This window comes from Tamandua tetradactyla, chromosome 6, assembly GCF_023851605.1.
Source record: "Tamandua tetradactyla isolate mTamTet1 chromosome 6, mTamTet1.pri, whole genome shotgun sequence".
NCBI lineage: Eukaryota > Metazoa > Chordata > Mammalia > Pilosa > Myrmecophagidae > Tamandua > Tamandua tetradactyla.
The window spans coordinates 99817399-99961577 of NC_135332.1; the positions used below are offsets into that span (position 1 = coordinate 99817399).

A 144179-nucleotide genomic window follows, 5' to 3' on the forward strand; every position below is an offset into this window, starting at 1 on the left:
AATGGGCTGGAGTAGCACACCCAAATGAGGAATATGTTGTTGCCAAACTCCAAAGAGACCAACGAGGCATTGTGCCTCTTCTTGTAGGAAGGACAAAATGCAACAACTTATCCTTCACCTTAGAAGGGACATCTTGGCATGCCCTACACAACTGGACACCTAGAAATTTCACTGAGATGGAAGGCCTCTGTATTTTTATTGAATTTATGTACCATCCTCTGACACACAAATGTCTTGTAGTAAGTCTAGAGTAGTTGCTACTTCTTGCTCAATAGGTCCAATCAACATGATATCATCAATATAATGGACCAGTGTGTTGTCTTGTGGGAGGCAGAAACACTCAAAGTCTCTGCAAACAAGATTATGACATAGGGTTGTAGAGTTGTTATACCCTTGAGGTAGGACAGTGAAACTATATTGCTGGCCTTGCCAGCTGAAAGCAAACTGTTTCTGGTGGTCCTTACTAACAGCTATTGAGAAAAAGCATTTGCCAGATCAATAGCGGCATACCAGGTACCAGGGGATGTATTGATTTGCTCAAGCAATGATACCACATCTGGAACAGCAGCTGCAATTGGAGTTACCACCTGGTTGAGCTTATAATCCACTGTCATCCTCCAAGACCCATCTGTTTTCTGGAAAGGGAAAATAGGAGAGTTGAATGGGGATGTGGTAGGTATCACTACCCCTGCATCCTTCAAGCCCTTAAGAGTGGCAGTAATCTCTGCAAAATCCCTCCAGGAATCTGGTATGCTTCTGATTTACTATTTTGCTAGGTAGGGGCAGTTCTAGTGGCTTCCACTAGGCTTTTCCCACCATAATAGCCCTCACTGCATGAGTTAGAGAGCCAATGTGGGGATTCTGCCAATTGCTCAGTATGTCTACTGCAATTATGCATTCTAGAACTGGGGAAATAACTACAGAATGGGTCTGGAGTCCTACTGGACCCCTGTGAGATGAGCTAAAATTTCATCAATCGCCTGAGCTCCATAAGTCCCCACTCTGACTGGTGGACCAGAGTGACGTTTTGGGTCCCCTGGAATTAATGTCATTTCTGAACCAGTATCTAATAATCCCTGAAGTATCTGATCATTTCCTTTCCCCACAATGCAGTTATCCTGGTAAAAGGCTGTCAGTCTCCTTGGGAAAGGCTTGGAGTAAGATTAACAGTATAGAAATGTGGCAATGTAACAGGGTTCTCCCCCAAAGGGACCTGGCCTCCCCTTCATTCAAGGGATTCTGGGTCTGTAAACTGTCTCAAGTCTGGAAATTGATTAAGGAGCTGTGACTCTGTCTTTTTGTAATTCAACTTAGACTTCTGTTCATTTGACCTGGAACTCTTTTGTTCATCCAGCTCAAACAAGAATTTAGTAGACTGCCCATCTATTATATTTCTAGGTACTGCATAATTTACTAGCCAATGCCACAAATCTTTGAGAGTTAGATTATTTTGACTTCTGCTTTGAGTTTGCTGTCTATTATAATAGCCACATCCACCCTGTCTTTGGTGATCAACTGCTGCCACCTGGCTTCTGCCAACTTGGGATCTGGTCATCTCCATTTTGTTTAAGGATTCCAGCTCAGTGACAGCAGTTCCTACAGTAAAACTGACCTACAGAGAAGTACAACTATAGAGCTCTTCAGGGATGATGGCGCTAGTCTCACAAATTTATTTCTCATTGTTCTGGTAAAAGGTGCATCCTCAGGACATTCCTGGGGTGTAAGAGCAGGCTTTGTATGATAAATCCACTCTAACATTCCAATCTCTCTAAGCCTCTGGATGCCTCATCTACATTATACCAGGGCAGTTCTGGCATTTCAATCTTAGGTAATGTCGGTCACCTTTTGATACATGTTTCAGCCAACCATCCAAACTGTTAATGCCTTTTCTAACCCCTTGAGCTGTAACACTGAATGCAGAATCTCTGCTTAGTGGGCCCATATCAATAAATTCAGCCTGATCCAGCCTTATATTCCTCCCCCCATTATCCCGTACCCTTAAAGTCCATTGCCACATATATTCCCCTGATTTCTGTCTATATAAATTGGAAAACTCACATAGTTCTTTTGAAGTATAATGTACCTCCTCATGTGTGATACTTTGCACCTCATCTTTAGGGGCCTGCTGGGACTTTAGTCTAGTTGTAGTTGTGGAAGAAATGAGGGGTGGAGGTGGTGGGTTATGAAAAGAACTGGAAGTCATGAAAAGAATTAGCAAGCCATTTGTTCAAGGCATTCATCTGCAGGATCATCTGGTGAAACAGGATTAATCACTCTAGGGCTAATCCCTTCAGGTGGAGTTTGGGTGGCCAACTCCTCAAGGCAGACTGGAGGTGGGGCGGCTATATCCTCAGTGCAGCCTATTACAGGGTTATCTAGAGAAGACTCAGCATGACCTAGGGTTTCAACCTCTCCACCAACATCATTATCAATCCATATATTGCCATCCCGCTTTTCGGGGTCCCACTTCTTTCTAATCAATGCCCTCACCATAACAGCAGACACCATGCAAGATTGAGATTTCAGTTTATGTAGTAAAGTTGCTACACTAACAATAAGATTCTGAGTCTGATTTTCAGAGATCTCAAGTCTATGGCTACAGGAGATAAGATTTTCCTTCAGGACACTCACAGAAACGTCTACATCTGTCAGACAGCACTTAAGCGTCTCATTTGAAGCCTTAAGCTCATCCCTTTCATTCATTAATGTATACAGTGTATCTAACAACAACCAGCCAACATCTCTATACTTGCTATTTCCACAAAACTATGTAAAGGTATCAAAAAGATTATCCCCCAGAGCCTGGCTTCATACAAGCAAAGCATTAGAAGAATCAAATGGCGATATTTTGACCATCTCTTTTGCCAACTCACTCCATGGATTGGCAATGTCATTCTGATTATGGGAATCAGAGTTCTCAGTGCCTTTGAGTCCAGTCAGTTTAGAAAAACATTCATAAAAACCCATTTTAAGATTCTGTTTCTTAAGAACCACTCCTGGTACCGAGTTGTATTAGTTAGGGTTCTCTAGAGAAACCGAATCAACAGGAAATGTTCGTAAATGTAAAGTTTATTAAAGTGTCTCACATAACCATGTGAATGTAGAGTCCAAATACCGCAGGGCAGGCTGTGAAGCTGATGACTCCGATGGAGGGTCTGGACGAACTCCACAGGAGAGGCTTGCTGGTCAAAGCAGGAAGAGAGCCTGTCTCTTCTAAATCCTCCTTAAAAGGCTTCCAGTGGTTAGATTAAGCATCACCCATTAAAGAAGGCACTCACTTTGGCTGATTACAAATGGAATCAGCTGTGATGTAGCTGACGTGATCATGATTTAATTCTATGAAATGTCCTCATAGCAAAAGGCAGGCCAGCAGTTGCCCAACCAGACAAATAGGTCCCACCACCTGGCCATGTTGGCACATGAACCTGACCATGACACCCACCCTCTCTCTTTGTTTATGATGTTTGACAATCTAATTAGTAAGTGTCTTGTAGCAGATCTATTCAGATCTATTTTGTTTGTGGTATGCTGTGCTTCTTGGTTATGTAATTTTATGTCTCTCATAAGAGATGGGAAATTTTCAGTGATAATTTACCCCATTTTTACTCCATTGTTCTTTCTGATCTTTTCCCCTTCTTTTCTGATTATGGGACACTCAAAACACATATATTCATGCCCTTCGTGTTTTCATTCAGTTCCCTGAGATCCTGCTCATATTTTTCCATGATTTTCTATTCTTTGGTATGTAGGATTTCAGATATCCTCCCCCCATTTCACTAATCCTTTCCTCCACCTCTTCAAATCTGCTGTTGTAGGTATCTATTGTAGGTTTTTTTTTTTCCAGTGTTAACATTTTTTAATTGCGAAATATAACAGATATACAAAAATACAATAAATTTCCAAGTACATTTTTAGCAAGTAGTAATAGAACAGATTTTAAAGTTTGGTGTGGGTTACAGTTCCACAATTTTTTGTTTTTTCTTCTAGCTGCTCCAGGACACTGGAGACCAACAGAAATATCAATATAATGATTCAGCAGTCATACTCATTTGTTAAATCCTATCTTCTCTGTTATACTCCTCCTTCTCTTTAAATAACATATATATATAAAAGCAATAAAGTTCAAAGTATATCAGAACAATTAGTTGTAGAACAGATTTCAGAGTTTGGTATGGGTTACAATTCCACAATTTTAGGTTTTTATTTCTAGCTGCTCTAAAGTACTGGAGGCTAAAAGAAATATCAGTATAATAATTCTGCACTCATACTGATTTGTTAAACCCTACCTTCTCTGTATAACTCTATGATCAACTTTGATCTTTCTCTCACTCTGTAGGGGTATTTTGGTTGTGGTCATTCTAACTCTTTCATGTTGGAAGGGGCTGTCTATAATACAGGATAGGGGGATGGAACTAGTTGATGTTCTGGATGGGCTGGCCCCTCTGCATTTCAGGATTTATCTGGTTCAGAGACCCATCTGGAGGTTGCAGGTTTTGGAAAGTTACCCTAGTTTTGTAGAGTCATATATAAAGTGCTAAGTATTCTCTAGGATTGGCAGGAATGGTTTTGGTTGGGGTTTGGCAGGTTATAATAGATAGCAATGTCTAACTGAAGCAAGCATAAGAGTGACCTCCAGTATAGCCTCTTAACTCTATTTGAACTCTCTCAGCCACTGATACTTTATTTGTTACCCTTCTCTTCCCCCCTTTTGTCAGGATGGCATTGTTGATCCCATGGTGCCAGGACCAAGCTCATCCATGGGGTCATTTCCCACGTCCATTGTGTTTTTCATCTCTTCTATTGTGCCTCTCATTCCCATAAGTTTTGTCATTTCTTTTTCAAGCTTTCATGTTTCATTTTATGACTGCCCAATTTTTTTCTCTGTATTGTTCATCTCTTTTGAATATCTTCCCTCAACTTGTTGATATGATTTTTAACTGATTTACATGCTTGTTTGAACTTCTTTAATTAGTTGTTTCAACTCCTGAATCTCACTTAAAGTGTTAGGTTTTTTCATTGACTGAACCATATCTTCATTTTTCCTGGTATGACTTGTAATTTTTTGTTAGTGTCTTGGCATCTGATTTCCTTGATTAGTTATTCTGGAGGTCATTTTCACTGTTTTACCTAGGGTTTACTTGTTGGTTGGATTTGTTCTCTGTCTGTTCTTTGGCTTTCAGTGCAGCATATTCTAGACCTCTAACATAGCTTCTATTTAACTGCTAAGAATTTTTAAGCTCTTGCTTTTCTGGTCCTTGCTCTGCCTATATGGAACATTTTTTTGAGGATGGTCTCCCCAGATATGATCAACCCCAATTAGATTTTCCCAGATAGGGCAGGCCAAGGTCTCAGAAGGAGTCTGCAGTCAATACCAAGTTCCCCTGAGGATGAGACACAGCAGGTTTTCTGATTTTCCTGTGGAGCCTCTAGACTCTAGTGCTTTTCCTATCCTGTCCAGCAGGTGGAGCTTGTCAGCCCACAGCATCCCAGGAGGGTAAAGTGGTATGGTGCTTTTAATTCTCAGTAGCCCCTGTACCTGCCAGGATTGTTGAAACAGAGGCTGAGGTGGGAGGCAAGATTAAGCTATCTCTGATTCCCAGCCCCCGAAACCTGAATTTTCTGCCATTTGAGCTGGGCTCCGCCCCCTTTCTTGGGGAAGATATGCCCTTTAGAGAATTATCTCCTTCACTTGACTTGTTACTTTGTCTTTCAGAACTAGCTTAACTCTACCCTTGCCTGGGTCAATACTGACAAATGAAAATGCCTGAAGCTTTCTCTAATGAGCTGATTACAATACTTTAAAAAAAGAAAAAGAGAGGGAGGGCCATGGTGGCTCAGCAGGTAAGAGTGCTTGCCTGCCATGCCCACGGACCAGGGTTTGATTCCCGGTGCCTGCCCATGTTAAAAAAAAAAAAAAAAAAAGGAAAAGGGAGAAAAAAATAAGGTGTCTTTTCAGAGCGTAGTCCCCACCCCCCAAGAGTCAGAGTTGGTACCCAGTTCTATATACCCCTTTTCTTGGGGACAGCCCTTTTCCAGGATTCTGAGCTCAACTGATTCCAAAAACCTTTTTTTTTTTTTCTTCATCAGCCCATTCTCCTTTCTGCCAGGAAAGACCTCAGTGTTACTTTCTGGTTTTCTCTGGGCTTATCTGTGCTTGGAGCTTGCATTCAGCAGTCCACATTTGTTGATTAAAATCACAGATTGAGGTTAATTGAGCTACCTTCTCCTGCTCCTAGCAGAGACTGCTTCTTTTTTCCCATGGGAAAGTGTCTGCAATAGCCTCTCATGCCAGTGGGGGAGGGGCAACAGCCTCTGAAGTTTGGGGGTTTTACTTACAGTTTTGTGCTGTGATCTTGACCCTTCCACTCATTCCAGACTGGTGTATGATGTGTGTCTGGTCATGGATGTACCTCAAAACAGTTTTTCCAGACAGTTTCTGACTATTTACTAGCTGCTTTAGAGGATTAATTAAATTCCACACCTCTGTATGTTACCATCTTGCCCCACCTCTAAGAAATTTACTTTTAAATAATGCATTGATTCAAGAGGAAAACACATATGAATTTATAAAATATTTTTAACTGAATGAAAATGAAAGTTCTTATATCAAAATGTGGTATAGCTAAAGCAGTGCCTAGAGGGAAGCCTATAGCTTTAAATGTTTTTTTGAGTAAAAAGAAAGGTCTAAGTCAGTGATCTAAGCCTCCAATTCATTCATGAAGCTGGTATTACCCTGATACAAAAACTAAAGGCAGTACAAAAAATAAAACCACAGACCAATATCCATCATGAATTTGATTCAAAACTCCTTGATAAAATGTTAACAAATTGAATTTAGCAACCTATAGAAAATTGTATACCATGACCAAGAGGTGCTTATTCAAGAAATGCAAGTTCAATGTTCAATATTTGAAAATCATCAATATAATTCACCATATTAACAGGGTAAAAAAATAAGAAAAATTATATCAGCATATTAAGTAATGCAGAAAATCATTTGTAATATTCAAAGTCCTTTCATGATGAAACTTCTAGAAATCCAGGAATAGTTAAGGGGAATTTCCTCAACTTGATGAAGAGTATCTATAAAAACCTACAGGTAACAGTATACTTTAATGGTGAAGACTTTAATGGTTTGCCTTCTCCTTCAGATCTGGGACAAGGTAAGCATGGTCTGCTCTTAATACTCTTAATCAACATACTGCTAGAAGTTCTAACCAATTCCACAAAGCAAGAAAAGAAAATTAAAGAAAGATCAGAAAGAAAGAAATAAAACTGCCATTATTTGCAGATGGCATGCTTATCTACATAGAAAATCCCAAATAATCTGCAAAAATCCTCTCCCAAAAAACGAAAATGCTAGAACAAATAAGTGAGTTCAATAAGGTCACAGGATAGAAAATAAACATACAAAATAAGTTTTACTTCTATATACTGTAATGAATACATGAATGCAAAATTAAAAATACAATCCTATTTACAATTTACTAAAAAAAATGAATAAAATATATAGGTGTAAATCGAACACTTAGCAAAGATTTGATGCTAAAAAGTACAAAACGCTGATGAAAGAAATCAAAGATGACCTAAATAAATAGAGAGAATTACCATAGATTGCAACACTATAATAAATATCTTAGGTCTCCCCAAATTGACATACAGGTTTAACACAATTCCCATCAAATTTGCAGCAAGATTTTTGTGTAGAAGTAGATATGATTTAGTAGATAAAATTTATATGGAAAGCAAAGAAATCAGAAGAGCTAAAACTGTTTTGAAAAACAAGAATGAAATGGGAGTAATTTGTCTACCCCATTTCAAGGCTGAATAGAAAACCCAGAAATAGATCCATACAAATATGCCCAAAGTGTTTCTAACAAAGAAGCAAAAGCAATTCGAAAGAGGAAACAGCCTTTTCAATGAATGGTTGCTGGAACAATTGCACATCTTTAGGTCCCAAATATAAACTTTGACTTAAGTCTCACTTTCTAAAACAATTATCTCAAAATGGATCAAAGACTTAAATGTAACAATATATAATATTTAAGAAAAAACATAGGAGAACAGATTCAGGATCTAAAGTTAGACCAAGGGTTCTAAGACTTGACACCAAAAGCATGAAACATTAAAGGAAAAACTGATAAATTAAATCACATAAAAATTAAAAACTTGTTAAGAGAATGAAAATACAAGCTACAGACTGGGTGAAAACATTCGCAGACCTCATATGTGAAAAAGGACTAGTATCTGAGATACATGAAGAACTCTCAAACTTAGCCATAACATCCCAACCTTCCAATTTAAAAATGGGCAAAATACGTGAAAAGACATTTCACTGAAGAGGTTATACCAATGGCAAATAAGCACGTGCAAATGTTTAACATTGTTAACCATCAAGGAGATGCAAATTATAATCACAGTGAGACAGCACCACACCCCTCTCAGAATGTTTAAAAAATATAGCAACACCAAATACTAGTGAGGATGCAAAGAAGCTGGATCACTCACGCACTGATGGGGAAAATATGAAGTGTGACCACTCTTGTAAATACTTTGACAATTTCTTAAAAAATAAGTACGCAGGTTTTATAAACCAGACCGTGAAGCTTTGCGTTTCTCCTTGCAGCTGACACCGTGTGATAGGCATCTCCCGAGACAACCGGTAGAAAGTCCACAAGCCCTGGGGTAAGAGAAAGCCCTTCCACGAGAAGCGCAGGTATGAGCTAGGACGCCCAGCTGCCAACACAAAGATTGGCCACCATCCCATACACACAGTTTGGGTGTGAGGAAGCAACAAGAAGTACTTTGTCTGGAGGCCGGATGTGGGAACTTCTGAGTTTCTGAGTGTTGTACTCACAAGACAAAGATCATCGATGTTGTCTACAACGCATCCAATAAGGAGCTGGTCCGCACACCGCCCTGGTAAAGAGCTGTATTTTGCTCTTTGCTCCTTGACAGCACACTGTACCAGCAATGCCACGAGTCCGGCTACGCTCTGCCCATGAGCAGCGAAAAGGGGGTCAAGCTGACTCCTGAGAAGGCAGAAATTTTAGACAAAAAACAATCAAAGAAAATTCAGAAGAAATATGATGAAAGGAAAAAGAATGCCAAGATCAGTGGTCTTAGAAGAGGAGTTTCTGCCTGCATTGCTTCCAGGCCAGACTGGTGTGGCCGAGCAGCTGGCTATGGGCTATAAGGCAAGGAATGGAAAATCAAGGCGGGGAAAGGCAAGTCATTCCTCCCTCCCATCCTAGCTCATGTAATAAAGCATCTGTGTTAAATAAATAAATAAACAAATAAATAAATAAGTAATAAAAATATAATCCAGCAGTTGCACTTGTGGGCATTTACATTAGAGAAAAGAAAACATATGTTCATTCCACAACCTGTATACAAATGTTAATAGCAGTTTTATACACAACAGCCGAAAACTAGAAACCCAGATGTCCATCAATGGAATGAATGATTAAATAAACTGTGTACTTCCTTACTATTGAATACTCCTCAGCCAAAAAAAGAAAAAAAACTATGACACATGCAATCTGGATGAATCTCAAAGAATTATGCTGAGTGGAAAAAGCTGAGTCCAAAATGTTACATTCTGTAAGACTCCATTTATATGTCATTCTTAAAATGGCAAAATAATAGAACTGGAGAAGAAATTGATGGTTGCCAAAGGCTAAGGAGGAAGTGGGGATGGGAGAACAAGGGAATAGAGTTCTGTGTTGATGAAAATGTTCTGTACCTTGCCTATCAATGTCACTATGCTGGTTGTTAGTTTGTACAATAGTTTTTCAGGATGTTATCATCCGAGGAAACCGTATACAGGGCACAGGAATCTCTCTCTGCTGTATCTTACAACAGCTGCATGTGAATTAACAATTATCTCAGAATAAAATGAGTTTAATTAGAGAAAGAATAAAGGGATAGTATTTCCAACTTGTCCTGATTTTAAGGAGATGACACTAACATTTAAACAAATAAAATGTTTACTTTTGTTTTTGACTTAATTATTTTTTAATGTAAGTAGTTTAATTCTATTCCTATCTTAGTTGCATTTCTTTTTGTAGAATAGTTTCAGATTTCAGAAAATGCCGTTTCCTCATCTGTTTATATGATCATATGGCTCTCTGTCTTTCATACAATATATTATGTGGTCAGATTTCCTGATATTTAACCATCCTTGCATTCCTATTTGATCAAATTGTTAGTCTTTTGATAAACTGTTGGTTTTAATTTATTAATAATTTATTTATAATTTTTGCATTCACAGTTGTGATTGGTTCATGTTTGGTTTTTGGATTTTATAAAATTTGCTGTTATAGTTATGCTGTTTTAATGAAATTAATTATGGGATATTTTTATCTTTTTATGATCTGGAATAGATTAAATAAACATCTTTTTAATTAAAGAAGGTACAGATTTACAGAAAAATGCAGAAAGTACGGAGTTCTCATATACAATCCCCCCTTCCATCCCCACCACATGCACACAGAGCTTTCCCTATTAACACTGTGCATTAGTGTGGTACTTTTGTTACATTGATACAACAGTATTATTATACTTAAATTATTAACTACGGTCCACAGTGTACATTAGGATTCACTGCTTATGTTGCAATTTTATGTTTTTTTAAAAATATTTTCATTATTTTAATACATATACACCTAAATTTCCCTTTTTAACTATGTCCTAATATACAATTCAGGCGTTAATTACATTCACAATGTTGTGCTATCATCACCACCTTCCACTATCAAACTTTTCCATTATGCCAACAGAAACTCTCCATTTCCTACACCCAACCTGACCCCTGGTAACCTGTATTCTTGTTTCTGATTCTATGAATTCACCTTTCTAGCTATTCCAAGTCAGTGAGATGTCCTTTTGTGTGTGGCTTATTTCACTTAGCATGTTATCTGCAAGGTTCATCCATGCTATTCCATGTATCAGAACTTCACTTCTTTTTATGGCCAAATAATACTCCTTTGTATGTATATGCCATGTTTAATTTATCCATTCATCTATTGGTGGAAACCTGAGTTGCTTCCATCTTTTGGAAATTGTGAATAATGCTGCTTTAAACACTGGTGTGCAAATACCTGTTTGAGTCCCTGCTTTCAAATCTTTTGTGTATATAACTAGAAATGGTATTGTTAGATGTGGTGGTTTGGAGCTATGTACTCCAGAAAAAAAATTTATGTCCTTAAATTTAATTTATTTCTATGGGTATGACCCTATTGTAAGTAGGACTTTTTGATGAAGTTACTTCAGTTAACATGTGGCCCATCTCAATCAGGATGGGTCTTAATCCTAATACTGGAGTCCTTTATAACAGAACGAAATTCAGACACACAGAGGGAAAGCCATAGGAAGCAAGAAGCGGAAATTCAACTGAACCCTGAAGAGAATGGAGAGACCAGAAAAGGCTGCCATGTGCATTGCTATGTGACCAAAGATCACCGGTAGCCAGCCCAGAATGGCAGCGTTTAGGTTCAAAACATCGCCTTGATGATGCCTCAGTTTGACCTTCTGACCTCAAAACTGTGAGCTGATAAGTTCCCATTGTTTAAGCGACCCATTGCAGAGCACTTGCATGAACAGTCAAGGAAATTACAACACCAGGTCATATGGTAATTCTATGCTTACCTTCCTGAGGAAGCACTAAACTGTCTTCCATGTTGCCTACATCATTTTACATTCCTACCAACAATGAATGAGAGTCCTATTTCTCCACATTCTCTCCAATATTTGTTATTTTCCATTTCTCTAATAGCAGCCATACTACTGGGTGTGAAATGGTATCTCATTGAGGTTTGTTTATTTATTTATTTATTTATTTATTTATTTGTGCATGGGAATCGAACCCGGGTCTTCCACATGGCAAGCAAGAACTCTGCCTGCTGAGCCACCGTGGCTCGCTCCACTCTCTCATTGAGGTTTTGATTTGAATTTCTTTAATTGTCCATGACATACAACATCTTTTCATGTGCTTCTTGACCATTTGTTTATCTTTTTTGTAGAAATGTCTTTTCAAGTCCTTTGCCCATTTTTAAAATTGTTTTTGTTGTTATTGTAGCTGAGTTTCAGGATTTCTTTTTATATTTTGGATAGCAAACCCTCATTAGATATGTTGCTTCCAAATACTTGCTCCCATTTCATCAGTTGTCTTTTTACTTTTACAATAAAGTACTTTGATGCACAGAACATTTTAATTTATCTTTTTTGTTGTTGTTGTTGTAAACTTGAAGAAATTATTGCCTAACCCACCCATCACCTCAAAGATGTTTTCCTATGCTTTCTTCTAGGAGTTCTATGGTTTTGATTCTTGTATTTAAGTATTTGATCCATTCTGAATTAATTTTTTGTATATAGTATGAGTTAGGGGTCCACTTTCACTCTTTTGTACATGGATACACAGTTTTCCCAGCACCCTTTGTTGAAAAGACTATTTTTCCCCATTGAATGGACTTGGCACCCTTGTCAAAAACTGGTTGGTCACAGATATAAGTTTACTTCTGAACTCTCAATTCAATTATTTAGGTCAGTGTATCTATTGTTATGCCAGTACTATGCTGTTTTGACCACTGTAACTTGGTAAGATATGTTAAAGTCAGAAAGTGTGAGCCCTCCAACCTCTTCCTTCTTTTTCAAGATGTTTTTGACTATTTGGGCACCTTGGCCTTCCAAATAAATTTGATAATTGGTTTTTCCAGTTCTAAAAGTAGACTTTTGGAATTTTGATTTAATTGCATTGAATCTGTAAATCAATTTGGGTATATTTGACATCTTAATGATATTTAGTCTTCCAATACATGAACATGGAATGTCTTTCCATTTATTTAGGTCTTCCTTGATTTCTTTAAGCAATGTTTTGTAGTTTTCTGCGTACAGGTGTTTAATCCTTGGTCAAATGTATTCCTAGATATTTGGTTCTTTTAGCTGCTATTTTAAGTGGAATTTTTTTCTTGCTATACCCTTCAGCTTGTTCATTACTAGTACATAGAAAGACTCCTGATTTTTGCATATTTGTCCTTTACCTTGCCATTTTGCTCAATTTGTTTATTAACTCTAGAAGCGTCATTGTGGCTTTTTAAAGGTTTTCTAGTATAGGATCATGTCATCTGCAAATGGGGAAAGTTTTACATCTTCCTTTCCAATTTGGATGGCTTTTATACCTTTTTCTTGCCCAACTGCTCTGGCTAGAACTTCCAGCTAATGCTGAATAATAGTGGTGACAGTGGGCATCTTTGTCATACTACTGATATTAGAGGAAAGATTTCAGTCTTTCACCATTGGATATGATGTATATGGTGGGTTTTTCATTTTTGCCCTTTATCATGTTGAGGAAGTTTCCTTCTACTCCTAATTTTTTAAGTATTTTTATCAAGAAGGGGTTCTGGCTTTTGGCAAATGCTTTTCTGTACTAATTGAAATGATCATGTAGGTTTTCTGCCTTTGTTCTATTAATGTGGTACGTTGTGTTAATTGGTTTTCTTGTTTTGAACCACCTTTGCATACCCGGGATAAATCACACGTGATCATAGTGTATACTTCTTCTAATATGCTGTGGATTTGGATTGTTATTATTTTGTTGAGAATTTTTGTGTTTGTATTTGTATTGGTCAGGGTTCTCTAGGGAAACAGAACCAACAGGAGATATCTGTAAATATGAGATCTTATAAAAGTATCTCACACAACTGTGGGGATGCAGAAGTCCAAATTCCATAGGGCAGACCGCAAGCTGGCAACTCTGATGAAGGTCTTCAATGAATTCCCCAGGAGAGGCTGGATGGCTGAAGTAGAGACGAAAATTCTCTCTTCTGACTGCTGAAGTCATCACTTCTCCTTTAAAAGCCTTCAACTGATTGGGGTAAACATCTCTCACTGCAGAAGACACTCCCCTTAGTTGACTGAAGGTATAATCAGCCATAGATGCCATCAACTCACTGATGGTTCAAGTCCATGAACTATCCTCACAGCAGCAGCCCAGTGCTTGCTTGACAAGAAAACTAGGTACCACCACTTGGCCAAGTTGACATATGAACCCAACCATCTCAGTACTCATAAGGGATAATGATCTGCGATTTTTTATTCTTGTGATATTCTTTTCTGATTTTGGTATTGGGGTGATGCTGGCCTCAAGAATGATTTAGGAAGTGTTGCCTCTTTTTTTTTTTTTTTTTTAAGTTTGAGCAGAATTGGTATTAAGTTTTCTTGGAATGTTTGGTAAAACTCACCATTGGAGCTATTTGGACTTGGGCTATTCTTTCTTGTGAGGTTTTTGATTTCTGACTCAATCTCTGTAATTGCTATTAATCTATTGAGATCTTCTATTTCTTCTTGAGTCAGTGTGGGTAGTTTTTGTTTTCTAGGAATCTGTCCATATCATCTATTGATCAAATTTACTAGTGGACAATTGTTCATAGTATCCTGTTAAAATCCTTCTCATTTCTGTGGGGTTGGTAGTCAGGTCCCCCTTTCATTTCTGATTTTAATTAAATGCATCCTCTCTTTTTTTCTTTGTCAGTCAAGGTTTGTCAATTTTATTGATCTTCTCAATTTTTGGTTTTGTTGATTCTATTTTTTTTAGTATCTGTTTCATTTATCTTTGTTCTAATTTTTTTAATTTCCTTCCTTCTTCTTGCATTGGTTTTAGTCTGCTCTTATTTGTTTAGATCCTCCAATTGTGAGGTTAGGTCTCTGATTTGAGATTTAAAAAAAAAAAATTTCTTTTGTGGGTGGCCGGCTGACAGTGATCCACAGGCGCACCTGGGGCCCGAGCTTGTGGAAGCAGAGGAGCGCGGAGTCGGCGAAGGCCAGCGCCCTGCGCGGGTTCTCCCAGGCGCCCTGCGCCGCCAGAGCGCGCAGCAGCCCCTGGCGCGGGGCCCCCGGCTGCCACAGGGCTACCACGGGCGTGACGTTGGCGCGCACGAGCTCGCTGGCCAGGCAGCGGTAGAAGCGCAGCACCATGCGGTTCACCGGGCCGCGGTCGCCCAGCGGCAGGAGCAGCGCCCAGTCCAGGGCGAAGTGGAAGTGCGAGACGCGCAGGTCGCGGAGCAGGGCCACCTGGGGCCGCAGCGCCGCCCGCACACGACGCTGGCCACGTCGGGGCCACTGCGACGGCCACGCGGACCAGCGGCTGGCTGCGGCGCGCGTCCCACAGGTACACGTTGGGGTCCGTAAACTGCGACAGGGTGGTGTCCACCTGGGAAGAGGGAAGCAAGAGTGAGCGTCCCCTGGACACGCGTGGAAAGACACGAAGACGCGGGAAACCCGGATTCGCCCCGCCGCGCAGGCGAGGTGAGCTGGGGATTTAAAATATCTTTTCCTGAATCGCAAGCTCCCGAGGAAGAAAGCTCTCCATTGTCCTCTCTGCGCGCAGGAAATGTGACTTTAATGTTTAAAAACCAAAAAAAAGACTTCCGGAGAAGATGGTGGCTTAGTAAGACGTGCGGGTCTTAGTTCCTCCTCCAGAAAAGCAACTAAAGAAACAGAAACAATACAAAACAGCTCCCGGAGCCACGACAGAGACCAAAAAGACAGCGTACCCCATTCTGGAACGGCTGAACGGGCAGGGAGAATCCGCTGCGGTGAGATACCCGAGGGGCGCGCGTTTTCCCGGCCGGGGCAGCTGGCGACTGGGGTCCCCTCCACGCACGTGGCTCCCCGGTCTGACTGGGAACGTTGGATAGTGGGGGCTCTCCCGCCACGCTTGGCATCTCGGGCCAGCTGGGCAATTTGGACCGGCACTCCCCCAAGCTGCGGCGGCCGGCAACCCCCCCTCCACGCGCGGTTTCCCGGGCCGACTGCGAGATTCGGATTGGCAATTTAAAGGAGCCACAGCATCTTTTACTGGTGGGCCCCGCAGACAGACGAGCGCCATGAGCGCCACCTACTGGGCAGGAAAAGAAAAACAGAGCCCAGAGATTTCACAGAAAAACCTTTCAACCAGCTGGGTCCCACACCCAGGGAAATCTGATCAAATGCCCAGACACCAGCAGAAAATAATGGATGACGCTCGGAAAATTGAAGATATAGCCCAGTCAAAGGAACAAACCAATAGTTCAAATGAGATACAGGAGCTGAGACAACTAATGCTGAATACACGAACAGAAATCGAAAAACTCTTCAAAAACCAAATCAATAAATTGAGGGAGGACATGAAGAAGACAGGCTGAACAAAAAGAAGAAATAGAAAATCTGAAAAAACAAATCACAGAACTTATGGGAGTGAAGGACAAAGAAGAAAGAATGGAAAAAACAATGGATACCTACAATGGTAGATCTAAAGAGACAGAAGCTACAATTAGTGAACTGGAGGATGGAACATCTGAATTCCAAAAAGAAACAGAAACTATAGGGAAAAGAATGGAAAAACTTGAGCAGGGGATCAGGGAACTGAATGACAATATGAATCGCACAAATATACGTGTTGTGGGTGTCCCAGAAGGAGAAGAGAAGGGAAAAGGAGGAGAAAAACTAATGGAAGAAATTATCACTGAAAATTTCCCAACTCTTATGAAAGACCTAAATTTGCAGATCCAAGAAGTGCAGCGCACCCCAAAGAGAATAGACCCAAATAGGCATTCTCCAAGACACTTACTAGTTAGAATGTCAGAGGTCAAAGAGAAAGAGAGGATCTTGAAAGCAGCAAGAGAAAAACAATCTGTCACATACAAGGGAAACCCAATAAGACTATGTGTAGATTTCTCAGCAGAAACCATGGAAACTAGAAGACAGTGGATGATATATTTAAATTACTAAAAGAGAAAAACTGCCAACCAAGACTCCTATATCCAGCAAAACTGTCCTTCAAAAATGAAGGAGAAATTAAAACATTTATAGACAAAAAGTCACTGAGAGAATTTGTGACCAAGAGACCAGCTCTGCAAGAAATACTAAAGGGAGCACTAGAGTCAGATACGAAAAGACAGAAGAAAGAGGTATGGAGTAAAGTGTAGAAAGAAGGAAAATCAGATATGATATATATAATACAAAAGCCAAAATGGTAGAGGAAAATATTATCCAAACAGTAATAACACTAAAAGTTAATGGACTGAATTTCCTAATCAAAAGACATAGAATGGCAGAATGGATTACGACCCAGCAATACCACTGCTAGGTATCTACTCAAAGGACTTAAGGGCAAAGACACAGATGGACATTTGCACACCAGTGTTTATAGCAGCATTATCTACAATTGCAAAGAGATGGAAACAGCCAAAATGTCCATCAACAGACGAGTGGCTAAACAAACTGTGGCGTATACCTACGATGGAATATTATGCAGCTTTAAGACAGACTAAACTTATGAAGCATGTAATAACATGGATGGACCTAGAGAACATTATGCTGAGTGAGTCTAGCCAAAAACTAAAGGACAGATACTGTGTGGTCCCACTGATGTGAACCGACATTCGAGAATCAGCTTGGAATATATCATTGGTAACAGAGACCAGCAGGAGTTAGAAACAGGGTAAGATAATGGGTAATTGGAGCTGAGGGGATACAGACTGTGCAACAGGACTAGATACAAGAACTCAAAAATGGACAGCACAATAATACCTAAGTGTAATGTAACTATGTTGGAACACTGAATGAAGCTGCACCTGAAATATAGTTTTTTGTTTGTTTGTTTGTATTTTTTGTTTTTGTTTTTTTCTTTTTCCTTTATATATATATATTTTTTTTATTAGTATTATTAATTTAATTCTCTTCTCTATATTAACATTCTATATCTTTTTCTGCTGTTTTGCTAGTTCTTTTCCTAAATCGATGCAAATGTACTAAGAAATGATGATCATGCATCTATGGGATGATACTAAGAATTACTGAGTGCATGTGTAGAATGGAATGATTTCTAAATGTTGTGTTAATTTCTTTTCTTTTTTTGATTAATAAAAAAAAAGTAAAAAAAAAATTTCTTTTAATGTAAGGATTTAGCACTATCATAATTTCCCTTTCAGCACTGCTTTTGCTGCATCCCATAAGTTTTGATATGTTGCGTTCTTATTTTCAATGACACCTGTGCACTAGAGAAAATGTGTATTTTGCTGTGTTGGGTTAAATGTTTTAAAAATTATATCTGTTAGTTTTATAGTTTGCTTATAGTATCATTCAAATCTTCTCTTCCCTTATTGATCTTCTGGTTAGATGCCTTATCTTTATTTAAAGTGGTACATTGAAGTCTCCTCCCATTAATGTACAACCATCTATTTCTCCCTTCAAATCTGCCAATATCTGCTTCATATATTTTGAGGCTCTGCTGTTATATATATATATATACATATATACACACACACACATATATGATATATATATCATTGTCATGTCTAAATAAACATTAATACACATACTCGCATCTCAGAGCCTTTGCTACTACCATTTCCATCAGATATGTACAGGCTCAATCACTTCATTCAGGTGAAATGTTCCTTATCACTTTATACAAAAATAGTACCTCACAGTATTGATACTATTTCCCATACTCTGCTTTGTTCCACAGCATTTATCATTATGACATGTATCATATATTTATTTGCATGTTCGTCTACTGTCTGTCTCCTTCCAATAGAATGTGATCTGTAGGTAGGTGGGGACTATGTTTTGTGCACTGCTTTATTTTTTTTAACCAAGGCCAGAATTATGCTTGGCTGGTGAAAATATTCAGTAAATATTTATAAAATTAATGAAGGCATGCTCTTGCAAATTTAGATGGAATGCAGCTATAAGTTTTATCCATAGGGTCTTGGTCTTTCCTTTTTTTTTCCTTTTAAATTAACAGATTTTATTTTTCAGAGCATATTTAGGTTAACAGGAAAATTAGTCAGACAGTACTGAGTGTTCTCATACAGCTCCTCTTTCCTCACCTTACTGCAGACAGTTTCCCCTATTATTAAATTATTATTAAATTCTTGCATTAATGTGGTACATATGCTACAATTGGTGAACCAAGGTCAATACATCAATTAAAGTCTCTAGTTTACATTAGAGTTCATCTTTGTGTTGTACAGTTATACAGGTTTTGACAAATATATCATGTCATGTATCCATCATGACAGTATCAAGCAGAATAGTTTCCACTGTTCCAAAAAATCTGTCCATCATTTACTCATCAGTCTCCCCTGCCCTGAACTCCTGGTAACCACTGACCTTTTTACTGTCTTGATAGTTTTGTCTTTTCCAGAATGTCATATGTTTAAAATCATGCAGTATATAGCCTTTTCAGATTGGCTTCTTTCACTTAACAATATGCATTTAAGGTTTCTCAATGTCTTTTCATGGTTTGATAGCTCATTTCTCTTTATTGCTGAATAGTTTTCCATTATAGGGATATACCACAGTTTGATTCATCACCTATTGAAGGATAGCTTGGTTGCTTCTAATTTTTGAAAGTCGTAAAGAAGATTTCTATAAACATCTGTGTGTAAGTTTTAGTGTGGACATCAGTTTTCAACTCATTTGGGTAAATACCTAGAAGCATAAATGCTGGATTGTCTGGTAAGATTATGTGTATCTTTGTAAGAAATTGCCAGATTATCTTCCAACGTGGCTGTACCATTTTGCACTCCCACTAGCAATGAATGAGAGTTCCTGTTGCTCCATATTCTGCATTTGGTGGTGTCAGTGTTTCAGATTTCAGACATTCTAGTAGGTGTGTAGTGGTATCTCACTGCTATTTTAATTCCACAATGACATATCATGTTTAGAATCTCTTCATATGATTATTTGCTGCCTATATATTTTCTTGGTAAGGTGTCTTCAGCTCATTTGCTCACTTTCCAATTGGGTTGTTTGTTTTCTTATTGTTGAGTTTGAAGAGTCCTTTGCATATTGTGGAAACAAGTTCTTTATCAGATATGTGTTTTAAAAATATTTTCTCCCAGTCTGTGGTTTGTCTTTTCATTCTCCTAACAGTGTGTTTCACAGAGCATACATTTAAGATGTTTGAATTAATTTTTATTTACAAATACACTATACTCACAAAGGAAATGCTCCCCCTTCTTTACATAAATATTTTTATTATTTATTATTTTATTAATTTTAAAATGTCAATGAAGTCCAATGTATCAAATTTTTCTTGCATGGCTTGTGCTTTTGGTGCTCTATTTAAAAAAAAAAAACACCCTAAGGACACCTAACTTTTTCTCCTATGCTGTCTTCTGGATGTTTTGCCATTTTTGATCTATTTGTCTATTCTTTCTCTAATATCACACTGTCTTGATTACTGCAGTTTTATAGTACATTTATAAGTAATATTGTGTCAGTTCTCTGACAGATTCTGCTTTTTTAACATAATAGATTTTTAATCACTTTTCCATTCTTCTCTAATGTAACTGATTTATTCCAATTTTATACTCATTCTTGAGTCTTGATAGTTACTATTTTGCTAGAAAAGCATCCATTTCCTCTATATATTCAAAATCTGCTCTAAAGATTTGTATGTAGCATTGTTTTACAATTCTTTTATTCCCCTTTTAAAAATCTGTCACCTCCTCTTTTCTTTAATCATGATCACAAAGGATTTTTTTTTATTATTATTTTTAATGGCACCAGTAGGCTCTGGGAACTGAACTCAGGTCTCTGGCATGGCAAGTGAGAACTCTACCACTGAGCCACCATTGCCCACCCAATCACAAAGGATTTTAAAGCAGCTGTTATAACTATGCTCGAGGAAATAAAGGAACTATGCTCATTGTATTAGTAAGGAAATTATGGCAAAGAAATAGAAATGATTAAAAAAAGAACTGGATGGCAGTTCTAGAACTTAATGATACACTATTTGAATGAATCATTGCACTGGATGGCCATATAGAATTATGGAAACTAATCCATGATAAATATGGTGCCAACGTATTGGGGTTATTTGGTGGAGGGGCTATGTGGGTGGGTGGGGGAGGTAAAGCATCTTTTTGGGAATAAGCGGGTGAGGAGTGAGGAGAATGGATATGGTGTCCAGAAGAAACAATATGTCCCGGTGGGGGAAAATAGTTGGTATTTTGTTTACTAATAAAAGAAGAGCTATATTTGACTGATTAACAAAGAAAGGAAAGGAACAGAAATGATTAATGGAATGAAAACACTTTAAGGAACATCCAAATTAACAAGGGAAGAATTGGAACAAATGACAACTTTACTGAACTCACGAAAATAAGAGAAAAAGAGGAAAAAAGTCCTTAAAGTAAGCAATATAGAATAAGACAGAAGAAATAAATAAATAAATCAGTCTTAAATGTAAATGGATTGAATTAACTTGTTAAAAGACAAAGACTGAACCTCACATCCACCCAAGGATGTGGAGAAATAGGAATCCTGGAATATCGTTGGTGGGAATGTAAAATGGTGCAGCCTTTTTGAAAAACAGTAGGCCTATCAAAAAACTAGGATTATCACGTATCTATGTAATCCCACTTCTAGCTTTATACCAAAAAGAACTGAAAGCAAGAACTTGAACACCATAGTAGCATTATTCATGATTGCCCAAAGGTAGAACCAACCCATGTGCCCATTAACAGATACATGGATAAACAAAATGTAGTATATCCATTGAATGGAAAATTATTCAGGCACAAAAAGGAATGAAGTGCTGACACATGCCACTACGTGGATGAGGTTTGAAGTCATCAGGTTTAGTGAAATAAGTCAGACACAACTGGACACTTACTGTGTATGATTCCACTTATATGAAATAGCTAGGATATGCAGATTCAGAGAGACAGAAAGTAGCGTACAGGATACCAGAGACAGGGGCAGGCTGAATGGGGATTTAATGTATAATTGGTTGCAGGGTTTCTGTTTGGGGAGATGGAAGAGTTCTGGTAATGGATGATGGCAAGAGCACCCAGTGAATGGTATGACTGGGAGTGGTTGAGATGGGAAAGTTTATATTGTATATATGTTTCCACAGTTAAAAAAAAAAGCATCTAAAGAGAAAAATGATTCCTATATGCAATATATGGTACTGGATGCATTGTATAGGTATTGGGATCTAATAATGGAGGAGAAAAGGCTCAAAAGGACGTTATTGAGACATATGAAAACCTGGAATATAGATGTAGCCTTTACATCAATGTGAAAGTTCTTGAACTTGATACCTATACTTAAGGCACTTACATAACTGAATATCCTTGTTCTTAGGAAATGTGCAGGGAAGTAGTAATTGTTCAAGGGGTATGATGTATACAACCTACTCTAAAATGTCTGGGAAACATTGGCAAATGTGGCAAAATGTTAAAGCCAGTAATTCAGGGTATCTGAGTGGGGGGCATATTGGAGTTCTCTGTGTGAGTTTTGTACTATCTTTGCAACTGTCAAGTTTGAACTCATTTCATAATAAAAAGTTCAGGGGGGAAAAAGGGCACAGACTGTTGGATTAGTTGAAATATTAAAAACCAACTCTAAGCCACTACAAAAAAAAAAAAAAAAGGATTCAAAGCAAGCAAAGAAAGGTTAACAACAAATGGATTTTGATCGTTTTTGCTGTGTCAGCGAGGGGAGAGTAAATTAGGAGGACCATAATGGGAGAGACTGAGGTCTTCCAGCTTCAGTGGAGATAAAAGAGCATCATAGGAGAAACACAACATGCAATTTTGGCAGCAAATATGTGCATGACTTTTCTGGCAAGTCCAACTACCGATACTGATCCAAGAAGGACTGGAACATTTGAAGCGAGCAAATACTAAAGATTGGAAAGGTCAGTAGAAACCGACGAGAGGAAAAGATACATCAAGATGCACCTACTCTTTAGAGGGCAGCTAATTTCGATGACAGTTACTATTCTAGAGCAGGGAAAAGATGAACCCTCTGAACTATTCTCCATGCCCACCCCCATTATTTCAGTTCCCTGAATAACTTAAATTCCGAAACCTCACAAATTCAGTAAAAATAAAACCATGTGTCAGTCCCACATATTAATAGAGAGGCAAAAGTTTCAAACAGAATCCAGCAATGTGTCAATGACTGAGCAGGGATTATTCCAGGAATGCAAACTTGTATTAATATAAGGTCAGTATCAATGTAATACATTATCAATACACCGAAGGAGGAAACCCACACAAGCAAATCAACAGATGCTGAAAAGGCATTTCCTAAAATTCAGCAGCCAGTCCTAATAAAAGGTGTAAGTAAAATAGAGACGTAAATGTCATCGTTGAGTGTAATAGACCACCCTCGGTTCTATTACAGAATAGGCGGCGCCCGCGTCTAAGACAGTCTGTTGGTCGGGCTGCCCTGGGCGCAGAGAGCTCGCGAGTCCCGGGCGCAGACAGTGGCTGCTGGCCGGGAGCCGAACGGGAGGTACCCAGGCAATGCCCGGGTCTCGGGGCAGCGGGCGGATTAGAGTCCTGACTTCCGGCACCGACTTCTGGTTCCCACGCTCCCGCCCGGCGCTGCGCCGCTCGGGCCTCCCACCCGCGAGGGGGCCGCGGATGCCGGGGGCTGGGGGCAGCGTGGGGGCACGAGGTCCTGTGGGATCGCAGGGGTCTACCAGGGCTGGCGCCCACGGTCCCGGAGCTTTCCGAGGCGCTGAGGGGACCCGCCCTGCCCCAGGCTCCCCGGCCAGACTCCTGGAGCGCAGAAGGAACCCGAGGCGCCACAGCTGGGTTTAGGGCTCCTGCAGATTAACCCGGTCATTTTTAGCGCCTGGTGTTTACAGAATATAAGGTGCTTCCGGAAGATTTGAGGTGATAGGAGAAAAACACTTGAATTTACCAAAAACTATCAGCAAATATCTTTCACATAAAAAACGAAAGCCACAGCCAAGTAGCACCCAGAATAAGGCAGCAATGCCTATCACCGTTATTATTTAATATTTTCTTGGAGGTTTTAGTAAATGAACTAAAGCAAGAACATGAAGTGACAGGGAGGAACATTAGAAAATAGATAAAAGTTTCTTTTGGCTGATGATACACGAATGCACATTTTAGCAAGCCCAGGAGACAAGAGAAAAACACAACTAATTAGAATAAATACATGAATTTGGTTGTTTAGTTAGGAAATAAAATGTTCAAATAAACTAGTACAGCCTTCTTCTGTTTTAGCAGTAATAATCTAGACATGAAATGGGTTGACAAACTTTAAATCGGGTAAGAATAATTTTTATCAAGAAATGCTTAGGGGTAGTATTACAAGGCATTAGGGCAGGCTAAGGTGGCTCAGCAGTCAGAGTTCTCACCTGCCCGCCGGAGACCGGTTCAATTCCCAGTGCCTACCTATGCAAAAAACAAACAAACAAACAAACAAACCCCCCCCCCAAAACCCACACTGTATGCCAAAAAAAAAGACACTAAACAAAATCTTTAAAAATGGGAACGTCTCCCATGTTCTTGGGTGCAAAGCTTTATCCACATTGCATCAGAAGTAAAAAATAAAATCATTTCTCTCAAAATCAATATCTAAATATCATGTAACTTTCAATTAAAATCACTAGGGTTTTTTTTCCCCCCAGAATTGAATAAAATAGTCTTCAGTTACTTATGTTACAACAAATGCCTAAAAGACAGTCAAGAAAACTATCAACAAGAAGAGAAGGGAGATTTGCCATACCATTTATCAGAACTTCCCTAAGGTCATTGTAAGCAAAGTACAGAATCAGCACATTAATGGACAATAGATCAGACGGACAGAGCAGACACTGAGAAATAAATATGGGTAATGTGGAAGTTCAACACATGGAAAGAGATGGACTATTTGATAGAGTAGTGCCAGCACAGCTGCCTGCTTATCTGGAAGAAATTAAAATTTATCACTACCTTACACCTGATTAAAAAATAGGTTTAAGTGTTAATATAACAAGTAAAGCAATGAAAATCTTGTAAGAAAATCTCGGGAGTAGGGGAGATACAAATACCCTACAGTAATTCTGTTTCTGGGAATCTATCCCATATAATAAAGACTGGAAGTATAGAGTCATAGAAGAAAATTTAGTCATATTAGATTGTATGAAAGTTTAAAACTTTAAAATGGTATCTGTGATATCTTTTGATACCAAGGCATGAAAAATGATACATCTGGAAAAATTTATAATGCAGATGACAAATGATAAATTTCTCTATTATAGGAAGAAATCTTACAAATTGACTATATGGTAGTTAGATTCAGGTGTCAACTTGGCTAGGTGAAGGTGCCTAGTTCTGCTGTGGACATGAGCCAATGGCATGTGAACCTCATTTGTTGCTGATTACATCTGCAGTTGAGTGGGAGTTGTGCCTGTTACAATGAATGATGTTTGATTTAATTGGCTGGTGCTTAAATGAGAGAGCTCAATGTAGCACAGCCCAAGCAGCTCAGCATACCTCATCTCGGCACTAGCAGCTCAGCCCAGGCCTTTGGAGATGCAGAAAGGAATCACCCTGGGAAAGTTGTTGGAACCCAGAGGTCTGGAGAGAAGGCTAGCAGACATTGCCCTGTGCCTTCCCACGTAAGAAAGCACCTCAGTCGAAAATTAGCTGCCTTTCCTCTGAAGAACTCTATGTTAACTAAATAAATCCTCTTTTATTGAAAGCCAATCCATCTCTGGTGTGTTGCATTCCAGCAGCTAGCAAACTAGAACAGACTAGAACCAAAACATCTAGTAAAAATAGAGATAAGAGAGGGTGCGAGGGTAGTTCAGTGATAGAATCCCTGCTTGCCATGTGGGATACCTGGGTCCGATTTCCAGCCCAAGCACTTTCCAAACACACAAACAAAACAGAGCTAAGCGTACATAAATAAGCAATTCATAAAAGAGAAAATCCAAATGGCTACCAAGTAGGTGAAGAGATGTTCACATTTACTAGTGTAGAGCAAAACCAGGAACATTACCCGAAATCAGGACTGGAGCATGTAATCAAGAATGAGGCTGCAGGCCTCCAGGAACATTATGCAGAAACTGAGTGAACTAGGATCCAGTCTCCCAAGTTTCAGGAAATAGGTTTTATTAGTCTATGGTCACAGGACTCAGCTCAGTAGCCTCTGAAAGCCTGAGCCCCTGCCACTAGTTGGTACAAGGCATTTATGGACAGAATGGCTGCTAGCTTCTTCCTAATATGGCAATTGGTTAAGCTCTAGGGTGGTGATTAGCTGCTGGCAACTGGCTACACTTGAGGGAGATGACTGGCTGGCTTGCTGTTGGCCAGACCCAGGAAGGCTTGCAAAAGCTGAGTTATGGGAGGAGGGGCCTGCTTGCTGCCAGGAGCTTGCTTGCTACACTAGCTAGTCTTTGTTAGTAAGGGAAATGCAAATTAACTTAAAATGCATTATCTCTTTACTCCTGTTGACAGGCAGTACCAAAAAGAACATGGTTATGCACTGGTAGGAAGGAGGGGAATAATATTTTTACACGTTGTTATAGGAAATGAGAAGTGCTTCAAATGTGGTGTTACAGTCTTTTTGGAGAGCAAGTTGGTAAAAACCATTAAAATTAAAAGTTTGCCCTTCAACCCAGTAATTCTACTCCTGAGAATGTTTCCAATGGATCAGTTATTAGGGACCTAGGATCAAGGATGCTTTCTAGTCAAGAACTGGAAATAAAATGATTGCACATTAGTATCAATCTTTATTAAATGTTTAAGCAATTCAATGTAATGTTTGTATTCAAATGTTTAGTATTAATATATTATATACAGTTAATACATTTTGGTGTATGGGTTGTATTAGTAATATTTACATGCTGAGAGAATTTTGTTTAATATATTTAGAAATTTAACATATTTAGCTAAGAACTTGCACAAATAGTAATATGCATTCCTCTCTATGCCCCCAAATCCCTTAGGCATTTCAAGATCCTGATAACAGAGAAAGTGACAATATGATAGATAGTATCCATCTGGAAAAACAGAATTTAGTAAATAAATAAATATGTTTTATATATATAACAAATAGCATATATAAATATAAATTGAGCATATCTAAATGCTCAATTTCACCAATTAGGAAAATGTAAAAAGGTAAACTGGTGCTACTTTTTTAGGAGGGCAATCTGGCAATATACATAAATATTTAAAAGGATTTGATGAATTAATATTCAGCTCTGTCCTTTGGATTCTCTTACTATGTTTGGTAGGGGGCATTTATTGTTTTTTGTGTGATATGTGACCTAACGTGATCAGATTTTGTGTCTTCTGAACGTTTAAATAATATATATTCCACATTTGTGGGTTATAACTTTTCCATCCTCACAATGTGGTTTTTCCATGGCTTCCTTCCCCCTGGTGAATTGACCTCTGCCCCTGCACTCAGAATGTCTTGGGCTGCCCTGATATCCTGGACCCTGGGTTAGGCCAGGCCTAAGTCCTCTTCTTGCTCCCTCTCAAAGTTAAAGCTGAACCAAACAGTTCAGAAACTTAAAGCTCAGTTCCCTATCAAGGTCTTTTTTGCTTGGGGTGGAGAGTGAGGATGGGAAGCAAGGAGAGTGGGGGGTGGGATGAAGGTCTGGGGCGTGAGGAGTGGAGAAGCTCCCTTTTCAGCTCATTCTGCAGTTTTCATCTTCTGTGCACTCTTGCCAAACCAGATGGAGAATGTTTCAGTTTTTCCTGTGCTGTTGATGGTGACCATGGTGCTAGTAGAGAGTGGGTAGGGATTGAGGTTGGCTCAGTGGGCATGGCTCTCTACTTTTGAGATCAAATCCCACATACTGGAAGCAAACAAGGAGGTATAGTTTCTTGGCAGGATCCTGAGTATATTTTGGGAGTATTATGGCTGGGAATAGGGAACCTGCTTACTCTTATTTCTTGGAAACTCACTTCAACATTGTATTAGTTTGCTAAAGCTGCCAGAATGCAATATATCAGAAATGGAATGGCTTTTAAAAAGGGAATTTAATAAGTTAACAAGTTTGGTTCAAAGGCCATGAAAATGTCCAAATTAAGGCACCAACAAGAGGTTACCTTCATTCAAGAAAGGCTGATGCCATCTGGAACACCTCTGTCAGCTGGGAAGGCACATGGGCTGGCATCTGCTGGCCCCTGTGCCTGTCTTCTCTGCTTCTAGCCTCTGATGCCCGTGCTTTCCTCTCTAAGCATCTGTGGGCCTTCACCTAGTTCCCCCGGGACACAACTCTAGGCTCTGGCCTGCACAGCATCCCGTGGCCACATCTGCTGAGCTTGCTTGTATCTAGACATCTGCTCTATTGTCTGTGCTCCAAGCATCTCCAAATATCTGTGTTTCTGTTAGCTCTGAAGCAACTGTTCTCCAAACATCTGTATCTGAGGTTTCTTCAAAATGTTTCTCCCTTTAAAGGACTCCAGCAAACCAATCAAAACCCACCTGGACTGGATGGAGTCACATCTCCATCCAATCAAAATGCCACATCTACAATTGGGTAAGCCACATCTCCATGGCGATAACCCAATAAAGAATTTCTGCCCTATGGTATTGAATCAGGATTACAAGAAACAGCTGCCCCCACAGGATTGGATCAGGAAAAAGACATGGCTTTTCTGGGGTACATAATAGTTTCAAACCAGAACAAATGTAAATTCCATGAGAATAGGACCTTAGTGTTTTTCTGTGCTTTTTTCAGTTCCTGTAAACATGTGCATAGTGCCCAATAAATGTTTGTAGAATAAACGAATGGATCCTATTTGTCAGCAACTCAGGAGGTGCTGAGACTTACTTATCTCAAGTCCAGTCCACTGAAACTGAATTGCTGTCTTTGGTTCCAACCCTGAAGTCTAGGTTTTTTTCTTAATTATTAAATATAACAGATATACAGAAATATGATACATTTCAAAGTTCTGTTTAACAAGTAGTTATAACCAAATTTCAAAGCATAGCATGGGTTACAGTTCCACAATTTGAGTAAATTCCTTCTGGCTGTTCTAATACACTAGAAATTGAAAAGAAATATCTATATAATGATTCAGTAGTCATAGTCATTTGTTAAATCCTAAGTCCTCTGTTACAACTCCTCCCTCTCATTTGATCATTCAATCTTCAGAGATATTTGGGCAATGACTATTCTAACTTCTTCATGTTGAAAAGGGGTGTAGACATTATAGGGAATGCATCTGGTTGATATTCTGGGACAGACTGGTACCTCTAAGTTTCAGGGCTTATCTGGCATAGGAACAATCTGGAGATTTTAAGTTTCTGAAAAGTAAACTTGATAAGCAAAACTTTTATAGAGTCTTAGCTAGATCCCTGGGTTTTCTTCAGGGTTTTCAGGAAACCTGTTGATTGGAGCTTGGTATACCAAGGCAATTTGTAATATCTGGCTGAAGCTTGCATAAGATTAAACTCCAGAATGACCTCTCAATTCTATTTGGAATCTCTTAGCCATTGAAACCTCATTTTGTTTCATTTATTTTGCCCTTCATAGTCAAGAAGGCAGTCTCAATCCCTTGGTGCCAGGGCCACTCTCATCCCTTGGAGTCATGTCCCATGATGCCAGGGAGACTTACATCCCTGAAAGTCATGTCACACATAAGGGAGAGGGTAGTGAGTTTGTTTGTGGAGTTTGGCTTAGACAGAGAAAGAGGTCATATCTGAGCAACAAAGGGGTTATCTGGGAGTGACTCTTAGGTGTATTTATAAGTAGGCTTAGTTTCACTATTATAGAAGTAAGTTTCATAAGGGCCAGCCTCAAGATCAAGGCCTTGAGTGGGGATAACAAATTCAGTAGGCTGAGTTCTCAATCTTGGGGATCGCCCCAATAAAGCTTATTTCTGCAAATAAGAAGCTAAGTCTACTGATAACTATGCCTAAGAGTCACTCTCAGAGAACCTCTTTTGTTGCTCAATGTGGCCTCTGTAAACCAACTTGGCAGGTGAACTCACTGCCCTCCCTCCTACATGGGACATGACTCCCAGGGGTATAAATCTCCCTAGTAACGTGGGAGCTGACTCTGGGGATAAGCCAGGACACAGAATCAGGGGAATGAGAAAGTCTTCTTGACCGAAAGGGGAAGAGAGAAATGAGACCAAATAAAGTCTCAGTGGCTGAGAGATTTCAATCAGAGTTGAGAGGCTATCCTGGAGGTTATTCAGACACATTATATAGATATCCATTTTTAGTTTTTGGTGTATTGGAGTGGCTGGAGGTAAGTAACTAAAACTGTCGAACTGTGTTCTAGTAGCCTTGATTCTTGAAGGAGACTGTATAACTATACAGTCTTTACAATGTGACTGTGTGATTGGGAAAACTTTGCATCTGATATTTCTTTTATCCAGGGTATGGACAGGTGAGTAAAAAAATAAATAAGCATAAAAATGAATAAATAATGGGGAAGAGAAAAGACAAAAATTGAGTAGATTGAAATATGTGGGTCAGTGGGAGGGAGGGGTAAGGGTATGAGATGTATGAGTTCTTTTTTTCTTTTTATTTATTTTTCTGGAGTGAGGTTAATGTTCTAGAAATGATCATGGTGAAGAATACACAAATATGTGATGATACTGTTAACAACTGATTGTATAATATAGTTGGACTGTACATGTGTGAATATTTCTCAATAAAAATATTTTTTAAAAAAAGGAAAAAAAAAGAGAAAAATGATCAAGGGCTTGGCTTCTTAAATTGGGAGCCCCAATGCTTGAGAGAATGTCAGGAATTTCCCAGGTGGGGAAGTTAATAGTTCCATTGCAGTCTACTTTTGAAGGCCAAAGTGTAGCCAGTATTGCCTTCTCCTCTATTTCTTTCTAACAGCAAGAATTTGGGGGAGTCCCTTAGGTTTCTTAAAAATTGAGCTTCTCTGGTAAATGCTTTTGTTCTAAACTCCTTTCCAACCAAACTTGGATTTTCCAGCTTGCTCTGTTGCTACATGGTTTATGGATGAGTCTCCAAAGAATTAACACACAAAGGACTTCTCTCCTTTCTTTTCACATGATTAGAACTTGAAATGCAAGCCCTATTCACTCTTATGATTATGAAATACCCGTTTGAGACTATTAGCATTACATTAGGATTCATTACTTTCAAAAATCATATTCACTAGCAAATTATTGATAATCTAGATCTAATGATGTATTAAAATCCACCATTTCCTCCTCATTTATCTTCTGTATTCTTGAAATCTCCATATTGATTCAATTTGTCTCTGTCTGGGTTATTATTTATTTATATTTATTTATTTACATGGGTAGGCACCAGGAATCGAACCCGGGTCTCCAGCATGGCAGGCAAGAACTTTGCCATTGAGCCACTGTTGCCAGCCCTGTTTGGGTCATTTTTAATTAAAAAGTTAAAAGTATATATGTATTTTGAAACCTTACATGTCAGAAATCAGTTTTTGCTTGAACACTTGTTTGACAACTTGGTAGGATATGACTGCAATGACTTTATACCCATCAGTGTTTGTAGTAATGTCTTCTGATTATCTTTCAAATTGTAGGTATCTGGATACTTATTTTTCCCTTTACCATTGTAAGCCCCCAAATTTTCTTAACTAAGACTGTGGCTTAACCAACCTTGTATTTCTAAGCTTTTGCTTCACGTATTTTGATGTTAGGTTGTTTGGTGTGAAAATGTGCATCACAGTTCCATTGTCTCGTGGAATAGCCCTCTTTTTGTAATCCTATTCAGCAAGGATTGAAACATTTTTGATTTCTCATCTTGGACCTTTCTTCAGCTCAGGGAAAATTCCTCATGTTATGTTGGAAATATTGCCTCCTTACCTCTCATCCCTAGTTCTTTCTCTCCTTCTGAAACATCTTGATATTGACTTTCCTGAAGCTATAGTGGTAAAGACACAGGTCTTGGGGCCAAATATCTTGACTTTTAAATCATGTCACTTCCTAGCAAGTCACCATCTCTTTGAGCCTTTGTTCCTTTATTGGTGAAATAAGGGTAGTAATACTATTGGCAAGGGAGGCAAAGGCAAACACTTTTCATTTTCTCATCAGACTTTGAAATTTTAAGGACAAATATGAGATTAAGACATTTATGCTGTGGCCATGCATATTAAATTATGCCTCTCCCCTCAAATGGGGCTGCTCCAGTGGGAAAATGTGAGACCAGTGGGAATAGAAACAGCCCTAAGCTGTCAAGAGACTCAAGAGACTCAAGGCCTCAGCTGTATGGCCTCGGACAGCAAACTTAACTTCCCTGAATTTACCCGTAAAAATGGAGGGATACTTTCAAAGGTCTGACTTAGTTTTCAACTTTGGCTTTGATTTTTTTTTAGGGACAAATTAATATCCCTTGTCAGTGTAGATAGAAGCAGCAAACAAAAGGGTCCCCTTAAATGGCTTTTTTATTCACTGGCCTAATTGCTAAGGAGAAAAGACAAATGAATATTTAAATGAGAATTAAGATTTCAAAATTAGAATTTTTTCCCTGGGTATTGATGAAATCTCAAGGACTCTATGCAAGACTATACATAAATACTCTATTTCTAGAAATTTGAGACAGTTAAAGATTCTATGGTTCAAGCCTTTGACATGCAGTTATGAGAATCAGAAATCTCAATGGCTCCCTAGTTTTGGTCCATTGTAGTGAAAACATCTAGTGATTTACTTCTGAAAAAACAGTACATTTTTGTAGACTTTGTTCATTTTCATGCAGAAAGGGAGAACAAAATGGTACTTTTTTTTTTAAAAAAAAATCATACTTCTTTAGGCAGCAAAGATAACCCAAATATTAAAATTATTTACTTAATTTTCTGAAGTCAAGTTTTGGAAGAGCATTTCTTTGTTAAAAGTGTCCTAAATATTAAGATGGCCTAATCTTTTGGGTAAGAGCTGTCAATGTCATTCATCCAACAAGGGTGCTGATTATCTAGGAGGAAAGGGTTGCCCCTAAGCCGTTGGAAGAGGTTAGATAGATATCTGGTCAAAGAAAAGATCTAAGAAATTGTAATAGATGTTTAAAAGGAATATACATTACTTTTCAGTGGATGAGACCACTTTGTGGATAGAAGAGAGATCATTTAAGAATGGCTGGCAGGTAGGTAAAATTTCGGGATGTGAAATTCATGCGGAGGAAGGGATGATAAAGGTGGAGAGAAAACAAGCATTCCAGGGATAGAGAACAAGATGACCAAAGGCAAAGTGATGGATGAACACAGGTTCTACTGTATGAAACATTTCCATATGAAAATGAAAGAGGAAAACGAGGATAGGGGCAGATGCTGTTAAGAATGGAAGAGAACTTTCAGTCCTTAAAATCACTAACTAGTAATAAATTGAAGCTCTCTCAATAAAGCTTATATTTAGGAAAGAATGCTTCTTTGCTGTCTAAAGAAATATGTGAAAGGATTTATCATAGAAAATACAACAGTAAGTAATGCTTTACCACTGCAAAAGGGATTTTAATTTAGAAAACTGAGAAGAGCTGAACTTATCTGCGTGAAGTCTTCAAACAGAATGGTCTTCAAGATGCTTGCAAACGTTTATAGTTGTTACAGACACTGATCACCATTAATCCTGGGGTGGGAAAAGCTGTCTGGACTTAAAATCTTTAGCTAGGTAGGGCACGGCGTAGGTTATTAACCTACTTACACAACGAACATTCCTAAGGCATGAAAATCTGGTTACAGGAATCTCCTTAAGAAATGTCATCAGGAGGGTGTGAATATTAATGAGCTTTTAGAAACAGAGCAATTTGCTAACATCATTTCAGTAAGACTACCAACTGATATCAGGAAATACCCAGATATCAGTTTCCCTGAAACTCCTGTAGGATTTAGCACAAAGCTGTGCCCTTTTGCTTAAGAAATGTTTGTTATATGTATGTTCAGTTAAGGAAAAGTTACAGTAAAACCCAAGCTCTCCGTAAAACCAGACTGAACTTGTTCTCCTTAATGAAAAATCATCAGTGCTAACTTTTTTTTTTTTTTACATGGGCAGGCACCGGGAATCGAACCCAGGTCCTCAGGCACGGCAGGCAAGCATTCTTGCCTGCTGAGCCACCATAGCCCACCCATCAGTGCTAGCTTTTAACAGTAACACTAGAAAAAAGTCTCTTAGCTCTGTCAGGTCTATGATGCAATAAACAAACTGGAATTCTAATTAACATTCTACATAAGGGAAATTATACCTTAAATGAATTAATCCCAAACAGGCTTGTTCGCAGTATTCTACTCTTGGGCAGTATAAAAAACAAACCATTTTTCTTTGTTAATACTCCTGGAAATATTTCATACCCATGGAGTTAATTAAAAATATATTTAATATTAATTCTAAAACTTAAAAAATACTTTTAGATTTGCTGGACTTAAATGTTGAGAAAAGAGGACGTAAGTGTTAACCTTGGATTCACTGTTCATTTTCTTTAAACCACTGAAAGTAGGAGAGATTTGGGATAGGAAAACCAGAGGTAAAGGGAGGATTTCCCTATCATGCTGAAAGAGGTATTATGAGATACATTTAAAAAAAATTATTTCTACAATCTATCACATTATTAACGAATTTTCAGGATTAACATCTGCTGTGGAAGTTGCATTACTGCCTGCTTAACTGATGAATTGTAAATGAAATGATGACAGTGGCTGGCTATTTTGGTCCTGATGAATTGCTGAGAACTTTCTCAAGCAAAATTTTAGGCAACAGCCCAAGAACTTCTAAAAGGATAATTTACAGTACTGACAATCATGCTAAATGACAATTTTATCTCACATGAACTAGAAACATCATCAATTTATGTATTCTATTAGTCTCTTTTGAATTCTAAACTCACCTGGACTAAAGTTTTGATGCACCATCATTTTTTTAATTGACATTTTCTATCCTTCCTTTAAAACACACAAGTTTTAAAACAGAAAACCTAGAATTTTACATTTAGTTCAACAAAGTATTGTTCTAGAGCCAGCTATTCGAATCCTGTATTTATAAAATGATAAAATATTTAAAATTCAAAGGGAAAAAGATGCTATACCAAAGAGAAAATTATCATCTATTAAAATTTCAGGAAGATCTACATTATCTAAAGCCATTCTATAATTTTATTAATATATTTTGTGGAACTTCACATATTTTTTTCTTACAGCAAACATAACACTGTAGGCCACAGGAAGCTGCAGTACTATTGTTTCATTAGCAGCAAGTTAATATTTTATATCTGGGTATCTGGACAATAAATAGCTTGCTTTTTTGAATGTGGATGTTTAAAATGTAGTATCACTGCAGCTTCATAATGTGACTGCCATTTTACAGAGCTTATACACACACAAAAAATATGATCTTTGTCTATATTTTATACAAATACAACAGTAGTTTGTGAATACATTTTAAGTACATGATATACATGATAAGCCATTTGATTTCCCAATATCACAGAATAGCAATTTTAAATGCAATAAAAATATACAAAATTCAGCCTGGAATGCAGATTTTTGTTTCTTTTCTATATTGACTCAAAGCTTTATCCTTATAACATTTTAAGAATACTAGTCCAAACACTTTTTCATTAGCTAAAATACAATTTCAGCAGTCCAGCTTATGTTCAGGCATGTTGCAATCCATTTCCTAGTGGATTCCCAGTCTTTGTTAAATTCAAAGGGCTGTTAGTAACATATAGCATGTTCTTCACTCCACACCATATTATAAAGCCCATTTTTCATTTAAGTTACAGTCCCCTTGTGGGCAAAAGCTGGGTTTGTTCTGGTAATATCTGCACATCCAAGATTTCCTTCTGCAAGTGCACATGAATACATTGTGGTGGTGTAAAATTTGTTAATGACAAATTAAGTCACAGTATAAAAATATATTGTACACCTTTACACCTAATGGAGTCCTTTATCTATGGATAAAAAAACACAACTGAATGAGACAGAAGTTTGTAGCACCATGAAGAGTTGTATCCCAAGTTACATTAGCAGCATAACCCAACATAATATTGAAGGAGTGTTTCTGAGAAGATAAACATTCATTCTGGTTCATCTGTACCACTGAAGCTTATATAATGAAGCATTTTATACATTAGCAATAGTTCCGTGTCATTTCTGGAGCTAGATAACATCAAAAGATATTGCCTTCCATCCTCAAGGATTGATAATGTTACAGAAAGGTCTAAGAGAGACCTAAGTGTGCCTTTACCAATACCTGTAGTAGTATCTTGCTTTATACAGTCACAAAGGAGCTCTGTGTGGATCTTTAGCACAAAACTACACATCACAATTTTGTATATATATGTACTCACAACGAATTATGTGTGTTGTAGACATGGCTGTGCACACGGTATGAGAAAAAGAAGGCAAATTCAACTTTATGCACTTCTGTGTCAAAGATAACAGCCTACCACTGCTAATGACAAATACTCAACAATAGAAAAGATCTCCTTCAATGTCACATGGATCTCAGTAGGCTAGAAGCAACTTGGGTGAACTGGTATGTTTTAATTTACGTACTGGGAAGACAGTGTGCTTTGAGACACGTAAACCTTGTACAAAAATAAACCATTGTAAAACCTTATGAAAAGACACACACTGATTCTGTGCAATATAGCAAATTGATAAGAAAACACTGTAAAAATGTACCTGTTTAAAATACCATCTACCATTTTTGTACACAAAGCATTATATATCAAAGGCCTACATTTATATCATCTAATGGCACTTGAAACAAATTATAATAAGTCTTAAAATAAAAGGCATAACCTATGAGAAAGTTTCTGTAAAGGTTTAGATTCATTTTGAAAGTGCTATATCTTGTAATATGTGTAATATAGAGGTTGACCAAGCTCTATTTAAAAAAAATATTGGCCTATAATATGTGTATTGCTTACTAGACAAATGATCCTGAAAATATGTACTCTTTAACATTCATTATTAGCTTAATAAAGCAATCAGCTCTGGCTCATGTTTCAGTCAGTATGTGGTTTTTAAAAACCGCTACTGTCCAAATTAACACAATATATCACTATATTTCCACAAATGACTAAGAATAATAAAGCACAAGCAACAAATAGGAAAAAAAATACATAGCTTGAAAAACAACTCTAAATGAAATTTAAAAGCTGCACAAAGAGTGGTACATGATAAGCCAGGACAACTGAAGGTTTAAAAAAAAACTGAACTTGGTAACAGGATTTTAAAATCAAAGTTTTAACAGTGACCAATAACTACAGTTAATATTTGTATACATTAATAGATAATATTGCTTACAGTGCCAAGATCCTTCCACTCTCACATTTCTATGTTTAGTGACCAAATTTGTTCACACAAGTGGAAGTTCAAAATGAATGAGGTTCAATATCTTGTCTGAGGTCCAAATCCTAAACTAAAATATTTTTATTTAATGATGATCACTTTTACCAAGCTAAGGCACTGCCAGAAATTTCAAGGATGATGACGCTGGCCATTAGAGAATGAAAACAGCATTGGCATTAATTATTCTTAAACCCATCTAATTGCCATAAAAACAAATGACAATTTTTTTTCTAGGGAAAAAAAAAAAGAGCCAATTCTGTATTACATCCTTGTTAGAACATTGTGCAATTAATATCAATGAGTTTGCCTCATTTTTAATAGAAATCATTTCAAAAAAGTTTAGTGACCACTACAGTCAATTTTAAAAACAAATGAGCTTAATTCTCTCTTATTTTGAAGTGTTATTTCAAGTCTGTTGGGCAGCAATAGGCAAAGAGGTGTACGTATGAAAATTAAGACTTTACAACTGTGTCCTGAAAGATGTGCCTCCATGTATGTGAATTTCTCCATTTTAGGCTTAAAAATATATAATTTTATATATATATATATATATATATTTATATATCTCGTTCATTAGTCCCCATTTCCAAAACACTATATTTCATAAATCCTGGTACTCCCCCTCTTTTTTTTATTAACAGTGAAATACAATCTACCTAAAGGCCAACTTAGTTCATTAATTTGACTTCTGTTTAACCAACTTATACACAGAATAAATCAGTGCTTCCACACTTGCTATTTGTGACTTCTATTTAAAAATAGGTTTTCTACTTATTTGTGCTCTGTCACCAAATCTTCTTCCTTTTTAAAATGGTGATTAAAGCAATATTGAACACTAATCATTCAACTAAAGATTTCGGTAAGCAATCTGTTTCATAGAAACTAAAGGAGGCAGTAATGAAGCAGAGCTAAAGTCTACTTTCAGCGCAAATATTCTCCTCCTAATCAAAAGCTTAGGAGCAGTTTGAAAATTTAAAAACGTATTTCGTTATTATCATATATAATTTTAATGCCTTTGGAACACAATTTTTAATAAAATGTAATTTTTCACAATAAAATATAAATACATAAGTATAAAAACTACTGCTCCTAGGATTAAAAAAAATAGGAGCATGATAAAATATCAGGAGCCAAAGCTCCTTAGGAAAGTAACTTTGATTCTATGAAGTACGATATATATATGTGTGTGGGTATATATATAATATGTATAGTGAAATTCCCATTTACATTATTACAATTTACATTTCTCCACACGTTATACTATTCCCAAATCTTTTAAATAACATTATATTCAGTAATATGCACTCATTTTTTTAAAAAGAAATTCTTGGTAAACATCTCAATCTGCAGTGATAACCGGCCCTATATCTGAGGAAAAAGTTTCCATATAAGGCTAATGAGTGCTTCAGAAATATTTTTCTTTCTTTCTTCTTTTTTTTTTTTTTTTTTTTTTTAAGAGATATATACTCTTCTATAAACCTCTCCCTTTTACCCCACCTCTACAGACAGGGTCCCAAAATAAGGTGTTAACAAGTGCTGAATAGATGTTTCTTAGGTTACTGTCCCAACTGACAATTAGAAAAGCTACAAAAACTTGACCTTGGAGAAGATCATGGCTAAAAGGTTATGCTTATCCAACATGAGGAAAGCCCATTATAATCATTTTATTTGGTGAATAAAAAATTCTTGATTGTTATTTGCACACTACCTTAGAGCATGTTTTAAGTTCTTTTATTCCACTCTATAAATTCAACTTATTTGTGACAACCCTCTACCCCCAATTTCCTAGAAAGTGGGGTTTTACTGTATATATTTTTAGTCATTTAAAACTTTGTGGTAATTTCTCAAATAATCTCCTAACACATTTAACTTTAGATTCTATTATCTGAAAATAGCAACAAAAGATGAATTAACACTGAGTAAAAAAAATATGAAGGGGCAGGTTTGTTGTTTTTGCTTTCTGCTTTTGGTTCTTAAGGGAAAGAATGTATCAAATTCAGCAAGAAGTGATATACGCAATATGCTTCTAACTTTACTTCCGCAGCGTCTACTTTTCAATCCTGGTAGCAGGGGACATGATCCCTAGAGGAGTTCCCAAGTTTAACTGGGTGATTTTCACCTAGCCTACCACACCCAGCCACCCAGCTGAGTCATTCACTCTGGGACAAACACATGTGTAGGCCCATGCAGCTCTGTGACCGCAGACCAACTGTGGACTGGAAATCAGAATAAATTTCAGGCTGCTCTAGGCCCACCTTTTGGCTATGAGAGGTGGAAGAGATTATAAAGAGATCTACATATTGACCCTGAAGTTTCCAATGCCATACACTATTAACATTATTAAACAGAAAGATAGCAAGCTAAGAAGCTCAAAATGTGGCAAAATATCCTATATACTAATTTAAGGCCAACTATTAAGTATGCTGTGCCACCTGACTAGGAGACTCATTTTTTCCTATATACAGGTGCTTTGTGTTTAGTTTTTTTTTTCTCCTTCCTTATATGCTCATAACATAGATAGGAAATATTCCATTTAGCCAGACAGTATGAAGTCTTCAAAATATACTGACCTGAAATTATGGTAAACCTAAGAAACATTTGTTAACTCCCCAAAGTGGATGTTTAGTTTGTATGAAACAATTATAAATCAATTTGAAGGCTAGTAAAAATTTTAAAACTCTCCGGTTATTCATAAAATTTTACAAACTTCACACTCTACTGCGTATTTTTGAGCCAAATGTCAAAAGGCAGAACCATTGTTATTGGACAGAAATGAGAATTTAAAGATCTAAATGTGATGTGAACATGGGATTTATAAAACTTTAAATAATAACAATGGCTTTCCTATATGAAAAAACTTAAAATATGACAATTGGCAGTGAATTAGGACAACATAACCAGGTAAACACAACTGAACACAAATGGTTCCAAAGCTCATTTTAAAAGCTCTTTTCTATTTATACTGGCTTAATGAAAACTGGTATCATACAAAAGCAAACATTTTTATACTGTCTTAAAGTAGGCACTAAAATAAAAATGGTCATCTAAGGTAAGGCTACATATACATTTTTGTAATAGATCCATGTCCTGAACTCTCATTGGAAAGCCTGATGGAAACGTGGCAGGGTGGTGCTTGTGCTCAAACTACTGGTGAATGCTGCTGACAGGGAGTGCAGAGACCCTAGACCAATCGTACTTGCAGGATCCTGAAGATCCTGGGTTTGCGGGGGGAGCTGAGACACAGAAGAATGTGCTTCTTCTTGTGAGTAGCTCATCCCAAGGCTCCCCACCGATATAGGATTATAGGGAGGACCATTTAATGGTATGAAATTAAACAACTGAGAAAAATCCAATGCTGGTGTGTTTAGGGGATCGTTAATAGAAATAGAGCTTTTTGACAGGGAGAGCTCCCCTGCGCCATCATCTAGAGCCCCAATTTGAGGATCCAATCCTAGTTTAGATGACGATGCTTGAGACTCCTGGGAAGAAGAGGGCATACCACCTTGCAACTCCATCAGGTAACTCTCAATTTCTCCCTTTAATGGCTGTTCTTTTTCAGGAATAGAAATTGCATATGAGGTAGAACTGAATGGATATTTGAAAGAAAGGTGGTGAGAAGGATGTACAGTATCCATATCTATTGGGCATGTCATTCCCAAAGGTAATGTTGTGATCATTTGGTGGGCAGAACCAGAACTTTGCATGGACTGAAATGGAGTATTATAGAGGTTTAATTGCAAAGTGTTTGCAAATGGCTTTGATAACAGTTCACTGGAAGGTAAGGACATCACTGGAAGTAGCTCGTCTTTTATAGGCACAGAAACATTGCAAGTGAAGGGATCCAGAAAATCCACCGGTTCCGTTTTGACCTTCAGAAGTTCTTGATTGTGACTCTTCTTCATATGTCGAGTCAGGTGATCTTTCCGTCCAAATCTCTGTGCACAGTACTGACAGAGGAAGTCCTTTCTTCCAGTGTGCACCACCATGTGTCGACGGACATCCTTTCGGGTGTAGAAGCGGCGATCGCAGTGCTCACACTGGTGCTTCTTCTCCTTGGCACCCCCTGACGACTTGCCTGCATGCGACTTAAGGTGCTCCAGAAGTACTCCCGTGCTCTCGAACGTCTGCAGGCACACCTTGCAGGTGAGATCTCCACTTGTGGCAGCATGCAAGGCCAAATGGCGTTTAAACCCAAGCTTGGTGTTGTAGTTCTTGCCACATTCTTCACACTTAAACGTCTCTTTGTTAGGGTCATGTGTATGTAGGTGATTCTTCAGGTGATCTTTCCGGTGAAACATTTTCTCACAATAATTACACTTGTGGGTTTTCTCAGGAGAATGAGTAGCCATGTGCCTTTAAACACAGATATATTCTGTAAGTAATTATCATGACAAAATGGTATGTATTCACTTTCCTAATGGAAGCTAGACTACTATGCTAGAATAGAATTCCTTTAATAATGGAAACTTTTTAACTCATAATATACCATGAGGATAATATACCTAAATATTGCAAAACTTGAGCCATTTAAGTCGCCACTTTTAGTTTTTGCGGTTTTAGCTATCATTACAAAAGCAAACAAGCAAAACTGAATATACTCACGTAAACGTCCATAACCAAAAATTCTCAGTCCATACCCTTTTCTTGCAGAAATTTCTTTGTACAAATGGAAATTCTACTCTTATTAAGCATTTTACTTTAAAAAAATCCAGATACTGACACACAAAAGTAGGTGATTTAGAATACTAAAACTATCCAATGTCTAATCTACTTAACAATTCCTTTCTGCAAATCAGCTAAAAAATGTGTATACAAATATATACGTTTACAACGGCTTTTAAAATGGCCAACATAATAGAAAATATCATCTGAAAGACAAATAGAGTTTAATACCTTTGTAACTTGTACTTAGAAACAAAGGCCTTGGTGCAGTCTTGCTGTGTGCACTTGTAGGGCCTCTCTCCTGTGTGAGAGTAGGAGTGAACCTTTAATTTCTCAACACTGTTAAAGGCCTTGTCACACAGTTGGCAAGGAAAGTTTTTTCTTGGTTTGGTTTCACCACGCTTACGTTTCCCTGAAGGGACTTTCTGGGTATCTCTTACTTCTGACAAATCACCGGGAGTGACAGTGGCCATCGCAGCCTAAAGCAGGCCTTCTTGTTGGACACTTGGGAACTGCCCAACTCCACTAAATGATTTAGCTTTAGGTGGCTTCTCAAGTTTCATGTGGTCGTAAAAGAAAGCAAAAAGGGACTGGAAAAAAAAATAAGAAACAACTAGTTTGTAACTAAACTTAATTTTTAAAAATTTTATTTGCTATGTGATGCTTTTGAATTAAGAAAGAAACCATAAAATGGATTCAGCTGGTCTAATGTAATATCTGCAGGTTTCTTTATATTTGTCAAAATACATATAAATGCATTGCTCAGAATGAACAGTTCACACACACCCTCAAATTCCATTTGACAAATATTGTGCTTAGGAATAACAATAGCGATTTGGGGAACTCTCAGGAAGTATCAAAACGTAACCCTAAGAGGGGCATTATTAAGCTTCCATTTTTATAAAGGAGTGGAAAATAAAAATCTAATTAAAAGCATAAAAATGTTTCAGTAAATATTTTAATGTCTAGAATAATTTTAATTAGTGTAAGTCAGCTCTAGTCACACTCTGTGCTATGGAGAAATTATAGATAAGCAACTGAAAACTCTTTTAGGCATCTTGTGATTCATTTAGCCCATGGAAGAAGTACGTAATTCAGACACCAGAGGCCTGAAAGAGTTCAGCACATCACCCAAAGGGAAATTTCCCTTCCACACCAGTGCCATCACACCCAGAGGACTCTCTGAGTGCAGGAGAAGAAATGGTATACCTTCATAATCAACAAGTTTTCTTGAAATGGCACAACCTTCTATTGCTATAGTAGGTGAAGGCCATGGCTCCTCGCCATTTGAGAGAAGGATCTGCTTAAAGTAATTTGCCTTAACATTTCCATGGCATAGACAACAATCATGTTCACTGGGCACATTGAGGTTACTGGGTGAGCCAGGGCCACTGGGCCTCCCCAAGAGCTAAAGACCCCAAGGTTTTTGATACACCTCTAACCACTGTGCAGGTGGGGAGTTCTGGCTTAGGATACAGGACCTGGGCAAGAGCACACTGTTACAAAAGGGACTGGGATTGGTGAAAAGGTATGTGGTGTGTCAGAGTTCCAATTCATGATCACCGCTGCGAGAAAGCATGAAATGTAGATACTGTACAGTTAAGAGCATTTTTTTTTTACATGGGCAGGCATCAGGAACTAAACCTGGGTCTACAGCATGGCAGGCAAGAACTCTGTCACTGAGCTACCGTTGCCCGCACAAGAGCATGTTTTTTAAACAAATATTTTTTAATTGACTTGATCTCTTTGAAATGTTTAGACGAGGGATAGTAAATATTATAAATTTGAATTCTTAGAAATAAAAAACCCAACTCTCCAAAGATCCAATTGATATATATGAGTTAAATGAGCCCTCAAGATTTGTTAATGTTAGTTTAGTAATTTGTCTTCAATACTTTTAAGAGAATAAAGAAAGCGATAATATCTGCAATCTCTTTTGAAAAAAAACTGAATGTGGTTAAATGACTATTATCAAATACTATGAAATCAATTGGCTTTTTCATCCTATTATATATTCAGAAAAAATTAAAAACCACTTTTTTCTATCAATTGTCTTTCAGCATCAGACTGGCATCTGCCTTCACAACCTAGGTCTATTACACTGACTTGCAGATTTCAGTTATACTTTTCCAGGGGCCTAAAACAACCCTCTAAATATCTACATTTTTGTAAAAGTAAGTGTATATTACAATGGTCCTATTGTATTTTAATGTAGATGCTGTCGCTCAATAGGCAAACAGAGTAATTATTCACTTGCTTGATTTAAGTCATAAAGTACATGGATAAAGTAATCAGTATTTGTTTTAATTATCCTTTCTTTCTTTAGTGGGTAGATACAAGTAGAGCCTTTGTGCAGTTGAAATTGTCTAAAAAGTTCCCTCTTTCAGTTTAGAAGCTAACACAATTAATACAACAGACATTCTTAATGTTAACATAATATATTTCCTTCTGGTTTTAGATTTTCTGACTCTCAAGAACTTCAAGTTCTTTTCAGTAGAGTTCCTCTGCCTCCCTCAGAAATATCCAAACAACTCTTCTGCTACAGCTAGTAACAAAACTGTAAATTGGTATAAGGCATTCTGCAAACGCAGGAAAAAAATGAACTTTGAATATCTGGTTTCCTAATGTGAGGCTTTTATGTACCTATTTAGAATATTGTAGGAAGCAAGCTGATAAATTTTTCAGTTGCAAAATCAACAGAGGCCTCTCTCTCTAAGCCAACTCTGCAGGTAAACTCACTGCTCTCCCTCCTATGTGGGACATGACTCCCAGGGATGAGTCTGGCCCTGGCATTTGGGGTTGGGAATATCTTCTTGATAAAAAGAGGGAAGAGAAATGAAACAAAATAAAGTTTCAGCGGCTGAGAGATTTCAAGTAGAATCAAGAGGTCATTCTGGAGGTTATTCTCATGCATTATATAGAAAACCCTTTTAGTTTTTAGTGTACTAGAATAGCTAGAAGGAAATACCTGAAACTGTTGAACTGCAATCCAGTAGCCTTGATTCTTGAAGATGACTGGATAATTATATAGCTTTTACGGTGTAATCATGTGATTGTGAAAATCTTATGACTGACACTCCCTTTATCCAGTGTATGGTCAGATGAGTAAAAAATGAAGACAAAAAATAAATAAATAATAAGGAAGAATATGGGGTATGGGATGTTTTGGTGGTCTTTTTAATTTTAAATTTTTTGGAGTAATGAAAATATTCAAAAATCGATTGTGGTGATGAATGCACAATTATATGGATGATTCTGTGAACCACTGATTGTACACTTTGGATGATTATATGGTATATGAATATATCTCAGTAAAATTACAGTAAAAAAAAGAAAAAATCAACACAGAATGGAAAGTATATAAATCCCTATATATCACTAATACCTGAAAATATTTCAAAGACTGGTCATATTTGTCATTACTGTGTCATAATATCCAACCATAATGGGCAGATAATTACAGCTGAGAAAAATGACAACTTTTAAGTTATTGGAAAAAATGTATTAAAAGTGCACCATGAAACAATATACCAACATTTGACTGTACTAAAATTGTACTCAATATGGAATAACAACTGAGTTATGTTATCTTTGGATGTACATACTGAGCAATGAAGATTGCATGATTTCAAATATTACACTTTTCTAAGACCAGCTGAAATTTTTTCATGGCTAATGATACTTTATCTTAACATATTACAAAGCTCAAATTAGTTATCATAGGTGCTTTTAAAACTACAGAATAAATATAAGGTTGAACACTCGCTCAATATCTAATAAAAGTCCACATTCATAACATGCATAACAAGCAAATACTTTAAACATACATGCAATAGAATTGCAGTGATTTTTGTTCAACACATACCTGACAGCAGATGGAAAAAGCCTCAAACTTTGATCTTAGCCAGTCCCATTGACTCTTCGTGGAAGAGAGTAGAATCCAGTCCTTTCCATTTTGGCCAGTCTGTGAAACAAAAAAAATAAGAATGGACTATATTCTAAACAGAACTAATGGGTAAATGATGGAAAAGAAAGCATAAGAGGAATGCAATTTCATAGCACATGCTAACATTCCACACTCTGCTGATGTCATGCATTATTTTTCACCAACTGCACATTTTATTAGTTCTAAGCACATTTAGATAACCAGATAAATGCAGAAATCAAAAGTAAAATTGTATTACCTAGGTAAATGCCAACTTGTGATGCTGAATGATTCCCCACTTTTTTCCCAAATTCAATTCGATTTTTTTAAATCTACCTTGCCTACTAAGAGAAATGTTCATTAGGGTTACTGTTTGTAAAGCCAAACTGATCAAACTTTCATTAACTTATTAATATTATGGAAGATAAAGTTGGTTCTATCTCTGAGAGAGAGCACCTGAAACCTCACCAAAGAACAAGAGACACCAATGAAAGCACACCCACATCCACACCGTGCACATTTGTGCAATGTGGATGTCTCTGAGCTACACTTTGGTTATCTGCAATACCTGCCAATTTATTTTTCAGAATGCTGCAAGGATTGATGAAATGTAGTAACAACTCTGTTAAATATAGGCTTGCTACAGGAGAAGGAGGTGTTAGGAAGAAACCATTATATGGTTTAAGAAATTCCTGTTGAAAAATCTTGAAACAGCTTCAAAATGTCTATTAACATCATGATCTTGAGTGAACTAAGAGCACTCCGAGGGAAAAAAAAATCTGTTAATTTTTGATTGTACAAGTAAACATGAAAAGAATAATGGTCAAAAGAAAAAACCCAGAATTATCTGTTGTAGGAAGTTTACGGCATAAAGAGATTAGTAAACTGAACATTTTAGAGAAGAACCATTTAGAAATTACGATTCCAAGAACTTGTGAGGGGTAATGTATATCAAATGTCAAAATATAGTTACAAAAGGCTTTACGAATGACAAATTAAATAAAATACCTTTAAAGTTCTAAATTTAAATCTAACACTTTCCCCTGAAATCAAATTTTCACATACTTTAAGAATTTCATGATGCATAAATAAAATATTTAATAGAGGACATTCAAGCATCATTTAAAAAATACTAAGGGTATATTTGAAAGCAGCATTATTCTCATAATTTAAAGGACAAGACAATAAAAATCTAGACCAATAAAATATATTTAAGAAGTTAAAGCAAAAGCTCCATTCTTTTGTAAAGCATAGGTCATGCATAAATGGAAGAAATAAATTCTGTACATCAAAATTAATTCTGTAAATACTTACTTGCTCAGGGCACATACTGAATTCTTTGGTAGGTTAATTTAAAATGTGAAAGCCCGTTTTGTGAATTCCATTATTTTAATGATGTAAATACCTTACAAGTGAAGACTGTTTCCACCTTTATTACCTCCCTGGAACTCAACTAACCTTAGAGGTGGCTGGTACTCATCATCATTGCCATTTTAGAGGTGAGAGGCTCACAGAAGTTGAACTTGACAGCATAAACGTGATCAAGAAGGGGTTTATGCCAACTTCATAAACTCCAATCTTACTGCTTATTCAACTGCATCTCATGAGAAGGGTAAGTTAGCAAACCAATTTACAATATATTTTAAAGACTGGAATAGGGGATAGTGTCCATTTCTCTATTACAGCTGCCAAATACAATCCCTACAGAAACAAATTTAAGACTTAAAAAGCTTCTTTTAATAAAAAATAACTAGTATATCTGACTGAATAGGTAATGATATGGATAGGGAAAAACCTAAAACCAAAGTTCACTAGCAAACAATAAATTCATATATTTTTCTTCTTTCTCTGGCCAATAAAAATTTTACTGCGCCTCAAATACAATAATAAAATTTGTATTTGTGCTTACTGTTCAATGGCATTTTATAATAAAAACACTTTGGAGTCTAAGTATTTCAACATAGTTTAAAATTATGTATCTCGTTTTGAAATTTTCCAACGACAGCCTACAAATTACTCCTGCTATATATTTTACAGCCTGAAATAAAATAAAAAATAAAAGGATCATTTTCATTCATCACAAAACACAATTCCAAAGTCATGGTTAACTTCCCTAAATTCAACAAAATTACTTCAGTTCTTGAGTTGCTAAATATTAGAACCAACCCAAAGGAAACCAGGAACTGATTATAGAGTCATCTGTCTTGATATTTTAAGTAAAGAAAAATATATACAGTTTGCATTTACATAATCCTAACTAAAATATTCACTAAAACTATCTGCTCACTTTTATAGGATTAAGAACAACTTTTTAATATTGGATTACTATTCTGAAAAGGTCTGTGTCAAACTCGTACCTATGTTTTTCCTTTCTTTTTTTCCTTTATTTTATCAAAGATTGGTTACTATGTTTTTTAAGTGATGAAAGTTCATCTTTGCCTTGGAGTGAAGAATTGTGAAGCAAGGTAGAAAATGTACATGTACCAATTTCAAATCACTCTAGGAAGAGAGACTCTTCACAATACCCATCCAGACTTTCCAGGCATTTTTACCCCAGGGTTACTTTGCATACAGAAACAATAATTAGAGGAAATACTGTGTGTGTGTATGCACACAGGTTGATCTTCCCATGTTTTATATTTTAAAATAGTGACTCACACAGTAAAATAACAAGGAAAAAGGAATCATACATCAGAGAGTTTACTAAAAAATAAATTCCTATAAAGATGTGAGTGAAAGAACAGGCCTGCATTGAAACTGTTTCTACATTTTAAATTCCATAGTTCTGCTATTCATTTCCCTAACAGCTGTGAATTTTTACATTACTTACCTGCATCAATAATTCTTTCATATTTAAGTCAAAACATATACTTTGTTTATTAAGAGCTAACGCCACTGATAATCAGAGCTTTATTCTCCCTCATGCTAATCAGAAAACACCATTAGAAAACAATTCAGAAAATGTCAACATTTGCTTAAATCAAGTTTTTTGTATAAATAAATAAGGTAGCTTGCAAAAGGAAACTTACCAGTGGTTAATGCTTTGATTTATGTATATAAAACACAGTAGAGCTTTGAATAATATGAAAGAAACTATCAACCAGCTAACGCAAGTGAGTACAGTTAAGTATAAAACAGATAACATACTTAGAACAGTTTTTAAAAAGCAATTTCAGTCTATACACTTAGGTTGGATTGTATAATGTGTGAATAAAATTGTTTAAAAATGAAAACAAATGAACAATTTCAATGACCCTGCATGATAATTTGGAAATCTTTACAGCTTTTAATCTCCACAGGTCTATAAAATCACTTATTAGAAAAGAGTAAAAGGAAAAAAAAATCTTGTAACTATAAAAACCTAAGAGAGAATTAAAAATAGACTAAAAGGAGCCAGGGTCATGTCAGTTCTATTTACTGCAGTTTCCCACAAAGGCAGTTGAATAATTGATGAATAAGAGAAAGAATTAAAACACAGCTAGTGCTGACTGGCCGCACAATAAAGCACAGGCTTGCTCAATCACTCTAGCAGAGAGAGCACATAACATACCTATCTATATTCAGGTCAAATAATGCAAAGGACACAATTTAGTCCAACAAATTAAATAAACCAATACTTTTTTGAAACTCAGCAGCTATTTGTAAAGTCTTAGATTAAAACAAATTATATAAAAAAAAAGTGTCAAAATACTGTTTTGTTCCAGAAAACAAGCATTCTCTTATTAACCTTATTACTAAAGACTCAACTAGTATTAAGTAGGCCATAGCATTCAGGCTCCCATTCCTTGGTGAAGGGAACATATGGCAGGAAGGATAGCTGAAATGTTAGACGTTAGATGGATTACTGGTTCCTGGAAAGGAGAATGGGAAGGCATGCCTGCAGAGAAACCAGTGGCAAAGAGGTAGGCCTGAGTGTGCCGCGAATAAGCCATAGTAGGTATTCAAAGAACTCATCTATCTTATACCTTGAATACTGAAAATCATTCATTTATTTTCCTAAATTAGATGTCAGAGTTAACTAAAGTTAATTAAAAAATAAAGATGCCTCTCTTGAATTACTGTATCTGATACAACTTATTTTGAGCAATTCATTAAAATGTAGTTCCAGGACAATCTTTTTGAAATTTACGATAAAATTTAGCCTTACTGATGTTTAGAAATGTCTTATATTCAATCTACAAGTAACAAAAGCTAACAGAGAAATGAAGAGAAATATGAGATATTTATTTGTAAGAATAGGAAAAAGTCAAAGAATTCCAAAGTAGAACTAACAAATCCCAACATCAATTCTCCTACTGGTACAATTAAGATGTTTTCTTTGGGGCTGCCTTGAAATTGGGGATGGCTGTTTATCTCAAGCTTTTGAAAGCATCCAGATAGAATGAATAGACAATCTGATGGAGACAGAATATTCAAATAAATCTTATCTTCCCAATTCAGGAATATTTGTGGTGGTAAAAATTTTATGTAGGCTAATGTCATGTTTTTCTTCTCTTTTAAAAGTTCTCTTAATGACTTAGAAATTCTAACCACTATGTGGAGGATACTTTTTTCCTTAAGATTGTACACTCTCATCAACATAAAATCGATACAGAGGGATGGTACATTAGGGTATTTTCTTTTTCTTCAAGTAGGGCAAAAAGAACGCAACAGGAAATGAAAGGAATTGTGCAAAAGGGAAGCAATACACCTGAGAGAAAGTGAAAGCTGCAATTATACCTGAAAACAAAGTAAGACTGCTTAATCAAAACTTTATTTTTAGAGGCTCCTGGACTTTTTTTTTGGGGGGGGGAGGCAATTCCAAAACATTGGTTCTCCAGCTTAGATTATAAAGTAAGTAAGTAGCTCACAGGTCAACTTAATCTGAAAATTGCATATCCAAAACTGTGAAGAGTTCTTCATGTTTTCGTTGCCACTAACCACTTAAATTTCTGGGGTATAACAAAAATATCTGATACCAACTCTAAAAATGTTCACAATGAAGGACCTTCTGAACAGTTGAAGGATAGCAATTACTGTTGCTACTGAAATCACAAATATAAAATCATCCTGGCCTAAGTACCCAAACTGAATCTGTCTAAAATTCAAACAGAAAGGCTGAAATATCAGTATGCATTTTTGCCAAAAGTGATAAGGAAAAAGGCTTTAACTAGTTAAAAGAGCACATGCAGAGAATTAGTTTCAAGCCATGTGAAAGTGAAGTGCACTTTAAATACAGCCTTGTGCTATGACAAACAATGAAGGTAAATAAATGCTTGTCTTCACGTGCTGGCTTTTGAGTAGCACTAAAAACTGTGATGAAAGCAGAAACTACATAGTTAAGGGTCTTACATGCTATCAATTTGTCCTCCCTAAACTATGCCCACGTGGCAATCCACGGTAAACCACTTCTGATCATTCCCACATAGCTGAAGGTAGACAGGATTAGTTCTAAGCAAAATTGTCAAGGGAGGGGTGGCCATGCCCTCCCTCCAACTTTGTAGAACCACTGTGCCCCCTCTCAGCATTCACAATTATAAGAGATTTTATATTTATATTCCTTGATGGCTTCTACTTGCATGAGAATGGACATCAAAACATTAATCTCTCTGAACCTTTTATCCCTAATGGGGACTGGTAAGCCTTTCTTGGAATTATCAATATGGACCGTCTCTCCCTCTGAATTGTAAATTTATTTACAAAGAGACTATTAGTCATCATTACATCCCCAGCACCTGTACAGCGGCCTGGAGAGCAGTAGGCATCTGATAAATATTTAAACAGAATTTTAGGCCCTTTAAAGGAATTTTAGAACCAAAAACAAAGCAAGTAAGCATGCTTTGGGGCTTCTAAATTTCAAATCTGTTATGAAGTAAGCTCAGGAAACAAATTACATAGAATTGCATTATTAGTTTGTTTGGGGAAAAGGCAGAAATGAAGTCTGGAGGTTAGGGGAATCGGTACTCTTTCTGTGTCCCTGGGAAGTATTACCTGCTTCAGTGGGTCTCAGAAAGCTAGGGAATCTTGGGCAAGTGCTACTCGTAGAGGCCTACAGGTGTCCCAGATAAACATGGGGACAGACAAGTTCCTGAATAAGTTTTCACCAGCATTTCTGCTTTCAAGTATTTGGTTACACAGCTCCTTAAGTACATGTACCTGTACTGATAATAATTTAACATTTAGACACAGACAATGAAGTTCCATAGGGAGGAAAAGGGAACAAAGAAAGATGCAAAGCCTTTAAAGGGAATTTCTACATGAAAATTAAAATGTGAAGATGATACTAAACCTATCAGAGAAAACTGTACTGATTATAGATACAGGAGAATCCAAAAGGAGAAAACCTGCATAAGTACAGTTTGGCTAAGTAAAAGTAATTAAATATTTTTCTCTTTTCTGGCCACTAAAACCAGCTTCATTTTTAAAAGTTTGAAAACTACAATAAAGTAAAAAGAGAAAAAAATCCATAACCTGTAATACTAAAAAACCACTTAACATCATTTTATATACTTAAAAAGATACTTATGCTATATGAATGGCTAAAAATTTATGCTAACTTGATTTGCATGCTTAATCACCAGAGAGCAGTGTGCTTATTTTTAGGCAGATTACTTATGCCCCTTTTATTTGATTATCAAGCTCTGTTGTGCGTATGTGTGGCCCTGCCTGGCTCAGCTACGTGTTCCTTGCCCAGGCCAGGCCCTGCCTGCCACTGGCAGAGAGTTCTGGAGCCTGGGCTCACCCTCTGGCATGAACACAGCCATTCTGGCTGCTGATGCAGTTCTGATCTGGGTTATGGTTCTGACAACAGGGGTCTGGCTGTCCATCTTGATAAACTGTCTAGTTTTGAGCTTAAGAGCCAGGGGTCCTGCCCACTTTGTTTTTACCAGTCTACCCATCCTGAACCTCAATCATGGGTTTGAGATCCTGCTGGAAGACTTACCTGGTGCAAAATCCAGGTGTGCCTAGATTTCCACATACTGTTTTACCTAGCTTCTGTGCATTAAGCTGCATCTTCAAGTTGGGATACCTAGCTGCCTGGGTTTGCGTCCTCTTTCCAACAAGTCTATCACACTGACACTGCCCTGCTGGGCTCCTTATTCTAGCATCTGCCTCATCCCAGAAAGTAAATCTAACCCCAACCTCCCTGACTGCCCCACAGCTAGTCATATCCTCCCTAGTACACAGAAAAAGATATAGCGATAACATGGGACATTGTGTCACTCTGAATAAGATGCAGAGAAGAGAGCTTTTAAGAGTTCACCTGTGTGCTACTTGGGGAAATATGAACTAAGCTTGTACAGCAGCTAGGCATTTTGTGCACAGATTAAGGAAAATTACTCCTTGCCATCTTCCCAACCTTTTCAATATATCATAACTATTATGACATTCTGCTGAACACAATACATATTTACAGATCCTAAAACAGTAAGTGGCATGCTTATTATGTGGCATGCTTTTCAAAGCTTTTAATATTACATCTTATATTATTTAAAATTGAAATGATTTATCACTTTGAAAGCAATGCCATATAATGATTAAAGCCACCTACCTGAGGCCCTGCTCCAATCGTTAGCAAGGCAACCTTATTAATAGACCATCACAGAATGAAGCATTCTGGTTGCCAAATACGGCCAATGCAGCACCAAGGGGCAACCTAAAAAGAAAAGAAGAGTTAGTTTGAAGTTCCAAAAGTCAGACCTAATCTGGTTAATGGCATATGAACCATATAGTTTTTAATTTATTTTTTACTTATTTAAATTCTTTTGAACTTTACTGAAATATCTATCTTAAATTCTGTTGGAAAAATGTGAAACAAAGTATTTATAGTATACTGAAAAATGAAAAGCAAACAAATCAAGACCTCTAGATTTGTATATTCTTCCCCTGAATCACAAATTATTTCTTTTATTCATATTTTCATTTTGTACATCATTTCTCCAAATTTACTGCAGTTTCTCAAATTTGCTGCTTATTTTCTTTATATGCTAAACACATCCACTGTTTTCTTTGCAACAACTTTTTGAGGTGAATAGCTTGTTCTGAAAAATAACTGACAGAGAAATCCTTCCCTGATTAGTGATTTGCATCAGTCAGAACTAGGCCATCTGTTTACAAGGAAAGGTGCAAACCTTGAAGCACCTAAAGCAGAGGTAAAATAAGGAGATGGGACAAGTTCTCAGCTCCTAGTTAGTGACTAGTACTTGTTTTGAAGTGAATTCCCAGGGGCAACACCATCTTCAATAACATGCATGCATTTTGAAATAATTTTGGATATCCTCAGCCTCCTTCTGCTGGTGCAAATATTAAAGACCTACAACATGGGTGGTACATAAGAGAGAAGAGGGTCAGAAATTCTGTGCAGAAAACCATCTGCTACATTTTCCTCAATTACATACATGGTTAACACTCCAGGAAAAGGAATTTAATAACTAAACAAAGCCTAATACCTGCAGTAGTGAAGTAAGACTACTGGTGACGCAGTGTGCAAATTCCCTGATCTCCAGGAGCACATGAGCTAGGTGCAGCCATGGAATTAGAATGACAAATGAACAGCACAAACAATATTATGTGGTACAGACAAGTACCACAGGAGATCAGAAAAGTAAAGGGATACTCCAGGTTTCTGGTGATTTTTGCCTTGAATTAAGAGAGGGGAAACAAAGTGGGGGCAGGGGTGGTGGTTAGTAGAACTTGTGTGAGCAGAGGCTCAGAGGTTAGAATCAGAAATTGTAAGGATTTAGATTAGAAGAGTGCATGGAAACCTGAATGGCTGGGTACCTTATACATACCATCTTAGACACATGTACTAAAGATAAAAAATGAGGCAACTCTAAACCACGGCATAGATCAAATGCACTGAGAACAACAAATGTGTAGGGAGGGGGAGAGGAGAAAGAGGAAGAGAATGGAGGGAAGAGGGGGAGATGGGAGAAGAGGGAGGGAAGCAGAAAGAAGGAATGGGAGCAGGAGAGGGCATCTAACGTGAAACACAGAAGGTGTGATAGAGGAGAGGAAAGCAGAAAGCTGAAAACCAGCATAACAAGCATTCCTAGAGAAGAAAGACCACTCATATGCTTGGTGATACTAACGAAGGAGATAAGAGGAAGAGAGACAAGTTGTATAAACCACCCAGATACAGACAGATTCAAACCAGATTGGTTAATGAATGTTGGCTCCTTACAGCCACCACAATGAGACCAAACTAGGTAATGTAAAGGGGGTGACAGTGAGAACTTCAAGGATAAGGAAGAAAAAGGGGGCAAAATCCACAAAAAGATAAAACCTCTAAAGCACTACAGAATCACCTCACAATTCTGGCAAAGTGTTCACCCATTTAGATATGAAAACTCTGAACTTCAGCAAGAAAGAGTAAGGAATGGAGTGAGGTGGGTGGAAGTGAGACCCTGGGGGAAAGAGAGAGAGACACCTAAATGAGTACTTGGGTGATAAGGAAATGACAGCAAAGGGATGCTTTCCTTCAAAGAGCTCTGCAAAGAAAAGAAGAAAATATTATCTCTCATGTCACTTACAAGCTGGAATAAAGTAGGATACTGGTCAGGAGAGAGAAGAGAATGCTTATTACAGCATAAAGACAGGGAAGAAAGCAGAGCACTCTTAAGAGCAGAATGAGATCTAGAGAAGAGGGAGAGTTTCTCAGGCTTGGACTAGAAAAGGGGCTTCTTTACTGTCCTAGGAGGGTGCATTGCATCCTGGTGAGTTTTATAACGGAAGGAGCTGGCTCATCTTGGCCAGTGCTGAGTAGAAGCATTTGTTAAGCCACTATAAATGAAGGGGAAGCAAGGTATTTGGGCACAGAAAGCAGCAAAGGTTTGAAACAGCCATTGTGGAGAACAGGAGGGGATGGTGCGGTGGTGAAGTGTCCTTGATGGTTTTACAAAAACTACAAACAAGCTTGCTATAAAGGATTAAATCTCTTTGTAGCTGCTGGCGGTAGCGTAAATTGCTGAAACTTTTCTGAACTACATTGTGAAAAATATGTAATAAAAGTCCACATGCATTGACCTGATAAATTCCCTTTCTAAAATTTAGCAAAGAAATGATGAGAAACAAGGATTCATGTATCAGGATGTTCAAAGCATTATTATTATTAATTATTTTGGGGTGCATGGTCTGGGAATCAAACCCAGGTCTCACACATGGAAGGTGAGTGTTCTACCTCTGAGCCACCTATGCACCCTCAAAGTATTATTTTAGGTATAAAGAACTGATAATGTCAATAAAACGGGATACATGGCTAAATACCTCACAGCCATTAAAAACCATGCATTTAAAGGATACCAAAATCACATGGGAAATACTGATTTGACATTAAATTTTCAAAACTTAGGATACAGAATAAGTAAATACACTGTGATTCCAATTTTGTAAAGTACATACTTAAAACTAGTACCCCCTTCAAACATTTAAATGCACCTAGATAAGTTAAAGCCAAAAGATTAGCAAGATACAGGCTTTCTACTTTTCTGTATTTCACAAATGTCTTACTTTTATAATTAGAAAAATGCATTTTATCAAAAAGAATGACAAAGTTATCATACTGAGAAAAATGAAACTAGTGAGGATGAGAAATAAATCTTCATATGAATATATTGAAGGTTGAAGAAAAAAAACAAAAAACAAAAAATAAACTCTCCCAAACAGAGGAGAAAAAAGATGAGAAGAAGATTGGCTTAAATGTAAGAGTTGCATTCACTCCTTACTAGGAAGGATCACATTCATCTCTCAGCAATTGTTAGAGCCACATTCTCAGCTGCTGCCATACAGGAAGCCAGTGCAGTTCACCTGTTGCTCTGCGACTGGCTATCACATGCATGATTTAAAGGTTCCAGGAATATGGGCTAACTGGAACTCAGGCCTACTGACAATAAATAGTTCTGGGATGAGCTGTACTTATCAAATACCAAAGGAAGTACCCACTGAGGTTTTTCAATTCAGCCTCTGTGCAGACCATTTAAATGTGTTCCTTAGTAGTAACTTTAAAAAGAAAGAAACGCCACACTAATGGGGAGGTCTACCTTTGATTCATTAAATAAAATGAAGAGCCAAGACAACAAAAGAACAAGGAGGTGTTAGCCAAGTACAGACTGGAACCTTGTTCTGGGAGTAAAGAGAAAGACAGACTGAAGGGCTCGGAAATGGATGAGGAAACCCTGTATGAGTCATTTTACCAGGGGCCTAATATTTTAAATTATTCTGATAACTTAAAAAGTATTCTAAATGTAGACTCCTGTACAATTTGTGGCCCCACCCCCACCTCCATTCCTGGCCGCTTTTAAAGATCATTCAGAGAGCAACTAATCTTCATTGTCTCTTCAGACAGAATCTAGGAGGTGATTGTTCTTTCAATTTTCATTTAGTTGGTATTTGTTAAAAGAAATCTGACCTTCCTAAATTATAAACTCACTTTGGCCTCTGCATTGTTTAATGACAGGTAATTAACAAAAAGGGTTTCAAGGCAGGTGATGTGAAGCCTGAGTCCTCTTTCTTGAAACCTCCAAGCAAGGCTCTGCATGCACCCTTCCTCATAGCTCTCTGCCTCTCTCTCCCGTTCCCTGGCCCTCCTCTTGCCTACTTTGATATGAAGATATGTTAAAGAGAGAAGGTCTTGCCATAATCTCCAGCAGTACAGCTCTTGAACTCTTGTTTGCAGTTCTCCTGTAGGACTTGGTTTCGGAGCCAGCTGCATAGCCCCAATGCTTACTTCCATTCCAGAGCAGTAAGCAGCACAGGCCAACAGGAACACAGGAGCTTAAGGACTTGCGTTTAGTGAATCAGAACTGGGTTGGGCTCCTGGCTACCCCTTCCTCTTGGTGCAACTTGAAACAATGTATTTAATCACTCTTCAGTGTTTTCCTCTGAGGAATGGGAATAAATACTTACCTTGTGGTTTTCTTGTTAGAATTAAGCAAGGTGATGTGTATTGGTCTCTAACATAGTGTAGTGGGTTCAAAAAGCAGAGCTGTTAGATTCAGTGTGTTATTCAGAAATAAGTGCTGCCCCCACATGGCCTGATGTGTACTTAGAAGTGCTTTTTTTTCTGGCACAGAATCAGAGCCAGCAGAATCTTTAAAAGACAAACATCAGGAATACTTCATGTGAAGACATCTGCACTCACATATAATGAGAGATTGATATTAAAAGTGATGATACTTGGCAAAGTGTACTTTTGATATTTCTTTGGCAGGTGTATCTTAAATTTTATGGTGGCCATGGTCATAGATAACCCCAGGTCACAGGTGAAATAATAGCAAAAAGCAATCCACGTAAACCCAGCTGTCATTTTGTATATTTGAATTGGGCTGTAATTTGGATAATATGATTTTGTGTATTGAATCATGACCCCTACAAAAGCATGTTTAGCTTCCAACCCCTGGTCTTGTAGGTGTGAACCCATTTGTAAAGAGAGCCCTTGAAGATTCAATTAGTCAAGGCATGCCCAAACTGAATGAGGGTGGGCCGCAATCGAATATGGCAAAAGTCCTTATAAGCAAAGGAGAATGGACACAAAAAGAGAAGATACAGGAAGCGAGAAACTGGAAATCAATAGCATCTGGAAGAGAAAGGAGAAGACACTGCCACATGCATTATTATGTGACATGAAAGCCACAAACCAAGGAACACTAGCAGCCAGCCCTAGAACACCAGTCTTCAGTGGGGAAAGCATGCCCTTGCTGATGCCTCAATTTTGGACTCCTCCTGGCCTCAAAACCATAATCCAACAAACTCCTATTGTTTAAGGCAACCCCTTTGTACCCTTCTGTGGTACAAAGCATATGACTGCTGATTATCCAGAGATGGACTGACCCTGGTTTGTGGCTTAACTGTGGTAAAATATTACGATGTGCTCTTCTCTTCAACAAGGTGGCGAAAGGCAGATGTGGAGATGCAGATTTTTGTGAAGACCCCGATGGGCAAGACCATCCACCCTTGAGATCGAGCCTGTGACCCTGTCAAAGCCAAAATTCAAGATAAGGTGGGCATCCCACCTGACCAGCCACACCTGATTTTTGCAGGCAACCAGTTAGAGGACGGTCACACTCTTTCAGACTACTACATACAGAATGAGCCCATCCTATATCTGGTGCTTTGTCTCCAGGGCAGCATCATGGAGCCTTCCCTCCATCAGCTTGCCTAGAAGTCCAACTGCGACTAGAGGACTTGCTTAAGCGTTAGGCTCACTTGCACCCCCACACCAACTGCCGCAAGTAGGTCAAGGAAGGGCCCCTCATCACAGCTCCTCAGCCTCCCCACGGCAGCCTCCTTCCTAAGTAAGCTCCATGGCACTGACCCTCAATAAATCTCCCCTTTCACTAAAAAGAGCATATAATGCACATGAAAAATATTACGATTACTAAAAATCAGAGAAAACAGCCATATATTAGGAAGAAAATCTATGCTATTAAAGTATACCACGAATTCTAATATATGGAAATATCTCTGTCACAGAGCCTCTCAAATTAATCCCCCACCCTCATCCTTCTAAGATAAAGCAAAAAGTGTGCGCAACAGAATTCTGTCTTTCAAAGCCAAGGCTGGTGGAGGGATGAGGTAGAGAGGAAAGAACAGGAAAGAGACAGGATCCAATACTGGAAAAAAATGAATACTTACATCACATAGGGGTGGTTCAAATAGATGGTAACTTCTTAAAGATTTTTAACAAGTACTGTGTGATTCTTGGTGTTTCCAAATTATTATACTTGTATTACTTTTATACTTTTGTTCACCCTTGCAGAAGAAATGTTTCCAAATACTAGGCCCAACTTTAAGCAAATTTCCATTAGGTTCACTTTGCCACACTGTTGCTTTAGCACCAACATGGTATACAGCAATTTGATCTATAGGTACAGCCATAAAACCAGACTTTTCTGTTTTCTTTTGCTTTTAAAATTGTTACTGGCATTGATCATAATAGAATGAATAGACCTGAGCAAGTATATTTCCACGTATCTGCCAGTGTGGTATTAAACACGATTTTTTACTTTTCTGAACCTCAGTTATTTTTCACTGTAAAATGAGAACACAGTCAATTCCTGATTAACTGGAGCAACCAGGATGTGTTATAGGTGGCACAGCTAAGCCTGGATAAAACAAAATTTTGTATACTGCAATATACTAAACTAGTAGTTCTTTTGTTTGTTGAACAGAAATCTGTTTGGATTACATAAAACTATGGATCACTCCATGATGGGGGAAGGGGAAAAGGTAAGAGTTCAGGAGCAACAAAAGCACAAGAAACTCTTCATGGGTCTCAGTGAAGGGTGCAGAATATAAGCTCCATCAGAACAGCAATTTTGCCTTCTATTTCATTTCTCAATTCCCAATACCTATAACAGCAGATACACACAGGAAACATTCATATAAATGTTGAATGAATGTCAGGAAAAAGAGAAGAAGGGAAAGAGAGAGACTTTTCATTCTGTTGGCCAAGTGGGTCTGTGGAAGAAAACAGCTACACAATCTAGTTGACTACCTTTGTGAATGACTGGGAATTTAGTGAATACGTTCATTTTGAAAATTCTCTTAGATTTCTCTTGAGTATCCAGCAATCAAGAAGACACAGTTCTTTCAGGTTTGTTCTTGACTTGGTCCAACCCCTCCAAAGACACCAGGATGCTGTAGTCACTGTGCCATCTTGTGGTCATGTATAGAAAGTTCGTCTTCCTTCATACACCAATAATCCCTCTACCTGCACAGAGGCTCCCAGAATGGGGTGTAAGAACGAGCTTATAGCAAATAAATCTCTACTATTGACTTTAACTATCAAGGCATCACGGAGAATACAAAGATTAGTCACTCACCACTTCTACAATCAAGGAAGGTGTATTAGTCTATTAGGGGAGGTACTCCAAAAGGATATTTTTAATCTATAATCATTGAAAATACAAAACAGAAGGCATAAAATGTCATTCAATAAATACAGAATCAGTAAAATGGGGAGTCATAAAAGAAAAGGTTCTTTCAAGCTTTGGAGGTGAGCATTTTGGAAAGGAAGAATCAACTGAGACGTGTGAGAGGCAGGATCTGGGTCTGTACAAATGAGCTGGGAGAGGGTGGGTGGTATGTCCCAGAGGGAAAGAGCTGCATGAACTAGGGCAGGGCCTGAGGAATATGTCGACTCGTTGGAAAGGTTCTTACTTCATTCTGATGGGAATCATGGTGGGTTAAGGAAAGGAGTGGGAAACAGGGTTGGTAGAACAAGGCTGGGAGCAGATGAGGAGACTGTGGAAGTCCCATACAAATTAAACAACTATTTTCTTCCACAGGTCCACTTGGCCAACAGGATGAAAAGCCTCCCTTCTTCCTTCGTCTTTCTTCTGTTCATTCAACGAAAAGTGCAACAACAGAAGGGAAGGCTGTGTTTGTGGGAGGCATTCTTGTCTGGTGATGAAAAGGCCAAGTGGACTAGCTCCACGGCCTTGGTTAAATTATTTGTAAATTACTCCATTTTCTCAGCTCTAGAGCGAGGTAATTGAACCCTAGAGCAATGATATTGTATGTACAGCACCCAGCACAGGGAACAGCACCCAGTAAGGGTTTTACTAATCTTAAGTTATCTATATGAAGACCTCAAATGCTAACTCATTAAAGCATCAATGGAAAACCAGCAAGGGTTTTTAAATAAATAGGGTAGTGAGGGTACTTCACTTCAGAGACATTAAAATCTGACAGCAAGTTATAAAAGGGTTTAAGGGGGGAGATGACAGAGACAGAGGACAGAAGACCACTATAATTCCACAGGCACTGTGAGATGTTGTAGGCAGTTGAGGAAAGGAAGAACTGTCTCATTTAAAGAATGGAGAGAAGAACATGAGCCAGCAAAAGGGTATGATAGGAATGCCATTGAGTAGGAAGAAAAACCAGGAAACTATGTGGTCATAGAAGCAAAAGGAAGAAAATGTTTCATGGAGGCAGTGGGCAAAATAAGGGTTAAATCCTACTACCTTTGACTTAGTAATATGTAAGTTTTTAGTAAATTTTTAAAAATTTCAGGAGATACAGAAACAGAATGGACTGTCAAGTTGAGGAAGGAGTGCGCTAAAAGAGATCCAAAGCATTAGGCATTAGGTATACACAACACTCTTTAGAGAGATGGAGAGGAAGAACTGAAAGGAGAGGACTTAATGTTGCTGATTTTTTATAGATAGCAGAGGTTTTACCAGTTTAAATGCTGATAGGAAGGAGTTGGTAAAGAAGCAAAGATTGTGATAGAAAGGAGAATGAATTAAAGGGATGGGATCCAAGACACAAGAAGAGATACATGAGGACAGGGTATGTGCAGTTGCTGAATTGAAGACCATATAAGGAATAGGAAGAGTACAAATAGAGTTGTGCCGGTTTGAATCTGTTGCTGACGCCAGAAAAGCCATGTCCTTTAACCTTCATTCAATACTTGCCGGGTGGGAGCTTTTTGATTGTTTCCATGGAAATGTGACCCACCCAATTGTGGGTGGTAACTTTTGCTTAGATGGGTTCCATGGAGCTGTGTCTCCACCCATTCAAGGTGGGGCTGCTTACTGCAGGCTTTTAAGAGGGAACCATTTTGGAAAAAGCTTTAGAGCCCACACAGCCAGAGACCTTTGGAGATGAAGAAGGAAAACACCCCCCGGGGAAGCTTCATGAAACAAGAAGCCTGGAGAGAAAGCAAGCAGACTTCGCCATGTTCGCCATGTGCCTCTCCAATTGAGAAAGAAACCCTGAATGTCATCGGCCTTCTTGAACCAAGGCATATCGCATTCCAGCAGCTTCCAAACTAGAACAAGAGTCATTATCTCTGCTTCACAGAGGTGATACCTGAACACAGTTTTCAAGGATTAACAGGTGAAGTGGACTAAAGGAAGAACAGTCTGGCAGAGGAAATGGCATGAGCAAGGGCAGGTATATGAAAACCAGACTGAAATGTTTGAGGAATGTAGCAATTTGGTGCTATGGGGTATAAAGGGGAAGGAATGGCAAGTTTCAGAGGCAAAGCTGGAAAGTAACCCTGGAGCAAATCATGACAGGCCTTGAACTCAAGCTATCACATTAGCCCTCCTCTTGCCAGTACTCTCTTCTGTACTTGTACAAGCTACTTCTATACCACCCAGGAATTTTCCCCCAGCTACCTGGAAGTCTAGGAAAAGATGAAACAAGGGAAAATTTCGGGTTTTTCCAGGGTGGGAGAGTAGTATGGCAGGTTCAAAGGGCAGACAATACAGTGACACATTCCAGAGCACCACAAGAGCAAGCTGTGGTGGCAGGGAGCAAGAGAAATCAGAGGAAGCCAATGGAACAAAAGGAGACCAGGTGCTGAAAGCATAAATCATGATAAGAGTGAACAAGTTCAGCAGGAACAAGGGAGTAAGCGAATTAAAAAGGATAGGAGGGGCAGTGTGACAGTGGCTCAGTGGTAAAATTCTTGCCTTCCATGCCAGAGACCTGGGTTCAGGTCCCAGTGCCTGCTCACGCAAAAAAAAAAAAAGGATAGGAGGCTGTGGTCAGGAAGAGTAATCTTAGGATTCAAGCTTACAGAGGTGGAGCTGTTCCAAATGATGATAAAACATTGCAAAATATTATGTAAATGTAAGATATCTTTAATATGTATTATTTCAGAGTATCTTGATTATGATTTTTGAACATGACTACTACTTTAAATTTCTCAAATGAAATTCCTCAGGTACTCAAAGGTAACAAAGAAGGTGCAAATCTGAATCCTTATCTAAAAAAAGAATCACTATTGGGTAATAGGAATAAATTGCTCCTTTAATTTACCTACTCTGCAAATTCAGATTAATTCAGAGTTTTGCAGGTGAGCTTCCACCATACCCCCCATCCTTAGCATGAACATCTAGTATTAATATAGAATGATCTGCACTTATTCAGCAAGTCAGTGATCTAAAACATAGGGAAAAAACTGAAAGGAGGAAAACAGCCAGCATAGCTGTTAACCAATCCACACACATCCTACACTTTACTTACGGAGGGTAGTACCACGTGCTCATTCATTGTCAACCTCTCAGGCAAAGGACAACAGCTGGGTTACTTAGATTTTTGGTGCACGGAAGATTAGCAGCCCCAGTAGTCAGAGGTGAAAGTAATGATGCTAAGAAGGGAATCATTTGAAAAATTATTAATATATATGAGAGAAACCAAAAAGCATAGACGTGGCATGCCAAGGTTCCTGAGTGATCACAGAGGGCTGTGCTAGGGAGGACTCAATAACTGGGCACTCCCATGTACTACTACTGGCCCCTGAAAACACAGTGACCACCACATGCTCACACTGGCAATGTTTCTCAAGTAAAAGAAAGCATTTACCTTTACACTCAGTAATTTCACACTTAAGAATTTATCTGAAGGAAATAACCTGAGATACATGTAAAGATTTATGTAAGAGGCCATTCTTTACTGCATTATTTAAAATCTAGAACCAGGGGAGGTTAAATAAATTGTGATACTCATTTCCAAAAAGATTTGGTTTTGAGGAAAACATAGAAGTAACATATAAACACGTAAGAAATAATCTTTATACAATGGTAGGTTTTAAAAAGTACAATATAAAACAATTCAGTTTACAAAGGCTTAAAGAAAAACATATCAGAAAATAACCTGTTAGCATTTTAGATACTTTTTAAATGAAATGAACATTAATATTACACCAGAAATAAGATATCATATGTCCGTATTTACTGATTCTACACAGATGTTTATTGTTAGTGATTGTGCCAGTTTGAAGCTATTCTGTACCCCAGAAAAGACATGTTCTTTAATTCTCATTCAATATTACTGGGTGGGAGCTTTTTGCTTGTTTCCATGGAGATGTGACCCATCCAACTGTGTGGGTGGCAACCTTTGATTAGATGGTTTCCATGGAGAAGTATCTCCACCCATTCAAGGTGGGGTTGCTTACTGGGGTCTTTTAATAGGTAACCATTTTAAAAAACTTTAGAGCCACCAGAACCAACAGAGCCACAAGAACACACAAAGCCCCAGGAAGCCGTTGGGGAAGCCTGGAGAGAAGGCTAACAGACATCGCCATATATCTTTCCAGCTAAGAGAGAAACCCCAAATGTCATCGGCCTTCTTGAACCAAGGAGTCTTTCCCTGGATGCCTTAGACTGGACGCTTTTATAGCCTTGCCTTAATTTGGATATTTTCACAGTCTTCGAACTGTCAACTGGCAACTTAATAAATTCCACTTTTTAAAATCATTCCATTTCTGGTATATTACACTTCAGCAGCTTTCACAAACTAAAACAGTGATTGTGGCACTTAATTCAACATTTGCTTCTTCCACATTCAATCTTTCCAACTTTTCTTTCTAAGGGATAATAACACGTTTGGAGCCAAAAGGCAGACCCTGAACCTGACTTTCAGCTGACTACCAATTTACAGAAGTTGGGGTTGGTGAGGGCATAGGAACATGTTAAACAATAAAACAGAGATGCAATTAGCAAAATCCAGACTTGCGGGAAACTCTACCAGACAAAAATAAAAACAAAACAACATAAAAATCCGTTTCTTCAACAAATACTTTTGAAGGGAGAAAAAAGGGAAGGGGTTAGTAACCTGGGAGTAAAAAAGACTTAAGAAACATGTCAACTGAGTAACTAAGTGTAGGTATGGGCCTTGTTTGATTTGGAGCATGCAAACTGTAAAACAATGTAATACAACTGAAATAACTGTGAAGATTTGAACACTAACTGAGTATTTGATTTTAAGGAATTACTATTCATTTTAGATGTGATGATTATATCGTAAATATATCTTTAAAAAGACTCTGTACATATCCTTTGGAAGTACATACCAAAATATGCACAAACGATATGAAATAACTTTGTTTCAAAACAGTCTATAGGAGGAGATGGGAATGGGTTGGGTGCAGATGAAACAAGATCAGCACCAAGATGACTATACTGAAGCTGGGTTATGGATACTAGAGAAGCCATCTTTTCTAGTTTGCTAACTGCCAGAATGCAGTATACCAGAAAAGGAATGGCTTCTAAAAGGGGAAATTTAAGTTTACAGTTCTAAGGCTGAGAAAATGTTCCAATTAAAACAAGTCTATAGACATATCCAATCTAAGGCATCCAGGGAAAGATACCTTGGTGCAAGGAGGCTGATGACATTCAGGGTTTCTCTCTCAGCTGGAAGGGCAAGTGGCGAAGTCTCTCAGTTTTCTCTCCCAGCTTCTTGTTTAATGGAAGTCCCCCAGGGGCATTTTCCTTCTTCATCTCCAAATGTCTCTGGCAGGGTGGGCTTTCAGCCTCATGGCTCTACTGTGGCTTTCTTGTGGCTCTAAAAAGGGACTCTCTCTAAAATGTTTTCCCTTTTAAAGGATTCCAACAAACTAATCAAGACCCATCTAGAATGGGTGAGTCACAGCTCCCTCTAATCAAAAGTTAATACCCACACTCGGGTGAATCACAGCTCCATGGGAACAATCAAAAAGCTCCCAGCCAGCAATACTGAATGAGGACCAAAGGACATGGCTATTCCGGGGTCCACCACAGTTGCAAACCAGCACACCACCCTACTATTCTATTTTTGCATATCTGTGAAATATTCTATACTAAAAGTTAGAAATAAAATCTCTAAAGGTAGCAGCTATACTTTAACCAACACAATAAACTTACATGTGGATGTTCTAATATAAGCCTTGTGGCTGCTTAATATCAATAGATGACAATAACCAAATCAGAATTGATTTACATACAGTTCATGACTTTTAAAAACGTTGTGAACTGAGGTCTGTGCATCATCAGTTTGAAACACTGACCCTGTCACAAAGGACTCTGGCCAATCAATTTATAAACTCTCTTTGATTGAAACCAAAGAGTTATTTCTTAGAGTTTTTGAGACTGACTAAAAAAAAATAATACAGTGATAGACTGAATTTTACCCTAGAAAAATACAAGTTCTTAAATTAATTCCATTCCTTTGATGATATTATTTTTAGTTATAGTTAATTCTACTACTGGAGGTTTTATAAAGGAAAAACCACAGGGAGGTGCTAGAAGCCAAAGATAAAGACTAGAACATCATTATGTGAAGGGAAAGCTGAGGAACCCCAGGAATGCCAGTAAACCAGAACACTTACTGATGCTGGGAGAAAGTAAGCCTTCTAGCTTCTGAAATTATGATGCCTATTAAGCAAACCATTGTGTGGTACTTGTCATATGAGATGGGAAACGAAGACATATGAGTAACAAATATCTTTAGTAAGTCATGGCTTTTCAGTATAAAAATTATTTTTTAGAAATAAATATTCTGGGGGAGGGTTTTCAACTCTTGGCTAACAAACAATCATTTGGCATACAATGACTGGTGATTTCTAATTCTAATTAAAGTGGGGAATATATTAATGTAGCAAGATCAAGAACTGGGTCAGGTGGGAGGCAGAAGTACAAGGTAGCCCATGGACATGATGGGCTTATATTATAGATTGAAAGGTGTCCCCGACAAAGACATTTTCAAGTCCTAACCCCCAGTTCTCTGGGTGTAAACTCATTTGTAAACAGGATCTCTGAAGATGTTATTAGTTTAAGTGAAACCAGGGTGCGCTTTAATCCACTATGACTAGATTCCTTAGAAGGAAAGAAAATATGGACACGGTACAAGAGAGGTGGGGATCAAGATGACCATGTGACAGAGGTGGAGAAGGGCTTATGGACTGCCAGCAAGTTACCACTGGAAAACTACAGAGAACTTCAGAGAGAGAGCATGGCCCTGGTGATATCTTTATTTTGGGCTTCTAACCTCCTGTTTTACTATGCTAGCTTTTAAAAACAAATACCAGGGCGGGCAACAGTGATTCAGTGGCAGAGTTCTCACCTGCTGTGCCAGAGACCCAGGTTCAGTTCCTGTTGCCTGCCCATGCAAAAACAAAAAAACAAAACAAATACCATACAATGGGTTGGCTTAAACAATGGGAATTTATTGGCTTACTTTTTTGAGACGTGAGGAATCCAGAATTGTAGCATCATGCAAGGCCATGCTTCCTTCCCAAAGACTGCTGCATCCTGGGGCTGGCTCCTGGCCATCCGTGGTCCCTGGCTTTTCCATCACATGGCACCACACATGATAGCATCTTTTCCTCTCGCTTCAGGTCCCACTGACTTCTAATTCCTTGCTTCCTGTGGATTCTGTGTCCAATTTCATTTGCTTATAAGGACCTCAGTCATATCGGAGTAAGGTCCAACTTCATTAAACTTGGGCACATCTTTAACTAATAACATCTTCAAAGGGCCTACTTTCAATTGAGTTCACACCCACAGGACCAGGCATTGGAACCTGTGTTCGTTTGCTAGCACCCGGAATGCGATATACCAGAACTTAGAATGGCTTTTAAAAAGGGGAATTTAATAAGTTGCAAGTTTGCAGTTCTAAGGCAGTGAAAGTGTCCAAATTAAAGCACCAATGAAAGGTTACCATCACTTAAGAAAGGCTGATGTGTCAGGAGCACCTGTGTCATCTGCGTAGCCACGTGGCTGGCATCTGCTGGTCCCTTGCTCCCGGGCTCTGTTGCTTTCCGCCTGTGTTTCCGCGGGGGTTCCTCACTTTGCTTCTCCGGGCCTGGCCTTCATCTCTTGGTTTCCCTTGGCTTTCTCCAAGTTCTGGCTTGCTTAAGATCTCATGGTGACATCTGCTGGGTTCCATGCATCTTCAAACACATGTTTTCCGTTCTCTAAGCAACTGTTTCCTAAGCATCTACATCTGCTCTCTCTGACAGCTCTGAGGCTTCTGTCATTTCTGCTCTGTCAGCTTTGAGGTTTCTGTTGTTTCTAACTCTCTCCAAAGTGTTTTCTCTTTTAAAGGATTCCAGTAAACAAATCAAGACCCACCTGGAATGGATGGAGTCACATCTCCATGTACATCTCCGTGGAGATAATCTAATCAGAAGTTTCCAATGTACAGTGCTGAATCGGGGTTAAAAGAAATGGTCACTCCCACAAGATTGGATCAAGATTAAAATATGGCTTTTCTAGGGTACAAAACACTTTCAAACTGGCACAGGACCTGAACATGCTTTTTGTTGGAGACATGATTCAAGCTCCACTACTTCCCAAAGAGTGATATCATAAATTCCTCTTGTTTAAGCCAACTAGTCTGTGGTACTTTATTACTGCACCCTTGGTGGGGTGGCTTGGAGTTATGTACCCAGGAAAACATCTTCGTAATCTTAATTCATTCCTAAGGGTATGGATCCATTGTAAATAGGACCTTTCAATGGAGTTACTTCAGTTAGGGTGTGGTCCAAATGCACCATTTTGGGTCTTACTCCTATTAATGGAAGCTGTACAGATGACAGATAAAGGCCAAGAGAGAAACCACGGGAAGAGCAAGAAGCTGGAAGTCAACAGGACCCAGAAGAGAAAGCAGAAGACCACACCACATGTACTGACATGTGACAGAAAAACCAAGGACCAAGGATCACTGGCAGTCAGCCCTAGTGTGCCACAGTCTTTCGGGAGGAAGCACTGCCTTGCTGACACATTAATTCTGGACTCCACCTAGCCTCAAAACTGTAAGCAAATAAATGTCCACTATTTAAGTCAACCCACTGTATGGAATTTGTTTTTACAGCCAGGAAATTAAAGCACCAGGCAAACTAAGGCAGTTATACTGGAAAGGTACCAGTTCACAGAGCAGACAGTGTGAACACCAGAGGAAAACATCTGCTGAACTCCAGAAGGAATGTGTGTATGTGTTGTGTGTGCATGTATGCATGTGTGTGGCAGAAGCCCATCAATGTAACCTTTGCCACAGCTGGTTCAGTGGAGCAGAAGCCAGAAATGGCATGGATTTGGAAGTGAAGACATGAAGACACGCAGGAGAAAGAGAGTGGCCAGATGGAAGTGGTAGAGGCAGGTAAAGCCTTTGAGCTACTTTGGTCTGGAGAATCTTGAACATCTCCACTGGATAAAGAAAAGGAGATGATCGGTCAGCAAGTATTCAATGGAATGTGGAAAAAGGATGAACTTTGGGAAGAGGTGAAGAGAACTTCCAAAAAGACAAGAGAAAGATTTAGGATCAAATATGGTTCCCAATGAGATGTTATAGCAGCACCAAGGTGAGAACTCACAAGACAGGGGTCCAGAGGCTGGTGGTCACTAAGTGGTTGGGCACAATGGAAAGAGCCAGTCTCAGGGTCTGGTGAGACAAACTGGAGGCAGCTGGAAGCCAGAAAGCACTGTGCAGGTTCCCATGCCTGAAGCAATGTCAGCCCAACCCTCAATAAGGAGGGGTCCTGAAGATTGGAGGTCCTGGCTTCTTTTGGGGAAGTGGAGACAGGAACTCTGGGCTGGTGAGAAGATCAGATCAAGAACAGAAAATGGTCTGGGCCTTCAGATCCCACTCTCTCCTTTACTGTTACAACTCAGTATGGGTAAGTGTAAGAAGTGTAAGAGAACTTTCAGTGCTTACTGTGTGAAGGTGAAGGGAGATGTCAAGATAAAGACCTGGTCTCAAGAATGAGAGAAAGACATATTTAACTCCAGTCGAAGCAGGCTGTGTGCTAGTGTTAAAAACTCTCTCTCTATGGAAAAACATATTCCCAGGGATTGAAAAACGTTGTATTTCTCAGTCAAGTCCCTGGTGTGAAAGTGCTAATACCCCACAGTACGGATGAGCTGCATACTCACGTGTGTGTGTCTACCTCTTGCTTCTCCTCTAGGTACATTTGTATGTCTCTCTTCCTATCTGGAAATCTGTCTCCCTAATGTGTGTGTGTGTATGTGTCTGTCTGTCTCTCTCTTCCTCTGAGGGACTGTGTGTGTAGTGTCAATCTCTACCACCATCCAGTGTGCCTAGAGCGAGTATATTTCTTCCTCCCATCTCCAGTGGAAGTTTATCTCCTCCTACATCCTGAGAGATAGCTCTCTCTCCCATCTTCTGGGGATATGTGTGTTTCCTGCTCTGTCCCCAAGTTAGTGTCTCTACCCCATTCTGGCATGGGTATGTCTCCCCACACTCCCCACACCTTTTGGGTGCTCGTATCTCTGCTTCTCCATCCTGGTGTTTGTCTGGCTCTCTCTCTCCCATCTTCTCCTCCTCACACAGGTGTCTCTCCCCGACACCATCCTGGGTGTGTACCTCTTTCTCCCCCAAACCCTCTGCATTTAAGTGTTTCTCCTTTTTCTGGGTCCCTTCCCACACCACCCCCCTGCCCCCCATCCCAGGCAGTGGAGAAACGTACAGAGTTGTTTGCGCATCTCTCTTTCCCATCCCTGGGTATGAACTGAGTGTGTTTCTCTCCCATCCCCCCCGTATCTCTCTCTCTTTCCTTAAATATAAATATAATCATAAGTACACACACACACAGGCATCTGTGGAGATAGTCTTCTCAGGTATATGTGTTTCCCTGTCCCCACCATGTGTTTAAATTTGTGTGTGTATGCGTGCGTGCGTGTGCATGCTCTTTTCTCTCTCTGGGTTTTTGGGTCTCCCGACTCTGGGTGCTCTAGGTGTGTGTGCATCCCCCGAGCCAAAATGTATGTGGGATTGAGTCTGTCTTTGGATTCATACCTGTCTCTGCAGCCCCACAGCAAAGCTTGCTGTGGGTGATGGGTGGCTTACCTGAAGGTGAGGGGAAGGGAGAGGGAACTAGCAGAGGCCAGAATGGAGCAGTCCAAGAAAGGATAAATAGAAAGGAGGGCATGGGGTAGGTAGGGAGCCACAGTGACAAGCCAAGTACTTCACAAAGAGATTGTGATGCACTTCACAATTAACAGGAGGCTGCATTCCTAATGGCCAAATCTCAGCCCTTTCTTTCTTGAGCTCCCTGTGGGGGCTCAGCTTTACCCGCCATTCCTCCTCCTTGATGCTCTCCTGTGACATTCTCTTGGATGACTCCATTAATCACAATAGCCCCTGGCTACTGCTCCCAGTTTTCTGCCAACCTCTCACTAACACTGGCCTTCCGGTCTGTTTTAAGACTGTCTTGAAGACTGCGAGGTGGCTGACATACCTGGGAAGGGCCCAAGACTGCAGAAGGGTGAATGGAGGTAGCTGGGAAGGCTCTGGGGACATAGCATAGGGACAGCAGAGGACACTCCACATGACAGAGCTGGGCTTGAAACACAGGCACGCCCCCCTAGGAGCCGGAGGGAAGGAGGGAAGAGGGTAGGAGGAGGAAGGTCTTTTGAGACCCAGAGTCCCACCACACCAGGAGCAGTAATGAGTTCACCTTGCCACACAAAGGATGGCGTGACAGATGAAATATGAGGCAAAGATAGCCTGCAGAGGGTGGCCTAGGCTGTGCTCAGCTCTAACTGCTTTTGGGACCAGCTGGGCTTCTTTTTTTTTAGGTGCATGGTCCGGGAATTGAGCCCCGGTCTCCTGAACAGAAGGTGAGCATTCTATTACTGAACCACCCATGCACCTGGGCTTCTTCTTGACCTCACCCCCTAGTGTGGTTCTTCTGCCTTGCTGGGCTTGGGAATGGGCATGGTCAGGACCTCCTGGCTCTCTGTCCTGTGTCAAACTTCTCCTTCTCAAAGCCTGCTGCCTGGAAGGATTGCCTCCCCTACTCCCCTGATTCTTCCTAGTTTGCTCCTCATCATGGAAAGGTGTTCTGCACAAAAAATAGGAGATGTTGCTGTAAATAGTTGGAAAAAACAAGTCTAGAGGTCCAAAAGGGAGGTAAAGACCGAGACTTGCAGAGCATATAGCTGCTAACACAAATGCTACAGGAGGGAAAGTGGTACACAGGAAAGGTGACAAAGGGAAAGAAGCGGACCAGGCCAGAACCATAGGAAATGTGCAAAGTCTGATGATCAGGGGCAGTGGAAGAACAAGTACCATCAAAGCAGGCGCCAAAGATGAGCTAGAAAAGTGGCAGCAGAAGCACAAGAGCAAGTGAGAAGAACACTGAGAGGAGAATATATTTCAAGAATGGCAAATACCACAGCAAGGCCAAATGAGAATAACATAGAAAATAAGCCACTGAATTGATAACTGGGGGGTAGAGGGTGGGGGTGAGTGGGATAGATGGATGTTCTTCAAGTACAGACTTGAAATGGTGGGACAGGTAGGTTAAGGAGTAGGGGGAAGTGAAGGAAAACAGACTAGACACAGACCCCTCTTTTAGGAAGTCCTGCATCCATGGGAAGAAAGATATATGAAGAGGTGGTAGAAGGAAGGCAAAGGTCTTTTGCATTAGTCTATTTTTTGATTGGCAGATTGGAGAAGATTTGAACATATTTTGCAGGCAGAGAGGAAGAAATGGAGAACACCAAAATGGAAAGGACCCAAGGAGGGGCTAGTGCAACCTGGGCCTGAGTGAGCAACTCTCCTCAGCCCCAGCAGCCCTGGTGCATCTCTCAAATATGTGGGGGCCCAGCCTTTCCACTTAAACGACTCTCCTTGAGGCTCAGCCAGAGGCTTGGTACCCTCTCATCCCATAAGAGGGCTGTCCATTATTATGGAATAATCAAGAAGGAAAAAGGAGCTGGGCAGGGATCTGAAAGCCTTGCTTGGGCTTTTCTTGAGAATTGAACCAACCAGGTAGTCAGAGAATTGGGGAGAAAGTGTTCCAGGAGAACTGTTACAAATTAAAAATTAGGGGATAAGAGAAATGAGGAAAGGCATCTAAGAAAAGGGATGCAGGTAAAAGAGTGGGCTTTAAATGATTAAAGACCTAGCTTTGCATCTCAAAACCCTAAGCAGGTTCTTCTATTAACTGAGTAAAAACTCTCCCTTTGGTATTCAAGATCTCAGAGAGGTCCTGGCCCCAATCTCTGTCTCTAGCTTCATCCATCTCCATTCTGCTTCCAACCTGTGGCCCACAATATTCATGATATGGCTCCAGGAGAGAATCTGACATATGTTGAACACTCTGAGTATACGTTCATGCTGAGCATACATGCACTGGTCCCTTAGCTTCCCCTATTTCCTGCTCTGGGGCCACCTCTTCATCTGTCTAATCTACCTAGGTGGAATTAACTACCTTTCTCTACGCATCTACTTTGTTTATGCCTCCACAATAGAAGTATTAAACCTACCATATAAGTTCCATCTGAATGCAGAAAACACAGCTTCACGACTGGAGAACTCAAGAATGATGGGACCATGAATCAAATTATGACATCTAAAGGCTAGTTTTAGGGATGCTGAGAGCTTGAAATGCCAATCCTCCACCCCTTGGCTCTGTCAAAGAATGGTCTGGAGACCTATGTCTGGAGCTTGATAGTAAAAACAGACCTAGTGATAACAATCTGAGTTATTTCTCTAGCACTGGGCCACCACCTCCATTATGGATCACAAAACATTAGCAGACCATAAGTCTAGTTTCCCTACCCATCACACCCAGGGGCTCAACTTAGTCCGTGTTCTGTATCAATTTGATTTTCCTTACTCATCCTTCCCTACTCAAAAAAAGCTACACTGCCTTCTACAGCACACAGTACAAATATCTCAGGCTGGCAATCAAGGTTCTTCATAATCAGGCCTTAGTGACCTTTCTGGTCTTACCCTGCACTCCTCTCTAACAAATCACCACCCCTGTCAGACTGGTCTTCTTGGTAGCCATGAATAAGCCCATGCCAGCCTCCAAACATTCTTTTTACCTGAATGTCCTCCTAAATTCTCTCTGCCTATTTCTGTTTTTCAAAGTCCATCTCAAATTCCACCTCTCTCTCCCTTAAACACCTACAGCTTTTACTGTCTGTACCAATCATTTGGCATCTAAAAATATACTGCTTTGTAATCTCTTTCATGTATCAACCCACCATTCAAAAGGCATAGAAGAAAGACAAGGTAAAAGTAGAAGGCAAATCTAAATATCCTAAGAGTGATGTGGAGTACTCTCCTCTCTTCTGACGTCTATTTGCAGCAAGAATAAGGAGGCTTCAAAAAGAAGATGGATATGAGATGGGGCTTAATGACAGGTTAAGATATGGGCAGGTATGTAAGAAAAGCACTGCAGGGAGACCAGGCATGGACAAAAGCATGGCAATGGTCAAATGTGGCATGTGTCTGAGAAAGGGCAAGTAGTTCATGTGGCCAAGAGGTGGAGACAACCTGGAAATGGTGGTTGGTGATAACTCAGGGACAGTCTACCAAGAGACTAAATTTAACTTGATGGGCAACAGGGGCTCATTATGGTTTGGAGCAGTGCTTCCAAATGCCTAACTATGCCTCTAGGTATTTAGAGATCAGAAAAGGTGAGAGACCAGTTACCAGGTTATGTAATAGTCCCTTCAAGAGCTTGGTCTCAATGAAGATGGTAGACAAGGGAATGGAAAAGAGGAAACGGATGAGAATTTCTATGAGGACAGGATCTGTAAGATGTCACAGGAAATGGAGCATGAGGGGCTTTTAATAAAAGCGTGAAAAGTAAAAACAAACTACTGTTGTATTTTAGACAATATCCATATCTATAAAATACTATTAATCACTCTAAAGTAGCAGCATGGTTTTCTAGAGATAGGCAAAGGCAAGAAACTCAGGGGCTGTATTATATTTCAAATCACTCAATTTCTCTTGTGATTTTATACAAGTTATCACATCTCTCGTATTGTTTTATTTATCAAAATAAATGTAGCAGAACCAGTTTTATCTTAAAGTTGCTATAAACAATAAAGGATAAGTTGCAGCAGATAATTTTTAAAAATTTCTCTCTCTCAAGGTTCTAAGTGATTTAGTTCTGATTTGACATTTAACGACATTTCTCATATCAAACAAGTTTTTATTTTAAAGTGGTATTTATGTGTATGTTGTAGGGGAGACACAAAGGAAAGAGAGAAATCCCCAAACTCCCTAAATGAATGGAGGAAATTAAATAAAAACAAAATGGAGAGTTTGAACTAAACTTCAAATTTTATACTAATTGGGACAATACCAGAATATATAGTAAATTCTTTCAGCTCTCCTGTGTGATAAAATCATCAGTGACATTTCTATCTTGGAAGCCTAATACCTAAAATTAAACAAACTAAGCACTATTTTCAATTGCCACCATACAGAATTATACTGTTTACTCAACTAAGAGTACTCAAAAATTCAGAAAGAAATGCTGATTCATTATTCTGAAATCAGATGACTTTGATACAAACTGTTTTAAAAGAAAAATTGAAAAACTTTTACCTATTTAAGATCCTTAAAGATCTTACAATAAAGCTTAGGTTGAGATCTTCAAGAAAAAATCTCCTTTAACTGAATAAATTTGTAAAACTTTCCTCCATTTCCTAAGCTTAAAAATAAATTTGATACACATTTTTGACCTTAAGGTACCCAGTGCCACCTTTACATCTTACAATTTTTTTACAACAAATTTACTATTTTGTAAATATATTAACTTCAATCTGAACATAATTTGGATTCACATTAGCAAATGTAATTTCTGATGTCTTTTATACCCTATTCATTTGAAAGGCTTACTTCTAAGAAATAACAATTCTAATTTCTAAAATCATTATTGCTCCTGATATACAGATCTTGCCTTCAATTCTTATCTCACAAGTTGCTATGAAAAATCAAATTAATGTGGGTAAAAGCAAAGACTGCTAGTCAACCAAAGTATTTTATGGTTGAAGCATAGTATTAATACTCAAACTACTTTGAGTGCTATAATTTAAAAATCATGTTGGCTAATGATTTGAGGAATAATTTAACCAATAAAGTTAAGTTTCTTTTTCTTTTAAACACAAACAGTCTCTTTTTTTTGTGCTTATTTTTGGTTTTGTTTTTACTAGGAAGAACTTAAAACTAAAACTTGGCTAAAATAAAAAATCTTGTAACATCTCTCATCTTTAAAGGATCAGAAACTCTGCTTTCATATTTGGTCAATTTTAGGCTAGATTTAAGATATTATGCCAATTTCACTTTATTTTCATGACGTGAAGGGTGAAACAAACTAGAGTTTTACACATTAGATTTTTTTTTTTTACTTAAAAACTTCCGAATTTCATTTTTGGCAGTTGACTATTAGACATCTGAACTGTGTAACTTATAAAAATCTAGATTTAGTACAGCATTAGACACAGAAGTAGAGTACACTAAAGTACCACTGAAGTTAATTTTAATACGTATACTTATTTTCCAGGAATGTTTTGGTATGTTGTCACCTGATAATAAAGCAAAGAAAATGCGCGTTGTACTGCAACATAGAGGCACTGTCATACACAGGGTGGCAGCACTGAGAACCAAGTGCATGCAGATAGCAAGAACTGGGAATGGTCAAGACAAGCAGACAAGAGTGCCTGGAATCTGAAAATGAAAAAACTTAGACACACGGGTACTGTGGTTTTAATTAAGAAACTCCTTTTAATTCTGGCAGAGGTATCATGCAGTTTAGAAAAGCTGTTGTGAGTCACCATCTGAATGTGATCAACTGCAGTCCTATCATAACAAATTGCTCTGTCTTCCTCTTTCTGCACTGACTAATAAAAGGTGAATTGAATGTGATTAAATTCAAGCAGCACATCAGATCCGGTATTTAAGTTGAACAATTGCACCTCCGGTGTACATTTAAAAAGATAACCCAAGCTATAATGAAAAGTGCTTGAAGGTAGGTACTTCTGTAAAAATGTGATTCGTGGGCACAGGAATGCTCTTATTAAATAAAGCAGATACAGAGCTAAAGTTTCAAAATAATTGTCTTTATTAGGCTATCATGTTAAAAAAAAAAGAATTTTAAGGAAAATATCGGCAACATCACTTAAAAAATGAAAATATATTTTAATATTTTTAATTAACTGCCTAATGAGTAAAAATTTCAAATAAAATTGACACTAACTCATCTAGATAAAAACAGTAGTCACCATTAGTCACCACTCTTTTTTGAAAAAGTGTTAAAATAATAGACTATACTATAACCATTGAAATCATTTTGGCCATGTATTTGAAAAATAGCTTTTCATTAACTGTCAAAGGTTAGATAGAGGTTTAGGAACTTATTCAAACTGCCAGTCTTTTATGTGTCCACTTTGTTCACAAACTTCTAGGCATGAAAGAATATATTCTAATAAAGAAACAATCTGTCAGTTAAAATTTTCTATTTTAGCAGATCAAGAAGTTATCCACATAAGTATTTAAAACTTTCATTCTGTCTAATTAAATCTAGTACTTAATAGTTTATTCATTTTGATTTAGGCAAACAATTACATTTTATATATACTTATCTTTTAAAATTTGGTGTATGACAAATTACTGCTGAGGAACAGCTCTCACTCTTTTTCTTAAAAATATTCAGAAGCAAATTACAATAGAAGCTAAGCCTGATGTATGTCCTTTATACAGAACATAGTTAAATCAGTTATTTGTTTGCATGATTGTAGCTCTGAGGATGCTCAAAAAGTTTTCTGAGGCAAGAAGAAAATGGATAAAACATTGCTAGCAGTGGCTTCTATATTCCTAGATACTTTTCTTCTTCGAAACCTTTAAAACTCTTCGAAATGAGACTTTACGTTGCTCCCCCTACTCTTGGTGTAATTAACCCACCTATTTCATTTTATGTGTAACTCCATTTTAATGCTTAAACTCTAAGAATTTGAACAATGATTTCCAAATAAAATACTATTAATATTAGAATAGGAACATACTTTCGATTTAAACTGTGTCCAGTTAATTTCCTTAGTAAATAACAAGTTAAAAAAAAAACATTTTCTCAGATTTATTTAGAAAACTATTCTAGAAGTATAAGGGGAGTATATTCATGTTTGAAATGTAGCTTATTATCAGTTACACTTGTCATACTAATATTTATTTTTAAGGCTATAATAAATCTTATCCAAATACATAAAATAACAATTCTACCATAAGCTGCTAATTTATAACAAATGTAAGTAATGGAGTTAATTTCTCTTTTTAGAATTATATTCAAGAAGTGCTAAAAGGAGCTTCAGAAAGGGAATGTCTCTTTATGTAAAACAGAATTTTCACTTCATTGCCTAAAGTTGATAAAAATGAAATCTGCTTGGTAAAACATCATCTTAGACTATGATGAAAAGTAGTGTAGGCTCTATGTAATCCCAGCATTAAAACAATGTAAGAAAACAAAATCAAGTCACTACGAAAATTTAATAGTCTAAATTTCAAATGGTGTCTATTTTGAACCTGCACATTTGAATTATCCAAAGCTTCCAGGTTCAATTTCTTAAAATTCTCCTGATTTAGAACAGTTTAGTCAACTTTTACTACCGTACCTTCATGTGAACAAAACTGATTATAACACTAGTTTTGCCTTTCAGCTAAAAAGGCTAAATCCCTCATTTTCTAACCAATTTTTTTGTTTAAAAGTCTCCAAAAACGTACCTTTAAATTAAAGGCTCTATTGTTTATTAATTAAAGAGATATAATTTTTTTAAAAAGTCAGATGGTAGCCTTTTAAATCAGAGATTTAATAGTTCCATATTCAGAAAACAAATGATAAGAAATAAAGAATAACCAATATACACATGAATAATTCCAACAGTGGTTTGAGACAAGAATTCAGATTATTTAATAATTCTAAATTCTAAAACGAGTCTCTCTCAAAAAACGTAGTGTTCAAGACTCTGCAATGGCAGATCACTCATAATCTGTAGTGGGTTCTGTCAGTGTTTAAGGGTACCTCCTTCAGCCCTCAAATTTTTCCTAATACTAAAGAAAACCTCCACTTCTGAAAATAACACTGACAGATCAAGGTTCTCCTTCAGAAAAAGAAAATGCCAATTAATGGGAAAGACAGGTTCCTATCATTGGCAGTATACACCTAAAAACATTCTAGAAATTAAGAACTCCGTTCATGAAATGTTCTTATCTTTAACTTGTAATGGCTTTTAAAATGTTATGTAGTCTATAAGAAATGATTTAAATTGCCCCTAAAAAAATCTATAAAGCAAATTGTTCTTGGAATGACTTTTTAGAATTTATTTCATTAATTAAAGGGAAGTTTTGAAGCTTTCTGATGAACAATGAAGAAAATTATTTTCATTAGTTTCCAGGGCTCTCAAAACACTCGGCTCAGGTACACATTTAAAATAAACTTTAAAATCTTTTTAAAAAATAGCAGAAAATGATTTTTTCCTTAATTAAAAAAATGATTCCAATCAATCACTACAAATTATTCTTAGAATTAATTTAATTCAAATCTAACAAGATATGGAGGAAAGGCTCTGGGGGAATCTTTTTAACAGGTCATTATAAAACAAACAATTTGTATTAAAAACACCCTCTTATTGTTTCCCCCAGTGATCAATCTCATTTTTTTCTTGAATTTACAATTTTTGCTTTGTACTTAGTTATTATTTATTCACATAAATCGAATTTCAAATTTATCATAACTGTTATTTTATCCTGAAATTCTTATCTAACTAGTTCTTTCTCATCAATTTTGGCCATTTTAGTGCACATTTTTCTTCTTGTTATTTACTTTCATTAATTAAAACTTTGATTTTTAAAAAACATAAAAAAGAAACACACTTGCTTTCTAATACCTTTGCATTTCTAGATTTTCTATGTTTTCAGATTAGGAAAAGTCTTAACTTAAAAAAAAAAAGGGGGGAAACAGCTCAAGTAAACTGCCTATATCACAGTAGCCTAGGACATAACTGCATAGGTTTCCTCATTCGCCATATGCAGACACATTTCTTGAGCAGTCATCTCAAATTCTTAGTACACACTGTGGTTAGTTTTAATACATGATCCCGCAGTAACTCTGTTTACAAGACATCTAGGGACTTTTAAACACTAACAATTTTAATGCAGGATCACACCACTTCATTTTCTAAAAATGAGATATTAACAAATACCAATACATACAAAAAAATGCCAAAGTACCCTTGGCAGCTCCACATCATCACATCCTTGTCAATATCACCCTGTAAAGAAGAGGCAGGGACAGGTGTACACATTAAGTAGAATGTAAACTGCTGGGCAGCAGGCCAGTTGAATTTAAAGTAAAAATCAAATTATGCCTTGTAGTCATTTCTATGGGACTCTCATTCATGTGTATTTCTCATAACTACAAATGTTATTAACTATACACCAATATTTTTATAAAATACAATTCAAGTATTTCTGTTTAATTTTTCAAATTAAATAGAAAAATTACATTGGCAAATGAGATACAAAAGTTACCCTATTATTAATGAAAAGTATTAAAACAGACGATGTTAGGTTTGCAAATTTCAAAAAATTTAGGCAATAAAATAAATACAGAAAGTAAAAATTAGTTATCTCCAAATGGATATTTTTTAGCATAAAATAGAAAAGAATTCCCAAGTGTGAATTCTAAAATCATAGCTTTACAGCTCACCAATCCACTGTAACCACCCTGCCCTCACATTTAACTTATTTGTAAATACTTTTCCAAGGCTACCTAAACACTTACTAATTGGTTAAATACGCTGCCTGCATGAGTTTCTTTTAAATTAAAGAAATTAAAGGTTTACTTTAATTTTTTTCTCAGTAACTAATATACTTTCCAAGTATCCAATGTTTCAGAAAAGGTGTTTATCAGGCTCCTAAAACATTTAAAAAATGGCTCAAGGGACCATTTATAGCCCTTTTACCTTTAACACATTCACTATCTTGGATTCTGTTGAACAAATTAAATTCAGTTGTTCTCTTCTTCTGAAACTCTTCCCTTACTCAAATAACTAAAGAATTGATGATATTATTATAAAGAGAACAATTTATGGTTATTTCTTATAAATTTGGAAATACATATAAAAGAACACATGTTCCAAGCAGTGTAAATAAAAGCAATTCAGTAAAACACTTTTTCTTTTTTTTTTTTTGAGAATGGTGGGGTGGGGGAGACAGGTATTTTCCATTTATCTTAATTTTCCAAAGAAACAAGATTCTAAATAAAAAATAGTAAACCAACCTAAAAGGGACCATCATTTTGATTACACAGCTCAAGAGGCAAATGATTACTGAAACAAAACTTCAAAGACAGCTATAGCTACGTTTAGTGATCGAGCATTTCAAATCTAAGTTAAAGATGAGAGCACTACATTTAATTTAGCAAACAACTGAACACTTAAAAAGGAAAATTTCCAGACTACCAAACCAGTATGTGGACGGTAACAACCAAGATTATGTCAAAAATGAAGGGAAAAAACTCCACCTTTCTGTCATATTAAAACCAAAGAGGATCCCTAAAAACCTTAACTGCTGATGCAAGCAAATTCACTAATTTATTTAGCTGTAAGGTGTCTGTTTATAAAAATATTTTAGCTATAATAAATAACAGATAGAGAATTTATCAGAATTAGCCCATACCTATAAATCATCTTCCACAGCAGCTAAATTCTTCATAGAATTTCTAATAACAAAATTAGGTGTAAAAATTTCAAATAAGAAACTCAATCTATGATGTTTTCCTAATTCTAAAAGAAATAAAGATTTTTCAGTATTTACTATTCTTAGAGTATTTCTATAAATTGGAATAATTTAATGGTAGCTTCAGAAAAAGGATGTTCAACAGGTAGTATTTCGAGGGCATCAAAAAAACATAATACAACCAATTCAAATTAGACCCTGTGTTGTGCTCTCACTAAGTAATTACAGATTCTACACTTGTGCACCCTGAGTGCATTTTCTAACTCAGATAAGCAGCTAGTGGTGTAAAACCCAAACACTTAGAAAGTCTTAAACCATCCTTTGTGGAAGAGAAAAAAATCACACGACCAGCACTTTTATTTAGGTTTGATAATAAAGTAATCAAAACTTGAACTGTCCAAATAATTTCCAAAATTCAACACTCTAACATAACCAGAAGAAATACTCTCCCTCACCTTTAAGGAAACTGAATTTCTTGATACTATTATCTGAGCTTTCGAAGTGACAACTATTCAAGATCTAAAAATCCCATGTATTTTAAATGCATAGTATAATCCTGACTACTTATAGTCAGTGTAATTGTCTTGAACCAAAATACAATTGAAAGACAAGATAAACTTCAAAGGCTTGATAAGTATTAATAGCATTTTGAAACCTCTGGAAAGAAGATGATGGGAGGGGGTTCCTCTTCTCTGTTGATACCTTAATCCCCTTCCAATCAATTTTGATTTCTTAGAAAGTTGTAACTGCTTTCAAAATCAGAAACCACAAGATGATGTACTCAAACATACACCGATGTGACATTGTTATTGAGCTATTTACAGAAAAGCTCAGTTGTGAATACAAGTTAACATACAATGGATTACAAAACAATCTGTACAGTATGGCAAGAAAAAAATAGCCTGCATAAAAAGCCTAAAAACTCAGCTCTAATTTTAATCAACTTCAATAAATCATGAAAGCAAAGGAAAGGGTTCTCTTTCAGAAACTCCATATACCTGTGGAAAATGCAACACAAGCAATTTCTATTCAAGATTAACCTTAATCCCAAATGGAGTAGGGCTAACATCTTACATATTTAAAATTTTACACATATTGTAGAGATCTAAATTAGAGCTAATGGTAGTTTACGATCAGTAAACATCTATTAAATAACACAAATAAACTAAACATAAACGATGCAAACTGACAGGTCTAAGGATTTTTAAAACTTTTAATTTTGAAGGTTGAAAGTTACAGCACATGTACAGGATAGGCTTAAAAAGGGATATATATGTAAACTTTTCCATAGTGTTGGTGTGTGTACTTTTTTCTCCCCAAAGAAATGTCCACTGCTTGCATGTTATAGAATCTCCACTGCTCTGTGTGCAATTTTCAACAAGAAGTCAGAAGTCCTCAATATACCTTTAAGCCAAAGCGAATATTATATATTTTACAGCTTTTACAAAATGGCTGTAAAATCACATTATGGGCATGCATAGCTCTTTGATCTCACTGCACAGAATTCATAACTGTTCAATAATGCTATAACCATTATACCACACACCTTAAACTATTTCGAGTTTTCCACAATTCCTTCCAAAATCAGCTTCCAAAGTAAAGCAATGTTAACATAAAAAGTTCCTGGGAGGGCTTGTTACACAAAAGAACAGCTTGAATACAAACTAATCAACACACATATACATCTTCTGTGGAGCTTGTTTCTTCCTTCTTTCCCTACATCCCTCCTAAAGGTGGGTGCTCTTGAGTAATGGAAAGAGAAGGGTCCTCCACTACCACATCCTCCCAGCATCTCTGCTTGCCGTCCTGAGACAGTGACTCTGTGTAGGTGATGAAAACTATAAGAAAAGAGAAGCTGTCCCTTTAAAATGCCCTGCTCTGTCCCACATCCCACGTGGAACCAACATCAGCAGCACTTTCCCATTAAATTCAATGTGATGCAAGAGGCACCATCCTTTGATATACTTAAAACCAGAAAACCTCAGCTCACATTCTTTACTGAGGATGAACAGGTGAAGCAAACGTGTCAGGAAGGGAGAAACCAAACAACTCCTCACCCCTCCCCAAAAGGTGCTCTAAGCTCGCACTCCAGTCTCTGTGAAACATCACCTCTCAACCCCTCCTCGGTAGAGCCTGGTTTAAAGAAAGGAGAGAGCCACCAACAAAACCTGAAGCGTAAATGCGACGAAAATGCAACCTAAAGCCGGAAAGGTTTATTCTTCCAATCACACATATTAACTCTATTAAGAAAATGGCATCACTTTTTTTTCCACGAAAAAAAAAAAGAAAGAAAAAAGAAAAAGAAAAGAAACCCGTAAAGATCATTAAAAGGGAGTCATAAAATAGCAAATATAGTTATTTATCTTATCTCAGATCAGTCCCCATTACCAATAAGTTTAGCAGTTTCTGCACTACCACCTCCCCCCTCCCTCCCCCTCCTCCTCTTGCATCGGATTTTCACGTTTTCTCATTGTCGGTTGGGTTATAAAAGGCTTTTTGCCCTTCGAAAGTTTTAAAAAATAAATAAATATTAACTCCTTGGTCCCTGCGAAGTCAAAATGGACTTCAGGGGAAAGGCGGTTCATCCTTTTACCTTTAGCGAGAAAAGGGGGAGCATCCCGGATTTTTAGGGATTTTTTGCGATTTTTTAAAAATTTTTATTTGGTTATATGCCTGAGTTCTCCCTCCATTTTGGTTGTTTATGATACTGACAACAAGCTGTCCCTGCTCCGTGCAGATCTCCTGCTTTCATTTAGCACCCCCTCCCCTGCCCCCCCGCGGCCACACGGCCCCGCTCCCACCTACCCCAGACCCCGCACCCTGATTCCGCTCGCCCACCTGGGGAAGGGGCAAAAATAGACCCCTTTCTCCAAAAAAGAAAACCCTCCCGTGAAAAAAGGGGCAAAGTTACCCCAAGTCGTCCCAAGTGCCCCCCAAATATTGCCGACCGCGGGGTTCCGCCGGGCCCTGCGGGAAGCCACCTTCCCCGGGGATGTTTTGGTGGAAAATGCGGGGAGTTTACTCTCAAAACTGAATTTATATTAATTTTTCCCTTATTTTTCGGGTCTCTAATGTCTTCCGCTCTCGCTGCTGCCGCTGCCGCTGTCACAATATTCACAGCACCAGCGAGGAGGCGGCGGCGGCGGAGGAGGAAAACTTTTCAAACTTTCCAGACCCCAAAGAAAGGAGCTTTTTTTTTCTTTTTTTTTTTTTTTCCCACCACCCTCACCTTCGGGCCCCGGCCGCGTCGCCCCCGGCCCGGTCCGAGCGGGGTCTGGCGCCCTCGCACCCCCGCCCGGGCATTTTATTTTATTTTTCTGTGAAGATTTTCCCCGCGGGGTCCCGGGCAGGGGCTGGAAGCAGCTCCGACTTTTCCTCCTCCGGCCGCCGCCGCGGCTCCTCTGCCCCCTCAGCAGTCCCATAATTTAAAGAGCCCGGAGATGCCTCCCGCTAGCCGCCTCCGCCGCCCGGACCCCGCCGCACTCACCGCGGGGCTCTAACATCCTCCCTCCGGCCCGGCCGCCGCCTCTACACCGCCCGCCGAATTTCTAATAATTTTTTTCTCATATTTCGGGCTGGACGCGGCGGGCCTGGAAATTGTTTCCTTACGCCTCTTTCCAGCAGCCATTGTAGTGTATGCGCTGCCCCTTCAGCCCAACTTGCAGCTGCCGCCGCCGCCGCCGCCGCCGCCGACGTCGCGCCCACCGCCGCCTCCCCCGGCTTGCGCGGCCACCGCCCCCGCCCCCGGCCCGCCCCCGGCCCCCGCCCGCCCGCGCCGACCCGCCCCCCCGCGCGCCCCGCCCCGCCACCGGCCAATCGGCGCCGCCGCCGCCGAGATCGCGCGCGCCGGTTGGCCCGCCTTGCCCGCCCGTCAACCCGAAGTTTTAAGAGGCGGGCCGCGGCGCGGGGGTGAGGGGGCGGGGATGCGAGTGCCGCCCCGCCCTCTCCGCCCGCCTGGGCCTCCCCCTAGTTTGCGGATGGGGGGCGGGGCGAGGCGCGCCCGCCCCCTCCGCCCAGGGCTCCGCGCGAGTGTCCATCAGGCGCCGACGCGTGTCGATTGGACGGGCGGTGGCCGGGGAGCGGGGGCAGCACGTTGGGGTGCGCGCTACTTAAGGCGCTGCTGCGTGAGCCATTGACGTGTTTGGAGCTCCCGACTGTCGGGCGCTGCCGGAGCGTCGTCGGGAGGTGAGTGGTTCCCCGCCCCTCGCTGCGCAGCGGCTCCAGGGAAGGGAGGGACACACCTGAGCCCCCGTTGGGCCCTAGTTCATTTCTGCGGCGCGAGGTCGCTGCCACTCGGCCTGGCCGCCGCCGGGCCCTACCCTGTCTCTCGCCTCCGCCCCCGCGACGGGGGTCACTGTGGGCTGGGGGTGGGAGCCGCGGAAGGTGACCCCGGCCTTTTCAGGCATTCCAGCGCTTCCTCCAACCCCCTTCTGGCACCTTTGAAGCATTTTTGCTTCTCCCTACCCCTCATCCCCCAACATCCGGCAGGTTGTTGTCGCCTCTGCTCGTCGCGGTGCTGGGGAGGGCCAGAGCAAAGTGTGGTCACCTGTGCCCTCCGGGTACTGGCTAGACGCCGGCAGGCAGCGAGGCCCCGGATTCGCCCCTCCAGTTACTCCTTTTGCTTCCCACCCCTCTCCGATGGCCACCCCATGACTTCTTACCCTCAGCCTCCCTTGTCTCCTTGCACCCATGGTTGGTTATAGTTCACGGGAGGTGCATCTGGGTTTCCTCTGCCCACCAGCCCCTGCCTCGGCTGCGATCAGCAAGCCCGTGGGCACAAACGTGTAATAGCGTTCTCTTCCCCCTTCCCTTTCAAAGCTTCTTGGAGAGTGGAGACGTGAACGACTGGACGGGGAAATCAAGAAATATATATATCTTAAAGCTGTTTGCAGGTTAGAGTAGATTTTACAGTCATTCCTCAAATGTGCCGTGGTTTTGCGGCCCTTTGCTCCAGTCTTGGTTTGATTTTCTTTCTGGTTGCTTACAGCAGGAGGACCCTCAAGAGTTTGTTTAGTACCTTCAGTAATAAATAAGTAGACGAGACCTTTTTAACAGAACACGGCATCTTGTCCTTCAGCCCTTCTCCTCATTTTACTGTTTTCTCTTAATTTCCAGCTACTGCATGAGGAATTAATGCCAGGGAGGTCACATTCAGAAATCCAAACTCAGATTGACTTGCATTTCAAATCAGGAAGGAAAAGGAGATGAAATCTGAATGAATTCATGCTGCAAAGCTGCTCCCGGTGTATGTGATACCACTAAGTTAATTATTTTTAAAGAATTCCTGACTGATGATGATGATAAATGCGGAGTAGAACACACTGTCATGTAAGCACCCAACCTGAGTTTTGTAGCCAAGGAAGATAAACAGCTACGTAGAGAACTGTGTCCTCACAGTGGCAGGATGTGAAAACGAATGCCATGAATTTACTTAGTACCAGTATCTTTCTTAGGAAGGAGTTAAACCTGCAGGAAAATTGTATTCAGAAAACGAAGGAGCTTCTAGATGTTATTGAACAGCATCTTGAATTTCCTTTTTGCCAAGTTGTTTCTGTTAGCAGGACAGTAGTGTTCAATGAAAACCTTAAAACAAAATGATTGCTTAATGGGTCCTAAAACTTAAAGGACCCAAGAATAAGCCAACCCTTTTACATCCTTCTTTTCAAAGGTTGGTCTCCTTCAGCCTGGACATCTTGATCTTTCCTCTAATAGAAGAAACTGGACTAGCTGACTCTTGCTTAAGGTTTGACCCTTGAGGTTTGATGTTTTTTTCCTGAATACATTTTATTTCTGTTTGATAGTTCCATCTTGGACAAGAAAAGTAGAAACTATTTCATATAAAAGCTTAGACCTCTGGTTTCTAATACTAATGGATGCATATTTTATTCAGAGGAGTTTTGTAAGTGGTGCTACATTATTTGTTGACATTTTCCATCTTTAAGTGGAAGAAGGATTAAGTTAGAACAAGATTGAGGAGTACGAGTTAAATCGGCTCCTTAAGCTTCGTGCAAAGCATGTTAAAATGTTTGTGGGTGGGTGGGCGTGCAACCGTGGTTCAGTGGCAGAGTTCTTGCCTGCCTGCAATGCTGGGTTCGATTCCTGGTGCCTGCCCATGCAAAAAATGTTTGTGGGTGGTTCATCTATAAAACACTCATACAGTGAAATGACAACAGAAATCACTTTGAAATAATTTACAGCTATTATTTTTTTGAATTTTCTCTTTTAGTTCTTTTCTGTGACATTTCTTTAATGATAATAGGCATACCAACTTAAGTTGAACCCCACTATAGAGAGCAATCGTCCTGGAATATAGTTGGTGCTCCTATTACATGAATGTGACTTGACTTGTGGTAGCTAATTGGTTTTTAGTGAACTGTAATCATCTCTAAGACTTGATTTGGAAGATTTCTGAACCATAGTAATTCCCGACTTCAACCCAGGGAAGTATCAGTCAAGTAGAGAATGCCACTGGGCACTAAGGTCCATTCCTCCCTACCCCCACCCCCCAACATAGTGGTTTTTTGCAGTATCAACTAAGCAGTAACTTGGCTTTTTGGTGACTGGTAACCATTCATGTACTTTAGATGATAAATTTTTTTTGCTGAAATTGGATTTACTCAGTTATTTCATGCTTATTTTGTATACCAGTAAATATATAATAAAGGAGTCATCATTAGAATGTATACTATATTCTTAGATTTTGTTAGTGCATTTAGTTGTTAAAACTGCAGAAATAAGAATAAATGCCACTAAATCACAGTGAGCTAATTATCTTGCTGACTATTCTAATAAAATTTTAGTTGATACATTTAAATGTGCTTTTTGTGCTGAGGTACCATGGTATCATGGTACAAGGGAAATGCATGTCCAAGTCTTTATTCTCAAAATACAGAGAATACAAGGAGTTCTTCATCAGATAATTATGCCAAAATTAATTCCTCAAGTACTTACAGGGCTAATGGATTTCTTTTCTGTCACCCGCTGTATGACATTTTTTCCCAATGTCTCCTTGCAGAAAGAAGACTGCTAGGATGCCCATGGTCTCACAGAGGCTGAGAGATCCTGACATAAATCCTTGCTTGTTGGTAGGATGGCTTTTAATAATATTATTATTATTATTATTATTATTATTATTATTATTATTATTTTGACATGGGCAGGCACCGGGAAACGAACCCGGGTCTCCGGCATGGCAGGCAGGCGAGAACTCTGCCACTCAGCCACCATGGCCCACCCGCTTTTAATATTCTTGAGTGTTAAGTTAGAAGAATACTTTTCTTCTAATCTTCTGTGTATCTTTTTTCTGTAGTTGTTGAATAAAGTTATTTCAGTACCAAATATTCCTGGCCAGCATATCCTTATTCCACAAGTACATTTTTTGATCTTCATTACTTAGCTAACCCTTCTTTAGTTTCTATTATTTGCATAAGATGCTAGTCATCACTGTAAAAAGAGAGGCCTTTGTAACACTGAGGAAAATCTTTAGACAATGTGGAAAGTTGGAAGATATGATATTATTAAACTCACTGAAATTTTATGTTTTAACAGCATAAAGCAATCATGTCCTTGAGACAACCTGACTGAGAGTAATGGGCTGGTAGAATTATAACCAAATATCTTTTGGTATTTCGCAGTATCCTTGATAACTTATAAACAAAGTGTTTTGTGATAGTTATTTATTTGCGATACTTATTTGTGCTTTGCCACCCTTAAATAATAAAGTACTGTAAAGTTGAGCTGTGAAAATAAGCATTTTCCAGATATATACATTAATGAAATATTTGACATAGAAATAGAGCTTTGTTCTGTATATTAAATCAGTTTTCAGCAGCTTTCTTTAATGTCTTTTTAGATGGGCCATGTTTCTTAGGTCTGTGAAAGCAAATTACCTACTCCTTTATCCTTTAGCTAAAGTTTTCCTTTAGATGTCCTCTCAGAATTGTACCTTTCGCTTTAAAATTATTCTGTCCACTTCCAGTTCAGATAGCTTAAGTTTAATTCCCAAATGGCAGCTTCCCTCCTTTGAACTCATAACCCTGCATTGGTTTTGAAGTGATATTAATGATATCTCTTAAAATTGCTTACATAATAGTGTATTTACTTGTGTAATGGAGTGAATGATAGCCAAAAAATAGTCTAGATGAACAGAGTTAATTTAGGTTGCCTTGATGTAGTCCCATTTATGAGCTATTTGCCTGGAATCTCCAAATTGGGGTTAAGACCAAACATTCAAATCAAGGTGAGAACTTGGAAGAGCAGGAGAGTTGTACTGTAGATCAGGAGACTGAGTTCTCATTTTAGCTGTGCAGCAGTGATTTTGAACATATTGCACCTTGCCTCAGTTTCTTTGCTGAATGGCTACGGCACTGATTTTCAGTCAGCTTGAAATACCTATGATCAGACATGTGACCCAGAATATGAAAAGGAAGATGTCTGCCCTGAGCAGAATGAATGCTGGGAGAGTTGGAAAGATAATTCCAGTTGGGTTCATGCCTATTAAAATGAACTATTTCAAGTTATCTGCTTTGGGCGGGAGGTGTGTGTGTGGGGGGGTGGCCATAGCTTCAGAAGTTTTTTTTTTAGATCCCATGCCAACTCTTAAATGATGCCTATCTTACATATTAAAGGAATCAGATGCTTCTACCAGATGTCTGGATGAAAATCACTATGACAGGGAAAAGTGTTCCACTTACTTCTTGAAGTACAAAAATTGCCGGAAATTCTGGGTAAGCCTGACTTGTTTAGCTTGTGTTAAAACCCCAATCCTTAGACTTGAAACGGAGGCCTTCAATTAGTCAATACTCATTCCAGCAATAGTGATGGCTAGTAGGGAAAACTTAAATTTTTAATTTATCCTAGTGGATCCTTGAGAGCACTTTTTAGTTGACTCATCCTATTCCCACTGTTTGAGAATACTTCTTTATAGGTGGGTCTTCCTGGGGTATATAAGTATTTAGAGCCTTAAAACAATAACCTTGTTATAATTTTAGTTTTCCTAGACATGAGCAAAATGTGTAACTTACCCCAGATAACATCACATTTGGCTTCTTTTTCACCTCTTGCCCTCCTACTACCACTCAGGATAGTTAAAATGATTCCATTATTTTGAGGCATTGGTGCCTGATTTTTGTTCTCTGAGCATTGGATCCAGCTACTTTGCTAAATTGACTGGTGGCTTTATTGAGCAATTATTTAGTAGCCTTTTTTGGTGGACTGTGCTCTTGGATTCTTGTAGCTGTCACCCTTATTACTTTAAGATACTCCTATGGGAATAATCACTTCTGTTTCATTGTTACTAGCTGTGAAAGTGTTTATCTGGAGTCCTAGAATTATAATTTTTTTTTTTACTTTGGTTTGAGAATTTCCTTTTTAAGGAAGTAGTAGCAACTTACTCGTAGATGAGTAGCATTTAAAGTATGACTGACTGATTTATTCTTATTTTATGCCTACATGCAGAATTCTGTTATGATCCAGAGAAGACAGAAAGGAGTGACGCCGTCTATGCCTACAGTAGCAGAAAGAGATAAAATCTTGGAAGCAATGGGAAATATGCCTTATTGAATGCTTACATTAAAATTGATTATGAATTTGAAAGCAGATGTGTATTTTTAATGAATAATTGCTGTAATATTTTAAGATCCTATAGACCTTGCCCACATAGGACTATAATTGTACAAAAGAGATAAAGTTATGTTAGCATTGTATACTTTGCATTCGCTGTGAATGTATGATGGTGGTATGTCACTACTGGTTCTTCTCTACCCCTGAGTTTACTTCCTAAAGGTAAGGTAGTATTAGGAAAGTCTATCTGAGGAGTTGAACTTTTCTGCTGGGTCTTGAAACAAGAGTGAGATTTGGACAAGTAAATACTTAATAGGGTTGGAAGGGAAGCAGTTTTTCCAAGGAAGGGAAATAATGTGAGTACAACATGGTTAGAGGAAATGCTTGAACCAAGTTTGGAGAATAGTGTGTAGACTATTCATACTAGAGTTTACATTGGTTAGAAGAGTAGAGGAAGGGAAGGCTGGAAAGGTTGAATCTGTATCCTTCAGAGAACTGAATCTCACTTAACTTTAAATAAGATTAGTACATTGGCTAGGGGAGAAACAAGAGGGCAGGAAGGTTGTCTGCAATGGCATCCAAAAGAATCAATTTTCTTAATTTTCTTTAAAGAGAGTTCTTCGTTAAAAGATTCTATGACTAAACTCCATAAGCAGTGGGTAACCGGAAGCTGCAGTCTTCAGCTCTTGAACCATGGTAATGAGGAACATAGAAAGGAATGCTGAGGGAATTCATCAAATGAACTCAACACTGGAATGAGAGTTGAGCTTAGCTTCATTTTACAATTTATACTAAAACAGTAAGAATATTGAATATGGTGACTGGGGTGGAGTGTGTAGTGGTGCCCCGTACAGTCACTGCCTTTTTCCATGTAGTTCTTCATTTGTAGATTAGTTAGCATAGTTTTATGAGACATTTCCCTTAATAAAATTTAATGTATACTAGACTGTCAATAAAAATAAATTGTGGGTGCACAGGTGATTCAGTGGTGGAATGCTTGCCTTCCATACAGGAGACAGGGGTTCAATTTCCAGACCATGCACCCCCCAAAATTAAAGCAATTAAAAAAAAAAATTGCTTGTCATCTCTTTGTCCAGTCCAGTTCCTGCTGCTTTTGGATCCAAGATATTTTAATGGCTGCCGACGACAAACTAGCCATCTCATTGGTCTGAGACAAAAAGTCAAATGTTTTTAAGCCAAATAATCTTAATTGTTAAATGTGACTCTATTTTAATTAAAAGATGAATTGTTTCAGAAATTCTTGGATTTGTATTTATTGCTATAAAAATAGTGGATTAAAATGACCTGACAAGGAATAGATACATGCTTGTGTGACAAGCATTTCAATGCTTTAAGCATGCTTGTTTAAAGGTTCAGTATTTTGATGTCACCACTTTGATTGTATATGATATCAGCCTTTATCCTGTAGCTGTTTGTGCTGGCATAACTCTAAAATAACTATATAAATCACCCATTTGAACTGTACAATTCAGCAGTTTTTAGTATATTCACTGTTGGAACTGTCGTCACTTTTAGAACATTTTCATCACCCTGAAAAGAAACCCTCTGCCCATTAGTCATCTTCCATTTCTCTGTAATCACTGCCTCACCACCCCAGCCCCAACCCTTAGGCAACCACTAATCTACCTTCTGGCTATAGAATTGCCAATTCTGTACATTTATATAAATGGAATTATACACTATGGCCATTTGTGACTGGCTTTTTTTTTAGTTTTAAGGCTCATGTATGCCGAAGCCCATCAGTACCTTATTCCTTTTTTATTGCCAAACAACATTCCATTGTACGGATGTCTGATGTTCTATTTATCCACCCATGAGTTGGTGCACATTTCAGTTGTTCATACTTTCGGGGTATTATTAATGTTGCCTCCGGAGCATGTAAAATTTTTTGTGTGGACATTGATTTCTGTCTGGGTATATGTACATAGAAGTGGAGCTTCTCGGTCATATGGGCATTCCTGAGGAATTGCCAAATTTTTACAAAGTAGCCGCACTGTTTTACAGTCCCGCTGGCAGTGTGTGAGAATTCTAATTTAGCAATCCTAGTGAGTGTGAAGTGCTGTCTTGTGGTTTTGATTTGCTTTTCTGCGATGACTAATAGTGTGGAGCCTCTTTTCATGTGCTTATTGGCCATTTGTACATCTTTGGAGAAATGTCTATTCAAATCCTTTGCTCATTTTAAAAATTGACTCATTTGTTTTATTAATGAGTTATAAGAGTTCTTGATACATACTAGATGCATGCCCCTTGTCAGATACAATGATTTTCCAATTTTTACCCCTTGTCTTGATGGTGTCCTTTGAAATGCAAAAGGTTTTAAATTTTGATGAATTTTTTTAAAAAAGTATCTGTTTTCTATTGTTGCTTTTTGTGTCACATCTAGGAAACTATTGATTAATCCAAGGTCATGAAGATTTGCACCTGTATTTTATTCTAAGAATTTAATAGCTTTAGCTCTTACATTTAGATTATTGATCCATTTTGGGTTAATTTTTGTATACGGTTTGGGGTAGAAATCCAACTGCACTCTTTTGCAGTTGCCTATCCTCTTGTCCCAGCACCATTTGTTAAAAAAGACCATTCTTTCCCCTGTTGAGTTGTCTTGGCCCCCTGGTAGCAAATCAGTTGATACTAAATTAAAGGTTTATTTCTGGGCTCTGAATTCTGTTCTATTGACCTATATTTACGTCTTTATGCCAGCACCATACTGTCTTGATTACTATAGCTTTGAAGTAGTGGCTTAGCTCTTTGATGTTTGGTTCCTGTGTGTTTTCTATGAAGTGCTTTTAATGACAAACTGATTGTTTTGGTATTTTTAATAAAATCCTTCACATACATTTATGATTACATAAGTCATAATATGGCTCCACCCAGGTAAAACTGCTTAATTCTAAATTTGTCTTCAGTCACTCCCTAATTCCTTGTTTCCTTCTTTATACACACCCTGATAATTTCAGTATACTATTCTTATTACCTGGTTGTTTAAGATCTCACTGCATCACTCTCAGTCATCACTGTTAAATTTGCCACTTTCGACTTTCGACTTTGGGAGAGGTGAAGCTAATTAACTTGATAAATGAACTGTGTCAGGTTGTTAGTAAGCGCTGTGAGAAATTTTGGAGTCAGACAAGACTTTGGTATTCAAAATTACCAGACGATGTATGTAGAAGCTTATCTCTTTTACAAGTGCATCCCACTCTTTAGGAAGCATCTTATTACAGACCTTGGTGGGAAGGAGGACCGTTGTGCACTGTGTCCAGTGTGTGGAAGGAACCCTATTGAGAAACACTGTATCGGTAAACTCCTGGAAGAACAAACAGTATCATTCATGGTTATAGCCATAATGCCTGGTACACTTCTGTTATGTAATAAATGGTCAGAAAATGTGTGTGTTTAGGATGGAGGTAGCTTTTAAAATTTAACATGTTGAAAATATGCACATTCAAATAATGCAAAAGAGTATACACATCCCCTTTACCCTGTGTATCGGTAGATGACATGCATAAAGACATGCATGAATAAAAAAGTAGGTTAGGAATATGGAGAAAAATGCTTTTACATAAAATTATGAACAGTAGTTAATAGTACTACTTTAATAATCTTTCATCAATTGTAGCAAATGTTACTACCGTTAAAAAATAATAGAATTACAAAAAAGTGCTATCAGTTGTAACAAATTTTCTTCACCAACACAAGTGTCACGGTCAGGTATATGTGTCAACTTGGACAGGTGTTGGTGCCCGTTTGTCTGGTTGGGCAAGTGCTGGCCTCTCTGTTGCTATGAGGGCATTTCATAGAATTAAATCAGTGAGCACATCGGCTGCATCCACAGGTGACTCCATTTGTAATCAGTCCAGAAGCATGTCTTCAGCAACGAGTGATGCTTAATCTAATCACTTGGATGCCTTTTAAGGAGGATTCCGAGAGGACAGGCTCTCTTCCTGCTTTGGCCAGCGAGCCTCTCCTGTGGGATTTATCCAGACCCTCCACTGGAATCGTCAGCTTCACAGCCTGCCCTGCAGATTTTGTACTCTATGTTCCCATGGTTACATGAGACACTTTTATAAATTCTATATCTATGGATGTTTCCTGCTGATTCTGTTTCTCTAGAGAACCCTAGCTAGTACAGCTTGTTACCTGGCGTGGGGTGGTTCTTAAGAAATAGAATCTTAAAAATGAGTTTTACGATTGCTTTTCTACTCAAAGGCACTAAGGACTCTAATTCCCATAATCAGAATGATATTGCCAATCCATAGGGTGAATTGGCAAAAGACGTAATCAAAATATCACCTTTGGATTCTTCTAATGCTTCGCTTGTACGGTCAGGCTCAGGGGGATAATGTTTTTGACACCTTTTCGGAGTTTTGTGGAAATAGGAAATATAAAGATGTTGGCTGGTTGTTATTAGATACACTGTATACATTAATGAGTGAAAGGGATGGGCTTAAGTCTTCAGTTGAGAAGCTTACGTGCTGTCTGACAGGTGTAAACGTTTCTATGAGTGTCCTGAAGGAAATTCTTATTTCCTGTAGCCATAGACTTGAGATCTCCAAAAATCAGACTCAGAATCTTAGAGTACCAACTTTACAACATAAACTAAGATCTCAATCCTGCATGGTGTCTGCCGTTAAAGTGAGGGCATTCATTGGAAAGGAGTGGGGCCCTGAAAAATAGGACAATGGCATGTGGATTGATAATGATGTTGGTGGAGAGATTGAAACCCTAGGCCATGCTGCATCTTCTCTAGATAACCCTGTAATAGGCTGTCTTGAGGAGTTGGCCATCCAACCTCCACCTGAAGGGAATAGCCCTAGAGTGATTAATCCTGTTTCACCAAATGAAACTGCAAATGAATGCCCTGAAGCAAATGGCTTGTAAGATACTTCTAATTATTTTCATGGCCCTTCCCCACCACTCCTCATATCTTCCAGACCTGTAACTAGACTAAAATCCCAACAAGCCCCTAAAGGTGAGGTACAAAGTATTAAGACAGAGGTATGTTATACTTCAAAAGAACTGTGAGTTTTCCAATTTATATAGACAGAAATCAGGGGAGTATGTGTGGCAATGGCTTTTAAGGGTGTGGGATAATGGTTGGAGGAATATAAAGCTGGATCAGGCTGAAATGATTGATATGAGCCCACTAAGCAGAGATTCTGCATTCAATGTTATAACTCGAGGGGTTGGAAAAGGCATTAATAGTTCGTTTGGATGGTTGGCTGAAACATGAATCAAAAGGTGGCCGACATCAACTAAGGTTGAAATGCCAGAACTGCCCTGGTATTATGTAGATGAGCGGATCCACAGACTTAGAGAGATTGGAATGTTAGAGTGAATTTATCCTGCAACGCCTGCTCTTACACCCCAGGAATGTCCTGAGGATGAACCTTTTACCAGAACAGTGAGAAATAAATTTGTGAGATTACGCCATCATCCCTGAAGAACTCTGTAGTTGTACTTCTCTGTAGGTCAGCTATTACTGTGGGAACTGCTGTCACTGAGCTGGAGTCCTTAAACACAATGGGGATAACCAGATCCTGAGTTGGCAGAAGCCAGGTGGCAGCACTTAATCGCCAAAGACAAGGTGGATGTGGCTATCATAATAGACAGCAGACTCAAAGCAAGAGCCTAAATATTCTGACTCGCGGAGACTTGTGGCATTGGCTAGTAAATCAGGAGATACCCAGAAATAAAATAGATGGGTAGTCTACTAAATTCTTGTTTGAGCTGGGTAAACAAGAGTTCTAGGTCAAGTGAACAGAAGTCTAACTTGAATTACAAAAACACAGTCATGGCCCTTTAATCAATTTCCAGACTTGAGACAGTTTACAGATCTAGAGCCCCTTGAATGAAGGGGAGGCCAGGTCCCTTTGGGGGAGGACCCTGTTACTCTGCCACAAATCTATACTGTTAATCTTCCTCCAAACCTTCCCCAAGGAGACCAAAGGCCTTTTACCAGGGTAAGTGTGCAATGGGGAAAAGGAAGTGATCAGATATTTCAGGGATTATTAGACAATGGTTCAGACGTGACATTAATTCCAGGGGACCCAAAACGTCACTCTGGTCCACCAGTCAGAGTTGGGCGCTTATGGAAGTCAGGTGATGGATGAAGTTTTGGCTCAGGTCCATCTCACAGTGCATCCAGTAGGGCCCCAGACCCATTCTGTAGTTATTTCTCCAGTTCTAGAATGCATAATTGCAACAGACATAGTGAGCAACTGTTGGAATCCCCACATTGATTCCCTAACTCATGGAGTGAGGGCTATTATGGTGGGAAAGGCCAAGTGGAAGCCACTAGAACTGCCCCTACCAAGCAAAATAGTAAATCAGAAGCAAGGACTTGAAGGATGCAGGGGTGGTGATTTACACCACATCCCCAGTCAACTCTCCTGTTTGGCCTGTGCAGAAAACAGATGGGTCTTGGAGGATGACAGATTATCATAAACTCAACCAGGTGTAACTCCAATTGCAGCTGCTGTTCTGGATGTGGTATCATTGCTTGAACAAATCAATACATCCCCTGGTACCTGGTATGCAGCTATTGATCTGGTAAATCCTTTTTTCTCAATAGCTGTTAGTAAGGACCACCAGAAACAGTTTGCTTTCAGCCTGGCAAGGTCAACAATATACTTTCACTTTCCTTCCTCAGGGGTATATCCACTCTCCAGCCCTATGTCATAATCTTGTCCGCAGGGAACTGGATCGTTTCTCCCTCCCACAAAACATCACACTGGTCCATTATATTGATGGTATCATGTTGATTGGACCAAGTGAGCAAGAAGTAGCAAGTACTCTAGACTTATTGGTAAGGCATTTGTGTATCATAGGATGGAAGATAAATCCAACAAAAATACAGGGGCCTTCCACCTCAGTGAAATTTCTAGGTGTCCAGTGGTGTGAGGGATGTCAAGATATCCCTTCTAAGGTGAAGAATAAGTTGCTGCATCTGGCCCCCTCTACAACCAAAAAAGAGGCACAACACTTAGTTAGTTCTTTGGATTTTGCTGACAACATGTTCCTCAGTTGGGTGTGCTACTCTGGCCCATTTATCGAGTGACCAGAAAAGCTGCTAATTTTGAGTGGGGACCTGAACAAGAGGAGGCTCTGCGACAGGTCCAGGCTGCTGTACAAGCTGCTCTGCCACTTGGACCATATGATCCAGCAGATCCAATGGTGCTGGAAGTGTCTGTGGCAAATAGAGATGCTGTTTGGAGGCTTTAGCAGGCCTCTATAGGAGAATCATAACTCAGACCCTTAGGATTTTGGAGCAAAGCCTTACTATCTGCTGCAGATAACTACTCTCCTTTTGAAAAACGGCTTTTGGCCTGCTAATGGGCCTTAGTGGAGACTGGATGCTTAACCATGGGCCACCAAGTTACCATGAGACATGAGTTGCTTAACATGATTGGGTGTTATCTGACCCACCAAGCCATAAAGTTGGATGTGTGCAGCTGCACTCCATCATAAAATGGAAATTATACATACGAGATAGGGCCAGAGTAGGTCCTGAAGGAGCAAGTAAGTTACATGAGTAAGTGGCCCAAATGCTCATGGTCTCCACTCCTGCCACATTGCCTTCTCTTTCCCAGACCAGAGCTATGGCCTCTTGGGGATTTCCTTACAGGGAATTGACTGAGAAAGAGAAAATTCGGGCCCAGTTTACAGATAGTTCGGCGTAATATACAGATACCACCTGAAAGTGGGCAGCTGCAGCAGTATAACCTCTTTCTGGGGTGTCCTTGAAGGACAGTGGTGAGGGGAAATCCTCCCAGTGGGCAGAACTTTGAGCAGTGCACCTGGTTGTTCATTTTTCTTGGAAGCAGAACTGGCCAGAGGTGTGTTTATATACTGACTGTTGGGCTGTTGCTAATGGTTTGGCTGGATGGTCAGGGACTTGGGAAGCCCATAATTGGAAAATTGGTGACAAGGAGGTCTGGGGAAGAGGTATGTGGGTAGACCTTTCTGAGTGGGCTAAAAACATGAAGATATTTGTGTTCCACATGAATGTGCACCAGAGGGTGACTTCAGCAGAGGAAGGATTTAACAATCAAGTGGATAAGATGCCATGCTCTGTGATTACCAGTCAACCTCTTTCCCCAGCAACTCCTGTCATTGCCCAGTGGGCTCATGAACAAAGTGGTCATGGTGGTAGGGATGGAGGTCATGCATGCTTTCAGCAACATGGACTTCCACTCATCTGGGCTGACCTGTCTACAGCCACTGCTGAGTGCCCAATCTGCCAGCAGCAGAGACCCACACTCAGCCCCCGATATGGCACCATTCCCCGAGGTGACCAGCCAGCTACATGGTGGCAGATAGATTACATTGGACCACTCTCTTCATGGAAGGGGCAGTGATTTGTTCTAACTGGAATAGACACATACTCTGGATATGGGTTTGCTTTCCCTGCATGCAATACTTCTGCCAAAACTACCATCGTGAACTTACAGAATGCCCTCTCCATCATCATGGTATTCCACACAGCATTGCTTCTGATCAAAGAATATACTTCACAGCAAATGAAGTGCAGGAATGGGCACATGCTCATGGAATTCTCTGGTCTTACCGTGTTTTCTATCATTCAGAGGCAGCTGAATTGAAAGAACAGTAGAATGGCCTTTTGAAAACTCAATTACAGTGCCAACTAGGTGGCAATATCTTGAAGGGCTGGGGTAATGTTCTCCAGGAAGCTGTGTATGCTCTGAATCAGCATCCACTGTATGGGGATGTTTCTCCCACAGCCAGGATCCCTGGGTCCAGGAACCAAGGGGTGGAAATGGGAGTGGAACCACTCACTATTACCCCTAGTGATCCACTAGGAAAATTTTTGCTTCCTGTCCCTGCGACCCTGAACTCTGCTGGTCTGCAGGTTTTAGTTCCTAAAGGGGAGTGCTTCCACCAGGAGAAAAAACAATGATTCCATTGAACTGGAATCTAAGACTGCCACTTGGTCACTTTGGGCTACTCATGCCCCTGGATCAACAAGCTAAGAAGGAGATTGCATTACTGGCTGGGGTGATCAACCCTAACTATCAAGGAAAAATGGGACTGCAACGACACGATGGAGGTAAAGAAGAGTTTTCGTGGAATATAGGAGATCCCCCAGGGTGTCTACCATGCCCTGTGATTAAAATCAATGGAAAACTGCAAAACCCAATCCAGACAGGACTGACAATGACTCTGAAACTTCAGGGCTGAAGGTTTGGGCCACCTACCAGGCAAAGAACCCCAACCAGCTGAAGTGCTTGCTGAGGGTAAAGGGAACATGAAAGGGGTAGTGGAAGAAGGTAGCGATAAATATGGACTATGACCATGTGATCAGTTACAGAAATGAGGACTGTAATGCTGTTTTGTTCATGTTATATAGTGTTTAAGTTATAAGACATCAAGTTTAAGAATGAATATTACCCAAGGACTTGCTCCCTATTCTGGGGACATTCAGTGTGTTTCCAGTTGTATACAGGACTGCTGAGTATTGTTAGGTGAGGAAAAAAAGTGTTTTTTATTGTTTTCTATTTAGAAATTAAGTATGATTTAGGTGATGTGTATAGCTGCCAAGTTGACAAGGGGTGGACTGTCATGTTCAGGGTCATGTGTCAACTTAGCCAGATGGTGGTACCCATTTGTCTGGTTGTACAAGAGCTGGCCTGTCTGTTGCTGTGAGGACATTTCATGGACTTAAATCATGACCACATCGGCTGCATCCACAGCTGATTCCATTTGTAATCAGCCCAGGGGAGTGTCTTCTGCAAAGAGTGATGCTTAATCTAATCACTGAAAGCCTTTTAAGGAAGACTCAGAAGAGACAGGCTCTTCCTGCTTTAGCCAGCAAGTCTCTTCTGTGAAGTTCATCCAGACTTTTTATCGGAGATGTCAGCTTCACAACCTGCCCTATGGATTTTGGAATCTACGTACCCACGGTTATGTGAGATACTTTTATAAATTTTATATCTATGGATGTTTCCTGCTGATTCTGTTTCTCTAGAGAACCCTAGCTAATACAGCAAGCATTGGTGGTAGGGAAGTATATAGGAATACTGTTATTTTATGCATGATTGTTCAGTAAACCCACAATTTCTCTAATTTTTCTTTAATAAAGTTTATACCATGTACAACAAATCTTCCCCAGTAGCAGCCAGCGTCATGGGCTTTCCAGTTTTTTCCAAGCATATACACGCATATCAGGGTATAGTTATTTCTTTTGCAACAAAGGACCATAGTATATGAACTGTAGGGTAACTTGTTTTTTGTTTGGGATAATTCCCTATCAGTAATTATAGATTTGATCTGTTTTTTCAGTAGGTGCAGTTTTGCATTGTATGAAATGCTATTATTTAATCAATCTATTTATGGGTATGCCATTATAAACAAGGTTATACATGGGTCTTTGCCCATGCATGTTCTTATTTTTATGATACATTTCTAAGAGTTGAATTTGTAGGTTAAAGATTTCCAGTATTTAAAATTTCGTACTTGTTGACAAATTTCCCTACAAAAAGGAGCAGACCAATTTATACTGCCATAAACAAAGCCTGAGAGTGTTTCTTTCCACCTACTCTCAGCTCCATTGGATACTAATCTGATGAGTGAAGAATGGAAAGGACGAGTTCATTTCCTTGGCTGAATTTTTAGATTGTTAGTCTTAAAAACTTGAGAAACTCTTGGTATACTAAGGAAATTACCTCTTTGTTGTGGGTTCTGTGTATTTTACCAGTAAAGGGATCAATCTTTTAAGATTTCTTGGGCTCAATAAATATTAAACGAATCTAAGTACTGCTATTATAGCTCAATTCTTCTCAACAAATATTTGCCAAGTGCCTATAATGTGCAGAGTAGGCTGACCACCACAATGGAGCCAGGATGAATGCCAGCCTCCCGGCCCTCAAAGAACTGCATTATTCTGCAAATGTGCAGCAGTAGGTATAGCAGTATGTAAATAGCATTAAGAAACATAAAGGAGCACAGTTACATAGCATATTTGGGAAGTAGTCATTAGTGACTGAAGCCAGGGTGTGTGAAGGGAGGTAGCAGGAGAAAAAAAATCTGGAAAGGTAGTATGTGCTCAGATTTTGAAGGCCCTTGAATGCTATGTTTGATGCTTTAGACTTTATTCTGTACATAAGTGAAAGCTATGATGGGTTTTGGTGTGGAGTGTCAAATCCAGTTTGTTCACAAAAATAATTCTGGAGGCATTGAGGCACAGCAGTTATTACAGTGAACCTGGATCACAACAACTGTTTAACTGCTTTCCCCACATCCATTCTTGCCCCAACTTCAGTTCGTTCTCAGTACTTCAGCCAGGGTGATTCTTCTAAAATGCAAATACAATAATTTCCCTGCTTAAAATTTCCAATACTGGACCATTGCCTTAGGATAATGTCCAAATTCTTTACCGTGATTTACAAGGTCCTCTAAGATCTGGGGCAATTTATGAAGGGAGCAGACTTGAACAAGTTGAAAGGGATTTCGGTTTTGGATATACAAGACCCAGCTCCTGCTTCCAGGATCTTAAACTTCAGTGAGAGATGTGAAAACATCTAGCTTTACACATTCCGTATGCAGTATCTTCCCACGCATAGCCGTACTTAACCATATCCTGAATGCATCTTATTTTCTCAACTTGAATGGTGATTTCCCCAGTGTCTCCAGTTAAATTTTATGTATCCTTTTAGATTCTGCTCATACGTGATCTCTCTGAAGTCCTTTTTGGTACCCCCAGTCAGAATTAATCTCATTTCCTGTTCATCCCCCTCCCATCTCTACTGATGTATTCATTTTGCATATCATGGGTATCTGGGTATAAATCCATATCTGGGAACAAATAGACAAAGTCACCTTAACGCACACTTTATTTATTCACCTTTTGTTTTCATTTTGAAGAGGAAAAATACGAGAAATGTACCTGAAGTGCCAAGTACTTTATTTGGAAGAGGAGACTAAGAGAGGTAGGCTTATTTTGCTTTTCAGTTATGACAAGAACAGTTTCCATTGATAGAGTTCAATATTATGAGAGGTTCCTGCTGTTGTTTGTTGTCAGACAGCTCTTGACAGCCTTGAGACTCATTTGAAGAGTGAGCTGTGGGTTTTCGAGCAGGCTGCCTGCCACATTTGGACTCCGGAACCTGGCTAGGGGATTTCTCTCGGGCTGCTCAGCAGTTCTCCTGACAGCTGAGTGTGCTATTGCACAACAAAGGACAGAGTCTCTTATGGAACATGAGAGTCTTCTAGGAAGACTCTTGAATTACCCTTAAAAATCTGTACATCTACAAAAACTTTCACCAGTGTACAAAAGTTATGTGGGTCTGCACACTCAACTTCTCTTGCTTTTTATCAACATGCTTAGTGACCACAAGTAAATATGCTTGGGACCAACTCCAATTCCTCTCCAGTCCTGGAAGTGCTCTAAAAGAAACTAAAAGAACTGAAGAGTCATTTCAAAGCATCGCACCTCAATGTTGGTGGTGTAAGGGAGGAGGCAAGTTACAAGGAAGATCAGATGAGGCACAAGGACAAGAAAAGAAATGTTAGAGGCCGATAAGAAGCCGAGAGAAAAGAACGACATGATCAAATAAGTGCAGACTGCTGGCTCTGGATTGCAATGAGTGCTGAAGAATGAAAGATCATTCATAACGAAAATACAGTTTTCCATGCCAGGATCTAAACAAAAACAAGGTCGCTCAATACAAAAAAGGAAAACTCAACATGATATGGGAAGAGCACTGCATGTGGAGCTGAAATATTTGGGCTTGGGTTCTGGCTCTGCCGCTTATTACCTGTATAGTCTTGAGCAAATTGTTTAATCCTTTAGAACTTTTCCTTCTATGAAATGTGGATTTAATAAAGTGCCTTCACTATCCTATAGGTTGTTGTGAAAATCAAAGTAGATTTCACCTGTCTTGCGCAAGTAGATATTATCAATCTGCAAGATGCATCTATGTAAACAAACATTGGGTTTATTTGCAGCAAGTGAAAGCCTGAAATAATTCCTGGTTAATTCCGGTAATGGTATACTATCAACTAATCCGACTTTCTCATTTAACCCCCTTATACCTCCCCACTAAAACCATCTCTCCACCTTTGGTAAAAGATGTTACCAAGAGCTCAGTTGATTGTTATTTCATTTCACTCCTTCACTCTTATAGTTTCGTCATATGCTTTGGCCCAGAATGTTCTGTCCTTATAATTTTCTTCTCACTCACATCCTACCATTATCTCAGTTCCTTCATATATATCTGAAGTCTCAAATAAGCAGGAACAAGTACAAAATAATTCATTTCTGGAGAGGAAGATTATAAAAGGAACTAGAAATATTTACCAAGGTACTCAAAATTTGTTCATCAAAGTTCAGGGCACCTCAGACACAAATAAAACTGACTGTTGGTTAAATTGTCTGGCCACCCCTGATCAAGAACTCTCTCCTTTCTCTTTTTAATTACCATTCATTCTGTTCAGGAACTACCTCCAGTCTCCTCTCCCCCACTGAAATCTCTTCACTACCTCACTCTAGCCCTCTTTCTGAAGTAACTCTGCATTCTCACATCAGCTCTCCTATCTCCCCTTTTCCTGTGCCTTAACCCTAATAAATTCAGCTCCAGTTGACATTGTAGGATTATGTCTGCATCTGTCATTTTGTCTCTGCCTGTAGGAATTATCTGTCATTTCTCCCACTAAACTGCAAAAGCAAGGACCATTATGAAATTTTATATTTGCACAGCATTTTGCGGTTTATAAAGCATTTGCATAAACATCATCATATTTAAAAGTCACTGCAACCCCGTGGAGTCAGCATCCCTCCTGGTCTGCAGATGAAAAACCGAGATGCCTGCATCCTGCCAGCTGGACACAGTGGCCGTGTTGCCTCCAATTGGACCCACTCCTGTTTTCTGGTGGGGGACCACCTCCTCAGTGTCTTTCACTCTTACTGTGACTTATTATTCAAATAACTATTCATTTCACTATTAGTACTTACTGAATTTGTACTTCTTAGGGAATGTAAATGAACACGAGAGTCTGTATTCTTGGAGGAAATTTACAAATTAACCAACACTATTGGTTGGATAAGCTTCTCCGACAAACCTTTTCATCGGCTCTAAAAAGTCTTTTATAATGCTTGATTTTCTGTGCCCTGTGAACCCTATCCCATCCTCTGCTGTAGAAGTAAGAGTAAGAGGTGACATTAGTGAGAGACAACAGGGCTCTTTATCACGGAAGAGCAAGGAAGAATAAGGCAAAAGGCCTGCGGGCTCTGCAAAGTGGATTTCCCACTCCCGCCCTGGGTAATTAGGGTGGTTTTGCCATTTTCCCCCTCTGAAGAGTTTCCTGGAAGACTTAGGAGGATTGTGGATTGGGTTGGGTGGGTTTTGAGTTTATAGCACATACATTTGGCAACCGGAGTTTATTTCAAATGTATATGTCACCTTGTAGAACAACATTCCAAACCCTTGACAGCCTCTGTATATAATTTCCACTTTTGAAGAATGTTTTTCTCAACCCTAATAGACTACATTTTTCTACCTCTTGAGAAAACCAAACCAAACAACAGCAGCAACAATCCAAGCCAGACTGGTTAATTTTTCTTCCCTTCCTGTTAACCTTGGGGTGGACAGCTTTATTCCTCCACAGCCTTATGAGCACCCATGGCTGTTACCCATCTCTCTCTCTCTCTCTCTCTCTCTCTCTCTCTCTCTCTCTCTCTCTCTCTCTCTCTCTCTCTCAATCCTTTAGTTAGTTAGTTGTTAGTTTTGGCACAGGGGAGAAAAGATGTGAAGAGCTGAGGGAGTGAGGTGTGGACTGGGGGTGTGTAGTTGGTAGATGAATATGCTTCCCTGCTTTTATGCTGGCTTGATATGTCATCCCATTCTACTTATTTTTTCTGCCTGGCTTTAGATAAATTCCTTAGACTTCAAAGTCTCAACCTCTGCAACAGTAAAATGCCAACCTCAGAGGGTCATTGTGGGGGCATTAAGTAAGGCAAGGTCTGTCTATAAAAAGCTCGGCGTTATGACTGGATGACAAGAAGCACTAACACATGTGCTTTAGGAGAAGAAAGAGAAGAAGGAAAAGTAAAAAGATGCTCATGAAATCACTGCCCAAGGAACTAGGTTTAAAAGATTAATCATCTAGTAGCACAACATTATAGATGTGGTTAACAGCACTGAATTATACGTGTGAATGTGGTTAAAAGGCGGAAATTTTAGGTTGTATATGCATGTTTCTAGAACACAGATTTAAAAAAACATAGGACTGTGCAATGCAGACAGGGAACCCAATAATGGACAATTGCTAATTGTACAATTATACTTAATAATAAATGATAAAAATATCCTTTCATGAATCGTAACAAACATACCACACTAATGCAAGATATTAATAATAGAGTGGTATATGGGAATTCTGTATTTTATGCATGACTTTTCTGTAAGCCTACAATTTCTATAATTAGAAAAAGTTTTGATCATCAGGGGTCTCATATTTTGTTTTTTATTTGCTGGTATAAGAGATCAATATAACCTATCTCCAAGTTGTTGAACTCCTTACACTCTTAAAATAGCACCTGGTCTTGAGTAAGAATTCTTTGGTGCTGAGCGATTGCAAAACTAATTATAGTTGTTTTACTATCTGGGTATCTCTAAGGGAGTAGGGCCAGCTGGATAAGGTTGTATATTTTGGCAACTCGATAACCTTCAAGATGGCAGTAGGGTATTTACAAAGATAGAGCATTATGTTAGTTAATTTGAATAGACCTTTCTCTTGATGTGTTTACAACTCTGAGGTTCTGTACACTTCTCCAAACAATAAACAAGGGGGGACTGGATTTACTTGGAAAGGTAAGAAACCAAGAGAGCGAATGTAGTATATTTCTAAGGTTGGGGCACTTTGAACAATGCAGGTCAGGGTGGACCAAGGAAATGTATGTGTTTAAATAAAAGTTCTGGGCAGCAGGGAATGCGAGAGCAAGGCAGAGAAACATAATAGAAGAAAGCCATGGACCAAAATTTGATTTCAAATTTTCCCCAGGTTTTGCACCTAGAGATAAGGAAAGCAAGCAAGGAAACAATTAGGAGTCAGCAAGGCATGTGTGATGACCTACCCTTTGGAGAAGGTCTGTGGTCAGCATTTCATGCATTTATACAGCAAAGATTTATGCAGCCAGCTTGAAAGACACAGACCAAGATTCCTACCTTCATGGAGCTTCAGTGATGGTGGGGAGAGACAGACAATTTACAAGGAAGAGAATGAATGAAAGAGATAGCATATTAGATGGCGGTAAGTCCGGTAAATGAAAGGAACCAAAAGGCAGAGATGAGAGGGTTGGGGTGGGTGCCTAGGGGTTGGGAGTGGGGCGTAAAGATGTGGGGGTGGTGACGGGTGTGGTTGGGTGAAGGATCCCAAGCACAGGTGCAGCCAAGCTGGTTCCTCCTTAGTCATGGTTGGGGCTATCACCCAAATGGATCCGAACGAGTGACTTTGCTTCTTGCTATTCTGATTTTGCTTTCCTAATAATCTTCTGGACTTTAGAGTGTTGGGGGTACAAGAAGTCAAATGAGTGTGTCTGTGAGAACAGTTGTAAGCATTTGAAGAACCCCAAAATCATATTTATTGAGGTAATGAAGATCCCCCCTGAACAACAGTGCCCAAGATTTCCAGGGCTCATGCAGCAAAGGACAACAGGGAAGCCAGAACAATGAAGAAGTACCTCACACTTGGAAAATATATGTATTAAAACTGGAGTGGGCAGGTGCCGTTTTCATACACGGGAAAGACAAAAGACTTTGCATGAAGTTCTTGAATTCAAAAACGCTTTCAAATTTGAAACCAGTTCAAATCTAGCTTTCATGCACTAAGGCTACATCTATAGAATGTTAAACGCCTTTGAAGAAAAATCCCTTCTCACAGAGGATTCTAAGATCCTGTTGGTTGTCTGCTGATGATTGTACCAGGAATTCCCTTCTCTCCAGGCTGATGCGTTGGGCACTCATGGTCAAGCTCTGAGCTGTGATCACAAGTCTGGTGTAAAACGACCAAGAGACTCATTCAAGATTATAGTAACGCAATCTCAAGTAAAAGGAAGAAACACTTATCCCTGCTTTTAGGAAAGATGCTATCCATTGGCCTGGGTGGTCTGACCTACTGCTATAAATTTATTCCATTGTGGGGATATTACTCTCCAATTCCCACTCTAGACCAGAAAGCCTGTTCCAAGTGAAGTGGAGGGCCAAGGGCTCTTGTGGAAACTTTTGAGTCTACCCCAGGGCCACCCACTTCTCACCTGAACACCCTACATATCAGGGAACATGATATGGGGCAAGGGTTCTCTGAACCATTTAGCTGATTAAACAAGGTTTCCCCATGTGATGCTCCAAGTTGGTGCTAGAAATCTTACAAAATAATAAAATAATGTGTCACTTCTCAGAACATGCTGGAGGCAATGATGTCTTCCAGAATGAACAGAACAAAGGACCCAAATCACCTCCATGCGTGATTTTGCTGCATTTCACCAGATGCAGCCACCCACACAAGTAATTGCTCAAGTCAAAATATTTCCCAACATTCCACTCAAATTAAAACAATGGAGACACCAGTAAGTATAAGAGAAACTGCAGATAACCAAAAGAAGAAAGAAAAGAGCAGGGAGGCGTCTGCTCTTATCACCAAGAAGCAAGCACAGAATAAATAAGGGAAAAATAGGCAGCTTAATATATTTTTTTGATATGGGCAGCCTCCGGGAAACAAACCCCGGTCTCCGGTGTTGCAGGCAAGAACTCTGCCACTGAGCCACCGTTGCCTGCCTGGCACCTGGCTTTAAATTAAAAAAAATTTTTTTTTTAAAGCTTGGGGGATGCAGCAGCTTTTCTGGGCAGCAGGAAGGGGATTGCAGGAGGCATAAGGGACAAGTGTAAGCAGGAGGATGCAGCTAGAGCCAAGGGCACAGGAAGCATATTTAATTTAAATTTGAACCTAAACATTTTTAGGGAGATTGTCAGAGATTGTTGGCTTAACTATATAGCTCTGCTACAAGTTGCAATTGTTCCGTATTGTAAAAAAGAGGAAATGTATCATGGAACTGTTTCCCGCTTAGGTTTTCCTTGCTTCAGTGCAAAATGTTAATAAGAAAAAGTTTACCCTGCGGTTTATGCTAAACAAAGTCAATTCGGCATCCAGGTATTATTATTGTTCCAACAGCCAATTTAAGTACGTATTTGTAAAAGTGTATTTTTGACTTTAAACATTAACATCCATTGTGGTTCATCAAGTCAATATATATTTTGGCGCATGTACAGCTCTGAGGTAAGATTCCTTAAAGGAATCTGTGAGGAGGTATGGCTGCAGATGTTCAGCCTCCCTGTTTTCAGAGATTATGGACCAACTTTGAAACCATTTTCTGAAATGGATTACACCTTCTAAAAGAGAACAAACTCCAGGCACTGATGAAGTAAATTTGCCAACCAAATAGTAAATTATCTTTTCAGTCAATACCAACAAAATCCAAGATGCTACGTGTGTGTGTGAGTGAATGAGCTCACAGTTTTCAAAGAAGGGTCATTTAAATTTGCTCCAGGATTTCAATCCAAGTGTTTTTCACACCTGATCTCCAGTAACAACCCTGGGAGAAAGGCAGGGCAGGTAGGAAGGTTCCTATTTTCATGGAGGGGAAAACTCAAGTTCAAATATTCAGAGATGCCGCATGCCGTGATGGTACGCCCCAGACAGGGATGGGGGTATTTAACCCCGTTTTGTTTGGTTTTGTTTTAATTTCAAATCCAAGTGCACATGTATCACACAATATTGCCCCTTGAAAATGAATTGACTTTAGGTAAATGCTTTAAGGTTCGTAATAATTGGCCAGCGCAAATTTTCAGAGTAGAGAAAGATTGGCAGGAGTGCTGTCGTTTGTATCATTATTCCAACTACTCAAGTAGGATGGGACAGATTTTTAATAAATCAAACAGAACAGCTCAGGAGGGAAAACACGTTTCCTCCTCTAGAATATTACTGGGTAATATTACTGGATTAGTGTGCACTCTTAGTTCATCCAGAACATTCTTTCAAAGGCCCTTGCATTGTTCATAGAAGGTGGTTATTTGTAATGAGCTCTAGTCAGGGAAGAAATATTCATTCTGCCAAGAACATTTTTCAGAGATATTCCACAGTTAGTAATTATAAGTTGTGTCCCAAATAGAGCACTATTACCACTACAACTGTTGTTACTATAGCTATTACTATTCTAATAATTATAATGATTTTTTTGAATGCTTACAATGCACCAAGCAAAGTGGCTTTTCTTTTTCATTTAGTTCTCATAGTAATTCTAATCCTCATTCTGTAGAAGAAAAATTTACCATTGAGGTTAAAAAATTTTCCCGTAGTCACATACCTAGTATGTTATGGACTAAAAATGTTAACTCCGGTTGTGTAATTCCTGAACCCATAGGTCTAAATGTTCTGTCATATTGCTTTCCCAGCAGAAATTTATAATAATATTAGTGAAAGTGTATTGATCACTAATTATCGAATTTGTTTTTGCAAATGAAACCAAAAAGATTTGGAGAGGTCGAGTGACGTGCCAGGCAGTCAGTTAAAGAAGAAGGATGCAGACTCAGATGATCTGGTTTCCCAAAAGGGAAACTGAGCCCCACAATGACACCACTTCCCCTTCCTGTGAATAATCTCACCAATGAAATTGTAAGTCCACATTCTCTCGGATGAGGGCCTCAGACCTTGTGTTCTGCTAAGTCCAAATTTCCACATAAGAAATTCTTAACCTTTTGAATTGACGAGTAATCATTCTCATTTCACCATCATATTATGGGATGACAAAGAAGCTCGAGAGAGCTAGCAAGGCTTATAATCCATTATAAAAACTTTCAAATGATGGGGGGAGGATTATAGATAGTGTAGAAGCCTCCTGACTGACAGTCAAAGACTCATATTGTTTGTTTGTCTTTTTTTACCTGATAAAAGAATTTATACCTATTTTCATGAGAAAATAATGCAAGTGGTGGTGTGATGGGTCCTGGTGCTGTCTCCTTGGTCCCAAGGCTATGGAGAGAGCAGCCCCTCCATCGGGCAAGAGAATAGCAAAAGCTGAGCTGAGTCTGGAGTGTTCACAGTCGCTCATTGCAAGGCTGTAACAAGGCATGATAAGATATTGGTTCTGCTCCAGCCACATGGCAAAATGGAAATCACTGTTACCGTATCAGGTCATAAAAGGCAGTATTTTGATAGCCATAAGGAAAAGGATTATCGTCCAACATGGGGTACCCTTTAATTATGTCTTCTTATCTCCTATTCCAGCAAACCCAAGGAAACTGTGTGTTGACTGTTTGTTTAAATGGATTGTTTTTTTTCTTTGACATATTAGTTTGAATTCAGCATGTGTACAAGGTGTTGTAAAACAATGATTTTCTAACTTTCCAAATTTCTAGAGGACATTGGTGGAGATATAAGCTCTTGGAAGAATATATAGCTCTGTCCTCCTTCTAGCATTGCAAAAAATGAGAACACCCCAATGGCTGTTGGTGGTAATTAATATGATCCACTTTCCAGGGGCCCCACATAAGGAAGCCAGGGGCTGTCTAAGATGGCTTGGACCCCGCCCCAGAGTGGTGAAATAACTCAAATACTCCAAGAGATCTCTTCAAATATGATCCAAGTAAGCTGTCCGTGGACAGGGATTGAGTATCTGAATCCATGCCAGAAGCTAAATATGGCCACGCTTTAGCCACGGCACCAGAGACCAGACCAGCCTGTTCGCTAATTGGTTCAAAGTGTTTATGGACGAGGCCACATGGTAATGAAAGAATACTCCTTCAGCTATCCTGGGACTGAGTCCCCTTGTGCCATTCTGCATCACCTCTGACAAGACACTCCGACCACCCGACCCTCAATTTCTTTATGCACTCAGTAAAAGAACTGAATTTGCTTGTCACCCCTTCCTTCTCAGGCGGAAAGGCTCTGAGCTCTACTCTAGACTCTTCGACAATGCTTTGAGAACCATTGATCTAGTAACCTAAAAAACCGACTGGACTTTACTCCCCGAGCTACTGAAAGGATAAAGGAAGAAAAGCTTACTCATGGCTAGTGCTCAGTTTCAGAGGTTTTTAATTACAGCATTTTGAAATGTCTCAGCCATAGTTGGAAGAGTCGGAGTCAAGTCTTTTATTAAGTTATTTATTGTCTCATTTTACAACGACCAGTCTCTCATTACCTAATACTATTCCACCAGTTTGCGTGAGGGGAGTCTTATGCTTCTCACGTCTGCATCTGAGACTTAAAATTTATTTTAGGTCTCTCTATTACATGCGTGATCATCTCTCTTACCTTCTGTTGTCTTTCCAAATTTGTCATTGATTTTTCTGTTATCTGATTGTTTCTACTTTGCCAAGCTGTAGTCTATCAAAACTAAAGGGGACTCTGGAAATTATTTGATCCCATACCCGCTTTCCTTAATTAAAAATTGTAGGGCAATGGTGGCTCAGTGGCAGTGTTCTCACCTGCCATGCCGGAGACCTGGGTTCGATTCCCGGTGCCTGCCCATGTAAAAAATAAACTAATTAAATAAACAATTGTAAACAGCAAAGATTATACAATTTGTCAACAGCTGGTTAGAGGCAGAATTACGCTCAGTATTGTGAACCTCACCCTCAACCTTAAGGGGATTCCCATAACTTTATTTCAGTGAAACCCAGGAAGCTTCAGGCTCATTCAGAGGGAAGAGCTCAACCTGATGGGATTGAAAGGCTCTCATTCAGTCACTTGGCCCCAGAAATGCCCAAGTAGAGAGCCACAGTGGAAGAGAGAAGGGGGCAGCTGCCCAAAAGCCAGATAACAGTAACGATGGAAAGACAGGGAGAGTAAAAGTGGAGTTGGGTGGACTTGGTCTACTTTCCAATTTGGCCGGAGGCAAACTCTAGGGATGAGCTAGAGCAGAAGGGACTTTATTGGGAGTAGATAATGTTTGAATATTTTCAAAGGCTAACATACTCAGCCAGATACTACATTATGTATTTTACCCAAATCTCTACTTTCGTCAGTTTTTTTCTTTTTTTTTTGAGAAGTTGTTCAAAAGTGTTCAATTTTGCTTTACCGAAAAAGCAAATGGCAGAGTGGTATCTTCACTCTGCTTCATTTACTCATTCCTTCAACCAATGGTTATTGAACTGTCATGGTGGCCAAACACAAAAAGCAAATTTTGGCTGCTGTCGTTGCTGTAGAGGTGGGGAGCCCAATCTGGGGGAGGTGTGGGGAGGCGTGGGCCCCTGGTGCGTGGGAACCATGGGGAAGATACAAAGCATGCACGACAATAAAGATGGCAAGAACCATGTAGAAATAGAAGCACCCACAGGATAGGGAGGTGGATTGTGGGGGATTTATTTTTCTTTAAATATTGCTTTTCTTTCTTGGTACATTGTTTTAGTAATAAAAGAATAAGGTAGGGCGGTGTGATGGTGCCTCAGTGGCAGAATTCTCACCTGCCACGCTGGAGACCCGGGCCCGTTTCCCGGTGCCTGCCCATGTTAAAAAAAAAAAAGAATAAGGTAAAAATTGTTATATGGGGATATCAGTCTGGAATGACTTCTAACTATCAATTTATGGACTGCATTTTATTTTGAAAGAAATTAAACTTCCAGAAAATTTGCCATAGTATAAAGGACTTTTATATAGCTTTCCCTCAGAGTCCCCAACTGGCGGCATTTTGCTACATTTGTGTATAAATATATATACATATTTTTTTCTGAACCACTTGAGAGTGCATTGCCCTTTACCCTTAAATACTCTAAGTGTACAAAGACATTCGCTTAATAGCCATATACAATTACCAAAACCAGAAAATTTAACATTGGTATGAGCAATTATCTAATCTACAGACATTAATCAAATTTCACTAATTGTCCCAGTAATTTTTTTTTCTGCTCCAAGATCCAAGTCAGGATCACATGTTGCATTTATTTCTCACGTCTCTTTATTTTCCTTTAATCTGGATCAGTTTCTCATTCCTTTTGGCCTTTCATGAAGAGCATTTCCAAAGAGTCAGGCCGTTTATTTGAAGCACATCCCTTGACATGGGTGTATCTGCAGTTTTCTCCTGATTAGATCCACGTTATGCTTTTTTTTAACAGGAGCGTTATCTAGGTGCAGCTGTGTCCTTCTCATGGTCACATATCAGGAGACGTAGCTTGTTAATATCATGGGTGATGTTAATTATTGGTGATATTAATTTTAAGGTGAGACTACATATTTTAAATAGTGGACTTTTTTTTGTTTTCTTCATCTCAAAGTAATTGTGTTATTATTTAAAAAAACAATTTTGGGAATATATTTTTTAATTAACATGGATTCACACTTAATCTGCACTAAAGATAGACACACCTCCAGGAAAAAAGGAATGTGAGCATAACTATAATGTCAGGCCAGGTTATCTCATCATAAAAATGCAGATGAGGGGAATTTTTCAAGGATAAGGGACAGCTGACCTATGCAGGAATGACTTGTTTTCAGCTTCTGTGTATGGATAGTTTCTAGCGAGTCATTTAGATATGGATGATTTTCACATATGTGGACTAAATCTAAGAGCCAAATGTAAATTATAGCATTTGGGGACATCATATATATATAATTTGTGACCTTCCTGAATGACTCACTTAGTCCCAATTAAAAATGAATGGATTCTAAATGCTGTTCCTGGAGTACTTTAATCTAGGATGGATCACTTAAATGTTCTCATTTGTGGCTCTAAAGGAAAAATGTCCTATTTCTTTAGATCTACATTAAGAAACCATTAGGACTTTTGGGTTTTTGGATGAAACATACTTTATTCATGTAAATCCATTTACAATTCAATGCAGTATCTGAAAGTTGATCCTAAAATACGCCGATGGACTAACACTTTAATTTTCTCCAAAAAGCAATGGGTTCTCTGTGTCATCTTTGCTTATGAACCAATCTTGTAAAAAAAGTGATTTGCCTTTAACAAGAGGTGCTGTTAAGCATGATGAAGGATATTTTATTTCTTTGTTTTTTAATCTTTATTACATTGTTAGCCATATCGGAGCCACTGTGGGTTTGGAAAGAAAATTAAGATGCTTGCTGAAGAGTGGAGCCCACGATTCTTTACTGTGGGTGTAGAATAATTCTCTTTTGTAGTAAATCAGATTTACTAGTCATTCTACATTCCCAAGCACAGCAAGACAGAAGGGTGAGGCGAGGGAAAGTGGATGGAAATAGGGTTTCAGGAACACGCATGCTCACAGCTCACGTGGAACAATGAGAGGCGCTTTCCTTAGGCTGCTGTGAACTCGGTTCTTTGGAAAGTTCAACTGGACAAAGCTGCAGTGAGGCGCAAGGGTGAAATGGCGATGGCTCCATGCTGCCATCTGGTGGTTTACTGCTTCACTGCTTCCCCTAAGACCACGATCTCTAGGCCTTAACTGGCCCAATGGGTCCCAAACGCAAGACTGGCAGGTCCAGCTCGTTTTCCCATTACGTGTCACAGGAACTTCTCTCTGCCTTTGGTGTTCTTATTTTCTCTCCTCTGCGGAATATGTCTTCCCTCTTCTTCAGATAACTTAGCGCCCTTTGAACTATCTTTCTCCGCCGTCAGTACAATTACAACCACCACTAACATTTATCGAGTTTTTCTTAGCTGTTAGGCTGAATAAGTGCTTTGGAAGTATTTTATTTAATCCTTGCAAAAATCACATGGGGGAGAGATAATGATTATTCTATTTTACAGATGAGGAAACATAACTATAGCTTTGAGCCTGCATTGGATCACCAGCCTATCTCTCTTGAGCCTGAGCTCCTTTATTCATTTAAGCTTTTTAACTGTATAATATACATATATGCAAAATGAAGAAAGAAAAAAACAACAGTTTTAAAAGCACTCTTCAACAACTAGTTACATAACAGATCCCACAGTTTGTCGTGGGCTACCATACCATCATCTCAGATTTCTCTTTCTAGCTGTTCCAGAACATTGGAGGCTGGAAGGAAGAAACATTTTTTTATCATCTCAATTGGATTTTTTTCTTTTTTTGTGAAAAATGACATATATACAAAAAATTAATAAATTTCAAAGCACAGCTCAACAATTACTTGTAGAACAGATTTCAGAGTTTGGTATGGGTTACAATTCCACAATTTTAAGCTGTTACTCCTAGCTGCTCCATGATACTGGAGACTAAAAGAAATATCAATATAATTATTCAGCAATCATACTCGTTTGTTAAACCCTACCTTCTCTGTATAACTCGATCATCACTTTTGATATTTCTCCTTACTCTTTAGGGATATTTGGGCTATGCCTATTCTAATTTTTTTCATGTTGGAAGAGGCTGTCAATAATATGGAGTAGGGAGATGGAACTAGCTGATATTCTAGAGAGACTGGGTGCTCTAGGTTTCAGGACTCATAGGGTCCTGGGACCCATCTGGAGGTTGTAGGTTTCTGGAAAATTACCTTAGTACACAAAACGTTTGTAGAATCTTATATTTTGCCCTAAGTGTTCTTCAGGATTCACTGGAATCGTTTTGGTTGGGGTTTGGCACCTTATGATAAGTAGCAATGTCTAACTGAAGCTTGTGTAAGAGGGTCCTCCTGAGTTGCCTCTCTACTCTAATTTGACCTCTCTCAGCCACTGATAGAGCCTGAATTCTTAATCACTACTATTGCCTTCACACCTTCGTGTTAAATCCAATAAAATATTACCTATCACTCAGAAATTTTGTTTGGTCCTATTTATAATTGTGGAATGAGATGTATATCTCATATGAAAAAATGTAAAGCATTGAAGAACAGGAGGCAAAAGTTTTTGGGGGATACAGGGACTCTTGACCAGTGCCCCTTAAAATCTGCTTGTAACCAAGGCAGCCAGGTTTTTGAGGTGGCTGAGCAAATCCAGAGAAAACCAGCAATTTAAGAATTTGCAATCTAAGAATCAATGAGATAAAGCACATGAATTGGCTCTGGAGAATCTATACAAAATTAATTATTGTTATGTCAGTGATTATGCCAATTAATATGTTAATGTATTGATCCATAGATTCCTAGTTCATATACATTGCATGGCCAGCATCATATTGTCAGTAAAAGGGTAAGTACTTGTTTCTTTTTTTTAATTAAAATTTTTAAAAATTAATTAAAAAAAATATATATAACAAACAAACCATAACATTCTTAATCTATTATTATTCTGTTCTACATATATAATCAGTAATTCACAATATCATCAATAGTTGCATATTCATCATCATGATCATTTCTTAGAACATTTATATCAATTCAGAAAAAGAAATAAAAAGACAACAGAAAAAAATTCATACACACCATACCCCTTACCCCTCCCTTTCATTGATCACTAGCATTTGAATCTACTAAATTTATTTTGACATTTGTTCCCCCTATTATTTATTTTTATTCCATATGTTTTACTTGTCTGTTGATAAGTAGATAAAAGGAGCATCAGACACAGGGTTTTCATAATCATACAGTCACATTGTGAAAGCTATATCCTTATACAGTCATCTTCAAGAAACTACTGGAACACAGCTCTACATTTTCAGGCAGTTTCCTCCTGCCTCTCCATTACATCTTGACTAACAAGGTGGTATCTATTTAATGCATAAGAATAACCTCCAGGATAACCTCTCGACTCTGTTTGGAATCTCTCAGCCATTGACACTTAATTTTGTGTCATTTCACTCTTCTGCCTTTTGGTTGAGAAGCTTTTCTCAATCCCTTGATGCTGAGTCTCAGCTCATTCTAGGGTTTTTCTCAATCCCTTGATACTGAGTCTCAGTTCATTCTAGGATTTCTGTCCCACATTGCCAGGAAGGTCCACACCCCTGGGAGTCATGTCCCACATAGACAGGGGGAGGGCAGTGAATTTGCTTGTTGTGTTGGCTGGAGAGAGAGGCTGCATCTGAGCAACAAAAGAGGTTCTCTTGGGGGTGACTCTTAAGCCTAATTTTAAGTAGGCTTGACCTATCCTTTGTGGGGTAAGTTTCATGTGAATAAATCCCAAGATTGGGGGCTCAGCCTATTGCTTTGGTTGTCCCCACTGCTTGTGAGAATATCAAGAATTGTCCACTTGGGAAAGTTGAATTTTCCCCCTTTCTCACCAAGTACTCATTTCTTGAAGCCTTTCAGAGGAGCATGGCTTCTCTTATTTGGAGAAGAAAAACTCTAATTGATTTAGAAAAGATGATTTTATATGTGATTTAAATTTCTTGTATGATTTCCTAGTATATACTTTAACTAAAAATAGCCTATCATTCCCCCCATCCCCTCCCCCAACGAAAGTTTGAATAATCAGCAAGAACTGGAAGAAACTTGTTTCTCAAAACTCCAGAAAACAGCTTAAGGACTGCAGTAACAAGGCAAATGTCAAAACAAGAAAAGGATACTTAAAAGTGGGAGGATCTCCTGGTACTCTGGCTGGCCCTACCCCGCTCCTCATTGGCCCTGGCTTGATGAGGAGCTGTGCTATGCTCCCAGTGCAGATCCATGGTCCTGGTTCTGGAGGGAGCACAGCAACCCTCATGCACATACTGGAAACATATACGTCTGGCCCATTCTGTCTGGACTCACCATCCAGAACTTGCTCTGCATTTCAAAGGCACCTCAGAGATCTCTCCTACAGAACACTGTGGGAGAATGGTCAAGTAGCTGCCTGGAGCAAGGGATTGCTGATTGTAGGACACACAGTGGAGTGCCAGGGACTGTGAGGAAATGGTTTCTTAGAGAAGAGGAGCAATTCATATCCAAGTAAATTGGGGAGATTCTAGGGCCTCGTGTGCATGCTCAAGACAGAAGTTCATGCATGCTCAGGATAATAAGTTTATGCAGAAAGGATCAGGGAAGCTCCTATAAATCTTGAGCTATTCCCTAAATTTATTGAATTGATAAGCTCTGAAAGAGAGCACTTGCACAGGTCCATCTGCAAGGACTAAAAAGAGTGTTTTCTGGCTTCTTCTTCCTCTTCCTCTTCCTCTTCCTCTCCCTCTCCTTCTCCTTCTCCCTCTCCTTCTCCTTCTTCTTCTTCTTCTACTACTACTACTTCTACTTCTTCTTCTTTTCGTGCATGCCTGGCATTCAAGAACAGCTCTGTCATAAAACTAGCTGGATACAGGCTTAAGGAGGAGATGCCTTGGAGTCTAAATTCTAGTGAATACACATTAAAATATCAAAATATCCAGGTTTCCACAAAAGATTAAAAACATACATGGGAAACAGGAAGCAATGGCCCAGGCATAGGAGAAGATTAAAACTTTAGAAACTGTCAATGAGGAAGACAGACCTGGGATATTCTAGACAAAGATTTAAATAAATTAAATGGAGATACAATTGTATCTCCATTTTTACTTTCTACACAATCTAAAAGACAAATGCATAAAATGTAATGAGAAATAAGTGGTTTTGGACTCAAAATGTATAAACATGTAATTTGTGACAAGAACTACATAAATGTGGGGGGGGGGATTGAAGGGTGTAGGAGCATAGCTTGTATATGTTATCCAAGATAAGTTGGTATTGAAGCAAATAAAATTGTTGTAGGTTTAGGACATTAAATTCAAGCCCCATTTTGTTTTTCCATTGTCTTTTGTTGAGCGCTTGGGTTGTTTCCATCTTTTGGCAATTGTGAAAGTACCACTATGAACATCAGTGCGCAAATTTCTGTTCCTGTCACTGCCCTCAGCTCTGGATATATATTGAGTATTGGTATTGCTGGGTCATAGGACAACTCAATATTTAGTTTTCTGAGGAATTGCCCAATAGTCTTCCACAGTGGTTGCACCATTATACATTCCCACCAACAGTGAATAAGTGCTCCAATTTCTCCACATCCTTTCCAATATTTGTAGTTTTCTGTTTGTTTAATAGCAGCCATTCTTAGAGGTGTGAGGTGATATCTCACTGTTGTCTTAATTTGCAGCTCCCTTATAGCCAATGAAGATGAGCAGCTCTTCATGTGATATATACATATGATGGAATGTTATGCAGTAGTAAGATGAAATGATGTCCTGAAATATATGACTGCATGGATGAGGACATAATGCTGAATGAAATAAACCAGATGCAAAAGGACAGATATCATATGATTTTGTTATTATGACTCTGGTAAGAGTAATTTCATAGGTTACACTGTAGAATATAACAGACCTAGAGATACTCAGAAGCTAGAGATACTTAGAGGTTAGAAAAGTATACCCAAAGAGTTTGAATCTAAATACAAGGGAATGGATAGAAGAGATTACTAATTAGTATTTTTATTGCCGTATTGAAGGTGAATATGACTGAAAGGACATGTATAGTGCTATGTATCCCAATGATTAAAGTTATGATTATAAATAAGTTCTCATATGAACTGTTTCAATGGCTTGATAGTGGATAAGGAGTCAATGATAGAGGGGTACAGGGGAAACTAAAAATGCATGCTATGGGCAATAGTTAGTAGGCACTAATGCTCATAGTTTGCTAAACTCCAACCAACATCACTCCTATTGCCTCTTGAGAGCACCTGGGGCTCAAATTGAGACTCTATAAAGGTTTCATGCACCAGGTTTGCCTTCCTGGAACATATAATTCCAAGAGGGTTCCTAGGTCAGATAAATCCTGAAACCCAGAGGGGCCAGCTTCTTGAGGATTATCAATTGATTGCATCCTCCTGTCCTTCAGTGTGGACACCCCTTCTCTGCATGAAAGAGTCAGAATGGGCAATCCCCAAGAATCCCTATAGAGTGGGAGAGGGATTAAAGGGGGAGGGGTGTAATAGAGAAAATGAGATTTAACAAATGAGGATGGCTGCTGAATCACTATATTAATATTCCTTCTAGCTTCCAGTGTTTTGGAGCAACTAGAAGGAAAAATCTGAGATGAGGCAATGATAGCATATGACAAATTCTGGGGTCTGTTCTTTGGCTGCTAGTTGAATGTGCTTCGAAAATCATTGCTTTTTTCTTTCTTTGATTTGTATATTTGTTATATTTTACAACAAAAAATGTTTTTAAAAAAAGGAAAGATAAACACACACACACACACAAATTCAAGCACTGTGTAACTACAAAGGAAAAACAGAATATGAAAACTTATAGAGAAAGAAATTAGAGTACAAGTTGCCAGAGGTAGGGGCAGGGGGAATCAGGAGTTAATGCATAACAGGTATAAGGTTTGTGCTTGGGTAGATGGGAAAGTTTTAGTAGTGGAAGGTGATGAGGGTAACACAACATATTGAATGTGCTTAATCCTATTGAATGTTATGCTCAGAGTGGCTGAGATGGTAAATCTTAGGGTTCATATCTGTTCTCACAATTAAGAAAAAACGAAAGTACAACTACAGAAACAATGGCAATTAAAGGCAATACATGATCCTGGATGGGATCTAACAAAGGAAGAGAGAAGGCTCAAAGGGACAATATTGGGAGTAGGGAAATATTGGAATACAGATTTAAGCTTCATATCAATGTTAAATTCCTTGAACTTGATAACTGTAACTTAAGATGGTGACATTAGTGAATAATCTTGTTCTAGGAAAGGTATATGGTAGGATTAAGTGCTCATGGAACATGAAGTATACAACCTACATGCCAGTACTCAAGAAGTGGATTGACAAATAGACAAACATGAGCGGCAGACAAACAGACAGGTAGATGGGTTGAGAGACAGATGGACTGACAGACTGATGGACAGATAGAATAATATGTCAAATGTGGCAAAATGTTAAAATTGGTGGATCTGGGTATTTGGAGGGGGATAGTAGTATGTTGGAGTTCTCTGTAGGGCATTAATACTTTTGTAATTGTCCTATAATTTTTTTCTTTTTATAAAATATTTTGATTGAGAAATCTTCATACACATACAGTCCATCCATACTATACAATCAACAGCTCACAGTATCATCACATAGTTGTGGATTCATCACCATGATCATTTTTAGAACATTTGCATCACTCCAGAAAAAGAAATAAAAAGGAAAAAAACTCATACATCCCATACCACTTATCCCACCCTCTCATTGACCACTCAAATTTCAATCTACTCAATTTTTTTACCTTATGCCCCCTATTATTTGTTTATTTCTTATCCTTATTTTTTTATTCATCTGTCCATACTCTGGATAAAAGAAGCATCAGACACAAGGTTTTCACAGTCACACAGTCACATTGTAAAAGCTATATAGTTAGTTATATAGAAGACTATATATAAGAATGAAGGCTACTAGAACACAGTTCAACAGTTTCAGGTACTTCTCTCTAGCCACTCCAACATACCATGAACTAAAAAGGAATATCTATATTGTGTAAAAATAACCTCTAGCATAGCCTCTTGATTCTGAAATCTCTCAGCCACTGAAACTTTATTTTGTCCCAGTTTTCTCTTCCTTCTCTTGGTCAAGAAGGTTTACTCAATCCCACAATGCTGGGTTCTGGCTCATTCCCAGGAGTCCCATCCCACACTGCCAGGAAGATTTACACCCTTGAGTGTCATGTCCCCTTGAGTGGGGAGGGCAGCATGTTCACCTTCTGAATTGGCTTAGAGAGAGAGAGAGAGGCCACATCTGAGCAACAAAAGAGGTTCTGGGCAGGGAGGGGGCACTCTTAAGCGTAATTATCAGTACACTTAGCTTTTTTCTTTGCAGGAATATGTTTCATAGGGGCAAATTGGAATTTTCCAATATCAACGGCTGAGACTATTGAATTGGTTGCCCCTACTGCTTACAAGAATATCAGGAATTCCCCAGGAGGAGTTTAATATTTTTTCCCTTCTCCCTAGTCCCTCAGATGGACTCTGCAAATGCTTTTTTATTCTCTGCCCAAATTACCCTGGGATATAGTGGAGCATCATACTAACCTAGACAAACCAACGAGATTTCACAACCTAGTCAAGATTACATGTAATTGGGTGAGCCACAGTGGCTCAGCAGGTAGAGTTCTCGCCTGCTATGCTGGAGACCTGGGTTCGATTCCTGGTGCCTGCCCATGCAAAAAAAAAAAATACGTGTAATTGTGGTGTTCAAATAAACTGAGTACACAAGCTTAATTAGATAATGTGCTACCCAAAGTATAAATGTTGCACCAAATAAACATCTCTCCCTTTGGTCTCACACAGAAATTGAAGTTTTGAAATATTGACCATATCATCCTTTACCCTTCATTCTGATTTACCACAGTCTTATCCAGATCAGCTTCATTTGTATCTCTAGTTGAAGTCTGATCTCTTTTTCAACTTTTTAAACAGTTGTTGTATGGAGTAATGCTGACTCTCATAGCTTCAGAGTTCTAACTCAGAGTCTCAGGTGTCATATAAATACTTGAAGTTTCAGGGAATGACCAGGTTATAAGCAAAAAGCTCAGTCTCTCAGAACTTAGAAATAACTATTACAACTCAGGAATAGATGTTACTTCTATAAGAGTTTATAATCTAGGAACCTTCATAATAAACCTTCCCCTGATACCTATGCTCTTGATTCAATTCTCAGAGTTTACGCATTGCAGTTAGTCCACATTAATGAGGCAAGATAATATGTGTCTTCTTGTTTCTGCCTTTTCATTCAACATACTGTCCTTAAGTTTCATTTACCTAATTGTGTGCCTCACAAATTCATTCTTTCTTGCAGCTTCTCAGTAATCTATTGTGTATGCATAGACAATACCCCTTCCATCCCTTAGTCGTTGTACCCTTAGGCCACCTCCATCCATCGTGAATCATGAACACTGCTGCAATAAACAAACAGTGTGCCCCCATTCTCAGTTCTTCCAGGTATATACCAAGCAACAGGGTTTCAGGATCATATGGTACCCCAGCCCTAACCTCCTGTGGAATGACCATGCTGCCCCTTGGAGGGGCTTCACCTCTCATCTTCCCTACCAACAGTGAATAGATATATCTTTCTTCACATTTTCTCTAGCACTTGTTTCTCTCTGTTAACTAAAAGAAAAATGCCCAACCAACCAATCCTCTATCCATTCACCCTACCATGGATTTGTATTAAACTTACGAAGATAATACTGTTTCCATGTTTCAAAGAATTTCTTCCTGGTCTACCTAATAGACAGTTATTAGTTAAGGTTCTCTAGAGAAACAGAATCAATAGGAAATATTCATAAATATAAAATTTATAAAAGTGTCTTACATAACCATGGGAACCTAGAGTCCAAAATCTGTAGGGCAGGCTGTGAAGCTGATGATTCTGATGGAGGGTCTGGACGAACTCCACAGGAGAGGCTCACCAGCCAAAGCAGGAAGAGAGCCTGTCTCTTCTGAATCTTCCTTAAAAGGCTTCCAGTGATTAGATTAATCATTACTCATTAAAAAAGACACTCCCCTTGGCTGATTACAAATGGAATCAGCTGTGGATGTAGATGACGCGATCATGATTTAATTCTATGAAATGTCCTCATCGCAACAGACAGGCCAGAACTTGCCCAACCAGACAAACGGGTACCAACACCTGGTCAAGTTGACACGTGAACCTGACCATGACAGTCCACCCCTTGTTAACTTGGCAGCTATACTCATCACCTTAAACCATACCTAATTTCTAAATAGAAAACAATAAAAGACACATTTTTTTTCTCATCTAACAATACTCAAGTGTCCTGCATATAACCAGAAACACATTAAATCTCTCCAGAATTGGGTAATATTCATTCTTAAACTTGATGTCTTACAACTTAAATAGTATAACATGAACAAAATGGCATTACAGTCCTCATTTCTGTAACTGATCATGTGGCCATAGTTCATATTTATCACTATCTTCTTCCACTACCCATCTCATGGTCCCTTTACCCTCAGCAAGCATTTCAGCTGGCCGTGGTTCTTTGCCTGGTGGGGTGACCCAAGCCTTCATTCTTGAAGTTTCAGAGCCATTGGTAGCCCTGCCTGGATTGGTTTGTTGTAGTTTTCCATTGATTTTAATCACAGGGCATGGTAGTACTAAAAGACGTCCTAGGAGATCTCCTATATTCCAGGAAAACTCTTCTTTACCTCCATTGCGTAGTTGCAGTCTAATTTCCCCCTGATAGTCAAGGTCAATCACCCCAGCCAGTAATGTAATCCTCTTCTTGGCTTGTTGATCCAGGGGCATGAGTAGCCCAAAGTGACCAAGTAGCAGTCTTAGATTCCAGTTCAATGGAATCATTGCTTTTTCTCCTGGTGGAAACACTCCCCTTTAGGAACTAAAACCTGCAGACCAGCAGAGTTCAGGGTCTCAGGGACAGGAAGCAAAAATTTTCCTAGTGGATCACTAGGGGTAATAGTGAGTGGTGCCACTCCCATTTCCACCCCTTGGTTCCTGGACCCAGGGATACTGGCTGTGGGAGAAACAGCATCATACACCGGATGCTGATTCAGAGCATACACAGCTTCCTGGAGAACATTACCCCAACCCTTCAAGGTATTGATGCCTAGTTGGCACTGTAATTGAGATTTCAAAAGGCCATTCCACTGCCCTATCAATCCAGCTGCTTCTGGATGATGGGGAACATGGTAAGACCAGAGAATTCCATGAGCATGTGTCTGCTCCCGCACATCATTTGCTGTGAAGTATGTTCTTTGATCAGAAGCAGTGCTGTGTGGAATACCATGATGATAGATAAGGCATTCTGTAAGTCCACAGATGAGAGTTTTGGTAGAAGAATTGGATGCAGGGAAAGCAAACCCGTATCCAGAGTGTGTGTCTATTCCAGTTAGAACAAATCACTGCTCCTTCCATGAAGGGAGAGGTCCAATGTAATCAACCTGCCACCATGTCACTGGCTGGTCACCTCAGGGAATGGTGCCACATCAGGGGCTGAGTGTGGGTCTCTGCTGCTGGCAGATTGAGCACTCAGCAGTGGCTGTAGCTAGGTCAGCCTTGGTGAGTGGAAGTCCATGTTGCTGAGCCCAGGCATAACCTCCATCCCTACCACTATGGCCATTTTGTTTCTGAGCCCATTGGGCAATGATAGGAGTTGATGGGGGAAGAAGCTGATGGTATCCACAGAACGGGTCATCTTCTCCACTTGATTATTAAAACCTTCCTCTGCTGAAGTCATCCTCTGGTGCACATTCACACGGGACACAAATGCCTTCTTGTTTTTAGCCCACTCAGAAAGGTCTATCCACATACCTCTTCCCCAGACCTCTTTGTCACCAGTTTTCCAATTATGGTCTTTTCAAGTCCCTGACCATCTAGCCATACCATTAACAACAGCCCATGAGTCAGTATATAAACACACCTCTGGCCAGTTCTCCTTTCAAGCAAAATGAACAACAGGTGCACCACTCAAAGTTCTACCCACTGGAAGGATTTTTCCTCAAAACTGTCATTCAAGGACACCCCAGAAAAGGGTTGTAGTGATGCAACTGTCCACTTTCGGGTGGTACCTGCATATTGTGCTGAACCAGTCAGATCACTGTAAGGAAGTCCCCAAGAGGTCATAGCTCTGGTCTGGGAGAGAGAAGGTATTGTGGCAAGAGTGGAGACCATGGGCATTTGGGCCACTTCCTCATGTAACTTACTTGCTCCTTCAGGGCCTTCTCTGGCCCTATTTTGTATGTACCATTTCCATTTTATGATGGAGTGCTGCTGCGCACACCCAACTTTTTGGCTTGGTGGGTCAGATAACACCCAATCATGTTAGGCAACTCAGGTCTCATGGTAACTTGGTGGCCCATGGTTAAGCATCCAGTCTCTACTAAGGCCCAGTAGCAGGCCAAAAGCTGTTTTTCAAAAGGAGAGTAGTTATCTGCAGCAGATGATAAAGCTTTGCTCCAAAATTTTAAGGGTCTGTGTTGTGAGTCTCCTATAGGGGCCTGCCAAAGGCTCCAGACAGCATCTCTATTTGCCACTGACACGTCCAGCACTATTGGGTTATATGGTCCAAGTGGCAGAGCAACTTGTACAGGAGCCTGTACCTGTGGCAGAGGCCCCTTTTATTCAGGTCCCCATTCAAAATTAGTAGCTTTTGTAGTCACTCAATAAATGGACCAGAGCAGCACACCCAACTGAGGAATATGTTGTCGCCAAAATCCAAAGAGACTAACTAGGCATTGTGCCTCTCTTTTTGGTTGCAGGAGGGGCCAGATGCAGCAACTTATCCTTCACCTTAGAAGGGATATCTCGACATGCCCCATACCTCTGGACACCAAGAAATTTCACTGAGGTGGAAGGCCCCTGTATTTTTGTTGGATTTATCTCCCATCTTCTGACACATAAATGCCTTACCAATAAGTCTAGAGTAGCTTATACTTCTTGTTCACTAGGTCCAATCAACATGATATCATCAGTATAATGGACCAATGTGATGTCTTGTGGTATGGAGAAATGATCAAGTTCTCTGTGGACAAGATTATGACATAGGGCTGGAGAGTTGATATACCCTTGAGGTAGGACAGTGAAAGTATATTGCTGACCTTGCCAGCTGAAAGCAAACTACTTCTGGTGGTCCTTACTAACAGCTATTGAGAAAAAAGCATTTGCCAGATCAATAGCTGCATACCAGGTACCAGGGAATGTATTGATTTGCTCAAGCAATGATACCAAATCTGGAACAGCAGCTGCAATTGGAGTTACCACCTGGTTGAGCTTATGATAACCCACTGTCATTCTCCAAGACCCATATGTTTCCTGGAAAGGGCAAATAGGAGAGTTGAATGGGGATGTGGTGGGAATCACCACCCCCATATCCTTCAAGTCCTTAGAGTGGCCAGTAATCTCTGCAATCCCTCCAGGAATCTTGTACTGCTTCTGATTTATTATTTTGCTAGGCAGGGGCAGTTCTAGTGGCTTCCACTTGGCCTTTCTCACCATAATAGCCCTCACTGCATGAGTTAGAGAGCCAATGTGGGGATTCTGCCAGTTGCTCAGTGTGTCTATTGCAATTATGCATTCTAGAACTGGGGAAATAACTACAGAATGGGTTTGGAGCCCCACTGGACACACTGTGAGATGGACTTGGGCTAAAACTCCATCAATCACCTGACTTCCATAAGTGCCCAACTCTGACTGGTGGACCAGAGTGACGTTTTGGGTCCCCCAGAATTAATGTCATTTCTGAACCATTGTCTAATAATCCCTGAAATATCTGATTATTTCCTTTTCCCCGATGCACAGTTACCCTGGTAAAAGGCCATCAGTCTCCTTGGGGAAGGCTTGGAGAAAGATTAACAGTATAGATTTGTGGCAGAGTAACAGGGTCCTCCCCCAAAGGAACTTGGCCTCCCCTTCATTCAAGGGCTCTGGGTCTGCAAATTGTCTGAAGTCTGGAAATTGATTAAGGGGCCATAACTCTGTGTTTTTGTAATTCAAGTTAGACTTCTGTTCACTTGACCTAGAATTCTTTTGTTTACATGGCTCAAACAAGAATTTAGTACATTGCCCATCTATTTTATTTCTAGGTACCCCATGATTTACCAGCCTTGCCATAAATATCTTGTGAGTCAGGTTATTTTGATTACTGCTTTGAGTTTGCTGTCTATGATAATAGCCACATCTACCCTGTCTGTGGCGGTTAGGTGCTGCCACCTGGCTTCTGCCAACTCAGGACCTGATCATCTCCATTGTGTTTAAGGACTCCAGCTCAGTGACAGCAGTTTCCACAGTAATAGCTGACTGTATTAGTTAAGGTTCTCTAGAGAAACAGAATCAACAGGGAACACTTGCAAATATAAAATTTATAAAAGTGTCTCACATGACCGCAGGAACGCAGAGCCCAAAATCCACAGGGCAGGCTGTGAAGCCAACGACTCTGATGGATGGTCTGGATGAACTCCGCAGGAGAGGCTCACTAGCCGAAGCAGGAATGGGGCCTTTTCTCCTCTGAGTCCTCTTTAAAAGGCTTCCCGTGATTAGATTTACCATCACTAATTGTAGAAGACACCCCCCTTTCGCTGATTACAAATGGAATCAGCTGTGGATGCAGCTGACGTGATCATGACCTAATCCTATGAAATGTCCTCATTGCAACAGACAGGCCAGTACTTGCCCAATCAGATAAACAGCTACCACAACTTGGCCAAGTTGACACATGTCCCTAACCATGACACTGACCTACAGAGAAGTGCAACTACCGAGCTCTTCAGGGATGATGGCGCTAGTCTAACAAATTTATTTCTCACTGTTCTGGTAAAAGGTGCATCCTCTGGACATTCCTGGGGTGTAAGAGCAGGCTTTGCATGATAAATTTACTCTAAAATTCCAATCTCTCTAAGCCTCTGGATTCCCTCATCTACATTATACCAGGGCAGCTCTGGCATTTCAACCTCAGGTAATGTCAGCCACCTTTTGATCCATATTTCAGCCAACCATCCAAACAAACTGTTAATGCCTTTTCCAACCCCTCAAGTTATAACACTGAATGCAGAATCTCTGCTTAGTGGGCCCATATCAATAAATTCAGCCGATCCAGCTTTATATTCCTCCAACCATTATCCCACACCTTGAAAATCCATTGCCACACATATTCCCCTGATTTCCATTTATATAAATTGGAAAACTCACACAGTTCTTTTGGAGTATAACGTACCCCTTCATGTGTGATACTTTGTACCTCACCTTTAGGGACTTGTTGGGACTTTAATATAATTATAGGCCTGGAAGAAATGAGGGGTGGTGGGGTGGGTCATAAAAATGATTAGAAGTATCTTCCAAGGCATTTGCTTCAGGGCTTTCATTTGCAGTTTCATCTGGTGAAACAGAATTAATCACTCTAGTGCTAATTTCTTCAGGTGGAGGTTGGGTGGCCAGCTCCTCAAGGGAGACTGTTACAGGGTTATCTAGAGAAGACTCAGCATGACCTAGGGTTTCAACCTCACCCTTGACATTAATCCATATGTCGCCATCCCATTTTTCAGGGTCCCGCTCCTTTCCAATCAATGCCCTCACTTTAACATCAGACACCATGCAAGATTGAGATTTCATTTTATGTTATGAAGTTGCTACTTAACAATAAGATTGTAGGTCTGATTTTCAGAGATTTCAAGTCTATGGCTACAGGAAGTAAGATTTTCCTTCAGGATGCTCATAGAAACATCTACATCTGTCAGGTGGCACTTAAGCTTCTCATTTGAAGCCTTAAGCCCATCCCTTTCACTCATTAATATATACAGTGTATCTAACACCTACTAGCCAGCATCCCTATACTTACTATTTCCACAAAACTCCATAAAGGTGTTAAAAACATTATCCCCCAGAGCCTGACTTCATACAAGCAAAGCATTAGAAGAATCAAATGGTGATATTTTGACTATCTCTTTTGCCAACTCACTCCATGGATTGGCAATGTCATTCTGATTATGGGAATCAGAGTCCTTAGTGCCTTTGAGTCCAGTTAGTTTAGAAAACCATTTATAAAAACCCATTTTTAAGGTTCTGTTTCTTTAGAACAAGTTATAGTATCAAGTTGTAGTAGTTAAGGTTCTCTCGAGAAACAGAATCAACAGGAAATATTCAGAAGTATAAAATTTATAAAAGTGTCGCATGTACCCATGGGAATGTAGAGTCCAAAATCTGTAGGGCAGGCTTTGAAGGCAACGATTCTGATGGAGGGTCTGGACGAACTCCACAGGAGAGGCTCACTGGCCGAAATGGTGTAAGTACTTTATAAATACTCCCTCCTGAGGACTGGTATTCCTGGAACCTTATTTCCATCCACTTTCCCTTATTCCATCATTTTGATTTGTGAAGATTCCAGTGTGAGACTCGAAGCTGGGGACTACCTATAGGTTCAGCAATGTCTGGAAGTATCTGGAAGACAGCCCTCTCTTCCCTTTGCCACTCCTACCCCCTGACCCGTACCACAGATTAATTCACATGACATGCTAGGGAGGGCATGGAAAAGAATTTTCTTTAAGAGGCCATGTACACTCACCAGCTTCTTTCAATGACATGCTTTAGAATAAGAAGGAAGGAAGGATTATGGCCAGGTGGAATAATAAGGTGGGCATTGCTCAGATTGCCCCTTAGTATTTTATCTCCTGTCCCCCGCGTTTTGAGGAAAGGAGTCCATGACCCACACAAGAAGGTCACAGCATCCAAATTTCTGTGAATTGACCATGCCGGACCCGTGTCTCGTGTGGGACCCCCATGAGAATGGAAAGCATTTGCATTGCTTGGCAAAACAACTATGGAAACTCTTTGGAGAATAAAACAAAGACACTGAATCAGGTATCGTAGTTTGACTACTCCAAAAGCCATTCCCAACATCCTTCTCCCTTGCCTTCCTCTGTCACAAGGACTGGAAAGATAACACTTTTAAAGCCTCTGTGGTAAGGATTTCTGCTATGTGTTGCTGAATGCAATTCCACCTGATCAAGGCACCATGAAACATAAGCCCTAGTAGAGAAGCCCTAGGGCTGGTGTCGGTAGCCAGGTGGACCTTTAGGAAGTAGGAGCTAGGAGTCGGGGAGGCAAGGTCAGGAGTGGTGCTGGGGGAAATGAGAAAGCCAAGTGGCAGCCACCAGGGGCCCAAGTACAGGTAGTGAGCTGGAGCTGGACGTGTCTAAATTTCTGCAAGAGTGGGAGGCTGGACCAGCGATCTGCATTTTGGGTTTCTTTGCAGCAATTCTTTTGCATTCATCAGCTGGTGTAGCTGGAGTAAACTTGGGTTGCAAATCTAGTTTGTTCGTGGTTTTCAATGAATCTGTTTGCTCCGTTTTTACAAGCATTTGCTTTGTGCTTAACAGTTCACTAGATCAGGCTTTGTCAAACTTTTTGTCAAGGGCTATATAGCAAATATTTTAGGCTTTGTAGATCATGCAGTCTCTGTCACAACTACCCAATTTGGCCCTTGTTGCAAGAAAAGTGGTCATAGATAATATGTAAACAAATGAGAATGGCTGTGTTCCAATGAAACTTTATTTCCAGAAACAGATGGCAGGCCGACTTTGGCCTGGGGCTATAGTTTGCCAACTTTTGCACTAGATCTTATTGTGGCCCACAAAAGATTAAGTTAGGTATTATCTTAAAATATATATCCCTTTAAATAAGGATTACACTGTTAATTTACAATATTTGTTTGTCCCTAGAAAACTTTTCTTAGAATTTTGCCCATAGAAGTTGGATGGTATTGTACAGATTCTCTAGACCAAGTGCCTTTCTGATGCCTGACACCCCATAATGGTGTCCCTGAAATTGTGCTCTGCAGAACATTAGTTCTGCAGGATGTTAGGGAAAAACAAATTTGGGAAGCACTGGGTTGAAATAGTTGGACTAATTTTTCTATTTTGTATGGTGACAACATCTAGTTGGTCACTCAAGCTAAAATTTGAGGGTTATTCATTATTAATTTCTCTTCCACATTTACTCCATCTTCAAGTCCTATTGATTTTAATTCCTAAACATTTCTGCATTCTGTCCATCTCTTTCCATCCCTATTCCCCTGGATAGTCCTATTTCAGGTCACTCTCAATTGTTCTCTTAAGTACTTTTCAAGTTTGATCTCTCCCCATCCCCAATCCCCAGCTGTCAGGGTTATGTGTCCAGAATGCAAATCTAACCATGCCATTCCTCTGCTTAAAATCCATCAATGGCTGTGGCACCAGCTTGGGCAGCATTTTCGAACTGGTGCTTCCTGGGATGTCAGATGTGGCAAAAGAAAAGCTCTATGTGAAACCTTGGAATAAGCCAATTTAAAGAGAGTTCTTTAGTCTCAAAGCTCTTAACATACCAATGAATATTTTGATTCTTCAAGACTGGATACAGGATGCAGCCTTTCACTAACCCCAAATGTATATGCAGCATTCTTTTTTTCTTTTTTTTAATAAAGGGCACTGTGAGGGATTATTATCCCAATGAAAATGCTTTGGGAAACACTACAGTAATTGCAAAATGTGTGCCCTCATGGGGGTTGATTCAATTCTATATTTCTAATCAAAGAATTATAGCTTCTTCTTTGAGGCTGCCTTCAACTATTTTTCTTGACCAGATCGCCTATTTTTCCCTTTCCAAGTTGTCTGAGTGAGCAGGGAAAGAGGTTTTAGAGTCAAAGAGATTGGCCTTTGAATTGCATCTACTTATTAGACATATGATCTTGGGTAAGTTTCTTCAATTTCTTTGAGTCTCAGTTTCTTCATCATTAGGCTCAACATAAAATCTACCTCATTTGAGTGTTTTGATTAAGTGATATACCACATGTAGTGTAACAAGCTCAGAGCTAGATATTTGCAAGTACTTAACAACTGGTGCTGCCTGGTATGTCTCACGTTTCTGCTTTTATTTCAGACTTCCAAGGCATCTCAGCTGGAATGCCCCAGCACCAAACTGTACGTTTGGTTCAGTCTCCTGTCTGAACAATACCCATTATCATCTTTTGTACAAGGAAGAGTCTCTGAGAAAGTACCTTATGCAATTTACAGAGGATTGCCCTCATTATGCCTCATATCTACAGAGCAGATATGAAGTTGTTTTCTTCAGACCAGAAGTCCAGTGCAACGATTTGTGACTTCATCTGCTTTACTACATTTAGTGTGTTGCCAATTATAGCTTTTTGCCAAAGTCTCCAACTATGCATTCTATTGCATGTTGTATTTTGTATTAAATAATGTGAGCATATCTGGACCTGGCCTTGTATTGAAATTGATTCATTTTGTCTGAATTTACTAACAAACCAATTGGTAGTTTTTGTTTGTTAATAAATAACAGTCTGGATGTTGGAGCTGTGTCTTCCACTAATTTTCATCAAAAAATAATTTTACCATTATAATTTTAATCTTTTATTCAGCTAGCAAGTGACACAGTGCATAATAGTTCTTCATTCACTGAACTGAATTTTCTGCAGGGCTAAACATTAATTTAACAGGTACTCCAATAAGTTTAAATTTCTAGATTGTAGTATCTCATAGCAATTATTTTCTACTATCCACTTTCATAACACTTTTTTCCTCCATGGAAAACTAACAGTATATATATTTATATAAGAGCTACATAAAAAACAATATTGGAGTTCTATGTGGGACTATATAACTAAATGATAGACTCCAGCATTTTGGAACCTAATTATACATTTAGATTCACTGATAAACAACTAGTTGAGTGCTAGGATTTGTAAAGTGTATTATCAGAAACACTTGAATGTAAAGTCATCTTTATATATTAAAATATTTTTGTATCTCTAAACTTGTATTTTTTCAAATGGCTTAACAATATGCTTTTAAAAGGAAGCATATAAAATATCATGTTCTCAGATTAGAGGCAAATAAAGCAAACATCCTTTACCTGCGTAAGGACATTAGGGTTCTTTTATTTCTAAAAACTACTTTAAGCTATGTATATTATACTCTTAAAATGTTTTTCTTAAAATACATTTCACAAAATTTTAATGAAAGACTTTTAGAAAAAAACTACGTATGAACAAAGAGTGATGTATTTAAAATTTGGCATGGGGCATTTATTGGAGAGATGTAAACTTTTTTTAAATATTAATGCTTTTAAAATAATCTAGAACAAATACCTGATAAAATATGCAGCTGACAGAGCAGGAAGTTAAGTACAACAATTTGTAGGCATGATTTAAAAAAGAGTTCTCTGAAGCATTCACTTATCAGTTATGCTTCATTTGCTCAGTAGATGGCACCCTTCTCCTACCTTCAGAGTTTTATTTACACTAAGGTGTAAAGGGCTGATAATTCATTAGTTATTAAATCCTCGTTGGCATTTAGCTAATCAATCCAAGCCCTACAGCACCTATAGTACTTTGCACATAGAACAGATTGCCTGACAATGCTGATAACTTAACTGCAGCAGGGAATTTAATCCTACATTTTATTGTAATATATGTTGCAAAATTTAATTCTTTCTCTTGGTTATTTGCAACCACAGTCCCAAATATTCTCTTCTTAGGGGAACACAATTCAATCCCAAATAAGGACTGTCTATAAAATACCAATTGTTGGACTTCATTTCCAGATATCCTTATTTACTTAATCTGGAGATGTCTGAACACTGGTGTTTAAAAAAAATTCCTAGATGATTTGAACAAGCATTCAAGGTTTTGAAACTTGTTTCCTGTTGGTGAGTGATGGGAGATAGACAGGAGTCCTCAAATTTTACCATATATAGGATCATTTGGGACATTGTTCAATACCTGGATTCTGGTCTCTTTTCCCTAAGATTCTGATTTCGTGGATCTGAGGTTGATTGCAGAAATATGCATTTCTAACAGTGTCCAAGAAGATATGATAAGGGTGGCCAGAAAATCACATTTGAGAAACACCAAACCACATCAGGGGAAGCTTGCAGTCATCCTAGGGTGTGTGGACCTTTTCCTGCTGTCACTGTGCTACCATTAATGAGGTTTGGTTTTCTCTTATTCTGTTTCATTTATTTTTTGCCACGGTCTGGGAAGGTTTCAGATTTGCATTTGGAAGGTGTGACTCTGTGGTCCTGTGGAGGATAGATTTGGGGAAGGCATAACAGGAGTCATAACTGAGAAGGCTCTTTTATAAAACTCTAGCTGAGAGACGAAGAGGATGAGTTCTGTGTCTCTGTTACTATAATACACCTAAAAAAAAAGATAGGACTTTACAACACAAGCAGTGAGCCCTAACGTAAACTATGAGCTGCAATTAACAATATAATTATAGCAACATTGTTTCACCAGTTACACCAAAACTACCATAGTATTGCCAGGTGTTAATAATAGGGAAAATGCATGTGTGAGGGGGTAATATGGGAAGTCTTTATTTTCTGCATGTTCCCTAAAAACAGACACACTATGAAAAGAGCCTGGACGAGGGCAGTGGCAGTTAAAGATGGAGAAAGGGTGGATTCCCGAGATATTTAGAATACCAAATTGTCAGGACCTGGTGATTGATAGGGGCTAGAGGAAAAGGACAGGACTATATTAAGACCCTAGGAATCTAAGTTTTAAAAATTATTTTGCCTTATTGTACCTATTTTTTTTTAAAGAAAATGATATTGGACCATATTAGTGTAAAAAATCAGCAGTAATCTGTTTTATGTCTTCCGGTTTAAGTATGTGGGCTTTTTTTTAATTGCTGTTTGTTTTTGTTTCAAATAGTGAATCCTTTCTAAATATCTTTTCTAGTGTCTCTGATGTGCTGGTATCCTAAATATGCTAGATCTGGCTATTGGGTAGTTTGATACTCCAAAGAGGGAATAAAGGATTTCTTTCAGGGTACCTGGGCGGGAGAAGGTTCCACCAACCAACCCAGAGATTACAAGAAAAGGAGCAGGGTTGTTTTATTTGGGGGTGGGTGGAGGTGGGTGGGGGTAGAGGAGAGAAGAATAGTACAGATATCCATCAGTCTTTGGATATCCAAGTTTTGTGACAAGAGCTGGACCTCAGATACAGATTTGGGAGTTGTTACCAGTTTGTGTCCCCTCCAAAAGGTTTGCTGAAGTCCTGGCCTCCAGTCCCCTTGCAATGGGACCTTCTTTGGAAATAAGGTGCATACAGGTAGAATCCGTTACATTAAGCTGAAGCCATACTGCAGTAGGGCAGGCCCGTCATCCAGTGTGACCGGTGACCTTATAAGAAGAGGAGAAGAGACAGATACAGGGAAGAAGGCTGTGAGATGACGGAGGTAGAGACGGAAGTGCTGCAGCTGCAGCCAGGCAGTGCCAAGGAGTGCTGCAAACCACCAGAGGTGGGAAGAGGCAGGGACAGATTCTTCCCTGCAGGTCTGAGAGGGAGCCTGGCCCTGCTGGCACCTTAATTTAGGACTTCTAGACTTCGGAACTGGGAGATGATAGATTTCTGTTGTTTAAGGCCGTTCAGTTTGTGATTCGTTGCTATGGCAACCCTTGCGCACTAAGATGGGAGCCGTAGGCACACACTTCTAGCTAAAAAGTAGAAGGGATAGTTACCCGAAGAAGGTGCTGAGAGTGAAAACAGTGGGCCCAAGGGAGGAACCCTGTAGACCACTCATTCTTTTTTTTTTTTTTTTTTTTTTTTTTTTTTAAAGACAGAGAGAAGGAAGGAAGGATAGAAGGAAGGAAGAGAGGAAGAAAGGGAAACATCTTTTTTAAACATTTTCTTGTTTTATTGTATTTTGTTTCTCCGTTTTCGTTACATGGGCTGGGGCCGGGAATCGAACCGAGGTCCTCCGGCATAGCAGGCAAGCACTTTGCCCGCTGAGCCACCGCGGCCCGCCCCACTCATTCTTTTTATACACATACAGTCCACACATGCTGTCATAGTTAGGGACATGTGTCAACTTGGCCAAGTGGTGGTACCTGTTTATCTGGTTGGGCAAGTGCTGGCCTGTCTGATGCAATGAGGACATTTCATAGGATTAGATCATGATCACGTCAGCTGCATCCACAGCTGATTCCATTTGTAATCAGCCAAAGGGGAGTGTCTTCTACAATGAGTGATGCTTAATCTAATCATGGGAAGCCTTTTCAGGAGGATTCAGAGGAGACAGGTTCCATTCCTGCTTCGGCCAGCGAGCCTCTCCTGAGGAGTTCATCCAGACCCTCCATCGGAGTTGTCAGCTTCACAGCCTGCCCTGTGGATTTTGGACTCTGTGTTCCTGCATCACGTGAGACACTTTTATAAATTTTATATTTGCAAGTGTTCCCTGTTGATTCTGTTTCTCTAGAGAACCCTAACTAATACACATGCTATACAATCAATGGCTCAGAGTATCATCACATAATTGTGTATTCATCACCGTGATCATTTTTAGAACATTTGCATCACTCCTGAAAAAGAAATAAAAAGAAAAAACTCATACATCCCATACCCCTTAACCCCTCTCTCTCATTGACCACTAGTACTTCAATCTACCCAATTTTTACCTTTTATCAACCCCCTTTATTTATTTATTTTTTATCCTTATTTTTTATTCACCCTGGATAAAAGGAACATCAGACCCAAGGTTTTCACAATCACACAGTCACATTATAAAAGCTATATCATTGTGCAATAGTCCTCAAGAATCAAGGCTACTGGAATACAGCTCAACACTTTCAGAGGACCACTCACTCTTAAGAGGCAGATGAAGATAGATGTAAAACATAATGTAAAGAAGACAATTTCATTTAATTACACACTGAAAAAGTGTTCGCTGATGATAGCATTATAAAGGGGGATGATAGGATGGTAGGGAGGGTCCTTCCTTTCTATCACAGGGGACAAGATGTAAATTGAGAGAAGTAGAGGGACAGGAGGCTGCTCAGAAGGGGATGCTGACATTTTGAGGCATCAGTGGTAAGGCAATCTGGTGGACCGGCTCCAGGGGGAGACCCTCAAGGAAGGGGTGATGCCAGAGTACTGGACTGGACGTGGGCATCTTGACAGGGTCATCAAGTTACCAAGAGGGAGGAAAGATGGGGAAAGGCAGAAGCACTGAACCAGGTTCAAATCCTTCTGTGAATGAGAGAAAAATCAGCAGGGCTGGTAGACGCCAGAGGCAAAGAGAGATAGTGGGTGGTAAAAAGGATGATGGAAAACATACAGGAAAAAATATCAGTGCTAAATTTCTTGAACCTGATAACTGCACTTACGGTGATTGCATTAGTGAATATCCTTGTTTGTACGAAAAGTACATGGAAATAGTATGTGTTCAAGGAGTATGATGCATGCAACCTGCCCTCAAATATTCAGAAAATAGATGATAGATAGAATGATGGGTAGAATGATATAGCAAAGGTGGTAAAATGTTAAAATTAGTGGATTTGGGTATTTGGAATGTAGTGTGGGAGGGTATATAGAAGTTCTCAGAATGAGGTTTGTGTTATTTTTACAACTGTACTATAGGTTTTAGGTTATTTCAAAATAAAAAGTTAAGCCTATAAGGGCGCTTTTCTCACTCAGAGATGGAGTAACTATCTAAAAAATCTTGTTAACCTGTATTTGTTGAGCACTTACTATATGCTGGACAGTATTTTAAGCTGCTTCACATACATAATATTATTTAATTTTAAGCTGCCTTACATATATAACATTATTTAATTCTCAGACCAACTTTACGGAGAAAATGCTATCATTTCCATATTACAGATGTACGAAAGTAATTTCTCATGGTCACAAAGCTTATAAGCGGTGGTGCCTGGGCTTGACATCTAGCAATCTGTCTCTGCTAACATGCTTTCACCCACTTCCCTGTGCACAAATTGTAATGCATTTTCCTTTACCTTTTTCTCCAGTTGAACTTTTTTGGAGCCTCACATTCCTTTCCCATAAGGTTTCCTATAGGCTTTTTTGGCTAAAGAGGTGCCTTTCTCTCTAAGTTCACTCAGTTTCTCTTTTATTTTGCCATCAAATACTTTTTCTACGTATATTGAAATAACTAGATGATTTTTTCTCCTTTAATATGCATTTCTGTAATAACTTCAAGTTGTTCTTGATTTTGCTTAAAAATATATACAATACATATAATACACATGCATACATATACACCGCTGGATGCAGTTTGCCATTATTTTGTTTAGTATTTTTGCATTTATGCTCATGAGTGATATAGCGTATAATTCTCCCTTCTTAAACTTTTTTTGTTTGTTTTGGTATCAAAGTCATGCTAAGCTCAAGAAATAAGTTGTGGGATATTTTCTGCTTTTATATTCCTTGAATGGTTAGTAAAACTCCTCTGTAAAAATGGGCGCCTGGTGTTTGCCTTACAGGGAGATTAATAGCTACTAATTTCTTTTCCTTAGTGGTTATATATATATTCAGATTTTCTAATTGATTTTAAAATACAGCTTAGCATGTTACATATATTTTTTGAGAATTTGTATATTTCATCTGAGTTTTCAAATTTATTGGCATAAAGTTCTTTAAAATATATACTCTTATATTTTAAATCTTTGCAAGATCTGTAGTTATATCCCTTCTCATTAGTCTCTTCAAATACCCAATTTTTGATAAGTTTTTATCCTCTTAGGATAAAGGACTACAGTAACAGGGCAAGTGCCCACTCAAGAAAGAGGTCACTTAAGAATTGTAGGATCTTTTGGTGCCCTGGCCATCCTCCCTGGCTTGGCATGAAGCCAGCCCACATTCTGAGTTCTTGTTCTGGAGGGAGCAGCAGAAGAACCCTGGTGCGCTTACTGGGACCATGGATGTCAGGAATAGTCTTTCTGATGGTGGCCTGAGGACTATAGGATGGTAGGCTCCCCATCCCAGAACTTGCCCTGCATGTAGAAGGCAGCTCATCCAGCTCTCTGACAGAACACTGAAGTAGGACAGCCAGGTGATGGCTGCGTGGGGCACGAGATTGCTGGCTGTAGGACCTACAGTGCAGGACCTGATACTATGAAGAAACTGTCTCCTAGGAAAGAGGGGACATTCGTATCTATGTAAATGGGAGAGGTTTCTAGTGCCACATGTACATGCCCAGGAAAAGACAAAGGATCATGGAGACCCCTAGCTTTGGCTTCAACCTATTCTGTAAACTCATTTTATGGATGTGCCTTGAGGGAGAACACTCACGCAGGACAATCTACAAAGACCTAGAAAGATGATTTCTTTTTTCCGTCTTTTTTTTTGTGTTCACTCTTGGGATTCACGGAAAGCTCTATCATAACACTAGCTGAATACAAGCTGGATACAAGGAAGAGATGCCTCTAAGTCTGAATTCCTACAATATACTGGATTTAAAAAAACAAGATTCAAATAAGTGCTGTCTACAGAAGACATACTGTAGATTTAAATATACAAATAGATTGAAAGTAAGAGGATGGTGTTCTAGTTTGCTAGTTGCTGGAATGCCATATACCAGGAACAGAATGGCTTTTTAAAAGGGGACCTTAATAAGTTGCTAGTTTACAGTTCTAAGGGCGAGAAAATGTCCCAATTAAAACAAGTCTACAGAAATGTCCAATCTAAGGCATCCAGGGAAAGATACCTTATTTCAAGAAGGCCAATGAAGTTCAGGGTTTCTCTCTCAAGTGGAAGGGCACATGGTGAACACAGTCAGGGTTCCTCTTTCATCTGGAAAGGCACATGGTGAACACAGTCAGGGTTCCCCTCTCATCTGGAAGGGCACATGTAAACATGGCATCATCTGCTAGTTTCTTCTCCTGGTTTCCTGTTTCATGAAGCTCTCCGGGAGGCATTTTCCTTCTTCATCTCCAAAGGTTGCTGGCTGGTGGACTTTGCTTCTCATGGCTATGTCATTCTGCTTTGCTCTCTCTGAATTCCTCTCATTTTCCAAATTGTTTCCTCTTTTATAGGACTCCAGAAACTAATCAAGACCCACTCAAATGGGTGGAGACATGTCGTCATCTAATCCAGCTTAACAACCACTCTTGATTAAATCATATCTCCAGGGAGATGATCTAATTACAGTTTCAAACATACAGTTTTGAATAAGGATTATTCTACCTTTATGAAATGGGATTTTGATTGAAACATGGCTTTTCTAGGATCCATACATCCTTTCAAACCAGCACAGATGGAAAAATCATGGAAACAACAATGATAGAAAGATGTAGTGGTTATACTAAAACAAATAAAATAGGCCTTCAAACAAAAAAATATTAAGGAAAAAGAGGATTTTTCCTGGTTCTTAGGAAGACTGATTATAGAATTATAATGTCCCATAATTACTTCATTGATTTTTTTCATTGCACACACAAGAGTTCCAGAATAACAAAATTAACCCTACCATCAACATATTTACTAAGTGAACTTTTTTGCAGATGCCCTCCCCCACTTGCCCCCATTTTTATAGTTGTATGAGTTGTCAGAGCAAACAGATATTAAAAAACCAACTCCCTTTTAATCCTTATTTAATTTTAGTTCTACTAGAAATTATATATATTTAATGCTCCCCCCCAGTCTTTATGATGATGTCTCACTGGTCTTTTTGGTTGTCTGAAACTTGTGCTTTAGTAGACCCCTCAGGAAGGATGCAGGATACTATTCCCTTTAGTTTTAGCATGTTGATAACAGTTTGTTTGTTCCCTTTACACTTGAAAGTCTTCTGGATATAAAAATCCTTTGCTTACATTTTCTTCTCTTTGGTGTCTTAAATACCCCAACTCCTGCATAAATATTGCTATATAAAAGTCTCAATATAATTCATTTCTTTCCCTCATAATTTACTTGATATTTTTGTGAGATAAAAAAATTTTCTTTTTCCTTAAAGTCCAGTAATGGTTTCTAGAATACATCTTTGTGTTGAAACATGCCAGGTAAATATCACCAGGCATGTGATCTCTTCTTTAAATATGTATTTTCAAATCTTTTATATTTTGGGAGAGTTTTCTTAAGTTTTAGTTTCTAGTATTTGTTCTGTTTTGGTTTTCTTACTCTTTAAAGTCCTTTCTATCTTTTCTTTAATTAATTTATTAAAAAAATATAACAGCTTTATCGAGACATAATTTACATTTCATATTAATCACCTCATTAATGGTTTTTAGCATATTTACAGGGTTGTGCAACCGTCACCGCACTCAATTTTAGAACATTTTCATCGCTCCTGAAAAAAAACCTGGACTTATTAACAATCACTCCATTTTCTCCCAACTTTCCCCATGGTAGGCAACCATTTTCTGGCTCTATTTTTCCTGTTCTAGACCTTTCATATAAATGAAACCATACAGTATGTGGACTTTTGTGCCTTACTTCTTTCACTTAAGGTAATGTTTCCAACATCCATCCATGTTCCTGCAGATGGCTAATTTTTTTTTATTACTAAATAATATTCCGCTGTATGGATAAACCTCATCTTATCTATCCATTCATCAGTTGACAGATATTGGCTTATTTCTACTGATGTGGACACTCATGTACAATCTTTCCTTTATTTTTGATTTTTAACATTATCCTTTTTTTAAACTTTTGTATCTTTTTATATATTATCTGTGGTGTTTATTCACTTGTGTTCTTTTTGTCTCCATTTCTGAAATAAACTGTCCTTTCTCTTCAAATTATTTCTTTCATTGTGTCACCTTATTTCTGAGTAGTTTATCTCATTCTGATTTATATTGTGCCTTCTTGTCTTCTTCATTTATTTTGGCTCATTTTAATATGGAAATTTCTAGTTTTGGCCTGTTCTGTGGACATTCTTTTTGGTAAGCTATCATATTGTCTCAAAGGATATTATTTTGCACTTTCCCTTTTTTTTTCTTAAAAAAAATTGCATGAGATTTGACCTTGATAATTTTCTGTTGCTGTTTTTATTGCAAAATTAATTTTCTTGAAATTTAGAAAGTGGTATTATTGTTGAGAGTAGTTTCACTAACTTCATAGCTCTCTGTTTTTGTTTGTTTTTTGTAGTATTAAAAAATTAATGGTGTACTTTCTGAGATTCCTGGCTCTTTCTTCCCTTTTTTATGTGGGCATTTTCTTTCCTTCTTTCCTAGTGTCTTTATCCTGTGCAATTCTGATCCCATTCCTAGAAACTTCTACTTATTTTTCGGTCTCTCTTGGAAGGGTGCCTGGTAGGTCAGGTTGTTGACTATTAGAACTGGACCACTCAGTCCCTCCGGTTCCCATCACAGATTCATCGTACTCACCTGCTCTCACAGTGGAGCACCCCTTCTGTTTCTGTTGCTGATCACAAATCGGCCAAGGGTGGGGAGAAGGAGCAGGAGTTATTTGAAGAAGACCCTTAGGCTGAGAGCACAGTTTTAAGTGGGGTAACTTCTATTTGACATACCAGCTCGGGAAAATAATAAGGATTTTTATTTTTTGTGCTTTCTACCCTTGAAACCCAAGCTCTAATTTGCTTCAGCAAATGCTAGCAGGAAAAATGCCAGCTTATCTTTTTGGATTCCTATTTTCCCTTAGTTTTGTCCTATTAGGAATC

The 144179-nt window shown here is 39.0% G+C and overlaps 2 protein-coding genes, 1 long non-coding RNA gene and 1 pseudogene across 19 annotated transcripts; 3 read left to right on the forward strand and 1 right to left on the reverse strand.

The window, feature by feature from the left end:
- The first annotated feature begins 7072 nt into the window (after window positions 1–7072).
- LOC143686775 (small ribosomal subunit protein eS8 pseudogene) lies at window positions 7073–9280 on the forward strand (annotated as a pseudogene).
- A 25566-nt stretch (window positions 9281–34846) lies between these two features.
- PLAG1 (PLAG1 zinc finger) lies at window positions 34847–85559 on the reverse strand. Of its 13 annotated transcripts, none has more exons than XM_077166791.1 (6): window positions 71205–72515; window positions 53179–53283; window positions 45588–45686; window positions 42129–42312; window positions 41954–42023; window positions 34847–41413 (listed from the first exon to the last, which is right to left on the reverse strand). In XM_077166791.1, the coding sequence occupies exons 4-6, from the start codon at window positions 42193–42195 to the stop codon at window positions 40156–40158; spliced, it is 1395 nt and encodes a 464-aa protein (XP_077022906.1). In that variant the 5' UTR covers window positions 42196–42312; window positions 45588–45686; window positions 53179–53283; window positions 71205–72515; the 3' UTR covers window positions 34847–40155. The 13 variants fall into 13 exon arrangements, with proteins under 13 accessions (XP_077022906.1, XP_077022898.1, XP_077022901.1 ...); XM_077166783.1 differs by adding an exon at window positions 63606–63729 and having other exon boundaries at window positions 41954–42312; window positions 71205–72512; XM_077166786.1 differs by lacking the exon at window positions 71205–72515 and adding an exon at window positions 85506–85559 and having other exon boundaries at window positions 41954–42312.
- Window positions 71277–77035, forward strand: LOC143688644 (uncharacterized). Its single transcript, XR_013178198.1, has 3 exons — window positions 71277–71632; window positions 71936–71977; window positions 76672–77035. It is a non-coding gene; the product is annotated as an uncharacterized LOC143688644 (long non-coding RNA).
- Window positions 85560–85966: 407 nt separating the features above from the next.
- Window positions 85967–91490, forward strand: CHCHD7 (coiled-coil-helix-coiled-coil-helix domain containing 7). Of its 5 annotated transcripts, none has more exons than XM_077166795.1 (6): window positions 85967–86081; window positions 87012–87224; window positions 87565–87639; window positions 88912–88981; window positions 90524–90622; window positions 91353–91490. In XM_077166795.1, exons 2-6 carry the CDS (start codon window positions 87112–87114, stop codon window positions 91455–91457), a joined length of 462 nt encoding a protein of 153 aa, XP_077022910.1. In that variant the 5' UTR covers window positions 85967–86081; window positions 87012–87111; the 3' UTR covers window positions 91458–91490. The 5 variants fall into 5 exon arrangements, with proteins under 5 accessions (XP_077022910.1, XP_077022914.1, XP_077022911.1 ...); XM_077166796.1 differs by lacking the exon at window positions 85967–86081 and adding an exon at window positions 86715–86788; XM_077166798.1 differs by lacking the exon at window positions 85967–86081 and adding an exon at window positions 86715–86788 and having other exon boundaries at window positions 87012–87141; window positions 87565–87653.
- The last annotated feature ends 52689 nt before the right edge of the window (window positions 91491–144179 follow it).

Coding starts and splice junctions, on each gene's coding strand:
- PLAG1 (XM_077166786.1), bottom strand. CDS start 42,195: ATGGCCACTGTCACTCCCGGTGATTTGTCAGAAGTAAGAGATACCCAG. Junction 41,414..41,953: donor TCTAAGTACAAGTTACAAAG/GTATTAAACTCT, acceptor CTGTGTTTAAAG/GCACATGGCTACTCATTCTC.
- CHCHD7 (XM_077166795.1), top strand. CDS start 87,112: ATGAATTCATGCTGCAAAGCTGCTCCCGGTGTATGTGATACCACTAAG. Junction 87,225..87,564: donor GGAGTAGAACACACTGTCAT/GTAAGCACCCAA, acceptor TTCTTTTCAAAG/GTTGGTCTCCTTCAGCCTGG. Junction 90,623..91,352: donor AAAATTGCCGGAAATTCTGG/GTAAGCCTGACT, acceptor GCCTACATGCAG/AATTCTGTTATGATCCAGAG.